Consider the following 142,738-nt stretch of genomic DNA (forward strand, 5'->3'; position numbering starts at 1 on the left):
ATACATAGATTTCTATGCTAATGTCCACTTTCAGGCATATGAGCACTAATTTTTTAAATGCATCACTTTTTGGTGGTGTGAAAAAACACAGATTTCTCAAGCCCAGAAAAGATCAAATCCTACGAGCCTATTTGATAATAACTTTTAGAGAGTAAAACTTGCCAAAGATTTCAGTTAAAGTAAAATCAACGAAACAAAAATTCCAAGAAGCAAAACAAACAAGCAAGCAAACCCAGTGTTATTTAAATACACTGACTTGAAATATTCTTCTAATTATATACACTAGCTAAAATAATGATGCCATACTGTTTAATTAAAGAGAGGGCAAAGAACAGCATTCTATTTGGTTTGTCTTTTTTGAACAAAAATATTTCATTGATCTAGTTCAACTTTTACATGGCCTATTTATAGTAAGTTGGCCATTTCTACTTGCACCTGTTGTCCTATTGTAAGTAGTTATAGCACCCCCTTTGACTCCGAAGAATGTCCAGGTTTGAATGATAAAAATTACATAGTCACACTAGTTTTTTTTTTTTTTTTTTTTTTTGTTCAGGTAGAGTAGGAGGGGGAGAGAGGAACAGAGAGAGAGAGAAACATCGATGTGAAGGGACACATCGAGTGGCTGCCACCCGCACGACCAACCAGGGCCGGGGACAAACTGCAACCGAGGTACATGCCCCTAGCGGGAACCGAACCCGGGTCTCTCGGGACCGCAGGCCGATGCTCCAACCACTGAGCCAAAACGGCCAGGGCCATAGTCACACTAGTTTTAAGCCATTACCATCATAGATGAAATTAAAATGTGAAGGAAATAGTATCATTTCTCAGCCTGGCTCACAACTTTAAAAAACCAACAAACCAACCTAGAAAAGCCAAAACATACAGATCCATATTATTTTTTGGTGTCTGTAAGATAAAGTGATTTCTGAGAAACAATTCTGGCAAATTAAGAAAAATCAATACTATTGTGTTGGTTAGATATCCAATTAGTATTGTGGTATTTTAAATAATTTATATAATCTAAAAGGTATTTTATCACTTGTCTTGTATATTAAAGGACTTCTACTCCAAAGTAATAATACTTTCATGTTTTATAATTCAATAACATGGCTGTGACTTAATTCATTGTTTTCCCTGACACTGTCTTTGAATCAAGCATTTGGTGTCTCAACTGCCTTTCAACAAATCTTTGTATGTGTGATGTGTTATGAAAGTATAATACTATTGTAGAAAAGAGCGACCCCATGACTTGCATTCTTAATGGATAACATACCTTTTGGAGTTTTAGCAGGCAATGGAGGAGTTGGACTCTTCCCTTTCACATCAGAGCCATCTGCACGCTCACCACCAGGCTTTCCCAGTCCCATTTTCTGCATTTTGCATTCCAATTCAGGTTCTTAAGTAAATAAAGAGTTATTAATGTAAGTAGTAAACCATAAATTAATGCTATTAAATAAAGCTCTGTAGGTTAGTATTATAATAAATGTGATGCATAAGAAAGCAATGAGCATTAATGGGTTTTCTGCTAGAAAATAGAGTTGTATTTCTCATATATTACCTCCTCTATGAGGTGTTTCTTTTTCTAAAGCTGTTTAAGATAACTTAGTTGTCACCTTTGTAACCTATATACACTTCTATTATTGCACCTATCTCATTAGATCAGCTATTTGTTATACAGATTTCTCTGACAAGATTGTGAGCTCAAGAAAGAATTCATTCTCTCATTTCTATTTATATCCTCAGCATCTAGTACCTTACCTGCCACCAAGCAGGCCCCAACAAATGAGTGAAAAAAGTATTTTAAAACAGTAAAATGAGCCCTGGCCCATTTGGCTCAGCAGGTGGAGCATCGGCTCATGGACCAAAGAGTCTCGAGTTCGATTCCAGTCAAGGGCACATGCTTCAGTTGCTGTTTGGTCCCTGGCCATGGTTGGGGTCATGCGGGAGGCAACTGATTGATGTGTCTCTCTCACATTGATGTTTGTCTCTGTCTCTGTCTCTGTCTCTCTCTCTCCCTCCCTCCATCCCTCCCTCACACTCTATAAATGTAAAAGTATCCTGGGGTGAGGATTTAAAAAAATAAAATAAAATGAGACAAACCCAAACTGAGGAACATTTTACAAAACAACTAGTTTGCACTGCAAAAAAAAAAAAAAAAAATGTCAATCATGAAAGAAAGAAAAACTGAGGAACATTTCCAGGTTAAAGGAGTCCAAAGAGAGATAAAAACTAAATACAGCCCTGGCTGGTGTTGCTAGTGGTTAGAGTGTCAGCCTGTGCACCGAAGTGTCACAGATTCAATTCTCAGTCAAGGGCAAGTACCTGGTTTGTAGGTTCGATCCCCAGCTCTGGTTGGGGTGCATGCAGGAGGCAGCCAATCAATATGTCTCTCTCACATCAGTGTTTCTCTCTCTCCCTACCTTCCTCCCTTCCACTCTCTAAAAATCAATGAAAGAAATATCCTCAGGTGAGGATTAACAACACAAAAACAAACAAAAAAATAAAGTAAATACGATGGGGGGGGGGGGATCTTGGATTCCTGGGCCAGGAAAAAATAATGCTCTAAAAGACATTGCTAGGCCAACTGACTACATATTAAATAATCATTATTTTCTCTATGTTAAATTTCCTGAATTTTAAAAAATTGTTGACAGTATTACAGATATCCCCCATTTCACTCCCCTTTTGCCTCCTCAACCCCCCACCCTACAGCTAGGGTTATGTAAGAGAATATCCTTGTTTTTAGGAAATATATACTGAATAGAGAGTAGAGAGTTATATTTAAAATTTACTCTGAAATGGTTTAGCAATAATAACATATGTATTAATATCTAAAGAGAGAGAGCAATATTTTACAAAATGTTAGCAATTGGTGAATGGAGGAAAAGAGGATATAAGAGTATACTGTACTTATAACTTTTCTGTAAGTTTTAAATCTTTTCTAAGTGAAAAGATTTTTTTTAAAAGAATATGTGACAATTAGATTATGGTTCAGGAAGACAAAAATATTGCAGGCTAAACAGCAGCTAGGAAAAGATTTTACATTTTTATTTCTCTATATTATGAAAAAATTTAAATCACAATCTAAGAGCTAACCAAAATATTCCTAGGTTTGCCTAAACTTTTTATGCGATGACTTAAGAAGCCCCCTAAAACATTTCAAGACGACCAAGTTTAACTAGTGAAATAGTGTATCATTTTGCCTAGATTTTATATTGTTTCCTTTGATTTGCTGATATAGACCCTTGGCAAGGATTATATTTTCCAGGCATGACAAATAATTTAAAATATGGGATAGGTAAAATGCTAAAAGAAGGAAAACTTATCAGAGAGAGGGACTGCAGCTGCAAACTATACCTTTCCTTGGTTTCTAGCCAATTTTCAGGGAAACTTTTATTTATTACTGTTACTAGTACAACATCATAAATGAAATACAAAATGTTCCTTCATCCCCTCTTCACCTTTAACCGCAGGTGCTCCCTCTTGTCCCTCTTGTCTAGGTTGAAAATACAGATTCTCAGTTGGTAGTTCCTCTTGATGAGATTTCTTGTTACGTGGTCGCTGGGCCTTGTAGGAGTGTACATACAAATGAAAAGTATTCTTATTATTACTGTAACAATAGAAGGCACAAATATACATACTACATGGAGTAACTAATCACAAATCTGAAAAGGTTTTTCCTAGACTCGTCTCTGTAAGTATTCTTAATAGAATTCTTATTCTTCCTATACAAAAAATACTCTAAGAAAGGAGTTATCTGCAAGGATAATTCTAGAAACCATTTAAATCTTTTCTGGGCTGTGTGCTATTTATTAATAAACACAATAGGGAAGCCATTGGGATGATTTCCAGGCTCTCATATCAATATACCTATACAGGCAACAGCAGTATACAAGTTTCCTTGCTCAATGTCTCATTCATAACTTTCAGTTTTCACCTATTTTCAGTAAGGAAGTCCTTTACACAACAGATCTGTATTGGTTCAACAATTTTGCAATTTTTTTTTTAAGAAAAATTAATTTTTCTGAATGGAATTAAGATGTTAAAGCACTTACAAACACAGGTTCAACCCGATCGAAGGACTCTTGACCATCTGGTCTTCCTCTAGATCCTGATCTTACTGGGTTCATATTTCACACTGAAAGCAGAAAATCATGAAAAAGTATAATTATACTGGACTATTTCCCTGATCCACTGCTGGTTATAAATTCTTTTTTACATTTGGTGAGACTTCCAAAATAAATCTTGAATTAATAATAACTGCCCGGGCCGGTTTGGCTAACTGGTTAGAAGGTGGCCGCCTGTGGACCAAAGGGTCTCGGGTTCAAATCAGATCAAGGGCAGGTACCTCAGTTGCGGTTGGGTCCAGCCCTGGTCGGGTAGTGGGGAGGGGGGACGACACAACCAATCCATGTGTTTCTCTTACATGGATGTTTCTCTTTCTCTTTCTCTCTCTCTCTCTCTCTCTCCCCTCCCCCCACCCCTCCCACTCTATCTGAAGATAAATGGAAAAATATATTTGGGTGAGGATTAAAAATAATAATAAAAACTGCTCATTTTCCAGTCACATGATATTCAATGTGATTTGCTATCTGCAAACCCCATTGCTTCTCTCACGCTAATATGGGAAAGAAGGAACCATTCAAGTACTTTTTTTTTTAAAAAGTACGACTTTCCTAAAGAGATCTACTTTCACAACTACACTCGCCAGTATAAATACATTTTGTAATATATAGCCACGTCCAGCCCTCCACTGACAACAGATTCTGTGCTCTTTTGGCAGTTTCAGGCGCCTCGAAGCCTCAGATGCCTCCAACACCACCCTCAAGACTGGCCCCATCTCCATTAGAGACCCTGCCTCCCCCCCAGCCTCCGCGGCCCACCATGCTCCCTTGTCCTAGCTCTGCTACAACAAGGGCCATGGCGGCCTTGATGCCTGTAAGGAGAAAGAGGACGACCTCGAAGACCTTCCTCCTCGGAGTCCATAGGGCGAGCCACCTCAATAAGTATAAGGGCTGCTGGCTCTTTCCTTACACTTACTCACACTTAAACTCCCGGTAGGACTGACCTGGTGGACCTACCAGTTGAGTCAAAGCCAGCGATAAAGAAACCGCAAGACGCGACCCGCCCAGCTCTGCACACTGAACCTTGCACTACCGCCAGACGGTGGTTCATGGGAAGGCCAGGCACTGGGCATGCGCACTGCGTCCTGCGTGCGCTGCATGGGCTAGTATCCCCGCCCCCTCTAGGGCCCCATGGACGACTTATGAGTTTGTCCTCTGCCTGCAGTTCCTGGGGCCTCCAGGACCCAGACACCTCAGATAACTCTCCCCACCTTTAGCTGACCCCTCCCCTCCGTGGCCCACCACCCTTCCTTGCCCTGGTCCAGCCACAAGGGCCATGGTGACCACGACATCTTAAAGGAGAAAGACCACAACCTAAAGGACCTTTTTTATTATTATTTAATCACCACCCAAGGCCATTTTTGCATTTATCTTCAGATAGAACAAGAGGGAGAGAGGGAGAAAGAGAGAGAGATAAACATTGACGTGAGAGAGACACATAGACTGGCTGCCACCCACACAACCCCAAATGGGGCCGGGGACAAACTGCAACCGAGGTACGTGCCCTTAGCAGAAACCAAACCCCAGCCTCTCTGGTCCGGGACCCACGCTCTAACCACTGAGCCAAACCGGCCAGGGCCTAAAGGACCTTCTTTACCGGAGGCCACAGAACCCGCCTAAAGCCCTCCAGACCCGCCTGAAGCTCTCTGACTCTCTCCCCACAAGCACTCATTCACACCTGTTCACACTCACTCGCCACCAGACTGCAGAGAAACTCGTGGAGTATCAGAAAGGAAATGAAAATGGTAAGTACCTTTCACTTCCAGCAAAACACAACCTCCGCAGAGTCAACTCCGCCAGCCAGTCCCAAGCCTCAGAGGTATGCGTGGTAACACCCACACTACTGCACAGTAAGTAATGTGTGTCATGTGGCTGATGGTTCCAGCCCTCCCTCAGTTGCAAGCTCCACCCCACTGGGCGTAGAGAATTGTTTCCCAGTCCCAGAAAGGACTTATCCTTGCCTTCTCCACCCCACAAAAAACTTTCAGGCTGTGTCTAGGAACGTTCCCAATCCTGCACCGCACCTGCTAATTGCCCCTCCAAATTTTCCCCTCGGTGCAGATGCCTTAGTGACCCTCAAGAGAGCCTGCAGTCTCCCCGAAGTTGCGTAAACGCTTTATTAGGGACTGAAAAATTGCAAGGCCATTTAAAGCATAACAGGTATCCAGAAAAGGTAAAAAGAATAGATAAATCCAACTACACAAGCCTTAAAACTTGCACACATCCTGTGGCCAGGTATTTTTACTTCTTTATGTTAAGGAAATTGCCTTGGATGTGGAAAAAAGATGTAGATACATGGCATTTACAAAGCAGTTTAATTTATAAAAGCATGATTATGGACTTACTATGTAATTAAACTATGGCACTTTTTTTTCAATTACATTTTACACTCAATATTTTGTATTAGTTTCAGGTGTACAGCATAGTGGTTAGACAATCACACTTTGCAATGTGTTCCCACCCATATTTCCAGTACACATCTGTCACTGTACATAGTTATTACAATATTATTGACTTTTAATGTTATTGAATATTATTCCTATGCTGTACTTTACATCCCCATGACTACCAATCTGTACTCAATCCCCTAACCTTTTTCACCCAGTCCCCCTCTGGCAACCATCAGTCTGATCTCTATATCTATAATTCTGTTTCGTTTTTTTGTTCATTTATTCTGTTCTTTAGATTCCACATGTAAGTGGAATCATATGTTATGTGTCTTTCTCTGACTTGTTTCACTTAGCAAAATTGACCACTAAGTCATCCATGATGTAATATTTCCTTCCTTTTAAGGCGAACTAATATTCCAATGTATATATATACCACTACTTCTTTATCCACTCATCTATTAATGGGCACTTGGGTTGCTTCCATATCTTGGCTATTGTAAATAATGCTGCAATGAACATAGAGATGCATATATTCTTTCGAATTTGGGTTTTGGGTTTCTTCGGATATATATACTGAAGTGGAATTGCTGGGTCATAAAGCAGTTCCATTTTTATTTTTTTGAGGAAGCATCATACTGTTTTCCATAGTGGTACACCAGTCTGTATTCCCACCAACGGTACACAAGGGTTCCCTTTTCTCCATAGCCTCACGAACACTTGTTGTTTGTTGATTTACTGATGATAGCCATTCTGACAGGCATGAGATAATATCTCATTGTGGTTTTAATTTGCGTTTCTCTGATGATTAATGACGTAGAGTGTCTTTTCATATGTCTATTGGCCATCTGTATATCTCCTTTGCAGAAGTGTCTGGTCAGGTCCTTTTTGTCCATTTTTTAATTGAATTGTTTGTTTTTTTGGTGTTGACTTTTATAAGTTCTTTATAAATTTTAGATACCCCTATCAGATATATCATTGTTGAATATGTTCTCCCATTCAGTGGGTTTTCTTTTCATTTTATTGACGGTTTCCTTTGCTGTGCAAAAACTTTTCATTTCGGTGTAGTTCCATTTGTTTATTTTTTCTTTTGTTTCCCTAGGCCAAGGAGATATATCAGAAAAAAATGTTGCTGAGATTTTACTGCCTATGTTTTCCTTAAGCAGTTTTATGGTTTCAAGTTTTACAATTATGTCTTTAATCCATTTCAAATTTCTTCTTGTATATGGTGTGAAAAAGTGGCCTAGTTTCATTTTTAGTATGTATCTGTTCAATTTTTCCACAACCATTTATTGAATAAACTATATTTATCTCATTGTATGCTCTTGCCTCCTTTGTCAAATATTAATTGATCATTTAGGCATGGGTTCATTTCTGGGCTCTCTATTCTGTTCCACTGATCTATATATCTGTTTTTATGCCAGTAACATGCTGTTTTTATTACTATGGCCTTGTAGTATACTTTTGTATCAGGTAGGATGATTCCTCTAACTTTGTTCTTGTGTTTTTTATGGTTCCATATAAATTTTTGGATTATTTGTTTTAGTTCTGTGAAATATGCCATTGGTATTTTGATAGGAATTGTGTTTAATCTATAGATTGCTTTGGGTAGTATGAACACTTTAATGATGTTAATTCATCTTATCCATGAACACTATATATGCTTCCCTTTATTTATATTTTCTTCAGTTTCTTTCTTCAGTACTTATAATTTTCTGAATACAGGTACTTTATATTCTTGCTTAAATTTGTTTCTAGCTAGGTATTTTAATTTTTTATACAATTGTAAGTAGAATTGTTTTCTTAGTTTACTTTTCTGCTAGTTTATTATTGGTGTATAAAAATGCAACTAATTTCTTAATATTTATTTTGTATCTGCTACTTTACTGGATTTATTTTTCAATTCTGGTGGATTCTTTAGGGTTCTCCACATACAGTATCATGTCATCTGCAAATAATGACAGTTTTACTTCTTTCTTTCCGATTTGGATGACTTTTATTTCTTCTTATTGTCTGATTACTGTGGCTAGGACTTCTGGTACTATATTGACTATGAGTGTACATCCCTGTCTTGTTCCTGATCTTAAGAGAAACACTTGTAGTTTTTGCCCATTGAGCATAATGTGTCTGTGGGTTTGTAATACATGGCCATTATTATGTTGAAATATGTTCCCTCTATTCCCACTTTGCTGAGAGTTTTTATTATAAGTGGGTGTTGGGTTTTATCAAATGCTTTTCTGCATCTTTTGATATAATCATATGATTTTTAACCTTCATTTTCTTTATGTGTTTTATCACATTAATTAATTTGTGGATATTGTACTAACCTTATATCGCAGGAATAAATCCCACTTGGTCATGGTGTATGATGTTTTAAAAGTATTTCTGGATCCTGTTTGCTAATATTTTGTTGAGGATTTTAGCATCTATATTCATGAGGGATATTGGCCTATAATTGTCTGTCTTTGTCATGTCTTTATCTGGTTTTGGAATTAGGATAATGCTGGCTTCATAAAATGAATTTGGGAGTTTTCCCTCTTCTTGAATTTTTTTATAGTTTAAGAAGGATAGATGTTAGTTCTTCTTTGAATGTTGGGTAAAATTCACCTGTGAGGCTATCAGGTCCAGGACTTTTGTTTGCTGGGAGTATTTTGATTACTGCTTTAATTTCACTAGTTGTAATCTGTGTATTCAGATTCTCTGATTCTTCGTTTTGGAAGATTGTATGTTTCTAGGAATTTATCCATTTCTTCCAAATTGTCCCATTTTTTGGCATATAGTTGTTTGTAATATTTTCTTATAATCCTTTGTATTTCTTTGGTATCAGTTGTTACTTCTCTTTTATTTCTGATTTTATTTATTTGGATCCTCTCTCTTCTTTTCTTGATGAGTCTGGTTAAATGTTTGTGAATTTGGTTTATCTTTTCAAAGAACCAGCTCTTGGTTTCATTAATCTTTTGTAATTTTTTAAACTCTATTTCATTTATTTTTGCTCTGATGTTTATTATTTCCTTCCTTTACTCACATTGGGCTTTGTTTGTTGTTCTTTTTGTAGTTCTTTTAAGTGTAAAGTTAGATTGTTTATTTGAGATTTTTCTTGTTTCTTGAGATAGGCCTGTATTGCTATGAAGTTCCCTCTTGGAACTATTTCACTATGTCTCACAGAATTGGGGTTGTTGTGGTTTCATTTTCATTTGTCTCATGGTATCTTTTTATTTGTTTCTTAATCTTGTTGTGATTCCATTCTTTTTTCTAATAACATGTTATTTAGCATCCATGTATTTTTAAGTTTTTTAGTTTTTTTTCTTGTAATTGATATCTAGTTTCATTTCATTGAGTTTGGAGAAGATGCTTGATATGATTTCAATCTTCTTAAATTTATTTAGACTTCTTTTGCATCCTAACATGTGGTATATCCTGGAAAATGTTCTATGACCTTGAAAAGGATGAATATTCTCCTGCTTTGGGGTAAAATGCTCTGAAAACATCAATTAAATCCATCTGATCCAGTGTGTCATTTATGATCATTGTTTCTTTGTCGATTTTCTGTCTGGAAGATCTATCCATTGATGTCAATGGAGTGTTAAAAATCTCCTACTATGACTGTATTACTGTCCATCTCTCCTTTTGCCCAGAAAGATTTGCTTTATATATTTAGGTGCTCCTTTGTTGGGTACATAATGTTTACAAGGGTTATATCCTCTTGTTGGATTGATCCTTTTATCATTATGTAATATCCTTCTTTTTCTCCTATTATAGCCTTTTTTAAAGTCTACTTTGTCTGATATAAGTATTGTTACCCAGCTTTTTTTTTTTTTTCATTTTCTTTTGCACAAAATATCTCTTTCTATCCCTTTACTTTAGTCTGTGTGTGTCTTTTGTTCTGAGGTAGGTCCCTTGTAGCAGCCTATATCTGGGTCTTGTTTTCCTATACATCCAGCTACCCTATGTTTTTTTATTGGAGAATTAGGCCATTTACATTTAAAGTGATTTTTGATAGGTAAGTATTTATTGCCTTTTTATTCTTTTCAACTATATTTATTCTTTTTTTCTTTCTTCTTCTTCAAGAACTCCATTTAATATTTCTTGTAATTTTGGTTTGGTGGTAATGAACTCCTTTAGTGTTTGTTTTTCAGTTTGTTTGTTTGTTTGTTTGTTTGTGGGGTTTTTTTGTTGTTGTTGTTTTTGGTCTGGAAAGCTCTTTATTTTTTTTCTTCAATTTTAAATGATAGCCTTGCTGGATAGAGTAGTCTTGATTGTAGGTCATTGCTTTTCCTCACTTTGAATATTTCATGCCAATCTCTTCTGGCCTGAAATGTTTCTGATGAAAAAATCAGCTGACAGTCTTAATAAAAGTTTTCTTATAGGTTACTGTCTTTCCCTTGCTGCTTTTAAGATTCTCTCTTAGTGTTTAACCTTTCCATTTTGATGTGTCTTGCTGTGGGCCTCTTTGGATTCAATTCTTTTGAGACCCTCTGCACTTCCTGGACTTGTGTGTCTTTTTCCTTCAACAGGTTAGGAAAGTTTTTGGTCATTATTTCTTCAAGTAAGTTCACAATCCCTTCTTCTCTCTCTTCTCCTTCTGGTACCCCTATGATGTGTATGTTGTGCTTCATATTGTCCCTAAGGTCCCTTAAACTAGCCTCACTTTTTGGATTCTTTTCTCTTTTTGCTGCTCTGATTGAGTGTTTTCTGCTACCTTGTCTTTCAAATCGCTGATTCAGTTTTCTGCTTCATCTAGTCTGCTGTTGATTCCTTCTGGCGTAGTCTTCATTTCAGATATTGCGTTCTTCGTTTCTGAGTCTTTATTTTTGTGGTTTCTATGTCCTTTTTATGCTTACTATCTCTTTCTTGAAGGTCTCAATTAATTTTTCCAATCTTAACCTAAGTTACTTGAACATCCTTTATAACCATTGCTTTGAACTCTGCACTGGTAGATTGCTTGCCTCCATTTCATTTTATTCTTTTTCTGGGGCTTTCTTCTGTTCTTTCATTTGGAGCATGTTTCTTTGTCTCCCTATTTTGGCTGCCTCTGTGTATTTGTTTCTGTGTATTAGGTATATATGCTATGTCTCCCAGTCTTGGTAGGGTGGCCTTATGTAGTAGGTGTCCTGTGGAGCTCAGTGGTGCAGTCTCCCTGATCACCCAAGCTAGGTGCTCCAGGGATGTCCCTTGTGTGGGTTATGTGAGCCCTCCTATTGTAGATGAGTCTTTTGTTGTTGTTAATCCTCACCCAAGGATATTTTTCTATTGATTTTTAGAGAAAGTGGAAGGGAAAGAGGGAGGGAGGGGAGACACAGAGAAAGAGAGAGAGAGAGAGGGAGGGAGAGAGAGAGACATCAATGTGAGAGAGACACATTGATTGGTTGCCTCCTGCATGCACCTGACCAGGGCTGGGGATCAAACCTGCACCCCAGGTACATGCCCTTGACCAGGAATCAAACCTATGACCCTTTGGTGCTCAGGCAGACACTCTAGCCACTGAGCCACACTGGCCAGGTCTATAGATGTCTTGGTGGTTGTTGGCTCATCTGTGGGTGGAGTTTGTACTCAGGCTGGCTGACTATGAGGACTGACCTTGACCATAGCATATAAGCTTTGGTACAGGGGCTGACCCTATGAAATAGAATTCACCACAGCAGGGTCTGGTGCCTGCCGAGATCTTCCTTTGGTTGTACCACTTATGGATCTAATTGGGTCATGCTCTGATGTGGTCTGAAACCCACCACTGAGTGTTTTGGTTCTGGGGCCTCTTAGGATAGACTCCAGTGCAGGTCAATGTTAGATACTGCCTGTGACCAGCCCTGGGCTACTTGTTTGGAACTACAAAGTGATCCACAGTTTGTGGCTGCCTCTCCTGGGACTGGGTGCATATTGGAGGGGCCAAGCTGCATACTAAGGGTTTGCTCATTTTTAAAGTAGTCATTTAGTATCTCAGTGGTGTTACGAAACCTAAAGCCATTTCTGGGATACTTCTTTTTTAATCTGCCTTCAAATCCCAAAGCATAAATATTTCAAATATTTACAACTGTGGCAAAAGTGTTTGAATATGAACTTTCATTTTGGAAACTCTTCAGATGATGTTTAGAATCGCATCTGGTCTATAAGGTAAAGAATGTGAAGGTAAAATACCACTGGACCCTAAACGGGCTAAGACTGAGAGGGAGCAGAGCTGATTTCTTTGTGTATTTCTGAAAACCAGTTCTAAAAAAGGAACACAAGGAAGGCTTTATGGTCTGGCTACTGCTTCTGAAAATAAATGTAGCCTCTTTACCAGACCTACGAAAAAGGCTGGCACTTAGTAAAATGAGAAACATCTAGGTATAGGGCAAAGAGCAAATCATTTGAAGCCCAGGAAACATGAGTTAGGACCCCATCTCCACTGCTTCCTTTCTGTGAGACCAAGACTATTAGCTCAACATATCTGAAATTCAGTTTTCTCACCTGTAAGTCATGTTCAGTAATCTTATCTTTTAGGATTTTTTAGGGAGAAAGGGAACACTCTGTGTAAGCATTCAACTCAGTTTTTGGTCATAGCATATACTCAATAAATGATGTATTGTCATAAATATTATTGATATTATGGTTAAGTTGTCCTAAAACTACCTGTACTTTATAATTACAGTTTTATTAAGCTTGTGTTCTCCATGAAAATAAAGGTTTTTGGCAAATATCTGAGGTAGAAAAAAGTAAAGTCGATTTCTGGACAATTTCTTCTCCCCTCTCTTTTTATCTGCTTCTCCTTCCTCACAGCTTTGCATACCATGTGCCTTCTTAATGATTACCACTTTCTCCATTTAGAATGAACTTTGTTTACAAGTGAAAGACTACAGCCAGAGCCTATCTGCTTTGCCCAAGACCAACCCAAGTTAGATCCTGAATGCATCATTGTCTGATTCCAAATGAAGTGATCCTGCCACTCTACCACCTGCTGCTTATCCTGCCAAGGTATTTCAAAGAACCAGCACTCATTGAGGGTCTACTCTGTGTACTTAACCAAAGCTATTTCACTTTCACAGTCATAACCCTAAAAAAGGCAAAAATGATCACTGTTCTCACTTTACAAATGAAAATGCTGATGTTCAGAAAGAGTAAGGAATTTGCCCTGGCCGGTTTTGCTCAGTGGTTAGAGCATCGGCCTGCGGTCCAGAGAGACCCGGGTTCGGTTCCCACTAAGGGCATGTACCTCGGTTGCAGTTTGTTCTCGGCCCTGGTTGGGTCATGCGGGTGGCCACCACTCGATGTGTCCCTTTCACGTCGATGTTTCTCTCTCTCTCCCTCCCACTCTATCTGAACAAAAAAAGAAAAAATGTCCTCGGGTGAGGATAAAAAAAAAAAAGAAAGAAAGTAAGGAATTTTCCCAAGGACACACAGTGGCCATGTTATAAAAGATACTTGTCCAAACGGAAATGCCTTCATAATCATGGGAATCAAATACAAAGATGGGATGGCATCTATGTCCACCATTTCACCACTGACTTCCCAGCTCTAGTTGTATGGGCTCCTGCATGCAGTCCTGGGCTTCTGCCAGGAAAACCCCCCTTTTGGCCTCTTCCTGAACCAGGTATCTAGTCACAACTGGAGAGGGAGGAGTCTCCAAAGAAGGCAGAGACTCTGATTTTAGTCAGAAAAGTTTAAAGCCTGAGCTTTAAACTTTTAGAGAGGGTTTGTTCCCCCAAGTCACAGAGCATTCAGGATACACCATTCCTTTACCAGCATACCTGGTGTCAGAGGCACCAAGATTTTGCAGAAGAGCTAAATGGTCAGAAATTAGGTACAACAATCTCCCTCTTTTGAGCTTTGGCTAGCTCTTCATCAAAACAAGAGTTTGGACAATAATCCAAAAGTTTCTCCAGCTTTAATATACAAGAAATAATGCAGCCATGTCTGGGGTGTTGGGACAGGTAGGGGCTCTGAAATCAGACGATCCTAATTGGGAAACTTTACTCTGCTATCTGCTGGCCCTATGTTTTCGAGAAGTTACTTACGTTTTAAGCCTCAGTTTCTTCCTCTATAGAAAAGAACTTATGTGAACAAATGCACATAAAGCAATGGCTAGTGCATAGTAAACAATTTAAAAGGTCCACTAATATACTTTTTCAATTAAAATTTAAGGAACACCCAGGGATACATTTACCCCAAAAAGTCTCTTCCATTTGTTCCTTACAGCAGTTTTCCTTTCCTACTTGATTCTTAGTCTCACTGGTGGACCACAGTACTTTGGTGCTGTCTCTGGGAGGCCCTAAATAAATTACACATTTGCCTGGCCATGACTCTCCAGCCTGCAACTACTGGTCCCACTGTACATCCCAGGAAAATTAAACTTTTATAAACACTACTTCCCTCATGTCACTTATGTGCCCAACCTTTTCTGCCTGGCTTTTGGGGCCTTCCACAATCTGGCTTTTTAGCTCTCTGAATCATATCAATGGTTAAAGAGCCATCTCAGTTTTAAAGATCCTCCCCTTTAAGGCCTTTCTGACATTTTAGTGGACTTGTCTATGAATTCTTATGACACTTAATGTCAACATAATCACACACTCTCCTGCCTTGTTCGCTTTCGCTTTAAATGGTGTAGCAGTCACTCCCATGCTAGAACTTTAACCTTTTTAAGGCTAAGAACCATGCCCTATAAACCTATTTGCCTTATACCAGCCAGTTCAGAATTAAGCACCTAGAAAATGGGCAATAGAGATTTCACTGGTTTCGTAATTTTGTTGTTTTTCCCTCTCTGACCTCAGTAATCTCATCTGTAGAATGTCAGGACTGTGAACAATATCTTCTAGCTTTGATACTCAAAAGATATATGAAAAAAAGCCCCAGAGCTTTATCAGAAAAAGATAAAAATCTTAGCCATTGGCATAAGTTGGAAGGATCATGTTCTGAGCTACAATGTTGATGATTTCATAATACTTCTCGTCTTTCTGGAAACTCCAGAAAACTAAAAGTTGCTGTTTCTCTCTCTCTCCACCCAAAGTAAGAAATATCAGAACCTCTGAGATGAAACATCTTATCATCTAGTTGGGGAAGCAACCTCAGGAAGCTCTCCCAGAATTCAGTGCCAACATTGCAAGTTTAATATTTTGCTAATGGGACATCATTGTTTTTCACACAATAAGTAATGTAATCATGAATTTCAGCTGCAAGAGGGACTGCCCCTCTGCTTAAACCATTTCAGAAGAAGCACTGTGGTACCTCCTTGTAGTCTCAATGTAGGAGACTGGAATTTCTTCCTAGAATTTGAGGACACTTGTTTAAAAAAAGGAAAAGAAAATAAAAAGGGCACCTTTCTTCTGCAGTGCCCCATGCCTCCACTATCTGGGTTGGACACAGAGCAAGTGCCTATAAAGTCTTGGCCACTGAGGGTAGAGAGAAGAGAACTAGAGATGAACAGAGAACATTGAGGGAGGATCCAGGAGGCCAGTAACTTTCTTTCTTAAGGTTAGCCTCAAAAGGGCTTTCTAACTTCAATCTACTTCTATCTGAGCATGAGAAGTTTGTGTTTTATTCTAATAATGAGAAAACATAAAACCTAAATTGGAGTACATTCTACAAAATACCTGATCACTACTCTTCAAAAATATTAAGAACAGGAAAGACTGAGGAACTGTCATAGACAGGAGGAGAGTAAGGAGATATGACATGAGTAAGATGACAAATGCAATGTGAAATCCTGGTAGAGAAAAACAACACTTCAGTGGAAAAAACTGATAAAATCTGAATGAATTTTGTATTTTGGTTAATAGTATTGTATCAAGGTTAATGCCTTTGTATAAGTATTCTATGGTTATATAAGATATTAAAATAAGGGGAAGCTGGGTCAAGGAATTTTCTGTAATATTTTCACAACCCTTTTATAAGTTTAAAATTATCTTAAGATAAAAAGTTTACAAGGGGAGCCTGAGACACATTGTCCCCAACGTCAAAAGACAAAGGTTTTCCTCCAGACACCCTCTTTCCTGCCAGATTCTCACTTCCTCTGAAAATTTAACAGTGACTCGTAAAGGCCTCTAGCTGCAGTAACAGTAAATAAGTACAGCAATCTGAAGAAATAAGCTGGTTAGACCTGCATTTTCCAAATAATTGAAACAAACTTTTCCGGAAGGTACTATTTCTAGGAAAGTAGAATCCATTTCTGTGCCTTTTTATACAGAGCATGGAAAACACTACTTAATTTTTCATTGTCTACAAGTAATAGTACAAACATCTGCTTTTGTATAGTATATAAATAAAAGGGCTCTTGAGGCTGGCCAATGGGGAGAGCTAATTGTAGCATTGGGTATTTTGGTTCTGCTTGGTGAACATGCACTGTCTCCTCTTCCCTTATAAGGCTACCCTGTTGGTTCTTTAGAGGGAAAAGGGGGCATATGAGATGAGTGACTTTGAGGTGGCAGCTGGGGGTATCTGGTATTCCAAAGCATCCTCTCCAATCACTAGAGCACAAGTCATTTTCACCATTCTCTGGGGTTTCTGAAACGATGTCATCATTGTCATCATCAGTTTTCTGGTTGGTGACCAGAACCCACCCTGCAGAGGGCAAATTTTCATAAAAAGAGAACCAGTGATGTGGCATCACCAAGGGCCAAAAGAGTCTATGGTACAATGAGCACCACCTAATATGTTTGCATCGCTGAAATTCAGGTATCACTGAGGCCAAGGCTTCACGGGATAAAGCAACCAGAGCACCGTGACCCCTGTGGGCGGTCCCGTTGGCACCTATGCATACCACATACACTCTGGCCCTGTGTCACACTTCCTTCTTGGATTTGGTAAATTTATTTGTCTCTAAAAAAGGTCTGAATACTTAGTCTTGGGGTCACTTTCAGCTCTAACATTCTAGGAATCTGCTCTTTAAAATATGATTTTTCTTTTTTATGTAAAATCCTCCAAAGCCATCAAAGAATAATTATCACCACTGAATAGTGCAAATCTCAGCTTTATCAATTAGACACAATCTTCTCTTTTCTAAGTGTGTTATCCCAGATGACACCAGGCCAAACCTTAAAGAGCTTTACACTGGGAGAAAGTGTCAGTATAGATTAACAGCATAACTGGGCCTCTTTGCACCAAATCACTGGGCAACTCCAAAACCTCCACTTATAGAAGCATATATGAGCTGTCAGCCTCTGGTGCCCATCTGCAGTAGGGAAGCTGGTGTCCATTCAATGAGCCCCAGAAGGAAATGTGGCCAAGCTGCAGACTAGGGAAATGCGTGAAGAATTTCTGCTGATTTTTTTCTTCCCATTATAGAAGTCTTGACTTGCTTCATCATGATTCCATGTGTAACCAAAGCCAGATGAAGAAATACAGAAATTCCTCCATATAAGCTCTTCAACTTATATGTCCAAACTGAATAAAATCAAAGAGTGAACCTAGGGCATTAATGAAGCTCCAGAGCAAGGAGGTCAAGCAGAACCTCAGCATACAAGTTTGCTGAGGTCTAGAGCCCAGTTTGGGGAGGGAGGCACCCCCTGCCCCCACCCACTACCAGGCACCAAATCCAGGAGAGCTTGAGGCTGTATTTTCCATCATCATCAGGCTGTCTTGACTCCTTTGCCCTGGCTTCAAGACCATCACATTACTAGCCTAAATACTTGTTAACCTGAGGCAGAGGGATGGAGCACAAAGGGTGTGGGATTTGAGCACAGATAGATCTGGGTTTGCATTTTAACTCTGCCATTTATGAGCTGTCGCACTTTATGCAAGATGCTGAACAGCTCTGTGACTCAGTCTCCTTATTGTAGGGAAGATAATAGTTCTACTTTGCCATGAGGTCAGTGGGAGGATTAGAGATAATGCACATGGAGCTCCTGATAGCAGTGCTTAGGACATGGTAGTCATGGCAACCAATAAATGGTAGCTGTTTTTCTCTATTCCAAATGAAAGAAGCCAGACACAAAAGGCCACATATTGTATGATTGTATTTGTATGAAATATCCAGAATGGGCAAATCTATAGAGACAGAAAGTAGATTAGTGGTTGCCAGGGGCTGGGGGGGATGAGGAATGGAGAGTGACTGTTAATGCAGACAGGCTTTCTTTTGGGGATAATGAAAATGTTCTAGAATTACATAGTGGTGATGGTTGTGCAACATTGTAGATATACTAAAAATTACTAACGTTTATATTTAAAAGGGTAAATTTTATGGTATGTGAATTATATCTTAATTTAAAATTCTTAAAAATAAATTCTCTGTTCTTCAGTTTATGAATATGAATGGAAATGAACATTTCTTAAATGTGGATAATAGTAGATCCACTTCATAGGGTTTTGTGAAGATTAAATAAGTCGATTTATTAAAAATATTTAGATTAAACCTGGAACACTGTAAAAATTCAATAAATGTCAGCTATAATAATAATTACTGTTATTATTGTCATAATCATCATCATTTTTATCACAGGTAGCATAGTCTGGTAGCAATATCAATGGAGTTTAAGTCAAACAGACCTAGTTAAAGTCTGACTTCACAATCGAGTACTACGCAGCTGTAAGAAAGAAAGATCTCTTATCCTTTGAGACTACATGGAGGGACCTGGAAAGTGTCATCCTAAGTGAAACAAGCCAAACAGAGAAAGACACGTATCATATGATCTCACTTATTTGTGGAGTATAATGAACATAACAGTCTGAGGAATGGGGTAGTCCCAGAGACGTGGAAGTGGGGTACAGACTGACAATCCCCAGAAGAGGGGGTGGTGGGGGAGAGATAAACCACAGAACTTATATGCATGAACAATGGACATGGACAACAAAGCTGGGGACAGGGCAGGGAGGGGCGGGGAGGGGGGAATCAGTGGGGGGAAAAGGAGAAACATCTGTAACAAAAAATAATTAATAAAAAAATAGAGATGGCCCTGGCCGGTTTGGCTCAGCGGTTAGAGCGTCGGCCTGCGGTCCGGAGAGACCCGGGTTCGGTTCCCGCTAAGGGCACGTACTTCGGTTGCAGTTTGTCCCCGGCCCTGGTTGGTCGTGCGGGTGGCAGCCACTCGAAGTGTCCTTTCACGTCGATGTTTCTCTCTCTCTCTCCCGTCCTCTCTCTCTCCCTCCCACTCTATCTGTACAAAAAAATGGAAAATATCCTCGGGTGAGGATAAAAAAACAAAACAAAACAAATAAAAACATTAAAAAAAAATAGAGATGAAGCCAAAAAAAATAAAAATAAAAATAATAAAATCTGACTTCACATTTACCAGCTTATATTATAATGGTTGATGGTGTAGCCACTAGATTCAGACTTTCTTGATCAATATCCCAAGTCCATAGATTTATAGTTGTGTGACTTTAGGCAACTTTTCCAACCCTGCTGTTCCCCTTTTTCTTCATCTGTAAAATGGAGGTAATACTAGTTCATACCTAATGAGTTACCATGAGAATTAAATGACGTATCTATTAAAATGTGTTTGACTTTAGGTTTTAGAAACCTGGCTCAATTAGCCTTAAACCAGATAGATGTGAAAGAAAGATAGACAAGAGAAAACGATACAAATCAAGAAGGGGGGGAGAAGGAAAAAGAAAGGAAACAAGAAAGAGAGAGGGAGAGGTTTATTTTCACCAGCTGTTAGTTTTGGAATGCTTCTCAGAGACTTCTCTGCCCAAATTTTTCTCCTGGATTGTTAAGATTGCTATTCCTATGTTTTTCGTGTAAACTGTTTCAAATTTTTGATGATAGGCAGGAACTAAATATGTAACCGTACCACATATGCTTAGAGAGTATACATCTCACTAAGACTCTGCAAAATATTTTAATAATGTGACATTCCTGCCCAGTCCATGGTATCATTCAGAATGGCACTTAGAATAGGCCAATATGATGCCAACATGCACCCTACAAGGCAGTTAATGCAGTAGGAAGCTAGAAACCAGAGCCTTGAATTGGAGATGAGATTCCATCACCAATTGTTCTGGGCCTCTCACAACCTTGTCTAACTTAAAACTTCCCATCAGCAAACCAGGAAATGAAAGCAGAATGCACTTTCCAATTGGCAGCCTAAGTATGGAAGAGTATCTTATCACCATACTTATAATTATAGAATCAAAAGACTGCATGGCTCTTTAGTAAAAATGAATTCATTCTCTGGATTTGCCTATGGAGGTCCTGAGACTCAATGAGAGGAAGCCTTGGCCAAGATCAGACCAGCTTGGTTTCAACAGGGTTGAACCTACATAGTGGTGATGGTTGTGCAACAGAATGGATATACTACGTTCCAGCCTCGTGTTTTCCTTTCCCTCCTTCTGTCCATCACAACACCTGAGATATATATCAAGGTTGTAACTGCTTTCTGTTTGGCCTAATTTGGCAAGGATCAGGTTAGCAAGTCAGGGTGAACGTGAGATGGAGACATGAAAAAATATACATTGGCCTCTGACTTTCCTAAGCAAGATCTGGAGAAAGTTTCTCTTAAGATGGGAAAAGGAAAGTATGCTAGTTTAGGCTCCAGGAAACACTGACCCACATGTCACTTTGAAAAACCCGTGAGATCCACACAATCATAGTAAGAGAGGAACATTTCTTTGCATTACCTTTGGCCACTGCCTGATTCCCATTTAGTCACCAGAGAGATGAAAATCAGTGGCCTGCCTTGATCAGGTGGTTCAGTTGGCTGGAGTATTGCCCTATACAACAAAAAGGTTGTGGGTCCAATTCCCAGTCAGGGCACATACCTAGGTTGCAGGTTTGATCCTCAGTTGGGGCATATGTGGAAGGCAACAGATCGGTGCATCTCTTTCACATCGATGTTTCTTTCCTTCTCTGTCTCTATCTATCTATCTATCTATCTATCTATCTATCTATCTATCTATCTATCTCTCCCTGCCTCTCTCTCTTTCTCCAAAAATCAATAAAAACGTATCCTTGTGCCCTGGCCGATTTGGCTCAGTGGTTAGACCATTGGCCCCGGACCAGAGAGACCCAGGTTTGGTTCCCGCTAAGGGCACATACCTCAGTTGCAGTTTGTCCCCCGCCCCAGTTGGGGTTGTGTGGGTGGCAGCCACTCTATGTCTCTCTCTCTCACATTGATGTTTCTCTCTCTTCCTTCCTCTCTCCCTCCCGCTCTATCTGAAGATGAATGCAAAAATGTCCTTGGGTGAGGATTAAAAAGAAAATCAGTGGCTTTTCTGTGAGCTCACAGCATTGGGTGTGGTTGGTGGCTTCCACAGTAGTCTTTGCTGCTATAATTTTTTTTTCATCCTCACCCGAGGACATTTTTCCATTTTTTGTTCAGATAGAGTGGGAGGGAGAGAGCGGAAGAGAGAGAGAGAGAGAGAGAGAGAGAGAGAGAGAGAGAGAGAGAGAGAGAAACATCGACGTGAAAGGGACACATCAAGTGGCTGCCACCCGCACAACCAACCAGGGCCGGGGACAAACAGCAACCGAGGCATGTGCCCTTAGCAGAAACAGAACCCGGGTCTCTCTGGACCTCAGGCCAATGCTCTAACCGCTGAGCCAAACCGGCCAGGGCTTATATCTTATTTTACTTCATTAAGACAGGTATAGCCCTGGCCGGTTTGGTTCAGCAGTTAGAGCGTCAGCCTGTGGTCCAGAGAGACCCGGGTTCGGTTCCTGCTAAGGGCACATGCCTCAGTTGCAGTTTGTCCCCGGCCCTGGTTGGTCGTGTGGGTGGCAGCCATTCGATGTGTCCCTTTCACGTCGATGTTTCTCTCTCTTTCTCTCTCTTCCTCTCTCTCCCTCCCACTCTATCTGAACAAAAACTGGAAAAATGTCCTCGGGTGAGGATAAAAAAAAAAAAAAAGACAGGTATGGTAGGGATTTAAACTAGCCCAGCTCTCCTTTCTATCACACATTAAATTCAATACTTTGATGAATATTTCATAAAGGTTTTATAATCCTCAGTGACATGGTGAATAGCCTTTGGCCTTTAAATCAAAAGACAGAAAAAATTTCTTCAGGCAGAAAAACTAATGATTCTATTCCTATTCCTAGATTAGTGATTACACAGTCACCTGGAGTTTTGTTGGCCAGAACAAATTGCCAGTAACTGCTTGCATGATCAAGAGAAAGCACTGCCTCTCATTCCTCATTTTTCCCACAGGGGATTATAGCCACAACCCCATAGTCCTACTAGCTCTAATTTCTCCCTCCCTCCTTTCCTTTCTTCCTTCCTTTCTAACCTAGTTGTAGCCATCTAATAAGAATATATTCGTATTCCACCCTGGCCAGTTTGGCTCAGCAGTAGAGTGTCAGCCCGCAGACCAATGAGTCACGGGTTCTATTCTGGTCAAGGGCACATACCTGGGTTGCGGTTCATCTCCAGCCATGGTGGGGTCATACGGGAGGCAGCCAATCAATGTGTCTCTTTCACATTGATGTTCCTCTCTCCCGCCCCCTCCTTCCCTCCCACTCTATCTGATAATAAATAGAAAAATAGTCTCGGGTGAGGATTAAAAAAAAATATATATATATATATATATACACACACACACACACACACACACTCATATATATTATGGCAGCCCAAGCTGACCAAGACACACCTCAACTCCTTTTTGCCCCTTTCCTCCTCTATAGTGCCCTCCTACTATCCTGAAGATTCCTCTTTGAGGGATTCACAGCCCTGTGGCAGAGGCACATTCCCAACTCTCCTAAGCAGCAGTTTCCTTGAATTACACACACTAAATTATTTAACTTCACCTCATTCTTCCAATCATTTTTATGATTTTTCTTCATACTTTGTTCAATTTGAACAAATACATTACTTGTATGGATGAAAAATTCCGGTCTTTAAGCCATCTTGCATCAGCAACTATAAGATATAAGTACTTACTGTATCCTGTACTATGAACACACATGCATACACACACACACACACACACACAACACACACACACAGAGGATTATCATATATTTCATGGACAGGGTTAAAATTCTAAAGGCATTCAGGGTTCCTTGATTCCACTCAGGTAGAAATTCTAAGAGAAACCTGAGTTGCACCTCCCCAATTTAATCAAACATTTCTCTTTAACGAAATTTTGGAAACTCATACAAAGTTTGGTTAAAGATGACAAAATAGCCCTGGCCAGTTTGGCTCAGCAGTTAGAGCATCGGCCCTTGGACCAGAGAGTCATGGGTTTGATTCCAGTCAAGGGCACGTAACTCAGTTGTGGTTCAGTCCCGGCCCAGGTCGGATTCGTGCAGGAGGCAACCAATCAATGTGTCTCTCTCACACCGATCTCTCTCTCTCCTTCACACTCCCTCTCCCTCCCTCCTTCCTACTCTATCTGAAGATAAATAGAAAAGTATCCTCAGGTGAGGGAAAAAAATATGTCAAAATATATAATAGATCTTCTTCTTGCTTATATTACCAAGCATGATTTTGCTCCATTAAAAGGCATTGAGCCCTGACAGGTTTGCTCAGTGGTTAGAGCATCGGCCCATGGACTGAGGGGTCATGGATTCAATTTCCGGTCAAGGGCACGTACCTGGGTTGCAGGTTTTATCCCTAGCCCTGGTCGGGGACATGCAGGAGGCAACCAATCAATATGTCTCTCTCACATTGATGTTTTTCTCTCTCTCCCTTCCCTCCCACTCTAAAAATCAGTGGGAAAATATCCTCGGGTGAGGATTAACAACAACAAAAAATCTCTTAAAAAAAAAGGAATTGAGTGGGAGCATGTCCAGGCCAAGTACTACTCAGAGTCCTCTGTAAGAAAACAAACTTTCTTGCCCTGGCCGGTTTGGCTCAGCAGTAAGAGCCTCGGCCCCCAGACCAGAGTCCCGGGTTCGGTTCCCGCTAAGGGCACATACCTCAGTTGCAGTTTGTCCCCCGTCCCGGGGTCGTGTGGGTGGCAACCAGTCGATGTGTCTCTCTCACATCGATGTTTCTCTCTCTCTTCACCCCTCTCTCCCTCCCGTTCTATCTGAAAATAAATGCAAAAAATGTCCTCGGGTGAGGATTAAAAAGAAAAAGAAAACAAACTGGGTATTCTGCTCCTGGTGTTTGGACAGAGGCCCCACTATAAGCTCCTCTGAAAGGGATGGACTGAATCCTGTATTATCTAAATGTCAGATGGGATCATTCTGAAAAGTAAGCCCTTTAGCTTTGCTGAAGAGAAGTTGAATTCACTGTTAAAAATTTGTTTTTTAAATCCTCACCTGAGGTTATGTTTCCATTTATCTTCAGATAGAGTGGGAGGGAGGGGGAGAGAGAGAGAGAGAGAAAGAAAGAGAGAAACATCTACATGAGAGAGACACATCGACTGGTTACCTCCCACATGACCCCTACCAGGGCCAGGGGCCGAACCACAACCCAGTTACGTGCCCTTGACCAGAATGGATCCCGCAACTCTTTGGTGTGGGTTGATGCTCTAACTGCTGAGCCAAACTGGCCAGGGACACTGCTAAAATTTTCACACATCCTATTCCTTCTTCCTTCAAAGGAAACCTCAGAGCTGAGGCATCAAAGTGGCTTTCAGCAAACAGGAGGGCACAGATGTCCCCTGCCTCTGTCACATTGCCTTTGGTGTGTAGACAGTGAGCTACTGTTCCAGACAATAGCCCAGCTCTCGCCTTGTAGGTTTTGGCTGTGGGGTCTCATAGGCATAAATCACTGCAATGTGAGCCCACTGTACATTTTAACACTTTTAGATGCTATATATTTTAAATAATTTTATTCTAGTGATGAAAGATGATGTAAACAACTTTCTATGGGACAGAACTTGGAAAGGCGTGGCCACCTCAGGTCCCCTCTGGTGCCTGCATGCGCTCGCGCGCGCACGTGCACACACACACACACACACACACACACACACAGCCCTGCAGGCAGAGATACAAAGCTGTCCATGTGCGTCAGCAGGGCTTTGTTCTTATTTGTCCTCTTCTCAAACTACGTACACTTAGTACTGCACCTTTTCCTTCCCATTTGTTTCTGTAAGTCTGGGGGTGTGGGAAGATCATAAATCTATCTATCTATTTATGAAAATTGGTAATGGCTTTCTTCTTCCATTTCAATTGATAGACGCAATGCACAAAAAGGAAATTAATATTGATCCTATTTCATCAAAAACAATTTCAAGAAGTTTTTTGGTCAACAAGCAAAGTTGTCAGCTACTGCTTAGCACTGTGGTAACTAGCAATTTGTTTTCCTGGGGAGATGTAAGTACCACACCTGTCATTGTGCTTTGGGCCAGACCTTTCCATGATAACATTTTTATAGAGCCATGTGTTTATTCTGCCTCCATGTGAAGAGGTGCATAGACAACCCCCTTGTAACACATCACAGCCGATAACTCCATTGTGTGCAATCTGGGCATGCGGTGGGACCATTCATGTGCAGGTGCCAGCTCTGCCCAGAGCTGGGGAGAGAGACAAGAAGACTGCTGGGAGGCTTTCTGCCTCTCCTGTTGCTCTAGCCACACCCAGATGGGAATGCACTAGCAAACATGCATGCTAGTTTCTCTGGATATGTCAGTGCATAAATAATTGTCCTTTCTTCAGGCAGTGTATTAGTTTCCTGTGGCTACCATAACAAATTAACAAATTGTGGTTTGGTGGCTTTAAACAACAGAAATGTATTCTCTCAGCCCTGGCCAGGTTGGCTCAGCAGTTAGAGCGTCGGCCTGAGGTCCAGAGAGACCCGGGTTCGGTTTGCGCTAAGGGCATGTACTTCAGTTGCAGTTTGTCCCCGGCCCTGGTTGGGTCATAGGGGTGGCAGCCACTCAATGTGTCCCTTTCACATCGATGTTTCTCCCTCTCTCACTTCCTCTCTCTCCCTCCCACTCTATCTGAATAAAAAATGGAAAAATGTCCTCGGGTGAGGATAAAAAAAAAGAAGAAGAAGAAGAAGAAATGTATTCTCTCACAGTTCTGGGGTGCCAGAAGTCTGAAATCAAGGTGTCATCAGGGTCATGCTGCCTCTCAATAAGAGGAGAACTTTCTTTGCCTCCTCCAGCTTTAGATAGCCCCAGACATTCTTTGGTTTGTAGCAACATAACTCCAATCTCTGCCTCCATGTTCACAAGACTTTCTCCTGTGTTTCTGTGTCTCAATGCCCCCTCCCTTTCTCTTATAAGAACATCAATCATTGGATTTAGGGCCCACCCTAAATCCAGGATGATCTCATCTTAACTTAGTAACCTCTGCAAAGACCCTATATTCATATAAGGTCACATTCACAGGTATTGGGGTTTAAACTTGAACATATCATTTTAGGAGACACAATTCAACCCACTACAGGCAGCATATTCAAGATTTCTTGTGGCACAGTGACTCATTACAAACTGCAGCTATCCCGATCTCACTCTTCCTTATTTCTTTCTTTTCCTTTCTTTCTTTCCTTCTTTCTTTATTTCTTTCTTTCTTTCTTTCTTTCTTTCTTTCTTTCTTTCTTTTGTTCTCTCTCTCTCTCTCTCTCTCTCTCTCTCTCTCTCTCTCTCTCTCTCTCTCTCTCTCTTTCTCTCTCCCTTACAGACTAGGACTGAAGACAGGAACTTCAATGAAAACATGGGCCATGCTCAGAAGTTTCGACTTAGAAACAGGGAGAAAATGGAATTTACAAGACTCTGCAATCTGGGCACTATGCTGAACCGGAAACTCCACATTTGCTTCCATTTAATCCTATAAAATAGGGGTTACTGTGGCCAGACTGCAGACCAGGATACTGTGGTTCAGAATAACCCACTCAAGGTCTGCCAGCAATCTGTGGGCATGGCCAGATCGGTGACTGGCTCTGTCTGACCATATGGCTTCATACACTGTGGGTGTTGCACACACTGTGCAGTGGAGCCTCGCAGTCAACATCACTGATAGCTGACAGGAAGAATGGACTCATTATTCAGATGTGCTGTTGGCTTTAGCTAGAGAGAGAGAATAGATGGCAGCAATGTGACAGCCCTGGAAGAGCTCTGGGGAGGACACAGATCACTATCTCCCTGAGCTGCCCCACCAGCTTGTTACTGCCTGCTTTACACCACAGGGAACAACCCCTTCCAGTTCCTAAATACAGATGAGGATTTAAATGAAAATCTCCCAAAGAGCTGTAACACCTGCTCTCATATACGTGACAAAAGTGGACCTTTTCAGAAGCAAATCTGATCAGAAGAAGGAAAAATAGAAGAGAGCACGGGCTGGCTGCAGGCGCCCCTAAAGAAGGAGGTTTGGGACACTCTAAAGACAGAAATTGCCAAGTCCGGTTTGCCTGCAGCAGCCAGCTTGTGCTGTCTGTTCAGTTCTGAGTAGGTGTGTGGCAGCTTGGTGACTGTGGATCAACAGCCACATCTTTTTGTCTCAGGCTCCCACCTATAAAGTGGGGATAAATATTTCCAAATATCAAGGATTTAGAACAGCTTATTTGGATGCTAGCTTGGGCAAAGTTTTACACAGAAACACAGGCTGTATGCATTGATCCAGGAGACAAATTCAAGTTAAGCCACCACAAAGGCATCAGAAGGAGAAGAGAGCATTTTTTTATAAAACTTTTTTTATTGAGAAATAATACACATAACATAAAATTCACTATTTTAAAGTGTACAATTCAGCAGTTTTTAGTACATTCACTGTTTTGCAGTCATCGTCACTAAATTCCAGGACATTTCCATCAGAAATGGAAATATTTTGAAAAAGAATTTAAATGTGTAAATATTTTCTCTAGATAGAAAAGTGATGGTCAAGGAATAGAGAGAAGACAGTGCCAATTCCAGGCAATAAGTCAACATATTCTTTAGGCAGAGCTAGGAAATCAGAGCAATATAGCTAGTCCCAGCATAAAAGTGTCTGAGACAATATTGATAAACCACTCCCTGACAAGAGAATAACTGCCCTTGGAACAAGAAGAACTTTAAGGGAACTGGGAAAGGGCAAACAGGCTAAAATAAAGCAGGAGGGATTGCAGTCAGATATGCAAAAGAATTTCCTGATCATAAGGATAAAATGTTGATCCAGGGAAGTGTGAAACCCATTGCCCAGGTATATTCAGAAACATGATAATGTATTTCTATTTTATTTCCTAATTGTACAATAGAAGGAGTTTTCTATTCCTCAGAATCTTTTAGAGAAAAATATTCTTTAACATATATATATCTGACCCCCCAAAATATATATTGACCCATATTTGTTTGTAATGGTTTTACATAATAATGACTGGTATTATTTTCCTGGCATTATAGTAATGATTATAACTATTATTTTACAGAAATATTTACTAATATTTATAGAATATCTCTTAGGTGCCACATGCTTTTCACACATGAAAGCTCATAACCACCTGTAAGGTAATAAGGAAATTGAGATACAATGTGTGCAAGTGATCAAGTGTTCTGTCATGTGGCTAATCAATGGTATGACAGGGACACAAGGCAATTTTGGCTCATTTCAAAACCCAGATTCATTCCACTACACTAAACTGCCTGAAATGTCTAAAGTTTATATTTACAGGTTATGCCTCCCAAGCATTCTGTGAGCTCCTGGAGAGCAGAAGCTCTGCATTTGACTTATTTCTTTCCCACATCTGCCCCTCCTCCACATCTAATCATCCAGCCAATCTGGTTGACTTCTCCTCCTCTTTTTTTTTTTTTTAATCCTCACCCGAGGACATTTTTCCATTTTTTTTGTTCAGACAGAGTGGGAGGGAGAGAGAGGAAGAGAGAGAGAGAAACATTGACGTGAAAGGGACACATCAAGTGGTTGCCACCCGCACGACCAACCAGGGCCGGGGACAAACTGTGCCCTTAGCGGGAACCGAACCCGGGTCTCTCTGGACCACAGGCTGACGCCCCAACCGCTGAGCCAAACTGGCCAGGGAAGACTTCTCCTCCTCTTAAATATATATTAAAGATGTTAATTACTCTCCATGTTTGACTCCATCACCTTCCAGCCAAGCACCACCATCTTTCACAGGGGGGCATGAAGACCACTAACTTAATTTCTTGCTTCCAAGCTTGCCTTTTCATAGTGAACTTTCCACATTGAAGCTAGAGACAGCTTTCTAAAATGCAAAACTGATGAGATCCATTCTTTTCTACAACTCTTCAATGGCTTTACATTGCCTCCATATGTCCTCTACACTCATAACACAGTTCTAGGCCTTTCCACTGCTGTTCCCTCTGCCTGGAATGACATAGCCTCCTTTCCTCACCAGGCTAACCCATTCCTGTTGTATGCAGTCTTCCTGGGTTCAGCTGAGGTGCCACCTTGTCACCTTCATTTGGGACTCCTTCTCTATAGCACCCTGTTTAGTCACACTGTATCACATACTTGACTGTTGATTTGTTTTCTCTGTGACAGGACTAAAAGCTGTTCAAAGGCAGTGACCTCAAACTTTTTATAAATGACTCCTCAGCAGATACTTATAAGTCATACATTCCTAATAACTGTATGAATGTAAAAATGTATGGTAAAAGTCTGGATTCAAAATCAGTAAAAAGCCCTGGCCGGTTTGGCTCAGCGGTTGGAGCGTCGGCCTGCGGTACAGAGAAACCCGGGTTTGGTTCCCGCTAAGGGCACGTACCTCGGTTGCAGTTTGTCCCCGACCCTGGTTGGTTGTGCGGGTGGCAGCCACTCGATGTGTCCCTTCACATCGATGTTTCTCTCTCTCTCTCTTCCTCTCTCTCCCTCCCGCTCTATCTGAACAAAAAAATGGAAAAATGTCCTCGGGTGAGGATTAAAAAAAAAAAAAAGTCTGGATTCAAAATCAGTAAAAAAAAATGCTCACTAGCTAAATTAATGCATTGGTGAAACTGTAGGATCTTCTTCCTATTAATTGAGGATTGTCTTCTCTTTAGCCACTCAAACCTCACTTCAGACAGCAGAGCAGAAGCTCCCAGAAATAGAGTATGGGGAGTATTATTCCTCTTCAAGCAGGAGAAGAATGTTGCATGGCCACTAGGTAATTCTCCCTGTTGCTGTTTATATCCAAACCTGCTTTTCTTGAACAATTCAGGGTTTTGGTCAGTCGCCATTAACAAATGTATGTGCTAACTCCTTGTGACAATAGATTCATTTTGGTTTAAGGTTATGAATACAAAGTAAGGAATATTGCTACATATGTGAACTTAATGATTTCACAGCACAAAGATGAGGAAGGAATTTTAATTTGCTATCTCTGGAAAGTCAGTTCTCCTAAAGGAAAAAAAAATCTTCTTTAGGGTGTCAATGACTTTCCTGGCATCGTCCCCCTTTTTTTCCCCTTTGGCTCTTCTTGATCCTTGGGGAGGTGGGCATTTATATTTTAAAGGTGATTAGATGATGATGTTGGGAATGTGAGAGAGTTGGTGGAGGTGGGCAGAGGACAAGCAGTGTTTTTAAAAGGAAAAACAAACATATATATGTTCCCTGCCTTGATTTCCTAAGTGTTTCAGGATGTGTATTTAAGGAAAGTAAAGAAATAGCAACTTGTATGGTCATTTAGATACTGCAATTACCCGCCCTTGTGTGTGTGTGTGTGTGTGTATGTGTGTGTGTGTGTGTGTAGAGAGAGAGAGAGAGAGAGGTTTTGTGGAGGCAGAAGATGACCGAGAGTCCAGCACAGATGTCCGCAGGCTCCCTCCATAGGACATTGTTTGCTAATTGGTCCGAGGGACCCTTCAGTGGTCTTCTGTGTGCTTCCTGGCCCTACACTGGAAGCTCTGGGATCTTAGAAATTAGCGAGGTGAGTAGAAGAGGAGATCTAGTATCAGGGGCAGGGGTGACTTCAAATACAGCAGGTAAAGCATGAGGAGGAAAACATATGTCCAGGAATTAGCAATGATTAAAAAATAATTAAAGTACACAAAATAAGTAAAATGCTAGGGGATCAAACTTATTTACTAAAATTCATGACCAAAGTGTTCTAAGAAGTCTTATTAGTTCTTCAAGTAACACAAATCAAACCTGTTGTCTTTTTTTTTTTGCAAATTACATGGGACTATTATTTTTTTATGATGCTTTCTTAAAGGAGAAAAATAAAAGCCACCACTTTTCTTGGTCTCTGTAGCCGTAATCTAGCTAAGGTAACAGTATGGCAAAGGCTGTGGCAATGATCTAAGAAATGGAGATTGTGTAGACAAGCCGGAAGTGACCAGTCAGCAACCATCCTATGTTAATGACATTTAACTGAGTCTTCAGAATGAAGAAAAAGCCAGCTTATGGAATGCTTTCTGCTGAAGGTTTAATGGAGAATCTTTACTGGCAGTTATAAACAAAGGGAAAAAAAAAAACATTAGAAAGCATTTTCACATTTGCATTTTGCCTAATCAGTTAAATGAGTGAAATTTAATTAATGACACAATATCATTGGCCTTTGATTTGGTAGCATAATAATTTCATTGTCATCAACTTTCAACCACTGGTGGCAATGAGAGATAGAAGATTCATGAAAATGAAACATTGCCATATTACCCTAAGGCATATTCCTAAATGTCCTTTTGCCCTGGCCAAGTGGCTCAGTGGGTTGGAGCATTGTCCTGTACACCAAAAGTTGTGGGTTCGATTCTGGTCAGGGCACATACCTAGGTTGCGGATTCAGTGTTTCTCTCTCACATTGTTTTTCTCCCCCTGCCCCTTCTTCTTTCTCTAACATCAGTAAAAACATATCCTCAGGTGAGGATTTTTTTTAAAGTCTTGTCCTTTTTACCCTGTGGCAACCTTGGAAGGAGAATCCTGGAAGGAGGAATAGGCAGCCACTCAAGACAGTATGATTGGGCCTAGTAGCCTCCCACTCAAGTGTGTCTTTCATCTGGGGCCATCATATTTGAAGTTAGAGTCTCTATCCCTCTGTATCAGAAAGACTGTTGATAAAGCAAGCAGTTCTACAGAAAGAATCAGTCACTTTTACCTAAAGCAAATGATCTCTCTGGATATAGGGAAATCTAAAAATGACCTAACTACAAGAATATAATTTATCACAGCCTGGCTGAACATAGAGCCAAAAAACTTAATAGATCCTTTTAGATCTTTCCCAGAATCAGGATTTCCACATGGCCCAACTCCAAGAGTGTAATTATGCTCTAGTCTATGTGAATAGCGCCCCCTGGTGTTGTATGGTTTGCAACCTGCATGGCCATTAGTGGAGCCCCTTCCAGATCTCTCTGGTGAAATAATATGCTGATCAACCTGCTCTGGAGATTTCAAAAGAGAACCATTTGAACCAGTGCAGGTGCCTCCTAGGTAAAAGCCTAGTCATATAGCCAATGAAGATGGTGGGTAGCGTTAGCAGGCCCTCTTGTTAAGGATTTTAACAGCATTTTTAATCATCTTTGAGGTTTTCAGGTCAGTCCTTCAGGAATGGAGTTAACACTGCACCTAAAAAGACAAAGTAAAAGTGACACTGCCAAAACTACCCTGTGTGATACTATAATGGTGAATATACGCCATTATACATTTGTCCAAACCCATAGAATAAACAGCTCCAAGAGACAACCCTAATGTAAACTGTGGACTTGGAGTGATAATGTTTTAGTTAACATAGGCTCATGAATTGTACCATGAAATGTTCCATTCTAGTGGGGAAGACTATGTATGTGTGGGGGCAGGGGATACATGGGAAATCTCTGTACCTTCCACTAAATTTTGCTGTGAACTGAAAACTGCTCTATAAAGGAGTCTAAAATTTGTTTGTTTAAATTACCACTGGCCCTAGCCAATGTCCTCAATCAGGAATTGTCTGGTATTTCTTCCCTTGAAAGCATATTGAATAGCAAACCACTGTTTTAATCACAGATATCTCATTTGTGTATCATGTTAAACTTTCAGCATGTTCATTATTTAATTTGTCTTCCCAATAAGGGTTGGTGTTGCTCACAGGAAATAGAGTAAATATTACCTATCCCATGTGACAGAGGATGAAGCTGAAAGCAAATAGGTTGAGGGACTTCTCTATGGTTCCACAGTCAGTTGAGACAGAGCTCTGATGTTGGCCCACATTTCCTCCTCCTGATCTAGTGCATGCCCCTCTTCACAACACTTCCTCTGGGCCCTACCAAACGTAGCAACCAAATGAGATTTCAGCTGGGTAGAAAAGAGGCATACACATGGTTTAGCCACATGCCAAACCAATCCTGTTCTCAAGGAAGGAAAGGGACTAGCATTCCTATATTTTTGCCATTGTTCAGTAAAGGATTAGCAGGTCTGGGTTGTGCAACTCCTGCACACTCCTAAGCAAGGTGTGGTCCTTTTCTCTCAGCTCCCAGGAGACAACCTCTAAGCCATTGGAATGCCTGCCTGTTGAGATTGTCTCTGATTATCTGAGGTCTTGGCCACTCCAGGTAGTTTATGTCAGCAGTATGATTTATGGTGGGGACTTTGGGCTATGTGGTATCAGTTTGATCTCTGGGAGGATTGGAGACTTAGTGGCTAGGGTTAGTTACATGAGTGTCCTATGACTGCCTAACCCCCCACCCCCATAAAAATCCTGTACACCAAGGCTCAGATGAGCCTCCCTAGTTGACAATACTCCATACGTGTTGTCACAAATTGCTGCTGAGAGAATTAAGTGCTGTCCATATGACTCCATTGGGAGAGAGTAACTGGAAGTTTGTACCTGGTCTCTTCTGGACTCTACCCTATGAGCCTTTTTCCATTGCTGACTTTAATCTATATCCTTTCATTGTAATACTCCATAATCAAGAGTATAATAGTTTTGCCTAGTTTTGTGAGTCTTTCTAATGAACCAAGTAGGCTGAGGGACTTCATTAAAGCAAAGGATGGTCTTGGGGACTCCCAAATACAACTGTGATTATGACCACAGTCACTTATAAAGCCAAACTGTTGTTTGGTAAAAATTCAGATATTCATACACTGCTGCCTCCACCATCTATCCAAATCCAGGAATCCAGAACATGCTCTTCACCCAGGGTTTACACTGCAGATCCCAGAAAGTGTGCCCATGTCTTCCTGTCCTAACCACACACCCCCTTGGCCTCCCCCAAAGGCATCTCCTTTAATCCAGTTAGTCAGGGGCCTGTCCCCTGTGGCAGCCTGGCCAAAATAAGGAGACAGTGTTACTATTAAGCAGCTGAGATGCAAACACCACATCACACATATAGTTTCATATGAATGATCTAATAGGGGCAGTGGCCTCCCCTTGGTGATACCTGGTTACTGCTGGCCTGTGGACAGGTGACCTACAGTGCCATAGCCCCTTTCCCATAAAGCTCATAAAGTGTAGCCTGGGACCTTTGGGGAGTATGCCTCATTCTAGGGCTGGCCTTCTTCCTGAGTAGATTGGAATTAAACCCACTCTGTCAGTCTTCCCAGCCCCAGCTTGTTAATATTAATGGTCTGCCCCTCCTCATCAGCACCCAAATATTATCACTGGCAAATGTAATTCCCATTTTGTTTTGTTTTCTCACAAATCATTGAGATGTTACACCTGAGCGTCCTGGCCAGACCCTGGTGCTGATATTTCTCTGGTTTACTTTATGGTGCCTGTCTGTCTGCCTCCTTGGCCTGATTTCTTTTCACCTGAGGCTGCAGAATATAATAGCCTGGTTTTCTAATGATTGTGTCCTAACAGAGCCCCCTCCATCTGGAGGACCTGAGATGGGAATTGGCATTTGTGAAGAGAGAGTAGAACCAAAATATAAAGGGCCTTGGAATTTCTGCTCCACAAAAATCTCATAAAGCTGGCATTTTAATCCTAATATTTTTACAAAGGCAAGCCCCAAGAGTCAAACAAGTTAAGTAAGTTGTACCATATACCTCATATTACAATGCCAGAACTGGGATTTGAGCCCAATCCCATGTGCTCGAGTGCCTGGTTCTTTCTGGTCTGCAGTATTGCCTCTTACTGTCAACTAACCTATGTGAGGTTCACCATCTAACCATGTGGTCTAGAGCAGGAGAAGAATAGACTTTGGGTCCAGGTGACCCTAGGGTTTTAGACTTCTCCCTCCTATGGTGGTCCTTAAGGACTTTTCTAGGAAACAACTGATCACTATCTCCTTTGACATTCCACAACAGTTTGCCCACATCATACTACTGTCACAAAAATGTGTATCAGGCTCACCCAGTATCATATCAGATTCCTTGACAGGTTGAGCCTTGCCTTATTCATCTCAGTATCTTCAGCTTCTGGTATTATGCCTGCACATTCTGAGTGCTCAAGGACGAATCTAACCAATAATGAACTAACTTCGGTCACACCCAGAATGCTCCAGAAGCAGGTATAATTGTAGTAAATGGATCGAGGACTTTGGAAACTAGCAGTTTCAGAGGTACTCATCCCAGGTTGACCAGCTATTTGGGAGCACTTTGATTTCTTTAAAACTTGTTTTTCTCATCTGTAAATTCTGATCTCAGAGAGTTGTCAGGAGATTTAAAGGAAGAAAGAAGTTATGTAAAACACCCAGCACAATGTCCAGCACACATTGGGTACTCAACCAAATGAATACTCCTTTTCTCCTGCTTTCTCTTTGAATGCCAATTTAAGGGCTGCCTTTGGAAGATGGAAGCCCTTTAGAAACCTAGAAATTCCAGTGATTCAGAGATTCCTCAGGTCTCTGCTATTCTTTGGCTGTAAGGTCAGCAGTTGGAAGCCATTAATGACCCACTTATCAGTATTAACAAACTAATGTACACCCACCCCATAAAAGGTGGTCTAGTAACATAGCAATGGAATAACTTATTCTGTGAATTTGAGTAATGTCAACAGGCAATCTGGACATCTCAGGTCTAACTGCATACTTTGTTTTTCATGGCAGGATGGATCTTAGCCTGATCGTCTGAATAATTGCCTTTAACTCCCAAATTCCCTAAAACACCTTTTATTTAATGGGTTTAGGCACTATACAAAAAAGTACTGTTTTTAACCTCTTGGGGGAAAAAATAAACAGAAAATCTCAGACAACATCACACAGTTCCTCCAGAGCAAAGTTGAAAGATGGTCTCTGGGTCTCCAAACTTTCCATCCTCTCAGCACATTTAAAGAAAGCATTAAGTGCTGCTTAAAAGCATCTAGGCTTTAAATAAACATTTTAAAATGTGCAGTTGTGCATTTCTTCCCTTTTTTTAAAAAAAAAAAAGATTCTGATGTAATAATGAAGTAATCGCATGGTGAGAATTTTTAAGGTACCCATTCCCCAAATGTCAGCTATGCTCATGTTTTTAAAACCCTAGCATTTTGTACTTAGGTAAAGCAGAAAAACAAAAAAAAGTCAGAATCTATTTTTCTTTGCCAAGTGATACTACTGGGGAGTCACAAATTCATTCATTCAAGCATCAAGTGTTTCTTTTTTTTTTTTTTTTTTTATCCTCACCCGAGGACATTTTTCCATTTTTTGTACAGATAGAGTGGGAGGGAGAGAGAGGAAGAGAGAGAGAGAGAGAGAGAAACATCGACGTGAAAGGACACATCGAGTGGCTGCCACCCACACGACCAACCAGGGCCGGGGACAAACTGCAACCGAAGTACGTGCCCTTAGCGGGAACCGAACCCGGGTCTCTCCGGACCGCAGGCCGACGCTCTAACCGCTGAGCCAAACCGGCCAGGGCAAGCATCAAGTGTTTCTAAGGCCTGTCCTCTGTGCAGGGTGCGGTGCTCTCTCAGGCTCTAATCAGGTAAGCTTTCTGGAGGAGGTGCTCCAGTGAGGCTCCATAAAGGGACTGGTACTGATGGGGTGAAGAAGCTGAGGAGAGGAATGGAAGTGAAGATACCTAGCCTGCATATGTGACAAGAGTTATTTTAGGAATTGTATGAGATAATGTAGAAGGCACTACTTTGAGAAGAATGGACTATACAAATATATTAGTATAACCCAATAAGGAAAGAGAAACAAGACTGTGATCAGCATAAGATTGTAAATGCTATACACAAAATTCACAGATTAGACATAGGCCCTCTGCGAGGCTACAGAGGAAAAATCACTCCACGCCTTAGAAGTTGAAGAAATGACCCATGTCAGAGCTTGGGCTAGAGTGAGATCTTCCATTTGTCCTGATCTTTTAACCTTTGGGTCAAGGTATATTATCCCAGGACATCTACATTATAACCTATGATTTGTTGAAGTATAAATAGGGAAAGGGGCATTAAATCCCTATTTTACATATAGGAAAGTCAAGGTCAAAGGAGGTAAATATGGTACCTTACTCAACATCACAAAGAAAGCAAGCCCAGAAAGTGGGAACCTATACAGCTGAGCAGTGGACCTGGAATGACTGCCAACAATTATAAATGCAAAGATTATAGAGGAGCCCTATTTGTACTTCTTAGTTTCTGATTTTGTAGAGGAGGATACTAAAAAGAAATGGAAGTCTGCAAATTACCTGCAGAGTTCAGTCAACAGCTGAATGTCTCTTGTCCCATTCCAGTGATTGAGAAGTCTAGGCATACCAAATTCTGTTCTAACCTGAGGTATCGATTGCTCTTGATGGGATGGCATTTCCTAATTCTAGAGTCCTCTAGAAAGAACTAAGCACTAGGCTAAGAGTTGGGAGACCTCAGATCCATTCTTACTTTGGGACTCCTATGCTCTGTGACTCTAGACAAACCCCTGAAATTACCTTTGGTGGGATCAGCTCTCTTTTATGTAAAATGAGGAATAGTACCCATACCTACCTGCCTCACTGTATCATAGGGTTATAGTGAGAATACACCAGGATAACATATGTGAACACAAATGACTAAAGTGTGATACAAATGCTAGGTATTTTCTTAAGACTCTGTCTGGAGTAGCTGTTTTAGGGCAGAATAACATGTGTGATAATCAGTCAAACAAAATTTTAAAACAAAAAACACGTGTGCTATAGAGATGGCAAAGAATCAGGACAAGATCCCTTCATTGCAGGACAGACATCAAGCTCAAAGAAGCAATAGGCGGCCCTAGGCAAGCTCACCCACCACAGGAGCATCTGGTGATGAAGACTGAATGCTTGATCCCTCTCTTAGGATATGCAGAAATTCAAATGAAGGAGAAATGGTCAGTTAAGTCAGGAATACATGAGAAGGCAAAAACTAGGGGGAAAGTGATTTCTGTTAGGAGACAGCATGTAAATTCACAAGACCAAAACTCGGTGAGCTTCCCTGCTATGCCCGAGGGCCATGCTTCACAGATGCAACACAGATATTTGCTGAGCTACTGAACAGATGAGGTGTGTCATGAGCAATGGGGATGGAGTGAAACAGTATGCTGGGTGGACTTCCAGGCAGATTCCATGGGTGTTTTGTCCTTGACAAGTGATTACACCTTAGGATGGCTTTGTCCTTGGGCAAATGAAGGGGCTGTTGCTATAGAGGCAGGGGTGTACATGTAGACAGTTTCAGAACAACTCTTCTTAGGCTACTTTGACTTTAAACAAAGGCTCTCAAGCCTCCAAGTACAAAAGAGTGTGAGTCACAAATGGAACAGAGATCTTCAACAGCAGGTACAGCTGAATCATGGACAGAACTGTAGAAAAAAGTCTTTCTGAATGCAAGCCTTTGTTTCATTTCTTATATTTTGACTGTTAATTCACTTGGATTGTGGTATTTTCACCAAGAACAGTGATATAGGATGGGACTTTTGGAAAAGGTGAGGAGGTCAGAGGAACTTCATGCCAGTTTTTAAAAAATAACAGGTGAAAATTATAAAGCACAACTATTTAAATTTCTGGAAGTCAATCTAAGGTCATATCGCAAATTGAGAAGCATTTATTCAAGAAAATCTAATAAACTTGGTAAGAACAGTGGGCGTTTGTGGCATTTTAGCTAGAACCTGATTTCCTCCCTCCCCACAACTCCCCCTTCCTCCTTTGTTCTGTGTTACAGAAAAGCTCTAACTCCAGGGAAGTGCGGCCAAGAAGATGGGGGATCCCTCTATCCACCATTCCCAGTTTCAGTGTTGTAGTATCACCCAGGAGGGACAGACCACAGTCATCTCTCATCTGTCCCCTCACTCCCACACCACCAGCTCTGTGTTATAGAAGCTCTGTTCCATGGCACAGAAGACCAGGACTCCCTTTCCCCTCCTAGCTCCACTCATAGGGAAAGGCTGTACCTAGGCAAGGCAATACTGGGACCCCAGTAGCAACCCTCACCACCAGACCCTGCTCATAGGGTGGAGGTTCTATGCAGGAAGGAATAAGCAGAGAAACGAGGACGTACAGTTCCATTCAGCTCTGAGGGGTTCAGAATGAGTCACACCAAGATGTACCTCTGTGTTATGTGGATTGTTTTGAGATAAAGGCAACCAAGATCTTTCAGGCTCAAGAGAAACTTCTGCACCCCCCCCCTCTTAACTACCTAGAAGAATTTAAATTAGAGGCCTTGCCCATATAAAAGATTGTCCGAGATAACCTTTTGACCTATCTATATGGCAGGGCAAACTACTAATTACTGAATATCTGCTCTTCTTATCGTCCTACAATGACTTTCCTCCCCTCTGAAGTCCCAGGGCACCTTAGCTCATCCTTAGCTCAAATGACATAAATACTTCATTTTTCTTTTCTGTCTCTGAACTTCTCATGTATGTAGGGTTTCTAACTCTCTCATGTATATGAAGTTTCCATATGTATGTATGTAATTAAATTTTATTTTCTCTTGTTAACTTATCTCATGTAGATTTAATTATTAGACCATTTGAAAAAAAAAAAAAAAAAAAAAAAAAAACCTTGAAGAGCAAAGGAAAGTTTCTTCCTCTCCCACAGCTCCCACTTACAGGCAGGCATGTCACTCTGGGAGAAGCAGGCCACCATCCTTGTCCCCAGCCTATCTGCAGGAGCACAGAGGCTCTGCCCAAGGGGAGAGGCAAAATTGGAAGACTAGTAGCTCCACAGATCTGCTGAGGAGCTGATTTTACTTGAACAAAGTGTGAAGTATAGGAGATCAGAAAATCTATCCCAAAATATGCCTCTTTGGTATATAGCTGATTATTTTTAGAAACACCACTGAAAACTGAGTAGAAGTTACCCTTTTGTAAGAGATATTTACATTTATAAAAGAAATCTCCATTTGTAAAGGTGTCTCCCTCTCTATACCAGGAAGGGAAGAATGACTAAATCATTAGAGACTCTCATCAGTGAAGGTACTGATTTAAATCTGCAAAACAACCTTATCCTTGTTACCAGCACTTTTTCTGGCCAATTCCCCATAACTGGCCTCCCCTACACCTTTATTTCTTTTATCTTTAATTGAAATTGTAGTTAGGCCTGAATTCTAAGCCATCTCTGAGAGTTACTCATTTTTGCCTTGGAATCTCTCATGTATATGTGTGTTAATAAACTTTTGTTTGTTTTTTCTTGTTAATCTGTCTTTTGTGATAGGGGCCCTGTCCGAGAATTTATAAGGGTATAGTTGAAAACAATTTTACTGTCAGACAATTAAGAGAAGGCTGATAGTTTTATGAAACCAGTACCAAAAGACAAAACTACAAATCAGCCAGAAGTTTAACCAAGAAAACCAGGGAAATAGCTCAGAAGTGCCCTATTTAGACCGTACTTCTCCCTGGGGGTCAGGAAGGCTGTGCACATGTGCCAGGCTGCATCCACTAACGAGCAACCGCAGCAGGCACTTGAGAGCTACTAGTCTCCATTAGAACATGTGGCAGAATGTCAAGTGTCCTCACATGCCACTCAGATTCATCAGCAAAGGCTTAATCCCTTACTGGTGTAGGATGTGGACAAAAAGGAGCCACATGGTAACCTAACAAGCTCAAAGAAGACCTGTGTGGCAGCCTTGCAAACTCAAAGACCTAAAGTAAACACAAAGGATGGTCTGAAATGTTTTTAACTAAAAATAGTTTATGGCAGGTAGTCATGTCCTATGCTGGCATCTTCCTTGACAAAGGTCAGTCTTTACCTTAACTGAGCCTGTCTATTGTGTTTTTGCATCTATGATAATATATCTTTGGAATGTCAAAACAATTTTCCTTTTTCCGGACCTCTCAAAGAACAGGCACAGCTCTGTGGAGACCGCAGATCCCCTCATTGTTATTAGGTTAACTGTTGACTGTTAACTATCCTGTACCCACCTATGTAAAAGATGTGTCTATCATTTTACTTTTCATCCAATCCCAGGTTTCCCCGCTTTGCTTTCTCCTACCTCCCTAATCTATCACCAGTGAATTTTATATAACCCACTTGCATCTCCTCTTTTGATTATAATGTATAAAATAAGGTGCAAAACTGCCATTGCCTAAAACATTATCTCAATCCATTGAGATTTTACTTCCTGACAACTGTCGATAATTTGGCTCAAATAAACTCACAAAAATTCTCTATAGGTTTAAATGTTTCTTACGTTGACAAGGGGAGGAAAAAGTTTTCCTCGACCCTCTTACAGTCCCTGGTGAGGTCTGAAAATTAGATTGACAAAGACAAATTAACAGGAGAAAATCACACAAATTAATTTAAGTTTTACATGACATGGAAGTCTTCATAAGGAAGTGAGGACCTAAAGAAATAGTTAAAGTTGGGTATTTTTTAAAATAATTTTTCTTTATTGATTTTAGAGAGAGAGGAGGGGAGAGGGAGAGAGAGATAGAAACACTGATGAGAGAACATTGATTGGCCGCCTCTTGCATGCTCCCCACCGGGGATTGGGCCCACAACCTGGGCATGTGCTCTGAGGGAATCAAACTAGTGACCTCCTGATGCATGGCTCAACGCTCAACCACTAAGCTACACCAGCCAGGCTAAAGTTGAGTATTTTTATGCTACGTTTTATGAAGAGGAGGCAATCATGGAGGGTTATGATAGGTCAAGGAGTATGAGGTAAATTTAGTCAACTGGGTAAACTTAACAAGGCCTGTTCTTTCAGACTCTTCTCAGTGTCCCCTGGTCTTCAGAGATAAGGAAGTTCCTTTCCTCTGGGTATAGGGAGGGCACCTCTCACGAGTTTTATGATCTGTTTCAGGGGAAAAGGGTCAGGGGAAGGTCAGAGTGACTTCCTGCTTCTGCCATTTTCTCAAACTCTTTCAGCTTAAAATATTCAATATACCAAGGTGCTATAGTTTGGGGTATCATGTCCTGAACCCCATCACTGGATCAAAGAGCATAAGCTCAACCTCTAAATAATCATTGATTGACTATTAAGCTATGTTCGCCTGGAGCAACCTCTAGAAAACTAGGCTTCAAAATTTTTTTTAAAGGAGGAAAAAAATTGAGCAGTGACATCAGAGACTGTACATACACTGTGAGGGAAATACACTTCATAGAGTTAGTTTAGGCAAGACATTAAACAAATAATCTAACCAAAAAACAGCAACATCAAGCCTCAGAGTAAGTGTGGAACTAATTCAAATCTAGAGTTGATACAATATATTATCTGAAATGCCTAATGTTCAACAGAAATTTATAGGACATGCAAAGAAACAGAAGAATGTAATTCTTGTACAGTTTTTAAAAACAACAGGCAGCAGAAACCACGTTAAAGAGACCCAGATGTAGGATTTAGCAAAGACCTCAAAGCAGCTATTATAAATAAGTTCAAAGAATGGGAGGAAATCATGTTTAAACAATTAAAGGAAACTTTTATGAGAATGATTCATCAAATAGAGAATATCAATAATGAGATAGAAACTATAAAAAAGAACCAAAAGGAAATTCTGGAGTTGAAAAGTACAATAACTAAAGCTAAAAAAAAACAATCCCTAAAAGGGTTTAACAGTAGATTTGAGCTGGCAGAAATAAAAAGAATCAGTGAACCTGAAATAAATCATTAAAGATTATACAATCTGAAGAACAGAAAGGACAAAAAAAATGAAGAGAAATGAGCAGAGCCGCAGAGACCCATAGGACACAATGAAGTGTACCAACACACACATAATGGGAGTACCAGAAAGAGAAGAGAGGTAGAAATGAATAGAAAATTATTTGAAGAAGTAACCACTGAAAAAATTCTGAATGTGATGCAATTAATCTACACATTCAAAAAGATCAACAAACTGCAAGTAGGATAAGCACACAAAAAGCCATGCCTAGACCTGTCATAGTAAACAATTTAACAGCCAAAGCCAAAGAGCAAATCTTGAAAGCAGCATAAGAAAAACAACTGCACTCAGTTCTCTTGACACTGCATTTCTTCTCAGTTTCAATTCATCCATTCTTGGGTAGCTCTGAAGATGGGGCTCCACACTAGCTGAAGTGTATGAACTTATTCCTGGATCCTGTTTTGTGCTCCCTTTTGAGATGACATCTACTATGGATATGCTAGAGTTTTGATGCAGCCCTACCTTATTTTACTATTGTGAGAACTAGAAACAATATATTCACAGTGTCCTGAATATGGGAGTTACTACAGAAATGATGATAGCTGATCTTGGAAGAGACTGGTTATTATATGGTCAAATTTGGTGTTGTGCTCCAGGAGATGAATGCCACCAGAGGAAATGCCAGCCCTCGAAAGTACAAGAGTGCATGCAAATGGCTAACCAAGTGAGTGCCACATTTTCATGGCCTCCAAGGGCACAGCAGTGCCTAGCAGTATGGGTTATAATAATTATTCAACACAGTGACCTTTAGCACTGCCCTACTCTGGCCCATACACTGCCCTTGGGGCCTCCATTTGTGTAGATAAGCTGTCTCCACAGTTTCTCAATAAACCTGTCTGATAGGTATGACAGTGCCTATTTTACAGCTAAAAAAGACATTAGGCTCAGAGGCATGAATTAACTTATGCAAGGTTACACAAGATATAATAGAGCTAAACTGTAAGCTCAGAGTTTTTTACTGGTAAATAAGAGCTCTTTTCCCATAACCTGCTGCACCTCGGATTCACTCATTTATCCTGTGTGTATTGAATACCTCCTGGATGCCAAGCACTTGGGCTTTCAGGACTACAGTCAGCATTCATTTGGACATTTCCATGTAACATTAGATTCTGGCTTTAGTTAAGGTGTTAAGTGTGTTGATTTTTCTCTTGCTTCAATTTGGGCTGTACCACACAGGAATCATTAGTCCACAGTCTGCTAAGGAGAAGAGCTCAGATGGATTCTTCATTGTCTGGAACCCAGTCCTGAGTTAACCTCCCCAAAATGTCAGAGACTCTAGTGTTAAGTGGTAGTTTAAGTTATCAGAGCAACCTGTCACATGGATCGAACCCTAAGACTTGCACCATGGGGTGGCATTCGGGGCTTCAGAGTGGTTCTATGCTACTCTAATGGGTGTGTTCTCCCTTTTTTGATAAGCGTTTTTTATAATTTAGCAGAGAAATATATGTAAGGCAGATAAGACAGCCCCCAGGTGAACAATGGGTCCTTTTTAGATTTTTTCTCATTTTATAGACATTTACTAGACATAGGCCTTCAGAGAGCTCAAGGACCTCACATCCTCAGCAAAACACACAAATACCTCACCTTAAACATTAAGACAGATCATAAAATAGTTTAGAAACATCATGCCCTGAAAATAGAAATCCAAATACACCAGATTCAAACCTTGGCACGTACACTTAAAGAGTTCAGATCTCATGCAAAGAAGGCAGATCTTCATCTACCTAACACTCAAATCTGAGGACACAGACCCTCAAAGACTGTACAGACCTCACACCCTGAACACAGACGCCTAAATATCTCAGTATAAAATACTGGGAAATAGAGCACTATGGAGTGCAGAGACATCATACTTTGAAAACCAATCCCCAAATAACCTCAGACTCAAACTTTAGAATATACACCCTCAAAGAGTTCAAAGACTTCACACTTTGAACACAGATACCAAAATCTCAGCTTAAAAATTGGAAAGAAAAAGGGCAATGAAAGAATTCAAAGATCTCGCATTCAGAACCCAGGCCCTAAATAATTCAAACCCGACTTGGGACATAGAACCACTAAAAGTTCAGAGAATTCACCCCTTGAACACTGACCTTCAAACACTGTCTATTCAAACACTGGAACACAGACTCCTGAGTGATTTCAGAGATTCATATTCTGACTATGGATTCATCAAATATCTCACACTCAATCCTTGGGGAAGAGATCCTCTAAAAGTTCAGAGACTTTATACCCTGGTCAAGGACCCCCAATTGCCTCACTCAAGCCTTAGGGCATAGAACTCCAATGAGATCAGAGAACTCACACCCTAACCAGAGCACACTAAATACTTCAGACACTGAGGCACACACCCTCAATGATTTCAGAGATGTTGCATTAATTGTCTTTTATTTTTTGTATTCTGATGCTTTAACAGCTGGGTCCTTGTTGTCCTTGGAGGGACTGCCCCTCCCAGGATTAGTCAAGTCCTAGAAAAAGAGAAAGCAACTCTACCAAGAGAGTACTTTTCAAATACAAACCAACCAATTAAGAGCCCACACCCCAAACACCTCCTCTATCAGGCTCTCATATTCCAGACCACTATTCCTATGCCCTAATCACCCAGGGGCAGGTACCAAACAACTAGGAACAGCCCCTGTACCCAGAGCCAACTGAAATTATTCAAACTAGTCAATCCTAAACTGGCTTGCCCTGCCTAACCCAGTCCTTCCTGTGGAAACCACGGTAAAGACTCTTCCCCACACACTGACCAGATTTCACCAAATACATACATAAGCCTCAAAGCTTAATGCACAGACCCTCTAAGGGTTCAGAGAATTCTAACCCTGAATATTGATGCTGAAATAGCTTATGCCCAAATCATAGAATAAATCCTAGAAGAGTACAGAGACCTCACAACTTGAACACAGTTCCCAAATACCTCTGACTCTAACCATGCAACAGAGACTCAAAGAGTTCAGAAAACCCAAACCCTGGATACAGACCCAAAACTTAGATTATAGACTCTAAAATACTTCAGGGAACTAACATCCTGAACTTGGACTCCCAAATACCTCCTCCAACAGGCTGTCACACTCCAGACCATTATTCCTCTGTCCTAATCACCCAAGGCCAGCTACCAAACAACTAGGGTCAGACCCTCAAAGAAGTCACTTACTGTACATCATGAATTAAGACCCCTCACCATTTAACTAATACTCAAACCTTGGGACTCACATACTCATATAATTTAGGGAACTCACATCCTGAACACAGACATCTAAATATCTCAGTTAAACTTTAGAAACCTTACACACTGAAAAAGACCCAAATATAATGGATTCAAGTCTTGGGAGAGAGCCTCAGAGTTCGGAGACTCACACCCTAAATATAGACACACACTCCCCTCCACCGATACCTCAGACTCAAACCTCGAGGCATAAAACCTCATACAGTTTAGTAACTTCACACCTGGAACAGAAAGTTCAAATATATAAGATTCAAACCTTGGAAGAGAGCCTCCAAGAGTTCAGAAACCAACGCTGGCATCCCCAGAGTCTGTGACCAGTGGCAGTGACTGCCCTGGTGCTGACAGCGGTGGCGGAAGGGGCAATGTGGATGCCCACGGCGCAGGCGGGGGCATCACCACTGGCCTCGACCCAAAATGGCGCTGCTGGCTGAGCACCTGCTGAAGCCGCTGCCCGCAGACAAGCAAGATCAAGACTGGGCCCTTCCTCGAGGCAGTGTCCCACCTGCCGCCTTTCTTCGATGGTCTTGGGTCCCCATTGTTTACACCCATCAAGGCAGACAAAAACGGCAACATCACAAAAATCAAAGCTGTGTATGACACCGACCCGGCCACGTTCGGGACGCTGCAGAACATCCTGGAGGCAGGGAAAGAAATGTACGGAGCAGAGTGGCCCAAAGTGGTGGCCACACTGGCACTGATGTGACTGAAGAGAAACCTCCGCTTCATCCAGGTCTTCTTGCAGAGCATCTGCAATGGGGAGCGGGACGAGAACCACCCCAACCTCATCCGTGTCAATGCCACAAAGGCCTACGAGATGGCCTTCAAGAAGTGCCATGGCTGGATCATGCAGATCTTCCAGGCAGCGCTGTATGTGGCACTCTGTAAGTCCGACTTCCCGGAAGCGCTCTCCAAGGGCCAGAACGTGACAGAGGAGGAGTGCTGGAGAAGATCCGCCTCTTCCTGGTCAACTATACGGCCACCACTGACGTCATCTATGAGATGTACACCAAGATGAACACCGAGCTCAACTACAAGGTGTAGGCGTGCCCAGCGCGGAGCACACCTGGGCCACCCGCCACCCCTCAGGCGGCCACTCGCAGAAACAGACAATCCAGGATCACTGTGAATCAAGCGGGCAGGCTACCCTTGGCCTGCATCCTTCAGAGCGGCCCAGAGTCTGACTGGGGTCTGCAGGGGACAGCCCTGGTTTTTTTAAAGTCATTTTTGGGGTCTACCCTAATAGAGCAATAAATAACGGTCCTATTTCTGAATCACCTTTGAATTTCATAACAGCACAGATTGACTATACCTTCATTTCAGTGAGGTAAAAATCAATTAATGTTGCTAATAAGTCAAGTCCTAGGGTTTTTTTGTTTTTTCCCCCCACATGGTAGTGACTCTGGGGAAGCCCTGTCATGCACCTCAATTTAAAAATGAGGATGTGGTGCAGTGATGTTTTGAGTAGTTTAAGGACCATGAGGAGTTTGATTTGAAATTATACAAGACCCCTGCTGTGGGATTTTTTTAAAGCAAATTGGTGAGTGTCCTCATGTGGTCGCATGAGCCCAGCTTCACAGCACTGTCATTATCGACCCTGTTCTTTCTTACTGTCTTCTTCCAAACAGTTTTTTATAGTTGAAAACAACCAGCAAGCCTTTGATGACCGTGACCAAGGGGACTTTATTTTAAAGCTATCAGGTACAAATAATTGACCAGATGACTGAATTTGCATTCTTCTGCATAATTATTTTCTTCAGGGACAGCCTTTCCAACCTAAGAAACTAACTTACCATGTGTATTCTCTCAGCGGGGAGACAGTGAGCCTTCCAGATGCTGGGAGCCAAGGAAGCACCTCGCTGCCTTAACTGTCCTTCCTGGTGCTAATAAGAGCTGTATTTTTTTAAGTGTTGGGGTGAATAGACCCCAAATACCTCAAACCCACACTTTGAACACAGACCATCTAAAATTTCAGAGACCTCATCCTCATACCTTGAACAGAGTCTCACAAACACCTCAGACTCAAACCTTGTAACACAAACTCTTAATTATTCAGAGACTTCACATCATTATCACAAATGTTCAAATGCCTGCACCCCTACAATGGGACACAGTCTCAAGAGTTTGGAGATAGGAGGCCCTGAACACAGACATCCAATACCTCAGACGTGTACCTTGAAACACATACCCTCAAAGATCTCAGAGACCACACTCCCTGAACACAAACCCCTCATACCTCAAATTCAAACATTGGGTCATAGTTACTCAGATTTCAAGGACCTCCCACTCTGACCTCAGACACTAAATACCTCAGAACCAAATCTGACAGACTCTCTAAAAGTTCTAAGACTTCAGACCCTGAAGCCAGACCTCCCAAATAAATCAGACCTAAACCATGGAACACTAACTCTGAATGATTTCAGTGACCACATACACTGAATACAGAACCTAATTACCTCAGACTCAAACCCTGGAACACAGACCATCAAAGGATTTTAAAACCTCACACCCAGAAAAAGATTCCAAATACCTCAGAGTCGTACCTTGGGATACAGACCCAAAAGACTTCAAAGACACCACACCTGAACACAGACCAAAAATACATTGCACACAAATCTTGGGATAGAGACTCCATAAAGGTGCTGAGAGCAGCATTATTCACAATGGTCAAAAAGCTGAGGGTAAATGGAGAAACAAAACGCAGTATATACATACAATGGAATATTATTCAGCCTTAAAAAGAAAGGAAATTCTGACAAATGCTACAACATGGATGAACCTTGAGGACATTATGCTAAGTGAAATATGCCAGTCACAAAAGAACAAATACTGTATGATTCCACTTATATGAGGTATTTAAAACAGTCAAAGTAGAATGGTAGTTGCTAGAGGGTAAAGGAAGTAGGAAATGAGGAGTTATTGTTTAATGGGTATAGAGTTTCAGTTTGAGAAAATCAAAAAGTTCTGGAGATCTTTTATACAGCAATGTGAATATACATACCATTACTGAACTGTACACTAAAAAACAGCTGAGATGGTAAATTTTATGTAATGTGTATTTTACCACAATTAAAAATATAGGGCTTGGAGATATTAACTGGATTGTTCATCTCTGCATTATCTGCCTGATTTTTCACCTTGGACCAACCTGTAGCTCACTGTCAAATTGCTTAGTCACCATCACTCACAGGCAGCATCCACCCCATAGTATGAGATTTAGAAATTGCAAGGACAGTAACACAACTGTGGAGAATTATCTGTGTTATTGCCCGCTTCCTTAAAGGCAAAGAACAGTAAGTAGTGACAGTGAGTAGACAGATAAACAAGAATGAGCATTTGTGGGAAAGAGTAGATCTTAAATTATGGATTCTTTCCAGTTTCACCAGAAGAGCCATGGGAAATGCCATTTCTATAGCTTCATATACAGAAGGGAATTTGAGCTCAAATTCCCTTCTGTATATGATCAAGATTTATTAAGCTAGATATACAAATACCCAAAAAGAATTAAAATAATTATTATAATTATAATACTAGCTCCCATTGGATTTCACAGTATATAGTGCTTTACAATATTCAGAGCAGTTTTGTGTGACAGCGCATTTAATTCTTGCAACTCTAACAAGAATACAAAACTGAGCCAAACAATGCCTGGCTTAGGATCAGTGTTTATGTGGCATCTCTGGCTCCTGGGGTCATCACCTCTGCCCTGTGACCTCCAAAACAACTTCTGGTAACTGCCTGATCTGGACTAATCTTCTGTCTGCTCCTCTTGACATTAACCCCTTACAGATTTGGTTTACAGTACCTAGTCCCTATAATCTATTATCCATCACAACATTTTACAAAATTTATCTTAATAGCCCTGCCAGCATGGCTCAGTGTATTGAGCATAATCCCATGGACTGAGAGATTCCAGTGTGATTCCCTGTCAGGACATATGCCTGGGTTGTGGGCTCTATCCCCAGTAGGGGGCATGCAGGAGGCAGCCAATTGATGTTTCTCACATCGATGTTTCTAGCTCTCTTCCCTTCCTCTCTCCAAAAAAAAAAAAAAAAAATCAATAAAAACATATTTTTTAAAAATGTTATCTTAATAATCCATCTAGAGTCCATCCACTATTATCAGGCCTCTATCATCTCTCACTTTTGCTATTATAACATCCTCCCAGCTACTCTCTCTACCTTCATTTTGGCCCCTTGATTTAATCAGATTTTTATGGTTTCACAACTTAATTTAAGTCTTTTATCCGTGCTGAATTTATTCTTATGTGTAAGTTGGTGGTATAGTTTCATTTCTTTGCATGTACCTGTCCAATTTTCCCAACACTATTTTTGAAGAGACTGTCTTTACTCCATTGTACACTCTTGCCTCTTTGTCAAATATTAATTGAGCATAATGTCTTGAGTCACTTTCTGGGTTGTCTGTTCTGTTTCATTGATCTATATGCCTGTTCTTGTGCCAGTACCAGGCTGTTTTGATTACAATAGCTTTGTAGTATAACCTGATATCCAGTATTGTGATCCCTCAAACTTTGTTCTTCTTTTCAAGATTGCTGTGGCTATTCGGGGTCTTTTTTGGTTCCATATAAACTTTTGGAGTAGTTGTTCTAAATCTGTGAAATATTCTTCTGGTATTTTGATAGGTATGCATTGAATTGACAGATTGCTTTGGGTTGTACAGACATTTTCATGATGTTGATTCTTCCAATCCATGAACATGGTCTATGCTTCCACTTTTTTATATCTTTCTCTATTTCTCTTTTCAATGTCCTATAGTTTTCTGAGAACATGTCTTTCACCTCCTTGGTTAAGCTTATTCCTAAGTATCTTAAAATTTTTATTCCAATGGTAAATAATATTGTGTTTTTAGTTTCTCTTTCTGGGTGTTGATTATTGGTGTATAAAAATGCCATCAATTTCTAGATGGTAATTTTGTATTCTGCTACTTTGCCAAATTCATTTATTAATTCTAGTAGTTTTTTGATGGAGTCTTTAGGGTTTTCTGTGTACAATATCATGTGACCTGCGACTAATGACAGTCTCGTTTTCTCCTTTCCAATTAGGATGCCTTTTATTTTTTCTTCTTGTCTGATCACTGTGGCTAAGACTTCCAGTATTATGTTCAATAAGAGTGGTAAAAACAGACATTCCTGTTTTGTTCCAGGTCTTAGGGGAAATGCTTTTAGTTTTTGCCCATTGTGTATGATGCTGGCTGTAGGTTTGTCATATATGGCCTTTATTATGTTGATGTATGATCCTTCTATTCCCACTTTCTTTTTTTTTTTTTTCTTTTTTTATCCTCACCGGAGGACATTTTTCCATTTCTTGTTCAGTGGGAGGGAGAGAGAGGAACAGAGAGAGAGAGAGAGAGAGAAACATCAATGCGAAAGGAACACACCGAGTGGCCGCCACCCGCACAACCGACCAGGGCCGGGGACAAAACGCAACCGAGGCACGCGCCCTTAGCGGGAACCAAACCCGGGTCTCTCAGGACCGCAGGCCGACGCTCTAACCGCTGAGCCAAACCGGCCAGGGCTATTCCCACTTTCTTGAGAGTTTTATCAAAAATGGAGGCTGGATTTTGTCCAGTGCTTTTTCAGCATCTATTAATATGATCATATGATTTTTATCTTTCATTTTGTTTATGTGGTATATCACATTTATTGATTTGTGAATATTGTACCAGCCTTGCATCCCTGGGATAAATCCCACTTGGTCATGTTGAATAATTTTTTTAATATATTGCTGGATCGCCCTGGCCGGTTTGGTTCAGCTGTTAGAGCGTCAGCCTGCGGTCCTGAGAGACCCGGGTTCGGTTCCAGCTAAGGCCGCGTACCTCAGTTGCAGTTTGTCCCCGGCCCTGGTCGGTTGTGCGGGTGGCAGCCAGTAGATGTGTTCCTTTCACATCGATGTTTCTCTCTCTCTCTCTGTTCCTCTCTCTCCCTCCCACTCTACCTGAACAAAAAATGGAAAAATGTCCTCGGGTGAGGATAAAAAAAATATATATGGCCTTTATTATGTTGATGTATGATCCTTCTATTCCCACTTTCTTTTCTTTTTTTTTTTTTTTATCCTCACCGGAGGACATTTTTCCATTTCTTGTTCAGTGGGAGGGAGAGAGAGGAACAGAGAGAGAGAGAGAGAAACATCAGCCTTGCATCCCTGGGATATATATATATTGCTGGATCTGGTTTGCTATCTTTTTTTTTTTTTGAGGATTTTGGCATCTATGTCCATCAGGGATATTGGTCTGTTGTTTGCTTTTAGTAGTGTCTTTACCTGGTTTTGGAATTAGGATAATGTTGGCCTCATAAAAAGAGCTTGTAAGTCTTCCTTCTTCTTGAATTTTTTAGAATAGTTTGAAGAGGATAGGTGTTAGTTCTTCTTTGAATGTTTGGTAAAACTCCCTTGTGAAGCCATCTGGACCAGGGCTTTTGTGCTGGGAGTTTATTGATTACTGCTCCAATCTACTTAGTTGTTATTGGTCTTTTCAGATTTTCTGGCTCTTCCTGGTTGAATTTTGGAAGATTGTATAATTCTAGGAATCTGTCCCTTTCACTTAGGTTGCCCAATTTGTTGGCATATAATTGTTCATGGTATTTTGTTAGAATCCTTTGTATTTCTGTGGTGTCAGTTGTTACTTCACCTCTTCCATTTCTGACTTTCTTATTTGGGTTCTCTCTTTTTGTTTCTTGGTCAGTCTGGCTAAAGGTTCATCAATCTGGTTTTTTTCAAAGAACCAGCTCTTGGTTTCAATGATCTTTTGTATTGTAATTTTAGTCTCTATGTCATTTATTTCTGCTCTGATCTTTATTATATCCTTCCCTCTGTTTACTCTGGGAGTTTCTTGTTGTTCTTTTTCTAATCCTCTAAGTTGTAGGGTTATATAGTTTATTAGAATTTTTTCTTGTTTCTTGAGGTAGGCCTGTAATGCTATGAACTTCCCTCTCAGGATTGCTTTCGCTGTGTTCCATAGATTTTGTGTTATTGTGTGTTCATTTTCATTAGTTTCCAGGAAGTTTTTTATTTCTTCCTTGATCTCACTGGTAACCCATTCATTGTTTAATAACATGCTATTTAGCTTTCGTGTGTTTGAATATTTTTGAGTGTTTTATTGTAATTGATTTCTAGTTTCATGCCATTGTGATCCAAGAAGATGCTTAATATGATTTCAATCTTCTTGAACTTGTAGAGACTTAGTTTGTGTCCTAACATGTGATCTATGTTTGAGAATGTCCCATATCATCCGGCTGGTGTGGCTCAGTGGTTGAACATCGACCAATGAACCAAGAGGTCGCAAGTTCGATTCTAAGTCAGGACACATGCCCAGGTTGTGGGCCCGATCCCCAATGGGGACATGTAGGAGATGGCCAGTCGATATTCTCTCTCATCAATGTTTCTGTCTCTCTCCCCCTCTCACTTTCTCTTTCTCTAAAATCAATAAAGGAAAAATTAAAAAGAGAATGTCCCATGTGCACTTGAGAAAAATGTATTATCTATAGCCTTGTGGTGAAATGTTCTGTAAATATCAATTAAATTCATCTGACCTAGTGTGTCACTTAGGGTCTCTGATTCCTTGTTAATTTTCTGTCTAAAAGATCTATCCAGTGGTGTCAGTGGGGTGTAAAGTTCATTGTTATGATTGTATTTCTGTCTCTCTCTCTTAATGTCCTCCAGAAGTTTTAAAATATATTTTGGTGCTCCTATATTTGGTGCATATATGTTTACCAGGGTTATATCCTCTTATTGTATCAATCTCTTTAATATTATGCCATGTCCTTCATTGTCTCTTGTTTGAAGTCCTTCATTTTGAAGTATACTTTATTAGATATGAGTATTACTACCCCAACTTTTTATTTCTTTCTATTTGCATGGAAATTTTTTTTCCATTTCTTTACTTTTATCCTGTGTGAGTCATTTGTTCTGAGGTGGGTATCTTGTAGACAGTGTGTGTGTGTGTGTGTGTGTGTGTGTGTGTGTGTGTGTGTGTGTAATGTTTTTTTGGGTTTTTTTATCCTTATCTGAGGACATTTTTCCATTTTTTATTCAGATAGAGCGGGAGAGAATGAGAGAAACATCAACGTGAAAGGGACACATTGAGTGGCCACCGCCCGCATGACCCAACCAGGGCCGGGGACAAACTGCAGCCAACGTACATGCCCTTAGCGGGAACCGAACCTGGGTCTCTGTGGACTGCAGGCTGACGCTCTAACCGCTGAGCCAAACCAGCCAGGGCTGTAATGTTTTCTTATCCATCCAACTACCCTATGTTTTTGGATTGGAGCATATAAGCCATTTACATTTAAGGTTATTATTGATAGGTACTTATTTGTTGCCATATATATTCTTTATGCCTGTGTTCCTCTTTCTCTCTCTGTTTTTTCTTTTTCTTACAACAGTCCCTTTAGCATGTCTTCTTTTTTTTTATCCTCACCCGAGGACATTTTTCCATTTTTTGTTCAGATAGAGTGGGAGGGAGGGAGAGAAACATCGACGTGAAAGGGACACATCGAGTGGCTGCCTCCCACATGACTAAACCAAGGCCAGAGACAAACTGCAACCGAGGTAGGTGCCCTTAGCGGGAACCAAACCTAAGACTCTCTGCTCTGCAGGCTGATGCTCTAATCGCTAAGCCAAACCAGCCAGGGCCCTTTAGCATTTCTTGCAGTGCTAGTTTGGTGGTAGTAAATTCCTTTTGCTTTTTTATTTTTATTTTTTTTGTCTGAATATCTCTTTATTTCGCCTTCAACTTTGAGTGATAGCCTTGCTGGATAGAGTAGTCTTGGATTCAGTCCCTTGCTTTTCATTACTTTGTATACTTTATGCAATTCCCTTCTGGCCTTCAGTGTTTCTATTGAGAAAACGGCTGACAATCTAATGGGAGCTCCCTTTTAGGTAACTTTCTGTCTCTCTCTTGCTGCCATTAAGCGTCTTTCTTTGCGCCCAGCTGGTGTGGCTCAGTGATTGGGTGTCACCCCATGCACCAAGAGCTCTCAGGTTAAATTCCCTGTCAGAGCACATTCCTGGGTTGTGGGCTCGATTCCCATTGGGGGCATGCAGGAGGCAGCCAATCAACCATTCTCTCTCTCATCAATGTTTCTATCTCTCTCTCCCTTCCTCATTCTCTGTAAAAAATCAATACCAACATATTTTTTAAAAGAGTTTTTTCTTTGCAATAAAAAGCATACTCTTTCTTTGTCTTTAACGTTTGCCATTTTAATTATGACATGTCTAGGTATGGGTCTTTTGGGGTTCATCTTGATTGGGACTCTGTGTTTCCTGAACTTGAGTGACTTTTTCCTTCACCAAGTTAGGGAAGTTTTCTGTTATTATTTCTTCAAACAGTTTCTCTATTACTTGCTCAGATTCTTCTCCTGGTACCCCTATGATGCAGTTATAGTTATACTTCATGTTGTCCCAAAGCTCCCTTAAACTATCCTCCTGGTTTTTGTTTTTGTTTTTCTATTTGCCGCTCTGATTGGGTGTTTTTTCTACCTTGTCTTCTAATTCATTGATTTGGTCCTCAGCTTCTTTTAATCTATTGTTGAATCTTTCCAGGGTATTCTTTATTTGAGCTATGCCATTCTTCATTTCCAATTGGTATTTTTTTTCCACTTTTTTTTTTTTTTTTATCCTCACCCGAAGATATCTTTCCATTTTTTGTACAGATAGAGTGAGAGGGAAAGAAAGAAAGGGAGAGAGAGAGAGAGAAACATCGACGTGAAGGACACATCGAGTGGCTGCCACCTGCACGACCCAACCAGGGCCGAGGACAAACTGCAACCGAGGTACGTGCCCTTAACGGGAACCGAACCCAGGTCTCTCTGGACCGCAGGCTGACGCTCTAATCGCTGAGCCAAACTGGCCAGGGCCCAATTGGTATTTATTTATTGTTTCTATATCTGTTTTCATGCTGATAAAGTTTCCACTAAGTTCACTGTCATTCTCACTATGTTGTTTGAGCATCCTTATAACCATTACTTTGAAATCTGTATCTGATCAATTGCTTGCCTCCATTTCATTAGCTCATTTTCATGAGATTTGTCCTGTTCTTTCATTTGGGGTCTGTTTCTTTGTTTCCCCATTTGTGCTGTTTCTTTATGGGGAGGGGGTTTCTGTGTGTGTGTGTGTGTGTGTGTGTGTGTGTGTGTGTGTGTGTTTTCAGATAAGACTGCTATATCTCCCAGTCTTGGTGGGTTGGCATTCTTGTGGGACCCAGTGGTGTAGTCTTCTTGATATTCTGTGCAGTGCTCTAGGAATGACCCTTGCGAGGGTTATGTGGATTCTCTTGTTGAATTTGGGTCTTGATTGCTGTTGTCCACTTGTGGGTGGGCTCAGCCCTCAGGGCTGTTGACTGTAAGTCTCAACCCCGACCCTGTCGTGCCAACTGTTATATAGGTGCTGATAGAACAAAACAAGGCAAAAGAAGACCAAACCAAAAACAACCTGAAAAAAATATCAGCAACGACAATAATAAAAGCAACAGCCTCAACAAAAAGATTAGAAGACAAACAATCAAAACACACACACACACACACACACAAATAATACTAGAAGATGCAATATCAAAAGAATTAAAGGAGTGGGGGGGGGGATAATATGAAAGCAAAGAAGTCAGAGACCAGAAATAGGATAAATATAAAAAGTAAAGGTAGAAAATAATGAATGAAATAATAATAATAATTTTAGAAAGTAATAATGCTAAATTAAATAAAATATAGAACAGGAAAAATTAGAAGAAGAAAAAATTGAATTAAAAAGAAAAAACAAAAGAAAACACAAAACCACCACCACAACAACAAATCTTGGATCTTCTATTTGTGGAGCTCACTGGATTTTGTTCTGATGTTAGATCTGGCCCCTTGAGTGTGGGTCCCTGTCCTCTTGGGCAGTTCTCTGGTGCAGGACAATGTGAATAACTGTCCCTGCTTGGCCCTGGGTGACCTGGCTAAAGCCCTGCAGAGTAGGACCCCAAGTAGTCTGGTAGGAGGGGTTTCCCTAGCCCAGAGGCTGGGTCTGCTTTAGGGCTTGCCCCTTTAATGTAGTTATTCTGGGCTGCTTTCCCATCCCCCTCAGAACTGGGCTCTGCAGGGTATCAGGTCTGGTCAGGATGATTTAAACAGATTTGCATTGGGGGTAGTGCCTGTAGCTTATAGTGGGGGCAGGCAGTTTCCTCCTCTCTTTCCAATTCCTCAGCTCTTCCTGGGTTGCTGGCACCCCCTGGTCACCACCCCAAGCAGGACAGGATAGAATTTTGAAAAAAAGGAGAAATTAATAGCCCTGCTTGGCCCTGTAATCTTTCAGCACAGCCAGCTCTTTCTCGCTGGGACTTCTGCCCAGGCTCCCACCTGGCCAGACATATGAATCCCCAGCATCCTCCAAGCCTAGTCACCTGGGTGCCAATTTCCAGCCCAGAGCTGTTCCATGAGTGAAGGAAGGGACACCTCCACTTCGCTGGAGGTGAGGAGGATTGCACCTCTCTCCCAGGGCACTCTGACTATCCCCCATCAAAGTTTTCAGTGAATAGTCAGCCCCTCAGATTCACTACTGGATGATCCACTCAGACCCCTCCACAAGTCCAGAGTTCTGCTTGGTGGCCCCTTCCACCAACCACAATCAGGGTGGTATTATAACCAAGCATTTGTTTTTAGCCTGGGATAGTTCTGTCTCAGTCCCCCTGTGTTCCCCCCCCCACCCCACCCTACCCCTACCCCCATGGGATGAAAGTCCTCTAATCCCTCTGTTCAATGTTACAATGTTGATGTTACTTAGGCTCCCCTTCCCTTCTTTGTTGCTCTCCTTTAGGGATCTCTGTGGGGGGGCTGAGACCCAATGCTCCCAGGAGGCTGGAGCTGCACAGCTGCACCTTCCCTTCATCTTCCCAGTCACGCTGCACAGCTGCAGGAGTTGGTTCACCCACTCCGTGTCTTCTCCTGTCCCCTCTCCACGTTCCCTGCTCACAGCATTTCCAATCAGCTATTTTCAGGTGGTTTTTCAAGTCAAATGTTCTACAGATTAGCCTTAAGTCCAGTCCAATGCTAAGAGCAAGCGGACGGAACTTCCTTAGGCTTCAGCAATCTTGCCTCTCTCTTATATTCCCTTTTTTAAGCAATAAGCTCTCTTTGCTTTGGTAGTAAATTGATGAAGCTGGAAATTTTGTTGTAAAGAGGAAAACATCTTCTAAAGAGTATTGTAGTACATTGTATATTGGCATTTTTAATAATATCTTTAAATATATATTAATCTAAATATAGTACATTGTAATAAATGAAATATTAAATTATTTTTGTAAATACCTGCAAACTCTCTAAATCGCGCTCAGGTCTGCTGGTGCCCACTTTTTCCCACCTACCACCATTCTCCACACACACACACACACACACACACACACACACGCATTATCCAAAGTCAAGCAGAAGTTAGAGGTTAGAATAGTTTTAAAACATCTTAAATTATTTTTCAGTCTTCTCATCAGGGGTGGAGTCTAATTCTCCTCCACTTAAATATGGGCTGGCCTTAATGATTCACCTCTAACAAATATAATGTGGTAGAAGTAATGCTACATAATTTCTAAGGCTAGGCCATACTTGGCAATACAGCTTCTGCCTGTCTGTTTCTTGACATGCTTGCCCTTGGAACACAGCCATGCTATGAGGAAGCCCAAACCACCTGGAAAGGCCATTTGTAGGCTGTTTCCAGGCAAAAGCCCCTGAAGAGTCCCAGCTAGCAGCTGGCACAACCATCAGACAAATGAGTTGAGGAAGCCTCCAAGATGAATCCAGCACCAGTCATCTGTCTGACTGAAACCACATGAGAGACCCGCAACTGAGAACTCCTACCTGAGCCCAGTCAACCCCCAAGATCTATGAGAGATATAGTAATAAGAAATTATTGTGATTGCTTTAAGTCACTAGGTTTTGAGTGATTTGTTATGCAGTTATAGATAACTGGAACTCTGAGAGCCCAGGCGATGCAGTCTGTGAGGGCTCAGCCTTTTGGGCACAGAGCAAGAGAGAGAAAGAAAAGAAAGTGGATCTAGGGGAATACGCAGAAGATAACCAGCACAACCCCCTCAAGTACTTCATTGGCTAGAAGTGAAAGTCCAAGCCTGTCCTTATTACCCCTGCTTTCACTACTGTCTCCAGAAATCCCCTGCTCCATGATTTATTTTAGTGGTTGGATTGAATTCTCTGTAATTCTCTCTATACACCATGCTGTTTTTTCTTCCAAGACTTTATGACTTTTCCTCTAGAATATCCACTCCTTTTTAAAATCTATCAGTTTTGAATGTCACATCCTTTAGGAGCCTTGGCTGAAAATTCTATACATATCTTTTTTCAATTCAGATTTTACTTTAATGTAAGGAAGTCATCTCTTTGTGGGTCTGTCTTCCCTACAAGGTAAGTTCCTCAAAGGCTAGAATAAGCCTTTATTCGTGTTTTGATCTCAGCACATAGCACCTGCCTATAGAGATAGCCTGAACAGAGTCTAGGCTTTTATTTGTCTAGAGGCTAGACTGTAAGCACTTTGAAGGTCAGGTACCATGTTGGTCTCATTCTCAACTCTAATCTCAATGCCTAATACAAAGATTGGCAAACAGGTGATAAAAAAAAATCACCCTTGAATGAATGCATAAAATTGAATCCCCCAAAAAGCCAGCATGGAAGTAACCCTGCACTTAATTTCTCAGTAAATACTACTTGTTTGGAACTTGAACCGCTGTTGCTAACTCAGAAAAGCAAAGGAAATGGATAGAAAGTGTTCTTTCTATACTTTAGTATCTTTCTACAGTTTAGTGCTGGGAAGGCTCAGTAAGCAAAGGCATCAAAAATAACAGCTTAAAAAATACCAAAATTTAATTCAATAAAACGATCTGTCAATGGAATTTGCCTAATGCTCTCAAGTAGCATAATAAAGAGATATGATAAGCTTTTATAATAAAAGGATTTTTAATAGAATTTTTTTCCTTTATTGATTTTAGAGAGAGAGGAAGGGAGAGGGAGAGGGAGATAGAAACACTGATGAGAGAGAACATTGACTGTCCACCTCCTGCATGCCCCCCACTGGGGATTGGGCCCACAACCTGGGCATGTGTCCTGACTGGGAATTGAACTGGCAACGTCTTGGTGCATGGGTCAATGCTCAACCACTGAGCCACACCGGCCGGACAATAAAAGGATTTTTTAAGGAAAAGGAAGAAGCTGAGACAGAAGTTAACTTATAGACTCTTAAAAATCCTTTCTGTTAAAGAAAAAAATTATTCTGACACTTGTTAAAATTGTAAGACATTATTCAGGACTATTGCAATAGGTACATCAGTGAGGAAAAACTTTTCCTCCACCCTCTTAGCTTCAATGCTTGAGAGCTTTCAAATTAAACTGACAAAAGACAATAGGAGAATATGCCACCCCAAAATATGCCACTTTGGCATAAGGATTATTTTGAGCTGAAAGCAATTAAAAAGAAGCAGATATAAGAAAAGTTCTCTGGCCCTGGCCAGTTGGGCTCAGCAGCTAGAGCGTCGGCCCATGCACCAAAGAGTCATGGGTTCAGTACTGGTCAAGGGAATGTACCTTGGTTGTGGTTCAGTCCCTAGCCCTCATTGGGGTCATGCAGGAGGCAACCAATCGATGTGTCTCTCTCACATCGATGTTTCTCTCTCTCTCTCCCTCCCTCCCATCCACTCTCTCTAAAAATCAATGGAAAAATATCCTCGGGTGATAATTAACAAAAAATAAAATAAAATAAAATAAAAATATGTTGTTCTTTTGTTAATATGCTATATAAGCCCATTTTCTAACAACGTTTTTGGGTTACTCATGACCGAGTATTCCTATGTGCATGCAAAATGCACACATTAATAAACTTCTGTTTGCTTTCCTCTTGTCAATGTGTCTTTTGTCAGTCTAATTTGCAGGGCCCCAGCCAATGAACCTAAGATAGGTAGAAGAAACATATGTTTTTCCTCCCCTACAACAGATTAGCAAGAGAAAAGACATATTTATTTTCCTTATTGATTTTTAGAGAGGGAGAGAGAGATAGAAACTTTGATAAGAGAGAACATCAATTGGCCGCCTCCTACATGCCCCCCACTGAGGACTGGGCACACAACCTGGGCATGTGCCCTAACCAGGAATCGAACTGGAAATGTATTGGTGCATGGGTCAACACTCAACCACTGAGCCACACCAGCCAGGTGAGGAAAGACAGATTTTTATATCTATGTATACATACAGGATTTCACAGAAAAATGTGACTCGAGGAGGTATTTAGAATTGGGGGCTTACATACCATCTTAATAGGGAGAGAGTCAGGAGAGAAGGGCACTTACAGGAAAACAAATGACTTTTTGGAAAGACAAATGGATCCTTAGGAGAACCTATAAGAGATATGGTAGTTTGTAACAATGTCTATTTTGGCCAGGTGTGCAGACTACTCATCTCTAATTATAAGAGTTAGTCTTTCCTGGTTGCTCCTAGGAAGGAGATGTATGGCAATCGAATTCCTTTGGTAGGCTCTGCTTTTAGGCAAAATAAGAGATTATAGGAACTGAAGTGCTGCCTTCTCAAAATAGTTTTCATGACACAGTAGCTTATTCTGGACTCCTTCAAGTGTCAAGACTATCACAATAGAAGAGATTGGGCTCAACTCTGAATACAACAAGGACAAGTGGAGATGTGTAGCCAATTATCAGAATGAGGGGTCAATGAGCAAAAAAGTACTAAGAGGAGACATTAAGGGTAGAGTGGTTCTTGCTAAACCAACTCAACAGGATTCTTACTAAAGGCAAGCCAGGGTGATCAGATATCAAGGGTGGGGTAGTCTCTCTAAACTGACTTAGCAGGATCCTTGCTACAACTGGACTATTCAGGCCAAAGACAGGACTTAAGGACAAGGCCTACTTGCAAAGAGGTCTCAGAGAAGCCTGACTAAAGTTTGGTCATGGAGAGAGTCTTTGTCACTTCTCAGTTCAACTGAAGCTAACCATAGTTTTATTAGGTATCATCTTAACAACACAGGCACTCTGTGACCATGGCCTAAATGTATCCAAAGACACAAATGTGGCATTTTAGCTCTATATTGCTTTTCTTGCTCTACTCGCCAAGGAAAAAAAAGGAGAAATGTCATCTAACCAAAAATAACCCAGACAAACTACAGAATGGGAGAAAATATTTGCAAACCATATATCTGATAAGGGATTCATATACAAAATATATTTCAAAATGCATACAATTTAATAGCAAAAAAATTTAATTTTAAAAGTCAGAAAAACAGAATAGACATTTTTCAAGAAAGATACCAAATGGCCAATAGGTATATGAAAAGATGCTCAACATCTAATCATCAGGAAAATGCAAATCAAAACCACAATGACATATCACCTCACACCTGTTGAAATGGCTATCATCAAGAAAATAAGAGATAAGTGTTGGCAAGGATGTGGAGAAAGGGAATCCTTGTGCACTATTGGTGAGATTGTAAATTGATTCAGTCACTATGGAAAACAGTATAGAGGTTCCTCAAAAAATTAAAAATAGAACTACCCTATGATCCAGCAAACCTACTCCTGAGTACATATCTGAAGAAAAACAGGATCTCAAAAACATATCTATACCCCCATGTTTATTGCAGCATTGTTCACAATAGCCAATATATAGAAACAACCTAAGTAACTATCAACAGATGAATGGATAAAGATGATAGATAGATGGAAGGAAGGAAGGAAGGAAGGAAGGAAGGAAGGAAGGAAGGAAGGAAGGAAGGAAGGAAGGGAGAGAGAGAAGGAGAGAGAGAAAGAATGTGATAGTACAGAGGTGTTAGCAAATGCTACAGTGGTGATTATATATGGATATCTATATAATGGAATATTACTCAGCCATGAGAAAGAAGGAAATCCTGTCATTCACAACAACATGGATGAAGCTTGAGGATATTATGCTGAGAGAGATAAATCAGACAGAGAAAGACAAATGCTATATAATCTCACATATATATGGAATCTAAAAAAGCCAAACTCTTAGAATGGAGAGTAGAATGGTTAGTTACATGGAGCTGCAGGGAGGGGGCACTGGAGAAAAATTGGTCAAAGGATACAAAGTTGCAATTATGTAGGATAAATAGGTTCTGGAGAATGAATGCACCACATAATGATTATAGTCAACAATACTGTATTCTATACTTCAAATTGCTAATAGAGACTAGATCATAAGTGTTCTTACCAAAATGATAATCATGTGATGGGATAGAGGTGTTAGCTAATGCTGCAGTGGTAATTATGTTGCAATATATAAATGTTCAAATCAACACCTTAAACTTACATAATGTTATATATCAATTGTATCTCATTTTAAAAATTACCCGATGAGTATTCATAACTATCCCCTCAAATCCTATAAAACCTAAGGTGTCTGTGGGACTTCTATTATAGAAGAAATTATGAAGATTATTTTTAATAAAAAATATTTTCTAATAAAAACAGAAACAAAGATTCTTGGCTGTAATGAGGATCAAGACAAGCTACCCTAAAATATGGCACCTTGGCATAGTGAATATTTTAAGCTGAAGGAATTTGAGAAAACAACAGAAGCAGGAAGGTCTCTCTGACCTTCCCCCCCATTCTTCTTCCCTAACAGGTCATAAAATCCTGATGCGAGAGGTGCTCTGCCTATACCCAGAGGAAAGGAGCACCCTTATCTCCAAAGACAAAGAGACAATCTTAACAAACAGGCCTTGATAAGTTTCCCCCAGTTGACTACACTTACCTCATACTCCTTGCTTATCATATTCTTCTACAACTGCCCTAGCCTAAAAATACTCAGGTCTATTTCTTCAGGTTTTCACTTCCTTATGAAGGTCCCCATGTCCTGTGTTAAAAAAAAAAAAAAAAAAGTTAACAGGCTCAAAATGGAGTCACTTGGGCTAAGCCCATATCATCAAACCAAGACTCAGTACCTAACCTAATTGCAGTTTCAGCCTCTCCCAGGAAAGTAATCTTAAATCAGTCATTCTAGAATTTCTGGATCAGCAGTAGTGAGGTAGGATAAACCCCTTCCATCCCCCAAAGAAAGATGAAGCAATCTGCTCTTTCCTTGTCCCTGGACTCTTTTGCCTATAAAAGTCTTCCACTAATTATATATTCAAATTTACTCAGTTGAATTTTGTGTTTTAACACATGTAAAATGTATATTAAATAAATTTCTATGCTTTTCTCCTATTAGTCTTCGTTGTTAGTATAATTTTCAGACCCTAAGAAGTTTAAGGAAAACCTTTTCCTCCCTTATAGCTGCACTCAGGAAGGTTTGGAGCAGAATTTGCATGGATACATTCTAGCAAGAGTGGAGTTTTTGGCTCCCATTTCCTGATTAGACCATTTGTTGTGATAGGACTTCCTAGCTCTCTTCTTTTATGCTTCCTCCAACATTCCCACTACTCCTCCACCCCCACCATACTTACCTATATTCCCATTCCTGTTGCCTTTTTATGCCCCTTAGGGGCCCCATCTTTGTAACTTGGTCCCTCTGTTTCAGCAGGTGGTTCCTGAAGCTCTGGCCACTCCTTTTGCCTCATCAGAGCAAAGTTGTAGCCATTAAAATGATGAAGAAAAAGAGAATTGCAGAAAGTGTGCAATTTTCTCCTCAACAAAACTGTTCTGAGGGGAAATTTTTAAAGGGGTAGAGAATTATTTTTAAAATAAAAGCCAATGTAGAAAGATGAAATATACCAAATTTCTCATCTCCATATTTCTTTTCCCATCCCCCCCAACACACACACACACACACACACACACACACACACACACACACTTCAAAGCTAAAAAAAAAAAAAACTCATACTGATCAACTTCAAAAAAGACCTGGCTCAATAAAAAGGTCTGTACCCGCAGGAATTGGAAGCAGCTAGAATCAGCTGATAGAAATCCTAAAGCCATTAGGATCAAATATGCACACACAGGAACTCTATGTATTAAAGATTTAGAAAATCTGAAATCAAACCTTCTCTTTCACCCTGAAATATATCACTGCATCTCATGCTGATAATATTCCAAGTTCAACCAACTGGGTTAATTTTTTGTGACTTGCTCACTCATCCTAAATCTCTACTCTTTAACTTCCCTGCCATTCACCTTGTTAAGAGCTCCTTGTAGAAAAATATTTGTGTTTCAATGGGAAACTCTGTATCATCTGTAGCATGTCCTTCCGGGCTCTAGCCCTGTTCATTGTCTTTGAGCTACTTTGTAATTCTTTGTAAGCTCTTGGTAACTGACAGGAAAATTCTGTCTTGTTTGGTAGTATTTCTAAGTAACTTTCTCCCCCTTGTGGCAAAACCATTTTTGTGGACATTTGCAATTCATCTCAACATTCCTTTACTTCATAGAAATCTGTGTTCTTTTGACTTTTCCTTTAAACCTGTTTTGACATCTGCCTGGTTCTCCTATATCATAGAATTGACAAAGACTCTCCTCCACTAAACTTTAGTCAGGCTTATGTGAGCCCTCTCCTCAACCCCTACATCCTTGTGGGGGGGGGGGGGTGCTGCCTAGCCTGGTTGTAGCAAGAATCCCTCACCCTTGCTATCTGGTCAGTGGGGCCTGGCTTCAGCAAGAATCTTCCTACTGTTGATATCTCTTCTTAGTAATTTTCCAACACTGAGCCACCTCTTTCTACTTCTAGGCTATAAAATCCCCAACTATCTTGGTTGTATTTGGAATTGAGCTCATTTCTATACTGAGGTCTCTACCCTGTGGACCCCAAGCAAAAAGATTCATTTGATGTGAACTCCAAGAAGAAATGTATCTGCTGAGATGGACTCCCCATGGTCAAATTTTATAAATAATAGGGTCTAATGGCCATTTGCTGACGGGGGATCATCGTGTACTCTGTATACTGGAAGAAACTCAGACTGAACTCTCAGCTTCCCGCACTATGCACTATCTAAGTCAACCACTGCAGGCAAGCCCTGGTTCATCCTTCTACCAAAAGACTGAGACCTACCCTGTCCAATTAGAAGTACACAGTTTGGATACCTCAATTATATAAAATGGACATAATTGAGAACCTAGGGGGGAACTTCCACTATAAAAGATGGCCTCCCATTTGTCTCAGTGGAACACAATTTAGGTTGCTACCTAAATCTGTCTCCCAGGCTGCAGCTCAGCTCCTTTTTGCTCAATTGAATGTTTTTTAATTTTTTTACTAGAGAGGGAGAAAGAGAAGAGGCAGAGACAGAGAAACATCGATGTGAGAGACATACATCAATTGGTTGCCTCCTGTACATGCCCTGACCAGGGATCAAACACACAACCTAGGTATGCACCCTGACCTAGAATCAAACCTGCAACCTTCTGGTGCACAAGATGACACTCCAACACACTGAGCCCCCCCCCCCCTCTCCAGCCAAGGCACTTTTTATTCTTTATTACAGTCTAAAATTAATTTGGTTTACAAACCCTAATGCAGTAAGGTTCCTGAATAAAGTCTGTTTGTACTATTTTAAGTATTATCAGACAGTGGTTCTCTTTAATAGGAGTAAAATTAATTATTTAGCATTTGTTCATTTTTGTATTTGTATGAGAGTCGTGATTTTACCTTTTTCTGCAAATGATATTGTAACAGCCTTCTCCTGTTCTCACCAAAGCACATCTGTCATTTCTTTTCCAGGAAATCTTTATGATGTGCTCCTTTAGTGCTGAACCACTTTATATGTAATGAATGTGTGATGTGTTGCTTTGCTCTTGGGAAGTTTTACTATACAAAATTAGATTGAGTCCCCAAGAATCAAGAGAGTTATGTGTTTCTTTGATATTCATAGACCAGGACCTTGCACAAGACTCTGGTAAAATTTATGTTCACAGTGATGTCCTCCTGGGGTGTCAGTCTGACGCTCACTTCTACAAAGGTGGGGGACAGGAATCATCCAAGCAAAGCACTGGAGCTCAGAAACAGCCATTAACACAGCCTGTGCTCTACAGCTGAACTGTTCCATTGCCCTGGACCATCATTCAGACTTGGAATTCCTCCCCATACTTACTAACAAGCTTGTTTATCTAGTTACTTTCTACAACAGATTAGAAACAATGACCTAAAAGTGGGCCCTTAGAAACAGGCATGGTGACAGAAGGATAAGGTATAGCTGCTGTGAAACTATGGGAAGAGATTTTTGAAGGGATAAACCATATAAAAATGAATGAATATATTACTAGACAGTTTAAAAAATATAAGTCTATGGTTTCTCTTCAGATTGCATAAATCTTTTGCCTTTTACTAAAAAATGTAAGTCTACAGAAAAGAGTTTGGAACTGTTTTTCCTCTTGCTAATCTGTCTTTTGTCAGTTTAATTCACAAGCCCCCTGGTAACCTAACTAAGAAGACAGTGAAAAAGTATTTTTCTCCCCTACAACACTTTAGTGATGGTTTGTTAGTTTTATGCTTGGACTGAAGTCTTCCCTTGCCAGAAGGTTAATACTATGTTGCTGCCCTGGCCAGTGTGACTCAGTGGTTAGAGCGTCAGCCTGCTCACCAAAGGGTTGCGGGTTCAATTCCCAGCCCTGGTCAGGGCAGGTGCGGGAGGCAAACAATCGATGTGTCTCTCCCACATCGATGTTTCTCTCTCTCTCTCTCTCTCTCTCTCTCTCTCTCTCTCTCTCTCTCTCTCTCTCTCTCTCCCCTCCTCTCCCTCCCTTCTACTCTCTCTAAAAATCAATGAAAAAATATCCTCAGATGAGGATTAACAAAAATAAATAAATAAAAGGCTAATACTATGTTGCCAAAAAAAAGATAATAGATTTTGTTCTTCCCACCTGGACAGTACAGTAATCCCTCCTTATCCTTAGCAGATATGTTCCAAGACCCCTGGTAGATGCCTGAAACTGTAGATAGTACCAAACCCTATACACACACACACACACACACACATAATGCTTTTTTATTAATTCATTTATTTCTGTTATAGATGTTTCTCCCTTTTCCCCCACTGACACCCTCCTCCCGATCAACCACACACACACACACACACACACACACACACACACACACACACGGCATTGTTGTCTATGTCTCTTGGCTATGCATAAATTCTTTTGTTTATCTCTTCCTTCCCGCCACCCCCCTCCTCCAAGGTTTGTCAGTCTGAACCCTACTTCTTTCTATGTCTCTGGGTCTATTTTGTTCATCAGCTTATTTTGCTCATTATATTCTACAAATAAGTGAGATCATGTGGTATGTGTCTTTCTCTGATTAGCTTATTTTGCTTAGCATAATGCTCTCCAGGGCCCTCCATGTCGTCTCAAAGAATAAGAGATCTTTCTTTCTTATAGCTTTTTTATATACATACATACTTGTGACAAAGTTAATTTCTAAATTAGACACAGTGAGAGATTAACAATAACTAATAATAAAACAGAATAGTTATCACAGTATACTGTAATAAAAGTTACATGAATATTGTTATCTACTCATTTCACAGGATCCCTTGCTCAAGTCCTCATATAGGCTCAATGCTTCCTGGCACAACACATTAACATCAGTCAGAACACATTTTCTATTATGTCTTCTACCTACTTATTGAATGCCTTCTTCATCATAACTAAGCATTTATCACGTACTATGGCTGAAACTTTTACAGTTTGAGGTACAACGGCAAAACCAGCATGGATTCCTCCTTCACAATTTCATGGAAAAAAGAGTTGTTCTTACTGTAGATCTTAGCAACCTCAGCATATAATTTTTTTTTCTTTCCTTATTAATTTGAGAACTTCTACCTTTTCACTTCAAGGAAGCACTTATAGCATCTCTTTGGCATATCCGAATTGCCAGCATCACTACTACTCTTATGTTTTGGGACCATTATCGAGTAAAATAAGGGCTACTCGAACACAAGCACTGGGATACTACAGTTGATCTGATAATGGAGAAGACTACTACTCAATATATAGTGTGGATTTCCTGGAAAAAGAGATGGTTCACATCCCAGGTGGACAGAAGGGAATGGTGCAAGATTTCATCATAGTACTCAGAAGGGCAAACAGTTTAAAACATAAATTGTTTATTTCTTGAATTTTCCATTTAACATTTTCAGATCCCAGTTGACCATAGTTAACTGAAACTGCAGGAAGCAAAACCACAAATAAGGGGGGCTACTTATATTCACTACTCTCTATTGACAGATAATCTCACTTTATAGGTGAAATACTTAAGAAACTGTGTAAGATACTCCCATTAAAACAAAAATTTTCTTGTTCATATTGACCCATAAAATTTTGGCAAAATTGAATAGACTATTGATCCTGTAAAATCAAAACCATCCCAATTTGTAGAAGAGTTTACTCTCCCCTGACTTAAAAATCTATTAGTTCTAATGATAATGTGATCTTCATCGCAAAGTCCTCAGAGGCCCTCCTCATATAAAATGATTCCAGGAGAACTGGCAAGACTGTGGTGATTCCTCCTCCATCAAGCTTTGCCCTTTTTTTAAAAATTTGTTTTTGTTACAGATGTTTCTCATTTTCCCCCCACTGACACCCTCCTCCTCCCCCCACCCCATCCCCAGCTTTTTTGTCTATGTTCATTGGTCATGCATACATGCATGTAAGTTCTGTGGTTTATCTCTCCCCGCCAAACCGCCTTCCTCTGAGGTTTGTCAGTCTGTACCCCACCTCTATGTCTCTGGGTTAATTTTGTTCAGCAGTTTGTTTAGTTCATTATATTCCACACATAAGTGAGATCATGTGATACTCATCTCTCTCTGCTTGGATTTTTTCGCTTAGCATAATACTCTCCAGGTCCTTCCACGCCATTTCAAAGGATAAGAGATCTTTATTTCAAAGATCACTTTCTTTCAAAGATCTCTTTCTTTCAAAGATCTCTTTCTTTCAAAGATCTCTGTAACAAAAACAAATAAATAAAAAAGAGATCTTTCTTTCTTACAGCTGCATAGTATTCCATTGTGTACATGTACCACAGCTGTAGGCTTTGCCTTTTTAACACTTCAAACTTGTCAAATATTGTCAAAAACAACATCATATGCTCAACAGGTGCAAGCTGCGTCCTCAAAGAGAATATCACCAGATACACTTTTCTGTGGTTTGCAGTCAGGAGACTGGGGCTACCAGAAAGAGAAACCAATGAAAGTCTTCCTTAGAATTTCATGGGAAAGGTCCACTTCAGGTTCTTTTAACTATAAGTACTGCATTTATTATTATTATTTTTTTTATCCTCACCCGAGGACATTTTTTCTATTTTTTGTTCAGATAGAGTGTGGGAGGGAGAGAGAGAGAGAGAGAGAGAGAGAGAGAGAGAGAGAAACATCAACGTGAAAGGGACACGTCGAGTGGTTGCCACCCACACGACCCAACCAGGGCCGGGAACAAACTGCAACCAGGGCACATGCCCTTAGCAGGAACCAAACCTGGGTCTCTCAGGACGGCAGACCGATGCTCTAACCACTGAGCAAAACCAGCCAGGGCTATAAGTATTGCATTTAAACTCCAGGGTAAACATCAATGAGTACATGAAAGCCAGTGTCAATGATACCATAAGCAACACATTTTTGCCTTTCCAATGTGCACCTCTGGGATTTTCTTTTTGTGTAATCAATCAAATGTATTTAAAATACACCATACACTCTGGGTATACTCATTCAGCCTTTCCAAGTATTCAAAACAAAACTTCCCAATACTCTTGTTTTTGAGAAATCCATAAACAACTTAAGCTGTTTTCCTTGAGGACACAGTATGTTGCCCAATGGCAGAACACCCCATTTGGCCCATTGCTGGTTGCCAGCTCATCCAACAAGAGGAAAGCAAAGTTTACTATTTCCAATATGGCTATGATTTTCCTTCTTTCCTTACTCATCTTTCTGGTAGATAAATCCTTTGTTAGATAAAATCGGTTATTAGTTTTTTGTATTCAAATAAATTAGTGTAGTGATAGTTAACAGTATGTCTTTCGGTTATTCTTTGACACGTTACCTAATCTCTATGAGTGTTAGTTTTCTCATCCTGTAAAATGGGAATGCTCAAAAGTGCCAGTGCCCAGCACTACATCAGGCACATATGCAGAAAAGCTGCCTTCCCAGATGAAATTGATGATGAAGGCATTCAATCTCCGTCAATAAGCATTATGAGCGTTACAAGTAGGGAGAAGCTTAAGTTCAATGCTTGGTGGAATCCTAATCAATCAGTTAACCATGAGTGTTAGTTAAGCTCCATGCTCTGAGGAAGATACAGAGAAGATCCCTTCCTTTAAGGAAACAGAAGGTGAGTTGGGGAGATAAGATACACACATGAACCAGTACTTCAAGAGCATGGCCATGGTGGAACTTAACAATTCAAGTAAACTGTGAAAAGGCAAAGGAGGGTGAGGATTCTTAATGCAAGAATGCAGAAAGGTATGAAGGAGCAAAATCAGACCCACCAAATAATCAGAATCCCCCATCTTAACTCCTTCTGGTGCCCAACACCAGGTCTTACAACCCTAGGTTGAAACCCTGAGTTATATAAACTCTCTGTTCCTCAGCTTCCTCATCTGTAAAATAGGAATAACAATACCTACTTCAGAGAGTTGTGTGCTTTAAATATAATAATGGGTAAAAAGCACTTAACAAAGTGCCAATATAAAGCAGGCAATATGTAGTTAACTGTTATTGTGATTTGGGTTATCTATCATTGACATTGCCTTTCTTTTTTTTACTTATTTTTTTTCCTTTACTGATGTTAGAGAGAGAGAGGAAAGGAGAGGGAGCAAGAGAAACATCAATGAAAAAGAACATCGATTGACTGCCTCCTGCATGCCCCCCACTGGGGATCAGGCCCACAACATAAGCATATGCCCTGACCAGGAATCGAACTGGCAACCTCTTGGTGCATAGGTCGATGCTCAATCACTGAGCCACACCAGCTGGACAACATTGCCTTTCTATTCTTCATTCTCCCTCAGCCCCTCTTCCAGCCATGTTGCAAAACACCACTTTGTTCAGTTTCATAAACATTCTTTGCTCTTTCTGGCTTCTACCTTTGTTTACACTGAATGTACCATAACTCCCTCTCCTGATTCCTACCCCTCTCAAGCATATGCAGAACCTATCTATCTGACACAGTTGTTCTCAGCTTTCAAGGTCTAGATTAAATCAGGAAAGTATTCCCTGATTCATTCTCCCATTACTCAATTACGTGTTTTTACCTTTATGAAACACTCTTCATGGACAGTATTGTGTTGTAATTGCTTTTGTAGGAAAAAGCCTCTAATTGGTTTATGAGGCAAGCACACTGCTTTTCTAACTTTTGAGTTCCCTAGGGCCAGCCAAAACAAGGCACATAGCAGGCTAGTTAGACCCCAAAAGTCAGAAATTCTTGATTTGCGCTCTCCAGGATAGAGGCCAAGTAGCTCCTGCTTTTAGTCTGCTTAGATTCTGCACTGCATGGGTAGCCCATAAGAGGACCTGATCTAGAAATGAGAACCAACAGTCTGACAAGCTGTGTTCATTGTCAGTCCTTCCAGCATTTTAAACAATAAACATTTTTGGTGACTGAAACCCCTGACAATGATAATTCATAATACCTGGGATGTATGTGTTATGGTGTGCATGTGCATGTGTGCACATGCACATGTGTAGAAGTCCAAATGCCACAAATCTCTGTGTTGGGTGGCTTCCTGCATGTTTTTCAAGGTTTCAAAACCTATACTAACCAGAGCACATTCAACTTTAACCTGAACTGATATAAGAGCTTTCATTGTATGGGAATGTATGGGGATTACTTTTTAACAAAAGCCAAGAGTTCCTTTTGGATGACTTGGATTCCTCAATATCACAGTGAAATATTGCATTTGTCACTTTTGATTTATTGATTCTTTGAACATCACATCTTCCTTTGCATGTTTATTAATTTCATTAAAGATATTCTGCTCATCTTTTTCATGGCCACCCCCTTAAAGGCAAAGAAAGGCTCAGTCAGAGGCTTTAGAGCCCCCTGCAGAGTTTCCTCCCTCTCTGCTGAGTCCTGCTGGCTTCTGCCCTTCCACTGGCTGCACCAAAAAATATATATATATATTTCCCAGCTTTTGCTATGAAGTTTAGAAAACATATATTAAATCTAATAACTTTGGTTATGGTATCCAAGCAGCAGTCGTAGCAAATGGCTTATCCTGCCGACAAAGGTGCTTTGTGAAGATCAGCCCTTACCTTGGACACTGGGCAAGATAAACAGGATAATCCAAGACTCCTGTGCAGTCACAGGAACCTGGAGCCATCTGGTCAAGACAAAAATAAATCAGCAATGAAGCCTGCATGCATCTCCAAGGATTTGCCCGACTGAATTAACATTACTGGGTTTGAAGAACAGAGGAAACTGGCAGCAGAGACTATTGAAAAAAACTCTAATTAACACACATGGAGAAAAGGGCTTTTAGAAGGAAATGCCTTCTATTGTCTGGCACTAAAACCCAGACAATAATTTGAAAGTCCCCTAGCTTGATAAAGAGAAATCAAAGCATGTATTGATTGGAGGGTAAGCTCTGGTCTGGTACAGAAACACAACAAAACAAAACAAAATAGAAATGTAATTTAATGGGCACTTAACAAACCAGAGGGCTCAGCTGAGCAGAGTTATTTGGCTACATTGTGTTAAGAAAGCCAGTATCTGATACCCCTCTCTGAAAACTCTGTGTGAACTCACATTTTTACATGTGCTTAGGGTTCCAGATTTAGCAAATAACAAATGTGCAATGTTTGGAACACAGTTATACTAAAAAATTGTTTGTTTTTTATCTGAAGTTCAAATTTAACTAGGCAGCTTATATTTTATCTGACAATCATCCTGTGGAAACAAACGAAGACCACCCAAATGAGAACAAAAAGAGGCTCTTTATTCAGAGCTTGTTATAGCAGGGAGTAATCAGTTGCCATCACTGTGTTTGGCAGACATTCAAAGGCAGGCAGGGCAGTGGTAAAGCTTTATAGTGAAAAAACAGAAGGCTTCAGGTGTGCCCTGTGGAAATAAACAAAGACCAACCAAATGAGAAAAGCAAAGGCTGTTTATTCTGAGCTTGCTATAGCAAGGGAGTCAGCTACCATCATTTGTGTTTGACAGAGACTCAAAGGCAGGCAGGAGAGTGGAAAAGCTTTATAGTGAAAAAAGGGTAAGGCTTCAGGTGTGCCCTGATTGGAGACTGTTGGCCTGGAGAAGCTGGAGGTGGCTAATTAGAAGTGGATCATCCTATGTGATTGATTAGGGGAGCCAATTTGGCTTTCTCCTATTTTCCAAGATGGAAGGAAGCAGGGACAAAAATTAGGGAAGCTGTCAGTTATTAATAAAGTCCTTGCCATTTGGGGCTGATTGTCACAGAAGTTATTGTTTAGCTTCCTGGATTGTCACTAGAGATAGCAGTTTGGCTTCCTGCAAGCCTGACTTACAGCAGTCTGGCTTCCTGGGATGTTTATTGTGGGTAAGTGGTTGGTTTCTTAGGCAAGTTGCTTCAGGTTGTGGCTCAAAGTTCTACTTTTATATGTGGTCTGGCCTTGTCCACTTCTATTTTAATCTCTCAGGCCTGATTAGAGGCTGTTAGCAGGGGGAGCCAGAGGTGTGCTAATTAAAAATGGAGCACCTTATGTGATTGGTTTGGGGAGTAGATCTGTCTTTCTATGGGCAGTCCAGAGTTGGAAGCTGGGGCCAAAAATAGGGAAGCTGGTAGTCATTGATGAAGTCCTGATGGTTTGAGGCCAATTGCTGCAAATGATATGGTTTGGCTTGCCCAGCAGGTTGCAACAGAAATGGTGATTTGGCAAAGGACCTGAATAGACATTTGTTCAAAGAGGATATACAAATGGCCAAAAAAGCACATGAGATGCTCAACATCCTTAGTCATCAGGGAAAATGCAAATCAAAACCAGAGTGAGATACTAGTCACACCCAGTAGAATGGCTATAATTAAAAAGACAGAAAATAGCACTGCCGGTGAGGCTCAGTGGATTGAATGTCATCCTATGGACTGAGAGGTCCCGGTTCAATTCCTGGTCAGGGCACATGCCCAGGTTGTGGGCTTGATCCCAAGTAGGGGGTATGCAGGAGGCATACCCCCAATTGATGTTTCTCTCTCACATCGATGTTTCTATCTCTCTTTCCCTTCTTCGCTAAAAAATCAATTAAAACATATATTTTTTAAAAATGCAGAAACTAACAAGTGTTAGTGATGACGTAGATAAATGGGAACCCTCCTACATTGCTGGTGAGAATGTAAAATGGTGCAGCTGCTGTGGAAAACAGTTTGGCAGTTCCTCAAAAAGTTAAACATAGAATTACTATATGACCTAGCATTCCACTCTGAGCTATGCACCCAAAACAAATGAAAACATGTGTCCACAAAAAATCCTTTGTACACAAATGCTCACAGCAGTATTATTCACAATAGCAAAAAATGGGAATAGCCTAAATGAATATATAAACAAAACATGGTATATCTATACAATGGAATGTTATTCAGGCATAATGAAGAATGAAGTACTGATACATAGTACAACATGGTTGAACCTTGAAAACATTATGCAAATTGAAAGAAGCCAAACACAAAAGACTACGTATTGTACAATTCCATTCATATGAAACGGCCAGAATAAGCAAATCCATAGAGGCCGAAAATAGATTAGTGATTGTCAAAGCCTGGGAGGAAAGGAGAATTGGAAATGACTGCTAGTGGGACAGGATTATTTGGGGGGATAGTAAAAAATGTCCTAGAATTAGAAAATAGTGATGAGTACACAACTTTGTGAATATACTAAAACACTGAATTGTATAGTTGTAAAAAATGCTATGGTTCTCTTTAGGAGCACATTTTCTAGTCACCTATTATGATGATTGAGGCATGTCTTCTAACTTTTTCAGCCTTCCTGAATGTACATCCTTCTGGGACACTGTACAAAATGAATCTCCTTTTGGTCCCATGTTGTTCTGCAGACACAGCTTCAATATCTTCTATCTTGGTGACTGGGTCCATTAGTTATTACTGCTAAATGCTGATGGCAGCCCAAGTAAAGGACTTAAGAAGGTATCACAGGCCACTTTGTATAATAAATTATTTCAGATGATATTGTAAGGACTACAAAATACAGTAAATTTGGGAGTTATATTTTCCTTCTTCCCTCCCCTTCTGTTTTTTTTCTCTCTATGGACTTAGAAAATATAATTGTCATAGACTCTGGTTAGTTTTAATCACAGGAGGTAAACCTGGAAGTCCGGAAATGGCAGCTCTAATGCCCCTTTAGTTCTCTCTGCTTCACCATCTACAAATGGTTAGCTTATGTTTTATTTCTCTCAAGCAGGGTCTTCCAAAAGTGTCTGATATACCAATCTTCAATAAGCTGTTTGACTTTAAAATGATAAGAGCTTCATGTTTTACTTTTTTTTCACTGCCACTGACATTTTACCAAAGGTCTATTGGTAATATATGTTTTAAATCAGCCATTGTCAACCCCAGATTCACATTCAAATAACCTAGAAAATAAATTTTAAATGCTGATGCCTGATCCTCAGACCTAGCTTGATTAGTCTAAGGTGGGGCCTGAAAACTGATATTTTTACAAATCTCTCCTAGGAACAGCCTCATAGATACAGGAAGTTCCAATGGGAAGCCAGGGTTGACAAAAACTGCACTAAAAAGGAAACAACCAATTAAAAAGTGGGTAGAAGACCTGAATAGACACTTCTCCAAGGAAGACATACAGATGGCCATTAGACATATGAGAAGTTGTTCAACATAACTAATCAGAGAAATGCAAATCAAAACCACAATGAGATACCACCTCACACTTGTCAGAATGTCTGTCATCAATAAATTAACAAACAAGTGCTGGCAAGGATGTGGAGAAAAGGTAACCCTTGTGCACTGTTGGTGGGAATGCAAGTTGGTACAGCCACTGTGAAAGCAATATAGAGTTTCCTCAAAAAGTTTAAAACAGAAATGCCTTATGAACCAGTGATCCCACTTCTAGGTATATATCCAAAGAAACCCAAAACACTAATTCAAAAGAATATATGCATCCCTAAGTTCATTGCAGCATTCTTTACAATAGCCAAGATATGGAAGCAACCCAAGTGCCCATCAATAGATGAATGGATAAAAAAATCTGTGGTACATATATACAATGGAATACTACTCACCCATAAAAAATAATGAAATCTTACCTTTTGAGACAGCATGGATGGACCTAGAGGGTTTTATACCCAGCAAAATAAGTCAGACAGAAAAAGGTAAATACCATATGATTTGACTTATATGTGTAATCTAATGAACAAAATAAACAAACAAACAAAATAGAAATAGCCTCATAGATACAGAGAACAGACCAACTGTTGTCAGAGGGGAGAGGTATTGGGGAACTGTGTGAAAAAGTTGAAGGAATTTAGCAGTACAAATCGGTAGTTACAGAATAGTGCAGAGATAAAGATTACAGCATATGGACTATAGTCAATAGTATCACGATAACTATGTATGGGGCCAGGTGGGTACTTGAAGCAGCAGGGGGACCACTCTGTAAAGTACATGATTTTCTAACCACTTTGCTGTACATCTGAGACTAATATAGAATAATATTGAATATAAACTGTATTGAAAACTAAAACAAAAGAACAGACTTTTTAACATTTAGATTTACTAATTAGATTTTTATCAATTAATATAGTTACGAAGTTCTAAAAGTTAAATGGTACTAACTACAAGGCCTTTTTAAAAAGCAGTCTTGCTCTACCCCTCCCCATCCCTGATTCTCATTCCCCAGAGGCAACAACACTTAACTCTTTTTATTATTTCCTTAAATTATTTACTTCTATTTGTCTGATATTTTACTGATATTTCTTATTTCTTTTCAATTTTATGTATTGTCAGTTGACTTCCTACTATAGAAGATCAAGATCTACCTCTCCTCTTTCAGCATTATCCACACAAAAGTTTCCCTTCCAAAATCTTGCCGGCATAGTTATATCATGGTTTGGGGTTAAAGCAATATTCAGTGTTAACTGAATACTTATGACCATGTAAACCTAATAAAATGATAGATTTAAGCCCTAACATACTGATAATATTATAATATAAATACCAAATGCTAGAAAAACTGGAGAAGAGTGAGGGTATAGAGTATTTACTAAAAGGTAACATGAAGGAGCTCTTTTGTTGTGATGGACCAGCTCTGTATATTGATTTTGGTACTGACATAGAACCTCACACTAAACATATACACACAAGTGTAGTTTTTTGTTTGTTTGTTTGTTTGTTTGTTATTATTTGCATTTATCCTCAGACAGAGCAGGAGGGAGAGAGGGAGGAAGAGAGAGAGAAACATCCACATGAGAGAGACACATTGACTGGCTGCCACCCACACGACCCTAACCAGGGCCAGGGACAAACTGCAACTGAGGCATGTGCCCTTAGCAGGAACCGAACCCAGGTCTCTCTGGACCGTGGGCCAATGCTCTAACCGCTGAGCAAAACTGGCCAGGGCTAGTTGTTTTGTTGTTGTTGTTGTTGTTGTTGTTTTAATGGCGAAAACTGAGTGAGATTTGTAGTCTAATTAGGAGTAACGTAACTTCAATAGGAGTTAATATACAAAATGTATAAAGAACTCATACAACTCAACACCCTAAAATACAGACGGTCCAATTAAAAAGTGGGCAGAGGACCTGAATAGATACTTTTCCAAAGAGGACATACAGATGGCCAATAGACATATGAAAAAAAAAAAAGATGCTCAACGTCACTAATTGTCAGAGAAATGCAAATTAAAACTACAGTGAAGTATCACCTCACACATGTCAGAATGGTTATCATCAATAAATCAACAAACAAGTGTCGGCGAGAATGCAGAGAAAAGGGAACCATCAAGCAGTGTTTGTGGGAATACAGATTGGTGCAGCCATTGTGAAAAACAGTATGGAGTTTCCTCAAAAAATTTAAAATGGAACTGTCTTATGACCCAATGATTCCACTTCTGGGTATATATCTGAGGAAACCCAAAACACTAATTCAAAAGAATATATGCACCACTATGTTCATAGCAGCATTATTTCAACAGCTAAGATATGGAAGTATCCAAATGCCCATCAATAGACAAGTGGATACAGAAGTTCTGGTATGTATACAATGAAATATTAGCTATTGGAAAGAACGAAATCTTACCATTAGCAACAGCATGGCTGGACCTAGAGGGTATTATGCTCAGTGAAATAAGTTAAAGACAAGTACCATATAATTTCACTTTTATGTAGAATCCAAAGAACAAAATAAACAAACAACCAAAACCAAAAGACTATAGTTAAAGAGAACAGACTGATGGTTGCCAGAGGGGACAGGGGTTGGGGGGCTGGGTGAAAAGGTGGGGGATTAAGCAAAAAAAAAACTCTCATAGACACAGAAAACAGTATAGTGATTACAATAAAGGAGGTGGGGCGGAGGAAGGTAGAAGGAGGGTAAAGGGGGTGGGTATAAATGATGACAAAAGGAGACTGGACTTGGGGTGGTGAACACACAATACTATATACAAATGATGTATTATAGAATTGTATACCTGAAATCTATATAATTTTATTAACCAATGTCACTCCCTTCTCACAGGCTCAATTTCAGAGGTGGAGGCTGAATGAATATAATGCCCAGCAGCTGTGGGAACAAATGACAGGGCAATTCAGGTCAGTAGTTAGGTGAATTAGGTGAGGGCACAGAAGAAACTCTAATTTGAAGTGCCAAGAATTCCAGCTAGCTCTCAGGGTATGGTGGCAGGGTATCAAGGGGAAGGCTACACATCAATGGTGATTCTTTGAAGTCTAAGTAGGTTGGCAGTCAGCCTCAGAGGCATTTTATAGTAGGGAGCAAGACTAAGGATGCTGGACTACCTTTCGAAGCCAAAACTTGACTCCATAGGTGGTCAGATTGGGGAAAGGTGTTAGGATATACTGGAAAGATACAAGTATGAAGTTCTAATCTGAGAGCATAGGGGAGGGGACGTTATTGCCATGGCAGATACCGAGGCTGAAGCAAGGAAACAGAAGCCCAGTTCTCTGAAATGGGCTATAAAAACCCAGAAGCAATTCAGAAACAAACAGACCCAAAACTGAACCCCAGAATGTTAAAGCAGAGCTCCAAAATTTTCCGCTGAAAACAGACAGCTTTTCTTGTAGAGGCAAGACTTAACCTCTAGGTGGGAATTGAAGAGACCCTTAAGAAAATAAAGGATAATAGTGACTGGGAAGTGTACATGGTTGATAATGTCTAAATTTTATCTTTCCCAAGAGTGTGTGTATTATAAAAGCTATTAGGGTATTTAGCCAAAGGAATGAGAGTATAAAATTGGAAACTTAAGACTTGGTAGATGGGGATATGGAATTAGCATATCAAAGCAACAACATGGATAAATTTCAAAATAATTATGTTGAGTGAACAAAGCCAGACAAAAAAGAATATATACTACATGATTCCATTTATATAAAATTCTAGAAAATACAAATAGAAAGTTGACAGTGGTTGCATGGGAATGGGACAGTACGAGGAATGGGCAGCAGGGGGAATTACAAATGGCAGTAGGAAATTGTTGGGGATAATGCATATGTTCACTATCTTGACCGCAGTGTGGATGATTTCATGGGTGTATACATGTGCCAAAACTCATCAAATCACCTATACTTTAAATATGTACAGTTTATTGAATGTCAATTATAACTCAATAAATTTGCAGAAAAATTTAAGCTTACAATATCTTTGCTTTAAAAATAAGAGCATTTGCCCAGCCAGTGTGGCTCAGTGGTGGAGCATCAACCCATGCACCAAGAGGTCGCCGGTTCCATTCCCAGTCAGGGCACATGCCCAGGTTGTGGACCTGATCCCCAGTGGGGGGCATGCAGGAGGCAGCCAATTGATGTTCTCTCTCATCAACGTTCCTCTCTCTCTCTCTCTCTCTCTCTCTCTCTCCCTTCCTCTCTCTAAAATCAATAAAGGAAAAAAATAAAATCATGTTTTAAAAGAAAATAAGAGCATTGGGCAAAGTAGCAGGATACAAAATTAATGTCAAGAAATCGACAGCAGCCCTGGCCGGTTTGGCTCAGCGGTTAGAGCGACGGCCTGCGGTCCAGAGAGACCCGGGTTCGGATCCCGCTAAGGGCGCATACCTCAGTTGCAGTTTGTCCCCAGCCCTGGTTGGTCGTGCTGGTGGCAGCCACTCGATGTGTCCCTTTCACATCGATGTTTTTTCTCTCTCTCTTCCTCCCACTCTACCTGAACAAAAAATGGAAAAATGTCCCCGAGTGAGGATAAAAGAAATCGACAGCATTCTTATACACCAATGATGAAGTCACAATAAGAGAAACTTAAAAAAATCACATTTACCATCACAGCAAAAAAAAAAAAAAAAAATTAAGATACCTAGGAATAAACTTAACCAAAGAAATAAAGGACCTATTTGCAGAAAACTACAGGATATTGAAAAAAGAAATAGAGGAAGATATAAAAAAGTGGAAGCACATACCTTGTTCATGGATTGGAAGAATTAACATCATTAAAATATCCATATTATCCAAAGCAATCTATAGGTTCAATGCAATCCCCATCAAAATAACAACAACATATTTCACAGAAATAGAACAAATACTTTAAAACTTAATATGGAACCAAAAAAGACTCCAAATAGCCACAACAGTCTTGAAAAAGAAGGACAAAGTAGGTGGGATCACAATACCAGATATCAGGTTATACTACCAAGCTGCTGTAATCAAAACAGCCTGGTACTGGCACAAGAACAAGCATATAGACCAGTGGAACAGAACAGAGAACCTAGAAATGGACCCAAGACATTATGCTCAATTAATATTTGACAAAGGAGGCAAGAGCATACAATAGAGTAAAGACAGCCTCTTTAATAAATGGTGTTGGGAAAATTGGACAGCTACATGCAAAAAAATGAAACTAGACCATCAACTTACACCATACACAAGAATAAGCTCAAAATGGATAAAAGACTTAAATGTGACCCGTGAATCCATAAAAATCCTAGAAGGAAATGTAGGGAACAAAATTTCAGACATCATACGCAGCAGAATTTTCACTGATACATCACCTAAGGCAATAGAAACAAAGGAGAAAATGAACACATGGGACTACATCAAACTCAAAAGCTTCTGCACAGCAAAAGATACAATCATCAAAATGGAAAGGCAACCCACTGTATGGGAGAGCATAATTGCCAATGATATATCAGATAAGGGGTTAATTTCCAAAATATATAGAGTACTCATACAGCTCAACAAAAGGAAGACAAAGAATCCAATTAAAAAATGGGCAGAGGAGCTGAATAGACACCTCTCCAAACAAGACATACAAATGGCCAAAAGACATATGAAGAAATGCTCAACATCACTAATCATCAGAGAGATGCAAATTAAAACAACAATGAGGTATCACCTCACACCTGTCAGAATGGCCGCCATCAACAAATCCTCAAACAACAAGTGTTGGCAAGGGTGTGGAGAAAAGGGGACTCTAGCCCTGGCCGGTTTGGCTCAGCAGTTGGAGCGTCCGCCTGCGGTCTGGGGAGACCCGGGTTCGGTTCCGCTAGGGGCACGTGCCTCGGTTGCAGTTTGTCCCCGGCCCTGGTTGGTCGTGCGGGTGGCAGCCACTCGATGTGTCCCTTCATGTCGATGTTTCTCTCTCTCTCTCCCTCCCACTCCCACTCTATCTGTGCAAAAAATGGAAAAATGTCCTCGAGTGAGGATTAAAAAAAAAAAAAAAAAGAATGTTTTAAAAAGAAAAGGGGACTCTAGTACACTGCTGGTGGGAATGCAGACTGGTGCAGCCACTATGGAAAACAATATGATGTCACCTCAAAAAATTAAAAATTGAACTTCCATTTGACCCAGTGATCCCTCCTCTAGGAATATACCCTAAGAAGCCTGAAACACCAATCAGGAAGAATATATGTACCCCCATGTTCATAGCAGCACTATTTACAATAGCTAAGATCTGAAAACAGCCCAAGTGTCCATCAGTAGATGAATGGATAAAAAAGCAGTGGTACATATACACAATGGAGTACTATGCAGCTGTAAGAAAGAAAGATCTCTTATCCTTTGAGATGACATGGAGGGACCTGGAAAGTATTATCCTAAGTGAAACCAGCCAAGCAGAGAAAGATGAATATCACATGATCTCACTTATTTGTGGAATATAATGAATATAAGTCTGAGGAACTGGGTAGACCCAGAGACGTGGAAGTGGGATACAGACTGACAATCCTCAGAAGAGGGTGTGGTGTGGGGAGAGAACAGATAAACCACAGAACTTCTATGCATGTACGCATAACCAATGGACACAGACAACAAAGCCAGGTATGGGGTGGGAGGGATGGAGAGGAGGGTGTCAATGGGAAAAAAAGGAGAAACATCTGTAACAAAAATAGATTAATAAAAAAATTATTTAAAAAAAAAAAAGAGCATTGGTCCGGCCAGTGTGGCTCAGTGGTTGAGCATCGACCCATGCACCAAGAGGTCGCCAGTTCAATTCCCAGTCAGGGCACATGCCCAGGTTGTGGGCCAAACTCCCAGTGTGGGGCATGCAGGAAGCAGCCAACTGATGTTTCTATCTCTCTCTCCTTCTCCCTTCCTCTCTCTCTAAAAATAAATAAGGGAAAAATTTTTTTTAATAAGAGCATTGTACAATTTCCAAAGGGAAGTGAAATTTGCAAGTTATAAAGATAGCAAAGCAAGATTATGTCCTAAAAATACATTGTTCCAGACTTCATTGTAACTGAGAAAAAATTAATCTGTATTTACCTGGCAAGAGTGTAAAAATCTAACAGGCATTGCTATGGCTTAATAAAACTGAGGTAAACCTTGAGTTGAGGTTTGGGGTAATTCCATCCTTTGCTGAGACTTATACTGTTCTCTTTTGACCCCAAAATTGATTTCCAAGTTCCTCCCCCTCCAGTCTACTCTGTACCCTGTTCCCAGATTCCCAGTGGTCAAGGAATTACAAGGTCCTAAAAAGCTAGATGCCGATGGGGACCTGAGCAGAACAAAGGCTGTTACAGAATGACCACAGTGTCCACTAAAAGGCAGTCTCTTGCTTACACCACTTAGTGAGAGCCCAGTTGTCTTAAAATTGAGCTATATGATAGCCCACAGATTTCATCCAGGATGTTGAGAAACAGACGGAACAGGGTAGTGATCTCAGACGGTGACAATCCTGAGGCCACTGAAGGTTTGGCAAATATACTATTCTCGATTCTGCCACAAAGGGTACCACATGAAGGTAGAGTTTGAGGGACCCTGCTCCCAGCTGAGGTCTATATATTTGTGTGAGACTCAGACCCACGATGTAACAAACGCTGATGTCCAAGTGTTGCTGTTGCTAACAAAAGCCACAAAAATGCACACACACCCCAGCCCACACTCACAATGGGATGAGATGCAGTTATAGCTGCAAACAACTACAAATAAAAGCAGAAATATGGTCCATGCTATTGACACTTTTGGTGTTGAGAATAGTTGGGCTTTTGGGCATCCAGCAGAGAAAGCCTTCCAGCCTATGGGGTTTGTGAGACCTCAGGGAAACTCCAGAAACCAGCTCCAACTTGCCATTCCCCTTGCAAAAACCTCAAGTCACCAGCTGACTCCACCTGAAATTCCTTTACGAAGGAATAAGGCGATTTTCTTTTCTCATTCCACAGCTGGTTCTGTGAGGTATCCAGGCAGTCCAGACCTCCTTGTACTAATTACAACAGAAGACAGGAGAGTAAAGAAAACTTTGGGGAAAATTTGTGAATTAATATTATTGTCCATTCTGTGTGACTGTAAACTGTTTCTGATCTTTTTTTCTCATAGGGATAGAAGAGAATGCTTTCAACAAATCAAGGGTCATGTACCATGTACCTGAGGCCTTGTTAATCTTCTCTAGTACTCATACTACATCCGCTCGCCACTGGGACTGCTGTTATTTGATTGAGCTTCTAGCAGTAAACTGTCAACCTTCACAATCCAGCTATTTTATGCAAGAGCCAGATAGGCAAATTAGATATATGATGGGGATCATCATTCCTGCATCCTTTAGACCCTTAAAGGTGACACTAATCTCAGCCATACCCCCAAGGTATAATATTGCTTTTGATTTATCACCTTTGCTCAGTGAAAAAGGGTAGTATTATGGGTCAAATTGTGTCCACCTAAAATTCATATGTTGAAATCCTAACCCTCAGTACCTCCGAATGTGACCTTATGTGGGAAGAGGATCGTTGCAGATGTAATTAGTCAAGATGTGGTCATACTGGAGTAGGATGGGCCCTTAATCCAATATGACTGATATTCTTATGAAAAGAGGAAATTTGGACACACACACACACACACACACACACACACACACGGAAAACACCATGTAAAGATGAAAGTAGAAATTGGGATATTGCAGCAAAAGTCAAGGAATACCAAAGACTGCCAGCAAACCACCAGAACAAGAGAGGCATGAAAGAGATTTTCCTTTTCATCCCTCAGAAAGAACCAACCCTGCTGACACCTTGATCTCAGAGTTCTAGACTCCAGAATTGAGAGATGATCAATTTCTGTTATTTAAGCCACCCAGTTTATGGTACTTTGTTACAGCAGCCCCAGGAAACGAACAGGTAATTCCAGAGGTTTCCACTTAGCCTTCCCCACTATCATAGCTCTTACCCCACAGGCCAAGGAATCAATGTAAAAGTTGTGCCAACTGCCCATTATGTCAATCTCAATTATATATTCAAAGACTGGCAAAATGACCACTAGGTGGGACCAAGAACCCAGTACCCCACTCTAAGCTAGACAAAGTCTCACTGTAAGCTGGACTTGGGCCCGGACTCTATTTATTAGCTGATTCTGTACACCTGCACTCTAATGGTGGTGCCATGATGACACTTCAGGTCTCCAGATATCAGTGTCAACTCAGACCCTGTGTCCAACAGCCCTTGAAAAGTCTAGATATTTCCATTCCCCAGTGCAGTTGTCCAAGATCAACTGCCATGGCAGAGGCTATCATTCATCCCACTAATCTCCCTTTTCTGAATTACCCCCTCAGGAACAGGAGCCAAACAGAATTTTGAAGGAGCAGCTCCTCGATCATATGTGGGGAAGTGGGTCCATGTGGCACAAGGGGCAAGCTGTGCAAACACAAACCTGTGCCACACAGGCCCCTTCCAACTCCTTTGGGGTCTGCCTCAGCTTCAGAGAGCCACCTGGCCTGAGGTTATGGCCTTCCCATGACAGCCCACAAGCAGTGACTGAGATAGGTAGGAGGGATAAAGGCCTGGACAACTCAGCCCAACACAAGACATTATGATAGGAAATATTTACTGCAATGGATTGAATCTTTGGTTCCCCCCTCCAAAAATATTTTATATGTTGAAACTCTAATCCCCAATGTGATGGTATTTGGAAATGGGCCTGTGGGAGGTAAATAGGTCATGAGGGTGAGAGGCCAGAGACCTAGCTTGCTCTTTCCATCATGTGAATATACAACAAGAAGTCAGCAGTCCGCAGCCTGGAAGAGGATTCTCACAAGAACACAACCACGCTGGCACCCTAATCTCAAACCTCCAGCCTCCAGAGCTGTGAGAAATAAATATTTGTTGTTTAAACTCCACAGTCTATGGTAATTTGTTAAAGCAGCCTGCACTGACTAAGACACTCACTCCAGAGTTCCCAGCCATTTTGGCTGGCTGAGGCTGTGTTGGGCTCTCCATTGTAGTTCTACTTCTCTCTCTCTGCCCTGTTCCACTTCTGTCCCCTTCCTTTCACAGGTGTTGGTCCTTAATAAATTTCTTGCCCCCAACTGTTTCCAGAGAATGTAACATGTGATGCATGTGTTCATTCTATATTTTTTACTTTTCACAAACTGTATTTTAACGGGGATTTCATAGGCAATATAGGAATGTTACAAGTGCAAGCCCCTGGATAGGACAAAGAATCAGTTCTTTATTAAGAGCTGTGTGAAGTCAACTGATGCCTTTACTATTATCTTAAGCAAAACTGTTATTTTTGGGGTTACTTTCCTTGGGAACATGTGGAAGCATGTGTAGAGAGGGAGCTACATAAAGACTGTAAAGGGAAGAGAATATTTCAGTAACATTGTAAAACATGTGTCCCTTCAAGGATTCCCTTCTCTCTTTTGGCAACCCCTCTGCACCCTCCTCCTTCTCCTTCATAAACCATGTGAACTCTCACTGTGACCCGAGTCCCCAGAAAACCTTCAGGACCTTTCCCCAACAAATTCCCCTGTCCACTAAAAGTGACCCATTCTTCATTACCCCTGCAGATCACATCCCCTCAGAAATGCATTAAGTGACTCATTAATCTGATCAACCAGGCTATTACTAGCTGCTAATTTTGGTATAAACAGTCCCATTTTTATTTCCAGAAGAAGGGTATAACAAGGGGATTTTAGAGCCATGTTAGGGCTAGCAGGGCAGACAGTCATAAGTAGAGGCAGTCATAGATTGTAGCTTCTCAGAAGCCACTTTGATGTGAAAAGATCAAAGTGGTATTCTAAGAAAGAGTTAATGCAAGCACCACACTCAGTTATGGCCCTCAGCAACCAAAAATAGTGACCTGGACTACTGGAGTGCTGGAGAAATGGTGAAGTGACCAAGAAGGAGAGTCAGAGTTCTCCAGCCACCTTCTTACCAAGTTGACTCATACTCTGAGTCAGTTTCAGAATCATAACCAATTTAAACAGACTGCTTTTCTAGTCTGCCTTTATCCTGGAGAAATTGGCTTTGGGTAAATGTTAGCATCCTTATTAAAACAAACTGGAAGCATTCAGAAGTCTTGACAAAAAGAAAATAAAGTTGAATACTGAAGGCTGTGTAGGTGGAGCCCTTTTCTTGTGTGATGACCAGTAAATACACTGACACAGCCAAAGAAGGTGATCTAGAAGAATACTTTTCTCTGTAGGTTATCAATTGATCAAGAGTTAGGTTCATTTGTGCATGCTTGTATTCACATTCAGAGTTTGCTTTTTCCTCCCATACTTTTACATGTACTTTTATTTTTTGACTGTAGCCTTCCCCACGTTCCTATGCATCGCAATAGGAAATGTTGGAAATATATGCTGCCAATACAAGTGTTTGTTGTTGCCTTTTGATAAAGATTTATGTTGTGTTTTAAAAGCAGATTGCAGTACAGTTTCAAGATAATGCTGGTTACAGGTCCTTAATGTATGTCTAGAATTACAAAAAGAACGCTTACATGGGGAAATATTTAATCACAAAAGCACCAACTGTTGGAGACTGCGCTTGCCTAAGGAGTTCTGCTCTGTGGTCCTGCGGTCAGGAGCCCTCCACCAAAGCAGGATTTCTGCTGAATAAAGTGACTTCTGCAAATTTTTACTAAATCTCCGATGATACAACTTTAGCAATGGAGGAAATGCATAGATGCATGCACTAAAAGGAGGCAAAGGCACCTGCTGGGCTTGTGACTGAGCTTAGGGTTTAATGGGAAACATGAGACTGCTCACAGGAGGTCAGCCCCCATCACCGCGGCACTAAGAGGCAGAGCGTGGCTATGCGTCCGTGATTTCTGTGAATTCCGCTACAGGAGTACTGTCTTCAGCCCTCTGACAAGTGAACATACTGAGGCACGGAGTCGGGATTCGAACCTGTTCCCCATCCCTAAAGCCCCACCACCACAGCACGGAACTCTGGTGGAGCAACCATCGTCTGAGCTAAACCAGCCACCAATAGGCGCTCGGCGCGCGTCTTTGAGTACGGGTCTTCTGCTCGGAGCAAAAGCTTGGGAGAGGCGTAAATTCGCGTTATCCAATCAGATCCCAAAACGAGCCATAAGGCCCACCCCCCTCTTTTTGTATCCAATCGCTTGCCCCTACACGCACAAGCCACTGATTCAAAATCATAGTACCTTGAAGGGTAGAACCTGCAAATCTGCAACTGAAGCCTAGGAGAGGTGGAGGCCACAGTCCAATAGTGGGTGCCTGCTTGGGACTCGAATTGGAACCGGGAGAATGGGTGAGGGCTGCGGAAGGTCAAAGCAATGCTATTCCTGCCCCATCAGGGGTTTGTGCGGAAATCCCCTTCACGGGGATGGTAATGCCCCTTAGTGTGCCCCCTGACCCACACATTGGTTTATTCCAAAATAGAGCGGACCGCTCCCTCTCTGCCTCCTGCATTGGTATAACCTGGGAGGATGGTTCTATCCTAGATCCTTCATTCCTAACTCCCATAGGCCCCCTAGTGGTGTGATTAAGGAAGTTTTGATGCAAATACTCTGCATCAGCCCCCTCCCACTCCCTGGACCCTTCCATTCGCATCTCTCCCCACTCCACACCCATGTCCCCAAATGGACCGGCTCAGGCCCTGACCCTGAGATCTTGCGAAGAGCTAAGGCCAAGGAGTCCATCCACCTGCTTCAAAGCTCATGCCCTAGGAATGGCTAAAGATGTCGGTAATTTGACAGCAGTGTAACAGCATCTATCAAAATAAAAACTGGAAACATCCTCCACCGGAATGTCAGCTCCACCAAAGCAGGAACGTGTGGTTTTTTAGTTTCTTGATATCTCCCCAGTGCCTAGAGCAGTGTCTGGCACATAGTAGGCACTTGTTAGGTGTTTGTTTAATGACTGACTCCTTTGTCTCAGCAATTCCACTTCTAAGATTGTATGCTAAAGAAACACACATGTGCACAAGGATGGCACAAGCAAACTATGGGGCAGGGGTGGGGTGGGAGAGGGACTCTAAATGACTATTTATAGCCAATGACTTGCAAAGTGAAATTAATAATGAGGGCTCGCCCTGGCCTGTTTGGCTCAGTGTTAGAGCGTCAGCCCCCCGACCAGAATCACGGGTTCGATTTTGGTCAAGGGCACGTGCTTCGGTTGCAGTTCAGTCCCTGGCCCTGCCCTGGTCGGGGTCATGCAGGAGGCAACCAATCCATGTGTCTCTCTCGAGGGAATGTTTCTCTCTCTCTCTCTCTCTCTCTCTCTCTCTCTCTCTCTCTGTCTCTCTGTCTCTCCCCCCCCTCCCCCACTATCTGAAGATAAAAATGGAAAAAAGTACCCTCGGGTGAGGATTTTTTTATTTTTAAAAATAGTAATAACAAGGGCTCATGTAATACCACAGAGCGCCTTCTGGACATGATACTAGGAAAGTGGGACCTGTGTGAACCTGCAGGGTTGAATGAGTGCCTTCTACAGGACAGGATGTTAACAGGGACAAGCAAGTGGAACATATATGTGTGCAAAGAAAAGTGTCCAACTCCAAGAGGCTAGAGCGTGATCCCTGTGGGAGGAGTGGAGACTGGGCTGTGTTCACCTGAGATCTGGCCCCATACCACTCCCTGGGCTATCTCAGACGAGTGGGCTTGGGGAGGACTGGCTCAGGAGCCTGGGAGAAGATAAGCCATTCCTTTCAGCTTCATTCACAAATTCACAAATTCAATGGGCTGACATTTATGACTTGGATGAAGATACAATGAGAAGCTCATCCAGAATGACAATGTAAGGACAAAGATTTCACAGATCCTAACAGTCTCGGGGGAGTCAGGTCTCCTGGAGTGACCTTCATGGGTCCCAGAGTGAGGCCCTGACACCCAGTTGGGCCCTTGTATGGCAGTGAAAGGGGGTTCCATGTCATTTTGGGAAGGGACCTTTGGGAGCCACAGGGAAATCTTGGATACTGGGACCACAATAACAGGAGTGCCATCCAGAATGGAGAAGGGGACAGGCCCTCTGATGAGGAATGAGGACTTATTGCTATGACCACACTTTAAGAAAAATGAAATAAAATAAGTACAATAAACTTTGAAGGACAGTGCTGTTACCCTCTCCACTTTGTATCTAAGGAGATCATTATGTCCTCTTCCCGTGTGTCCTTTCTTCAACTTCTAATTCAATGCTTTAAATTCTTTCATTAGCAAGCACTTATTGAAAATTTATTATATGTCAAGACCTGTTCTAAATTCTTTACAAATATTAACTCATGTAATAGTCCTTACAACAAGCTAATGAGGTAGGTAGTGTTTTCTCCATTTTACAAATAAGGCACCTGAGAAACAGAGAGGTTTAGAAGCCTGCCAGAGGTCATACAGCTGGGAAATCTTGAAGTCAGGATGTGAACCAAGGGCATCTGGATCCAGAGTTTCATCCTTATAACCACATACTGCAGTAAGTTTTCTTTTTCTTTTGTTGGGCTGTGTTTGTGTTGGCCTTCCTCACCAGATTGTGTAACACCTGAGGGTGTGGGTGATGCCTGTGTGACAGCCAGGTTTCCAGCAGTCAGGATATATACCTGATATTGTGTGGGCACCCCTGAACAGATGCTTTAATTGATAAATTAACCCTTCCCATTTCCATCCTGGAGTGGGCATCCAGAGTGCCCTCTGTGTGGGCACCATGCAGTGTGAGTTTCTATGCAGCTGACCTCCGAAACATCCTTCTGGGAAGCTGGGAGAGGCTAAGGGGCCAGGACCCCATTCAGAATAGTACAATCATCTCAAATTTTCTATGGGGGCATAAACGGTGATGGATAGAGACCTGACTTGGAGTGGTGAACACACAATACAGTATACAAATGTGAAATTTTTCATTAGATCAAATCACTTTTGTTTTTTGTTTGTTTTGTTTTTTTTAATCCTCACCCGAGGACATTTTTCCATTTTTTTGATCAGATAGTGGGAGGGAGAGAGAGGATGAGAGAGAGAGAGAGAAACATCGATGTGAAAGGGACACATCGAGTGGCTGCCACCCACACAACCAACCAGGGCCGGGGACAAACTGCAACCGAGGTACATGCCCTTAGCGGGAACCGAACCCGGGTCTCTCCGGACCGCAGGCCGACGCTCCAATCGCTGAGCCAAACCGGCCAGGGCCAAATCACTTTTGTTTTTAAATGAAATATTTTAAAAAGAAAATATTCTATTGCTATACAAAATTAGAAATAATAGAGAGCCACAGAAGGTAACTGTAAAAATAAACAATGAAAAATACTGTATTTTTATCAATTCTAAATACCCTTTTTACATTTCAATATATCAGAAATCAGGAATGCATCTTATAGTTACTGAGATGAGAGGGCATCATTCTTTCTTAAGGGTTACTTAAAATAGTGCTGTCATACATCATCTATAGCATCCGAAATTTAATGTGATGTGGTAAAAAGTTATGAAACTTTAAATTTAAAGAATAACTTTGGCCTACCTGGTGTGCCTCAGTGGTTGAGCATCGACCCATGCACCAGGAGGTCACCGGTTCGATTCTGGTTAGGGCACATGCCCAGGTTGTGGGCCAAATCCCCAGTGGGGGTCATGCAGGAGGCGGCCAATCGATGTTCTCTCTCATCAATGTTTTTATCTCTCTCTCTCTCCCTCTCCCTTCCTCTCTCTCTAAAATCAATAAAGATTTTAAAAATTTAATTAATAAATAAAGAATAACTGTTTTAGGTAACCAAGATCTATGTGGTTTGCAATGTCCTAAGCACTTCTCTTTTTTTCCAACTTTACTGAAATATAATTGGCCTGTAACATTGTATAAGTGTATGTAATGTTGGCTGAAGAAGATGAATTGGAAAGTTTTTATGCAAGTATCCAAGGGGAAGTTGATCACAAACCAAAACAAGACACACTGATAATTATAGGTGATTGGAATGCAAAAGCAGGCAATTAAGTAGAATCAAATGTCATCAGCAACTGTTGACAAGGGGTCAGCAATGAAGCGGAAGATTGGTTTGTGGATTTTCTGTGAAACCAAAAATTTGTCCATCACAAACATATGTTTCTTTTTTTAATTGATTTGAGAGAGAGAGATTGATTTGCTGTTCAACTTATTTATGCATTCAGTGGTTGATTCTTGTATGTGCCCTGACCAGGGATCGAACATGCAACCTTGGGATATCGAGTCAACACTCTAACCAACTGAGCTATCCAGCCAGGGAACAAACGTGTTTCAAACAACCAAATAGATGACTGTACATGGACATCACCAGATGGCCAATATAGAAATCAAATAGACTATGTAACTAGAAGCAGGAGATGGAGAAGCTGTATTCTCTCTGCCAAGACAGGATCAGGAGCAATTGCGGTATTGACCATGAACTGTTAATATCAAACAGTAGAGTAAATCATAACTACAAAAGAAACATACCTCACATAGTTACATTTTTTTCTCATGACCAGAACTTTTAAGATCTACTCTCTTAGCAACTTTCAAATACACAATACAGTATTGTTAAATAGAGTCACCATACTGTATATTAGGTCTCCAAAACTTATTTATCTTATAACTGGAAGTTTGTACCTTTTGACCCCCTTCACCCATTCCCTATCCCTGCCTCTGGCAACCACCGATCTTTTCTGTTTCTATGAGTTGTTTTTTAGAATCCAAGTACAAGTGAGATCATGCAGTATTTGTCTTTCCCTGATTTATTTCACTTAGCAAAATGCCCTCAAGATACATCCATATTGTTGTAAATGGCAGGATTTCCCTTTTCTGTGGCTAATTTCAAGCACTTCTTGGGTGCTGTCTCACTTAATCCTCACTAGGCCTTTTGGAAGAAAATCCTGTCACCCCTGCCATCGATGAGGACACTCAAGCCCAGAGAAGGCAAGTAACTAACTGGCTTGGGTCATCCAGTTAGAGCTAAGACGCCAAAGCCCATATGGACAGCAGATGGAGCACTCCTCATGTTCACTCTGCCCTGTCCCTTCCAGGGTCTCTTCTCTGTGTCCACTGACCCAACCCCACATAGTGTCATCCCAACTCCTGACAGGACACTCATCTCAGGTCCTCCTCTCAGAAACCCTCCACTTCCCCCCGGCCCTGGGGGAATCGCCCTGGACTCCCAGTCTGGGTCTGGAGTTTCAACTGGATCCCAGAGATTTTCAGTTCTGCCATAACAGGGACTTTATGACAGACCCCTGTGTCGGGGGCAGTAGCAAGGTCTGTCCTGCATAATGTTCTGTGCTTGCAGGGAAGGTCCTGAGGGGTCCTCTGAGGCTGGGCTGGGTGAGAGGACACAAATGGGGGTGAGAGGGATAACATGTCCAGTGAAGAGAGCTGGGAGAGGGAGCTACAGAGGCTCCTGGGGTAGAAGAGTAGGCCTGGTGGCTGGCAAGAGGAGATTTGGGAACAGATGTTGAGGTGTCCAGAGGTCCTGGTCCAGACACCTGCACCATTCACACTTGGCTGCCCACCCCCAACCCCCACAAATGCCCCAAGGAAAACTTCACTCTCCCTGGCTGCCTCCTCCTCACCCTCAACAACTAAGGCCACTTTAATTGGGGACAAGGTTGTAGAGCTTTGTGTAAGGTATGGCCACGTGTGATGAGTGTCCTAATCCCAAGTTATGTAAATTAAACCACAAATAGAAGATACCATGCTCTTTGTGTATGAGTGAGAGTAAGGGAGAAAGAGAGAGAGAGAGAGAGAGAGAGAGAGAGAGAGAGAGAGAGAGAGAGAGAGAATCAGAGTCAGAGTCAGAAAAGAGAGGTGGAGCCGAGCAGCCTCTCTGTAGGTCCATAAATGGCAGTGATTTGGCCACTAGCAGACCCTAAAATCCATCCTACAGTTCTAGCTTCACAAATGATCCATTCTGAGGAAGCCTCCCCTGAACCCTCTGGGGGTCATAGTCATAACTTGAGGTGGGTGTCTAGGGGCACAGGCTGTGGAGAAAGCTCAAGTTCTAACCCTGGCTTCTCCACTACTTCCATCTGTATGACACTGGGCAAATCATAGAATCTTGCTGAGCCTCAGACTGTTACTTATGAAGTGGTGATAGTGGCACCTATAATCCATGCAAAGCACTGGCACATGGCAAGCCTAGAGTAAATGGTAACTTGTGATCTATATTGTTGGTATTATTATTCCTAGTGGCCATCAACTGTTTTATTTTTCTCCTTTGTGGCATGGAGATCTTGCTACTCTCAGAGGTAGGGCCCACCTTTCCACCTCTGTGGACCAATGTGGGGAGAGTGACAGTCACCAAAAATGATTGGGGGAGGGAAAGGAAGTATGGTACACAGAATAATGACCCCCACAAAAGATGTCCATGTTCTAGTCCCCAGAACCTGTGAATGTCACCTTACATGGCAAAAGGGATTTTGCACATGTGATTAAATTAAGCATCTTGAGATGGAGAAATTATTCTAGATTATCTTATGGCCCCTGTGTAGGGTCAGAAGGATCCTTATAAGTGAAAGAAGGAGGCAAAAGAATCAGTGCCCATATGACCATATTCTGAGTCATAACAAAATCTTAAATTTAAAATAACTAAAACACCAAAACAGCCTGGTACTGGCATAAGAACAGGCATATAGACCAGTGGAACAGAACTGAAAACCCAGAAATGGACCCAAGGCAATACGCTCAATTAATATTTGACAAAGGTGGCAAGAGCATACAGTGGAGTAAAGACAGCCTCTTTAATAAATGGTGTTGGGAAAATTGGACAGCTACATGCAAAAAAATGAAACTAGACCATCAACTTACACCATACACAAAAATAAACTCAAAATGGATAAAAGACTTAAATGTGACCCGTGAATCCATAAAAATTCTAGAAGAAAATGTAGGCAACAAAATTTCAGACATACGGAGCAGAATTTTCACTGATACATCACCTAAGGCAACAGAAACAGGAGAAAATGAATACATGGGACTACATCAAACTAAAAAGCTTCTGCACAGCAAAAGATACAATCATCAAAATGGAAAGGCAACCCACTGTATGGGAGAACATCATTGCCAATGATACATCAGATAAGGGGTTAATTTCCAATATATAGAGAGTGCTCATACAACTCAACAAAAGGAAGACAAAGAACCCAATTAAAAAATGGGCAGAGGAGCTGAATAGACACCTTTCCAAACAGGACATACAAATGGCCAAGAGACATATGAAGAAATGCTCAACATCACTAATCATCAGAGAGATGCAAATTAAAACAACAATGAGGTATCACCTCACACCTGTCAGAATGGCCGCCATCAACAAATCCTCAAACAACAAGTGTTGGCAAGGGTGTGGAGAAAAGGGGACTCTAGTCCACTACTGGTGGGAATGCAGACTGGTGCAGCCGCTATGGAAAACAATATGGTGCTACCTCAAAAAATTAAAAATTGAACTTCCATTTGACCCAATGATCCCATTGCTGGGAATATACCCTAAGAAGCCTGAAACACCAATCAGGAGGAATATATGTACCCCCATGTTCATAGCAGCACTATTTACAATAGCTAAGATCTGGAAACAGCCCAAGTGTCCACCAGTAGACGAATGGATAAAAAAGCTGTGGTACATATACACAATGGAGTACTATGCAGCAGTAAGAAAGAAAGATCTCTCATCCTTTGAGACGACATGGAGGGACCTGGAAAGTATTATCCTAAGTGAAAGAAGCCAAGCAGAAGAAGACAAATACCGCCCTGGCCAGTTTGGCTCAGCGGTTAGAGCATCGGCCTGCGGTCCGGAGAGACCCGGGTTCGGTTCCCGCTAAGGGCACGTACTTCGGTTGCAGTTTGTCCCCTGCCCTGGTTGGTCATGCGGGTGACAGCCACTCGATGTGTCCCTTCACATCGATGTTTCTCTCTCTCTCTCTCCCTTCCTCTCTCTCCCTCCCACTCTATCTGTACAAAAAATGGAAAAATGTCCTCGGGTGAGGATAAAAAAAAAAAAAAAAAAAAAGAAAAAGACAAATACCACATGATCTCACTCATATACGGAATATAATGAACATAACAGTCTGAGGAATACAGTACACCCAGAAACATGGAAGTAGGGTACAGACTGACATCCCTCAGAAGGGGGTGGGGGGGTGGGAAGAGATAAACCACAGAACTTATATGCATGTATGCATGACCAATGGACATGGACAACTAAGCCGGGGACGGGGTGGGGACGGGGTGGGGAGGGGGTGGGGAGGGGGTGCCAATGGGGTAAAAAAGGTAAAATATCTTTAACAAAAAAAAAGAAAGAAAGAAAAAAATTTAAAAAAAAAATAACAGATATGTGAAAAAAAAAAAAAAAAAGAACTAAAACAATGTGCATTATGTTTTCTGGCCATAATAAAACTCAACTAGAAATCAATGATAGAAAAATGTCTGGAAAATTCCCAAATGTTTGAAATTTAAAGACACATGTAAATAACCTATGGGTACATCAAGGAGTAAGTTACTAAGCAAATCAGAAAATATTTTTTAATTAAATGACACTGAAAAAAATGACACTGAGAACACAACAAAATGTGTAGTATGCAGCTAAAGCAGTGGTTAGAAAGAAAATTATGGCGTTAAATGTTTATGTTACAAGAGAACATTGTAGGAGAGGAAAAAGTCTCCCTTGACTGTCTTAAGGTCCCTGGCTGGGTCTGAAAATTAAACTGAAAAGGACAGAATAGGAGAAAAGCAAACAAATTTATTTTAATGTAAGTTTTACACGACACAGGAGCCTTCATAAGGAAGTGAAGACCTAAAGAAATAGTGAGACCTAAGTAGTTTTAAGCTAGGTTTGATGAAGAGTAGAAAATTATGGAGAAATATAATAGGTCAGAGTATGAGGTCAAGTGTAGTCAACCGGGTAAACTTAGCAAGGCCTATCCATTAGGGTTCTTCTTGGTGTCCCTGTGTCTTCAGAGATAAGGAAGTTCCTTTCCTCTGAGTACAGGGAGGGCACCTTTCACATGAGGGTCTTTTTTTTAAATCCTCACCAGAGGATATTTGTCCATTGATTTTCAGATAGAGTGGGAGGGAGGGAGGGAGAGAGAGAGAAACATCGATATGAGAGAGACACATCAATTGGTTGCCTCCCACAGGACCCCAACCAGGGCCTGGGATCAAACCACAACCCAGGTACGTGTCCCTGACTGAAATTGAACCCCAGACTCTGGTCTGTGGGCCAACTTTCTAACCACTGAGCAAAACCGGCCAGTGCTCACATGAGGGTCTTATATGACCTGTTAGGAGAGAGGAATCAGGGGAAGGTCACAGTGACCTTCTATTTCTGCCATTTTCTTAAACTCCTTTATCTTAAAATATTCAATATGCCAAGATGCCATCTTTCAGGGTAGCATGGCCTGAACACTGTCAGGGCCTCACATCAATGATCTAAGCTTCCACTTTATGAAATTAGGAAAAGACAAACAAATCTAAAGTAAGCTGAATGAAATAATAAAGATGAGAAAAGAAATCAAGAAAACAAAAAACAGAATGACAATAGATAAAAATCAAGAAACCAAAAGCTAGTTCATTGGAAAGATCAATAAAACTCTAGCCAGACTGACCAAAAACACAAACAAACAAAAAACAAAGAGAAGACAAATTATCAATATAAAGAGTGCAAGAAGGATTATAGGGATAAATGGGGAGTTAGTATTTAATGGGTTCAAGGGTTCAGTTTTGCAAAATGAAAAACACTTCTGGAGATGAATGATAGTGATGGTTCACAACAGTGTAAATGTACTTAATGGCACAGCATCGTATGGTTAAAATGGTAACGTTTATGTTATGTATATTTTATCACAATTTAAAAATACTTTTTTTCTTTCTTGATTTTATTTATTTATGTATTTATTTATCCTCAACCGAGGACATTTTTCCATTTTTTGTTCAGATAGAGTGGGAGGGAGAGAGAGAGAGAAAGAGAAACATCGACGTGAAAGGAATACATTGAGTGGTTGCCACCTGCATGACCCAACCAGGGCTGGGGACAAACTGCAACCGAGATACGTGCCCTTAGTGGGAACCGAACCCAGGTCTCTCTGGACCGCAGGCCAATGCTCTAACTGCTGAGCCAAACCGGCCAGGGCTTCTTTATTGATTTTAGAGAGAGAGGAAGGGAGAGGGAGAGGGAGAGAGAGAGAAAAAAACATCGATGAGAAAGAACATCAACTGGCTGCCTCCTGCATGCCCTCCCACACTGGGGATTTGGCCCACAACCTGGGCATGTGCCCTGACCAGGAACCAAACCAGCGACCTCTTGGTGCATGGGTCGATGCTCAACCACTGAGCCACACCGGTCCCGCAAAATAAATAATGTTTAAACTATGCAATGGCTGTTACCAGTATACCTGGAAAAACAGACTGTTTCAATGAGAGGGGAAGAGACTCCTTACCCACAACTGCTGCAAATACTTGGCCTGTGAGTCCTACAATTCCAGGTGCTCCTGGCCCTGATCACCTGAGGTTTCTGGAATTAAACAACCTGGAGGAGCTGGTGCTTCTTTTTGGAATTCATCACATGATTCTCAGCCTCATGATGTCCAGCAGATGCATCTGGTGGTCTCTGGTCCTCCTGAGGCCTTTGTCCTTCTGATACAGACCAATTTGTACAAGTATTTACCTTACCTGGGATGATGATCCCAACAGCCTAGATAAATATCTTTTCTGCTAGGTGCCCTTACTGAAGGGGCTGACAGCAATCTTCAGCATGGCTTCTGACCCAGCCACACAGCTCCTGACAAAGGTCTGCGATCCAAAACAAAGTTTTATCAAATTGAAAGATATTCCCCACCACCTTTAATGGGCAGACTTCAGTCTAAACTGATTGTCTGGGATTTATCTTTTTCTGTAAGAAAATAAAATCTCCTCACCTTTCCTCATTGACCATATTTTCTGTCTTCCCTTTGAGTGCCTCCTCACCCAAATTTCTGAATCAAAGTCAGCCATCAGGTGACTGAGGGGAAAAGCAAACAGCCAGTTTTCTCTGGCTTTCAGTTTGTCCCCATGTTTAACTTAGCTCAGTGAAAGTTAACTCCAACCAAAGTCAACACAATCTAAGAATCCCTGCTGCTCATGAGCCATCTTTTATCCTTTTCAAAAGTTTATTATCAGGCCTGGCCGGTGTGGCTCAGTGGTTGAGCATGGACCCATGCACCAAGAGGTCACCGGTTCAATTCCTGGTCAGGGCACATGCCCAGGTTGTGGGCTAAATCTCCAGGGCGGGGAGGGGAGCATGCAGGAGGCAGCCAATCGATGTTCTCTCTCATCAATGTTTCTCTCTCTCTCCCTCTCCCTTCTTCTCTCTCTCTCTAATATCAATAAAGAAAAAAAAATTTTAAGTTTATTGTCAGGTTGAGGGACTGTCAGGTCTTGTAAGTCTGTGGAAAACATACAGGTCTAGCACTCTGTAACGTTTTCCACTGGGGAGGGAAAGAATGAGTTGCCATAATATTGGTATCAGAACCCAACACGGAGCCCTTAATGGGTAAGCTGTACACTTATGTTTTCAGCATGCTTTAAGTAAGAAAAAGTCGAAAAGTATATATATATATTTTTTGGTTTTTATCTTTTTAAATTTTTAATTTAATTTTTTCATTAAATTTCATTTTTAAAAATTAATCTCTTGAAAATCAAGTAGCTAATAAAAAACATCCAGTGTAATACTTGAAAAAACAAACAAGTTGAGCAAACCCTCCAGAAAGTTGAATAAACAGACCTAAGGAATGAAACAATAAAAATATTTTTAAAAATAAAGCCTTAATAGAAGTGGTCTGGAATTAAATTAAGAAAATTTCCAGCCCTGGCTGGTGTGGCTCAGTTGGTTGGATGTTCTCCCATGTACCAAAAGGTTGTCGATTTGATTCTGGGTCAAGGCACATGTCTGGGTTTCGGGCTCCATCCTCAGTAGGGGGCATGCAGGAGGCAGCCGATCAATGTTTCTCTCCCACATCGATGTTTCTATCTCTCTCTCCCTTCCTCTCTCTCTCTCTCTAAAAAAATCAATAAAAATGTATTAAAATAAATAAATAAAATAAAAGATAAAATGTCCAAATACTAAGAACAGAGAAAATTATCAAAGAAGTATTGCATGAATGCTTCTAAAAAAAAGTAAAGGCCATGAGTACCCAGCACAAAGGAATAAAGACATAGACAAAAGTATATTAGTGTAAAATTTCAGAATGCCAAAACATTAAAATAAAATAAATAGTACATCCTTTAAAAAGAAGACAAATAACCCAATAAAGCATGTACAAGAAATCTAAGCAGACAAGAATATGCATGGATGAAAAATCATCACATGAAAATATGCTTAACATGTTGAAATGCAAAGTAAAACCCCAAGGAGATACCACTGTACAACTTTTAGAAAGGCTAAAATTTTAAAACTGACCATCCCAAGTGGTTCACGAGGATGTAAAGCAACCGGAACCCTCATTCACTGATGGGAATGCAAAATTGTGTGGTCACTTTGAAAAACATTTTGTCAATTTGGAAATAAAGCTGTAAAAAAACTCCAGATAAATTAAAGAAAAATAAGTTATGGGACAAGCTGAGCAAGGAAAAATAGTAATAGTGAATGTGAATTAAGACAAAAGACAATATTAAAAGCAGAAAGATAGTTATAATGAGAAGCACACAGGGGAAAGGAATCTTGTATCTGATTTCTCCTGGACTTCACCCCATGTGCTTTCTCTCCTTGCTGATTCTAATCTGTATCCTTTCACTAAAATAAACCAAACCATGAGTATAACAGCTTCCAAGTCCTATGAGTCTTCCTAACAGATAATCAAGCCTGAGGGTGTTCTTGGGGACCCCGGCACAGGGTGCTTTTGCCCTTTACCCCACACTTTTCCCAGAAGCATCTAGTACTAGTGTATTGCCTACTTTTATGCTTATAATGAATCTTAGTCACTGACAGTTTCTTAGATCGGCCCTTAGGCAAGAGCTGCATTGGCTAATCCACTAAAGTCTTCCCGTATACAAAGGGACTGATGAATAGACTAGACTCTCAATACTTTTTGAATAAACACAACAGTGCCAACCTGGTTATATTAGTTTTAAGTGTGAGGAGGCATAGATGTCCCACTGCCGTATATCAGAATCAAGTACATACATGAACCCAGTAATCAGTGGATTTGGGAAGTCCAGTTGACCTCTTTCATGAGACTCCTCTCTTTGTTTTCCTCCTGCTTCATGGCCACTCCACTCACTGCATGTGTTCTAGGTCCCTTCCCTGTGCTCCTCCTTTGCACCTCAACTGCTCTTCTGTTTTTGTGTCTGTCTGCCATACCAGTGTGACATCCACCATGGCAAGCACCATTTGTATTAGTGTGTTATCACACTTATTCATCATAGTGATCACTTAGTGTAAATATTATAATTCTTATTTTAGAAATGGGAAAATAGTCCCAAAGGGTGTAGAGACCTTTCCGACCAGCACACAGTCAGTGTATGTCAAAGCCAGGATTGAAATCCATGGCTATTTTATGCCATAGCCTTTAAGGAGACAGCATAAGTGGAATCCAAGTCATTTTTGCTTCAGCAAGTCCCCCTAGTTCCTTTACCTCTTCTACCTAGGTTCTAATCCTTACACCCAGCTCTATGGCCTAGGGACTGCTCACATATTTTGAGGCAAATTGGGATACCCTACATTTTGTTTCATTTTTATTTGAATAATAGATTTTCAGTCCTTTTGGGTCAGGGAATATTTTTAAACCTCTACAGTGATACCTCGGTTCTCGAACGCCTCGGATTTCGACCAAATCGGTATTCGACCAGGAGATTCGAGAAACTTTTGTCTTGGAATTCGAACAAATATTTGGAACTCGAACTTCCGAGATGAGCCGAGTTGAGCCGAATGGCGTTCATTCGGCCCAGCGCGCCTTGCTTGCGTCATCAGTGTGAGTGCAGAGAGAGAGTCACGCTTTGTGGAGAGAGTCACGCTTTACACTGAATTTAACCCTTAGACATACTGTACACTTTTATTTCTTGTTGAGACTTATGTTTTTCTACATATTATATACAAATTAGGCCAGTAAATAGGCATTTTCTGGGGCTTGGAACGAATTAATCCAGTTTCCATTATTTCCTATTGGGTTTCATTGCTTCGGTTCTCGAACAATTTGGTTCTCGACCGTCCTCCTGGAACGAATTATGTTCGAGAACCGAGGTATCACTGTATAAGAGAGAGAGATCATTTCTGTTTATGCTATCATGCCATTCTGAGTAGGGTCTTTTTATTTTTCAGAATTCGTTTTGGGTGGTGTGAAGATACAAATGAGGGCTCAGGGATGTAATTTGCTGTCATTGTGTATAGTAATAGGAGCATAAGGCTGGAATAAAACAGTTGGGATGCTTGAGTGAGATCTGGTGACTGCCAGACCAGTGAAGGATTTTGTAGAAGAAATAAAGAGATTTGTGGCTGCTCCCTCCCCAACTCTGAATAACTTTGAAAAACAGGCATGTTTGCAAGGAATGTTGTGGCATTTTGCCATGAAGCTTGTGGCATAAGTTCTTTTCTCTGTCTCCCCATAAACTGTCCCAAATAAATTTAGTATTCTAGTTATAGTTTACTGTAGCATGATAAGAAAAGCACATTATTATTTTTAAATGTTTGTTTTTGTATCCATGATTTCACCTGGGACACCATGTGAGGTCTGCATGCCAAATATTGAGAAACCCTTCCTTCAAGGGAATAGTAAAGACTTTCAAGTCAAATATATATATTTATATTTATATTTTATAAAAACATCAGATTACAACTGAAGTCATCATATACATTATCAGTTATTCTGTATTTAACATTTTTCAGGATTTACTCTAAGTAAAGAACAAGGTTTTTTAACTTAGAACTTGAATTTCCAAATCTGCTTCTGACTGGATTCAATTATAAATTTTGTGTACACCCTTGCCCACCTTTATTGTGAGGATTAAAGAAGGTCATACATGCATGGAACCTAGCTCAGAGAATTGATAATGGATAGTATACACCCTATAAATATGAGTTATTATTATTCCTGGTGTTATGAAAGATCTCAATAAATGGAGTTATTGTCATGAGTATACACAGCTGAGGGTTTGGTCAGCTCATTCAAAACCATGTAGGAGAGATTGAAATTATCCAGGGAAGTTAACAGACCCACAACTTTTACCTTACTGGGTGTAGAAGATCGATGTCAGCATAGAATCAGGAGCAGGTAGCTTTCCAAGTGACAGCATCATTAGAGGTATGTTGCAGGGAAGATGAGCATCTCACAAAGGCTGACATGATGGGGACCTGAAGTATCCCCTTCTGTCCCTGCCCTGCAAGTATGGTTCGATACTACTTTAAAAAGAGATGCAATCCCAAAAGAGCTGCCTGGGCTGAGGCGTAGATGTCCAGGCAGACATCATGAGTGTCAGTGACTGAGTTGTGTAGCTCTGAGGTGGAGGCCATTCCCCCAGACCATGGGAAGGGTGGAGACCTTCCCATGAGTATCTCTCCCTCACAGGAGATCCACTAGCCACACCCTCTGGGCTCCCAGTGGCCCCACCCTGCAGAACTCACATGCTGTGGAGTAGTCTGCTGGCTGCTGCCAGCCTGGATCCACTGTATAGACTTTCTTGGAAGGCTCTAGAAGGAGATCTGGGCAAACTTGGGGTGGTAGAGACAAACAGGGAGAGACTGAGTTCTGTGGCTCTAGGGCAGGGGCCATTTATTCCTCTCACACCCAACAGGTGCCATGTTTCCTGTGTGAAGCCCTCCCTCTGCTGGCGTTATCCCAACAACTCCCTGACACTGCACCCCACCACAAAGGTTTTCAGGTGCCTGGTGGGGTGCAGCTGGCCTTGGCATACCCTAAAATTTTTGCTGAGTGACCTCAGATCTAGCACTGGTACCAGATTTGAACCTGTATCAACCTGAAGACCACCACTTGCCCTTACCTGGTGACTCACTGAGAATTTACCTCACACATCACATATAGCACCAAAGGCTCTTTTAGTGACTGAGCCTAACAGGCAGCTGGCAGGCAGAGGCAGATCTTGGGATGCCTTGGGTCTTTTGCTGACCTGCCCTCGGGCTCCATGCTGGTGAAGGCCTGCCTTGGTACATAAGGTGGTCCCTCTCATGCACACCCAGGCCCAGCAGAGGCAGCCACAAACTGTGGATCATTTTGTAGCTCCAAACCAGTAGCCCGGGGCCAATCACAGGCAACGTCTGATATTGACCTCACCAGAATCCCTCCCAAGAGGCTGCAAAACCAACACACCCAGTAGCAGATTTCAGACCACATCAGAGTACAACCTAATTAGCTCCACAAGTGACACATTCAAAGGGAGATCTCAGCAGGCAACAGACCCTACTGGGGCAAATTCCACTTTGTGGGGTCAGCCCCTGTACAACAGCTCATATACTGTGGTCAGGGTCAATCCTCATAGTCCGCCAGCCTGAAGGTCAACCCCACCTATTGATGGGCCAACAGTAATCAAGACTTATCTATGCCCAACTGGTGTGGCTCAGTGGTTGAGCATCGACTCATGCACCAAGAGGTTGCCAGTGCAATTCCCAGTTAGGACACATGCCCAGGTTGTGGGCCCAATCCCCAGTGGGGCGCATGCAGCCAATCATTGTTCTCTCTCATCGATATTTCTATCTCTCTCTCCCTCTCCCTTCCTCTCTCTCTAAAATCAATAAAGAAAAAAATTTTTTAAGATTCATCTACAACAGGAGGGCTCATGTAACCCATACAAGGGACATTCCTAGAGCACTTACCTCAGGTGATCAGGGAGACTGTGCCACTGAGCCCCACAAGACATCTACTACATAAGGCCACCCTACCAAGCCTAGGAGACATAGCAGATCTACATAATATACAGAAACAAATAGAAACACACAGTCAAAATGGGGAGACAAAGAAATGTGCCCCAAATGAAAAAAAAAAAAAAAAAACAGGAGAAATCTCCAGAAAAAAGAATGAAATGAAACGGAGGCAAGCAATCTGCCAGATACACACTTCAAAACAGTGTTTATAAGGTTGGTCAAGTAACTTGGGTGAATATTGGATAAATTCAGTAAGAACTTCAACAAAGAGAGAGTAGGGATTTAAAAAATAACTTAGAAATCATAAAAAATAACCAGTCAAAAATGAAGAATACACAAAATGGAAACAACAGCAGGTTAGATGAAGCAGAGGATCAAATCAGCGATTTGGAAGAAAAGGTAGCAAAAAACACTCAATCAGAGCAACAGAAAGAAAAAAGAATTTTTAAAAATGAGGATAGTTTAAAGGACCTTTGGGACAACATGAAGTATAACAATATCCATATCATAGGGGAACCAGCAGAAGAGAGACAGCAAGGGCTTAAGAACCTATTTGAAAAAATAATGACAGAAAACTTCCCTAACCTGGTGAAGGAAAAAGACACACAAGTCTAGGGAGCAAAGAGAGTCTCAAACAAGATGAACCCAAAGAGGCCCTCACCAGGACACAACACAATTTAAAAGGCAAAGGTTAAAGACAAAGAGAGAATCTTAAAGGCAGCAAGAGAAAGACAGTTACCTACAAGAGAGCTCCCATAAGGCTGTCAGCTGATTTCTCAACAGAAACATTTCAGGCCAGAAGAGAGTGGCAGGAAATATTCAAAGTGATGAAAAGCAAGGACCTATAACCAAGATTACTTTACCCAGCAAGCCTATAATTTAAAATTGAAGGAAAAATAAAGAGCTTTTCAGACAGTAAACAGCTAAAGGAGTTCATTACCACCAGGATTACAAGAAATGTTTAAAGGACCTGCTTGAAGAAGGAGAAAAAATGGCCAAGAGACATATGAAGAAATGATCAATGTCACTAATCATCAGAGAGATGCAAATTAAAACAACTATGAGGTATCACTTCACACCTGCCGGAATGGCTGCCATTAACAAATCATCAAACAACAAATGTTGGCGAGGGTGTGGAGAAAAGGGGACTCTGCTGGTGGGAATGCAGACTTGGGCAGCCACTATGGAAAACACTATGGTGTTACCTCAAAAAATTAAAAATTGGACTTTCATTTGACCCAGTGATCCCACTTCTAGGAATATATCCTAAGAAGCCTGAAACACCAATCAGAAAGAATATATGTACCCCTATGTTCATAGCAGCACTATTTACAATAGCTAAGATCTGGAAACAGCCCAAGTGTCCATCAATAGAAGATGAGTGGACAAAAAAGCAGTGGTACATATACACAATGGAGTACTATGCAGCGGTAAGAAAGAAAGATCTCTTATCCTTTGAGACGACATGGAGGGACCTCGAGAGTATTATGCTAAGAGAAATAAGCCAATCAGAGAAAGACAAATACCACATGATCTCACTTATTTGTGGAATATAATGAACAAGGTGGGCTGATGAATGAAATAGACCCAGATACATAGAAAGAAGTATGGTTCAGACGGACAAACCTCAGAGAAGGGAGGCGGGGGGGGGGGGGGGGATGTATGAGATGAACCAAAGAATTTATATGCATGTATGCATAGCCAATGGACATAGACAACAATGCTGGGGGGTGAGGGGGTGGGATGGAGAGGACGGTGTCTAGGGGGGGAAAAGGAGAAACATCTGTAACAAAAATAAATTAATAAAAATTGGGGGAAATAAAAAAGAGGGCGGGGGTGGGGAGTAAAAGAAAGAACAAAAGAACATAGTTAAAACAATGAAATGTAATTTTATTTTTCATTTTGAAAATACTTTCAAGGTAAGTCCCAGGCAAGTGTCCATACTTTCTGATTACACCAAATAGGCCTTTGTTTATGTGAGCATGAAGCAAGCATAGGAATCACCTTAAGGCACATGGTGAAAGACTGGGGAATTTTCTGATAAAGTTTGGTTTCACAACTGGACTCATCATGAACACAGGAACTCAAGTAAGTACAGATTTTGTCATACTCTTATTTACTGGGCACCCCCCCACACACACCAATAGTTTTGTGGGAAAGCACACACAGGCTCATTTCTTTACTTAATGTCTATGATTGTTTTCTCAAAGTCTTTGTGATAAAGACAGATGTGCCCGCTTTTCCCTTGGCACTCTGCTTGGCACATTACAAGTCCTGGGGACACAGTTACAGTCCCACCACATTCCCCCACCCACACCCCCTGCCCAGGACCCCAAGGAGGACTCTGGATTCTGTGTTCTGGAGGCAGTTCTTGGTGCCTCCAGGACCCAGATACCTGAAATTATGCCCCCAAGACTCTTTATCTGACCCCTCCCCTCCTCAGCCCACCATTCTCCCTTGTCCAGGCCCCTCCACAACGATGACAAAGGAAACAGTGACTGCCTGTGAAGAAATGTAGAATGTCTACTAAAATAGAAATGGCAACATATCCCATAGGATTTATACAAGATCAAGAGTCTTATAACCTCATATTCAAATGTCCAGCATATAAATCAAAATTACTCAGAATATAACCCTGCCTGTGGTTAGAGTGTTGGCCCACACACAGAAGGGTCGTAGGTTCGATTCTCGGTCAAGGCCACATACCTGGGCTGCAGGTTCGATCCCTGACCCTGGTTAGGCTTGAGTGGGAGGCAACCAATCAATGTTTCTCTCTCCCATTGATATATATCTCTCTCTCTCCCCCCTCCCACTCTCTCTCTCTAAAAAAAATGGAAAAAATAGCCTCAGGTGAGGATTAACAAAAAAATTACTCAGAATATGAAGAGCCAGGAAAATCTCAACTAACATGAGAAAGACAATCAATGGACACCAATGCAGGGAGGACTGAGAGGTTGGGAATATCCAAGTCTATAAAAGCGATCGTGAAGGCTTTTGACACAAATTTAAAAATAGAAAGTCTTGGCTCAAAAAAAAGAGAATATTTAAATAAAAGCAAATGGAGCCCTGGCCGGTTTGGCTCAGTGGTTAGAGCATCGGCCTGCAGTCCAGAGAGACCCGTGTTCGGTTTCCGCTAAGGGCGTGTACCTCAGTTGCTGTTTGTCCCCGGCCTGGTTGGGTCGTGTGGGTGGCAGCCACTCGATGTGTCCCTTTCACATCGATGTTTCTCTCTCTCTCTCTCTCTCTCCCTTCTACTCTATTTGAACAAAAAATGGGAAAATGTCCTCGGGTGAGGATAAAAAAATAAAATAAAATAAAATAAAAGCAAATAGAAATTTAGAAGTGAACAATATGATAACAAAATTAAAAATTTACTGGCTGGGTTAATAGAATGGAGATGAGAAAATAGTGAACTTGAAGACAGATAAATAGAAATTATTCAATCCAAACAACTCAGAGAAAAAGAGATTGAAAGATAAATGAACAGAATCTCAAAGACCTATGAGAAAAATACTAAGACATCTGTCTTTTTATCAGAAATCCAGAAGAAGTGAAAGAGTATGGTGATTAGAAGTACTTTAAGTATTAATTGCTGGAAACCACAAACTTGGCAAAATACATAAACCTACAGATTCAAGAGGCTCAACAAACACCAGAGTAGACCTAAAGAAATTCATGCCCAAACATACTATAATCAAACTGCTGAAAACTAAAGAGAAAAAAAATCTCAAAACCAACCAGAGAAAATGATACAATACTTAGAGAGGAACAATGATTAAAATAACTACAGAATTTTCATCAGAAATCATGAAGGACAGTAGGAAGTGTCTCAACATTTTTAAATGCTAAAAGAAAAGAACTGTCAACCCAGCAAAATATCCTTCAAGAATAAATGTGTAAAAAATACATTCCAGATGACAGAAAACAAAAAGAATGTGTTGTTAGCAGACCTAAAGGAAGAGCAGCAGAAATGGGTAAATATTTGGCCAAATAGCATAGACTATTCTTCTACTTTTGAATTAATTAAAATATATTTAAGGATTGAAAGCAAAAATTAAAACACTGTCTGATGGGGTTTCAATGTATGTGGATGTAAAATATAAGATAACTATAACATGAAGAGGGAGACACTAAAGCAACCTGTGTGGTGGTAAAGGTTCCACATTCCATGTGAATTGGTAAAAATATTGATTCTCGGTAGTCTATGAAGAGTTAAATATATATATATATTTATCCTCACCCGAGGATATTTTTCCATTTTTTGTACAGATAGAGTGGGAGGGAGAGAGAGGAAGGGAGAGAGAGAGAGAAACATCGACGTGAAGGGACACATCGAGTGGCTGCCACCCGCACAACCAACCAGGGCCGGGGACAAACTGCAACCGAAGTACGTGCCCTTAGCGGGAACCGAACCCAGGTCTCTCCAGACCGCAGGCCGACGCTCTAACCGCTGAGCCAAACTGGCCAGGGCAAGTATGTATATTTTAATTCCTAGATGAAACACTTTTAAAAGTATACCAAGACATAAAGTCAAAAACACAATAGGTAAATTTAAAAGGACCACTAAAAGATGTTCAAATAACCCAAAGGAAATCAAGAAAGCAGAAAGACAGAAAATAGAGGGAAGAAACAGAAAACAAATGATAAAATGTTACACATGAATCCAGACATACTAGTAATTACCCTAACTGTAAGTGTATAACATACCAATTAAAAGGCAAAGATTGTAAGAATGGATTTTTTTTTCTTTAAAAAAAGGCAACTAGCCCTGGCAACTAGAACTCAGCATACAGCTGTACTAAGTAAAATCAGCAAAGGGAAGAAGTGCATAGTATGAAATCCAGAGAAAGGCAGCACAGGCTTCTATGAGTCCCTTCCCAGTGAAGTCACACAATTCATCCCTCCAACAATAATTTGTGATAACATGTGTGCAATCTGTCTACCAGAACAGCTCAGTAGATACTGAATCCCTTCTCCCTAAAATTGGGAATGAGGCAAGAATGTCCACTCTCACCCTTGTTATTTAACATTGTACTGGGAGCCCTAGCCAGTTCAGTAAAGCAAGAAAAATACATAAACAGTTTACAGATTGGGGAGGAAGAAAAAAACACCCCAATTCTCAGATGACATGATTATCTGCATAGAAAATTCCATGGGTTTTATTTTTTAAATATTAGAACTAATAAGTGAGTTTAGCAACATTGCAGAATGCAATTTCAACACACAAATATCACACATATTTTTATATACCAGCAATGAACAATGCAAAACAAAATTTGTTTAAAAAACACACACAGCCCTGGTCGGTTTGGCTCAGCGGTTGGAGCATCAGCCCACGGACCAATGAGTTACGGGTTCGATTCCAGTCAAGGTCAGGTACCTTGGTTACAGTTCATCCCCGGCCCTGGTTAGGTGGTGCGGGAGGCAACCAGTTGATATGTCTCTCTCTCCCTCTCTCTCCCTCCCTCCCACTCTGTCTGATGATAAATAGAAAAATATCCTCAGGTGAGAATTAAAAACACACACACACCACTGTTTTACAATAGCTCCTCAAAAAAATTTAACAAAACATGTACAGGATCTGTGAATGTTGAAAACTACAAGAAACTGATAAAAGAAAAATTTTTTAAAGACCTAAATAAATGAAGAGACATGCTGTGTTCATGGGTTGACAGATTCAATATAGTTAAGATGTCAATTGTTGCCAAATTGATCTGTAGATTTAATGCAATTCCAATCAAAATCCCAGCAGGACTTTTTTGTAGATACAGACTCATTGATTCCAAAATGTATGTGGAAATATAAAGGAACTAGAATTGTCAAAATACTTTTGAAAAGGAAGAACAAAGTTGGAAGACTAACACAGATTTTAAGAATTACTATAGCGCTGGCCAGTTTGACTCAGTGGTTAGAACGTTAGCCTGCGGTCTGGAGAGACCTGGGTTCGGTTCCTGCTAAGGGCATGTACCTCAGTTGCAGTTTGTTCCTGGCCCTGGTTGGGTCGTGTGGGTGGCAGCCACTCAATGTGTCCCTTTTACGCGATGTTTCTCTCTCTCCCTCCCACTCTATCTGAACAAAAAATGGAAAAATGTCCTCAGGTGAGGATAAAAAAAAAAAAAAGAATTACTATAAAAGAAAACCCTAAAGACTACAAAAAACTATTAGATTTAATAAATAAATTCAGCAAAGTAGCAGAATACAAAATTAACATTCAGAAATCAATGGCATTTTTATACACCAATAATGAACATTCAGAAAGAGAAACTAAAAAAAAAAAATCCCATTTACCATTGCAACCAAAAAGTTAAGATACCTGAGAATAAACTTAACCAAGGAGATAAAAGTCCTGTTCTAAGAATTACTATAAGGCTACAGTAAGCAAGACAGTGTGGTATTGAAAGAGGGATAGGCACACCTTGTAAAATACCAATTGGCTGTATTTGTGTGTGAGGGTGTGACTATGAAGGGGCAGCACAAGGGAGTTCTGTAAGGTGATGGAGCAATCGTGTATCCTGAATGTGGTGGTGGTTACAGGAATCTATACACATGTTAAAACTCACAGAACCTCCAAAGTCAATTTTACTGTATGACAGTTTTTAAAATAAAGTTTTAAAATTCAGCCAATCAAGCAGGTGAAAATCTTTGCTTTTTGCAAAACTGTTTTAACACAGGAGTATGTACACCTAACAGTAGTCTTGTTTGCTTTTGAGCTATATATAAAGGGAGGGGGCTGGAGAGCATTATGCTGAGCAAAATAAGCCAGTCAGAGAAAGACAAGTACCACATGATCTCACTTATTTATGGAATATCATGAACAAAATAAGCCGACAATCAAAATAGATCCAGAGACATGGAAGTAGGGAACAGACTGACAAACCTCAAAGGGAAGGGGGCGGGGGAGGGAAGAGATAAACCAAAGAACTTATATGCATATATGCATAACCAATGGATACAGACAATAGTTTGGGGAAAGCAGGAGGGGGGTGGGAGCAGGTAGGAGGGAGTGAGTTGGGGGGGTATCTGTAATACTTTCAACAATAAAAATTTAAAAAGGAATCTTACAATGTGTCTTCTCTTATATCTGACATCTTTCACTTAACTTTTGCCTGTGTGTAGTTTAGTTCATTCTATCTCATAGCTGTGCAGTATTTCATGGTGTCAATAGAATACAATGTATTTTCTGGTGATGTATAATTGGGTTATTTCCAGATTTTTGCTATTACAAATAATGTTACTATATGAACATTCCTGTATCTCTCCCAGGTTTACATGTATGCACAAGAATGTTCATCACAGCTAGTTTAGGATGGCAAAAAAGTAAATCATATGCAACCTAACCATCAAATGGGAGAATAACCAAATAAGCTATGGCTATAATAAATGATGACAGTCCAGCCAGTGTGGCTCAGTGGTTGAGCATCGACCCAGGCACCAAGAGGTCGCCGGTTCGATTCCCAGTCAGGGCATATGCCCAGGTTGTGGACCTAATCCCCAGTGGGGGGCATGCAGGAGGCGGCCAACCGATGTTCTCTCTCATCAATGGTTCTATCTCTCTCTCCCTCTCCCTTCATCTCTCTCGAAAATCAATAAAGGAAAAAAAATAAACGATGACACATTATCAAAACCATTTCAGCACCTGGGAGCCACCGTTTGGATAAGTTACACCAGTGTTAACAGGACGCTGTTGTGATAACTCACGGCTTTATGAACTTCAGTATGGTCAAAGTAACTTTTGGGGCAGTGAGCTCATCTAGGGGCTCCCTGTGGGCAGAGATAAGGACAAAAAGGAAGGATTCAATGACACAGGCAGCTGGCCATCCCAGAGCACTACAGAGAGGACCTCAACTAATTCCTGGCCCATGGTTGTGATGTCAGAGCTTCCCTACCTGCTTGACTGCCCTGAGCACTTCGGGGAGACAGACTGGGCTGTGCCTGAGGCAGCCCAGTTCAGCCCTTCCCTACCAACTCCGACCTGCTCCTTTTTCTCTTGGGCCAAAACTGCTTTCTCATTGACTCAGATCCCCCTCCACTCATGAGCATCCCCTGCATGGTGAGAGTGTAATTGTGCCCATTGTGCAGGTGAGCAGACAGGGCCAGAGAGGGCTGGAGCTGGGCCTGTAGCCCCACAGCAGGTGAATGGGCAGATTGTGGGTTGGTTTTTCTTGCCCTATAGCCATTTATACCCTCAAACCACAGGGAGCGTTCCTGCTGCTTCCTTTTCTAGACTGTCTACCCCGGACCAGCTTCTTGATGCATCTACTCACCCTAGCTAGGGGTTCTAGATCCAGCATTCAGGCCCTGGGAGGGGACTGAACGGAGTCAGGCTGGCAGCTGGTCAGGTCTGAATGGGGATTTGGCAGCCTTTTCCTAAAGCCCAGGCTTGGTCGGGGCTGCCCCCAGTACCTTCAGGATCCAGTGCTGTGTTCTCAGGACAGTTTAAGCTATAGTCCAACCTGCCTTGGGTTCCTGGCCCCAGAGCCAGTCCATTTTGTGGAAAAATAAAAAAGCCTATAATGCAACCTTTCACAGAGAACAAGAAGATTGAAAATACGAGCCCTTCCTTTTAACCACAGAAATGAGCTTCTGCTTAAAGGAACAAGTACAGGAGGGGGAGGAAGGTCATGTGAAGAACACTCTGAACACCAATGACTGGGACCAGGGTCCTTCAGGAGGAAGGGCAGAGCTGGCCCTAAGCTGCCCTCAGCTATCCACAGGAAGGAGAGGCTTTGATCGACACCAGGGATGGGGCTGTGGCACCCAGAGGCGTGTGACCTCCTCAAATATAAATGTTTAAGGCTCTGTCCCTCCTCTGTCATCTCTGAGGCCTTCCCAATCTAGGAGATGTGACGCCCCTGCTGGCAAAGACAAGTATTGCTATAATGTGGACAGACCGTAGCTGAGCTGTGCCTGGTGACACACCAAGATCTCACCATGGGACCAAGAGTTCTGTCAGGCTTCCCTGAACAAAAGGGAAAGGCACTTTGACTTAGTAGAAAGCTCGCCCTGGACCACAGACATCCAGAATGGGAATTGGAGGTGTTGTAGGATGTGATCAGGTGACAATCAAGCTGAGGTGCTGATAGCTGAGGACAGAGAGCAGAGGCCATGGTGAGATCAAAATACTGGGCCTGGTAACAGGGAGAAGAAAGGAGAGGATGACCAGGAAGGTCCTGTAAAGGACTTTTCGCAGGGCTGTTGAGAACCCAAAATTCACCCAGGACCTCAGTTTCCTCATCTGTACACTGGTGGTAAAAGTGCAATTGACACTGTGGAGTTGATGTGAGAAACGCATGATTTATGTAAAGTGATCAGCCAATGTCTAGCACAGAGTAACTCTGTGGTAAATGCTGACGGTGTTGCCATTACTATTATTGTAAGAATGACTCAATCTTAATTGTGTCATGCTGTTCTACCCCACAGGGTGGACACCTTGTTCCCTTCAAGTCGACATCTGTCCTCTTCTGTGGTCCCAGGGTGAAGACAACAGCAGTCACCACAGAGGCCTGGTGTGGGAGAGAGTGTTTGATAGGCTGAATAATCACCCCCAAAAGATATCTGCATCCTAAACCACAGGGCCTAGAATATGTCACCAACATATCAAAAGGGACTTTGTAGATGTGGTTAAATTTAAGCATTTTGATATGGGAAGATTATCCTGGATTATGTGGGTGGGCCCAATGTAATCACAAGGGTCCTTATGAGTGTAAGGAGGAAGTAGGAGAAAGAGTGATTTGAAGAGAGAATCAACTGGCTATTGATGGCTTTTAAGATGAAGAAAGGGGCACCAGCCAGGACTGCAGGCAGCCTCTAGAAGCTAGAAAATTCAAATGAATGATTTCTCCCCCAGAGCCTTCAAAAGGAATGCAGCCCTATGACAGCTGGTGAAACTTCTGAACTCCAGAACTGAAAGATAATACATTTGTGTTGTTTTAAGCTATTATGTTGTAAAGTTGTTACGTTATCAATTTAAAACTACTACAGAAGGGAACACATGTCCTCCCAACTCACTTCCTTTCTCCCTCTCAGGTCCTCTTCTATCAGAAGTGCCCAGTGCTGTGATCCCTACGAGATCATGTCCCTGCCCCCTCTGTCAGCCTCAGAGACAGAGAAGGGTGCGGGGCCCCTGGGAAGGGTATGTGTGGCGCCCAGCGTCTCTCAAGGGGGCAGGCTGGGAAGACGCCTGGGGTATGAGAAGGCTCTCACCCTGCATATTATCCACTGCTATAATACATACACTTGAGTGTGGGAACAGGGTATCATGGCTGATGGTTATTATAAGAGTTCTGGGGGCTGATGACAGCTGACATTCACTCAGTGCCTGTTCTGTGCCAGGCACTGACCTAGGTGACTGACGTGCTATCTCATTCAACCCTCTCCATAACCCTGTGAGGAGCAAAGTACAGCACAGACTTGCCCATCGTGTGACATGGTGGCAATTTAGTCCTGGACTGTGTCACTCCAGGGCCCCTCCTCTTGCTCACCCTGCTTCACTGCTTAAACTACTAGATCAATCAAATGTGGTCACAAGTGAAAGCCATTATACGTTTGCCCCAAAGCTTGGTGGGCATTAGCTTCCTTTTATGAATGAGAAACTGAGCTTGGAGAGAACAGATGACTTGCCGAATGTCACACAACCAGGACTTGGTGTTCTGGCTTTTATTAATCTTCACCTGAGGATATTTTTTCCATTGATTTTTAGAGAGTATAAAGGAGGGAGGGGGAGAAAGGAGAGAGAGAGAGAAACATTGATACGAGAGAGACACATCGATTGGTTGACTCCCACACATGCCCCAAACAGGGTTGGGGGGGTGGATCGAACCCGCAACCCAGGTACGTCCCCTTGACTGGGAATCAAATCTGTGCCCCTTTGGTACACAGGCTGATGCTCTAACCATGGAGCCACATCAGCCAGGGTGCTGTTCTGGCTTTTAAATTAGATCTGTCAGGATCTAAAACCACATATGAATGAGGTCCAAGGGAAGATGGACTCCAACATCCAAGGACAAAATGCCAGATCCTATCCATCCCCTGAGAGATGGGGATGTCCTCACTCCATGGCGAGTGTCAGGAGACACAGAATAAACAATTCCCCAAAATATGACTTCCACAGACAGCACTGTGGGAGACTCGATAATTTCCAGGACTGAAGGCAAGACCCTGACCCCAAGGGAGGTTCTGAAGGAAGTAGGCCACCTACACTTTGTGGTCTAGACAAGGAAAACGGTATCTCCCAGAGCCTGTGTGGAGGAGTCCCAGAGAGTCACATTACTCCCACTTCTCACTGCCTTTAGTTTTAGTTGTGGTTTGGGAGGGGGTGCCTGAGAAATGTACATGTTAATGAACATCAATGAACTGTATATCCATGAACACACACCAAGGTCAATCAGACCATTATCAACATTCCAGAAGTCCCTTGGGTCCCTTCCCAATCACAGCCCGTCCCTCCCTCAGAAGCAAACACTATCATGACTTGGTAATAATTATTCCCTTGCTTTTCTTTATAATTTGATTACCAGCAATGAATTAGTTTTGCCTGTTTTTGAACTTTGTATAAATGGGTCATACAGGATGTAATCATTTGTGTTTGGCTTCTTTGCTCAACATCATGTCTGTACAATTCATCCAGGCTGTTCCATGTACTTATAGATCTTTCCTTTTCATTGTACAATATTCCATTCTGTGAATGTACAATTTATTTATACACTTATTGTCACGTCTGGGTTTTCTATTTGTAGTTTTTAATATATTCTAGGTTTGATTCTTTCGTCACTCATGTTTCAATTAATCATCTCCCAATTTGTGTCCCAATTTGTGGTTTTCACTCTATGGTGATAATTTTTATCATAGATAAAAAAAAAAATACCATAGAGTTTTCACTCTATGATATTTTTTATTAAAAAATAGACATTTTTAATTTTAATATAATTAAATGTTTTATAATTTTCATTTATGGTTAGTGTTTTTGTGTCTTAAGAAAAACCTTTCTACCATGAGTATATGAAGGTACCTTCTATATTATATTCTTAAAGCTGTGTTTTGCCTTTCACATTTAGATTTTTAATCCACCTAAAATTATTTTTGTGTTATGAGGTAGGGATCGAATTTCATTTTTTTCAATATGGATAACCAATGTTGCATTTATTGAAAGTCTAACCATATCCCTCTAGTCTCACAATACCTCCTTAACCACCTATTCTGTATCTCCATAAGTGTGAGTCTGCTTCTGAGACCACTGGTCTATTTGTCAACACTTGCAGCAATATCATACCACCTTAATTGCTATATTTTTATAAGTATGGATATCCTAGCTAGTTGGCACTCAGACATAAATTTAAGAGTTAACTAATAATACACAAAAATCTATTGGAATGATGACTGGATTTGCACTGGTCCTACAAAAGAGTTTACAGGGAACTAACAGCTTAATGACATTGACTTTTTCATTTGATGAACACATATATTTATTTAGTGTTTTTAAATGTTTTTCAAGGTTTTCTTTTTTCCCAGAGATCTTGCTCTCTTTTGTTAATTTCTAAATGGTTCATAAATGGTATCTTTATTAAAACTTGTCTTTGTTGTTAGCATATAAAAGCAATGGATTTTTTTTTAATCCTCACCTGAGGATATTTTTCCATTTATCTTCAGATAGAGTGGGAGGGAGAGAGAGAGAGAAGCATGATGTGAGAGAGACACATTGATTGGTTGCCTCCCAACCAGGACTGGGGACCACAACTGAGGTACATGCCCTTGACCAGAATCGAACCTGCGACTCTTTGGTCACAGGTCAACACTCTAACCACTGAGCAAAACCGGCCAGGGCAAAGCTATGGATTTTATCTCAAGAATCTTAACATTCTTAATAATGCTAATAATTGATCCATGGATTATTTTGGATTTTCTACGATACAACAGTATCATCTACAAATAATGACAATTCTGTTCATTTCCAATCTTTAAATATTTTCTTTCCCTGCCTTATTGTGCTTTCTAGGACCTCCAGTACAATGCTCAGTAGAAATGGTGACAACAGGCATGCTTGTCACATTCCAAATGTCAAAGCTCTTAACATTAAGTATGTAGTTTATTGTAAATCTTTGTGGTACCTTTATGTTAAGTTTATTCAACTAACTTGCTAAGCTTCTTTAAATCATGAATAGATGTCAAATATTATCTAACCCGTTCTCTATATCTATTGAGATAAATGTGGTTTTTCTTGTTTAATTTGCTAATGGGGCAAATTATGCTGATTGGGTTCAAATGTTTAATCACAGTACAGTTGGGTTTTTTTAATCCTTACCCGAGGATATTTTTCTGTTTATCTTCAGATAGAGTGGGAGGGAAGGAAGGAGAGAGAGAGAGAGAGAGAGAGAGAGAGAGAGAGAGAGAGAGAGAAACACATCAACTGGTTGCCTCCCGCACGACCCCCACCAGGGCCAGGAATGGACCACAACCAAGGTACTTGCCCTTGACTGGAATTGAACCTGTGACTCTTTGGTCCACGGGCCGACGATCTAACCGCTGAGCCAAACTGGCCAGGGCCACCGTACAGTTTTGAAACAAATCCAACTTGGTTATATTATACTTTTTTAATATACACATGGTCCCCGACTTATGATGGTTCAACTTACAATTTTTTTGACTTTACGATAATGCAAAAGTGATACACATTCAGTAGAAACCATATTCAAATTTTGAATTTTGATCTTTCCTCAGCCTAGCAATATGCAGTACGATACTCTCTTGTGATGCTGGGCAGCAGTAGCAAGCCGAAGCTCCCAGTCAGCTACAAAATCACAAGAATAAACAACCATTACTCTACAGTATTTTGTGTTGCCATCATTTTTTGGATGGTTTGACAGTCCATCATGTCTACAAAACACCCATCTGTGTCTTCTGCTTCTGATGATAAGAGGAAGGCAATTACTCTTGAAGTGAAACTCAAGATAATTGCCCACCTGTAGGCTAATGTAAATATTTGGGCACATTTAAGGTAGGCTAGGTTAAGCTATGATGCTTGGTAGGTTAGGTGTGTTAAACTCATTTTCAACTTACAATAGTTTCAACTTATTATGGGTTTATTGAGAAGTAACCCCATTGTAAGTCAAAGAACATCTCTATTGGACTTAGGCAGTGCTATAGACTGAATGCTCCTGTCCCTTCAAAATACATATATTGAAACCCAAACCCCAATGTGATAGTATTAGGAGGTGAAGCCTTTGGGAGGTGATTAGGTCATGAGGGTGCAGCCCTCATGAATGGAACTAGCACCTTTATAAAAGAGACTCCAAGGATTGACCTGGTCCCCTCACTCTGTGAGGACACAGTGAAAAGACAGCTGTCTGTGAACTACTAAGTTGGCTCTCACAATACACCAAAACTGCCACACCTTGATCTTGACTTCCCAGCCTGAGGAAGTTTGAGAAATAAATGTTTGTTGTTTATTAGCCACCTAGTCTATGCTATTTTGTTATAGCAGCCTGAACAGACTAAGACAGGCAGTTATCACTTGGTTTAAAATATATGCATCTATTTTCTTGAGATTGTTCTGTAATATTTGTTTTTCACTCATCAGGTTTTAGTATCAAAGTTATATCAGTCCCAGAAAATGAATTAGGAATGCTCCCTCTTTTTCTACACTCTGGAATTGCATTTGTATAATTGAAATTACTTGTTCCTTGAGTGTTTCACCAGAGAACCCGTCTGGACCCCAGAGTTTCTTTGTAGAAAGACCTTTGGTTACAGGTTCTGTTACATAATAGGGCTGCTCAAGATTTCCCTTTTTTGAGACAGTCTGGGCAAAATATATGTCTACATTAATTTGTCCATTTTATCTAATTTTTCAATGCAATTGACATAAGGTTGCCTTCTTGAACATTGATCAAATTACCATATTAATGGAAGGACACAAACATATGTCTGGATTTTGATATTTGACAAAGTCAGAATATCCTCATTGAAAGATAGGTGAAATATGGGTGTGCTGATTTGTTTCCACTAACTGTTTTCCACTTCTAGACCTCTGTGGTACCTGATGGATTCTTTCTCATTTTTTAAAATTCTGCTCAGGTACCATGTCCTCTAAGACTTCCAGAGTCCTCACAGTAGGCTAAGCATCTGTCCTGGAGCCCTCACAGTCCACTGTACCCATCACTGTTAATGCACTAACCACACTCCACTGAAATTCTTTTTCCATGTCTGTCTCCTCCATACACTGGGATCTCCTTCATCTATCTTCAGAGCAGAGCAGAGTTTGTCAGTCAACACTTGTAGAATTGAACTGAGCTTATAATCAATGAATGACCATCTAAGTTCTCTAGCCATCTCTCTATATTTCCCCACATATATTTGTTTGTTCCTTCATTTATTTCATTCAATGGGTATTAGTCGAACACCTACTGTGTGTCAAAAACTATTCTAGAAGACCAGCTGGTAAGCAAAGAGAAAAACTAGCAGAGTGTGGTGCCCTGGAAACCAAGTGAAGAAAGGATTTCAAGGTTGAGATGATCAACTGTGTCAAATGCTGCCAACAGATCAAGTAAATGAGGTCTGAGACTAGACCATTGGTAAAACAACCAGTGACTTCAGGACTTCTGGGGCTGTTTCAGAAAAGCAATGGAGCCCTGGAGAATAACTAAAGAGAGCTAATATAAACTTTTGCTGTGAAGGGAAGTAAATAAATATATGGTGTTTTGTTTTGCTATGCAGAGTTTTTAATTTGCATGTAGAAAATATATCTATCCTTTCTTTCAAAGCTTTTGGTTTTCCTGTTTTGACCTAGAAATGCATTGTCTGTGGACAGCAACTCTGGTATGAATTTTTCACAGCACATTAGCTCCTCTGTCATTTCTGAGGCCTTCCCAATCTTGGGGACAGAGAGGTCTCCCAGCTGCTGTCAACGGCTGTTTTTTAAAGTAACTTCAAAACCTTGTGGCTGATTCACAACCAATATCCCCACATCCACAGCTGACCACATCCACTACTGCAACCACGTGTATGACACCAAACCCTCATGTGGCTGCCACTCTTTCTCCCTCCCTGACAAAATGTGGAAATGACCAAAGGACCTGCCCCCAAAGGCCACCAGACCATATATATTAGGACAATAAGGCGAGACAACACAGATCCTCAAGGACATATTGAAGCAGCAGCAGCAGCAGCAGCAGCAGCAGCAGCAGCAGCAGTAGCAGGCATGACCACATCCCACGTCCTACATGCCACTCCCCACTGTGATCCTCCCATATGATCACCCTGCACACTCATTCCCAAACAGGAGAACACTGCACAGCAAGACACATTATTTCTCATAGAGCTCTATTGTGGCATATAATAATAGGTACTCTATATAAATTAAATTAAAAATAAAGCTCCAGCAGGTTGCACAGGTTGGCTGTTAATAAATATATCTCTGGGTAATTGTGCCCCAAGACCAGCTCACGACCACTCTCCCTTGTCCAGAGAATTATACAAAAATAAATACAGGCTCGGGGGGAGAAGGGAAGGAAGGACATGCCCAGTTGCATTCTGAAAGTTCTCATTCCCACTATCTACCCATCCCATTCCTCTCCACTGGTATCACCACAGGAGCCAGGTGCTGACCGGAGAGCTCAGGGACAAGGAGGCCTCTCTCCAGGTGAGCATTCTGAGAAGTAAAGAATCCCCTCACTGTACAGGCCCCACGTCCCATCTAAACCCTCTGGGGGTGGTGCAGAGGCTGCCCCTCCCCAGACCCCAGAGAGGGAGACACTTGTTATTGCTGGCCCCACAAGCAGCTCCTACGAGAACCAGGCCAGAGAGAGGCACAGCGCAAGCACCAGGAGGGACATACCACTGTTCAGAGCCACAGGGACCACTATCAGGCCAGCCAGGACCCCCAGAGTCTGGGTCAAGGGCCCCCAGAGCTGGGAAGGCAAAACACACACACATTCTGCAGGGGCTGCTAGGGTGGGAGAACTCTTTGGGGACTCAAGGCTTAGGCCTGAACCCTCTTCATCCTGGGAGCTCACACGGGGCCTGGCCAGGCTGGAAGGAGAGATTTCAGCCCCCGAGGTACCAAGGAGGGTGAGATTTTGCCCCTGCGGGACTGGAACGGCTGGCTCCTTGCCAGATATAGGAACCAAGCTATCTGCCCACTCAGTGGTGAACTCCACCTGGGCTTCTGTCCCTCCTGGGAACCCAGTCACCCCAGATATCACCCTATTCATGTGCAAAGAATCAGTGTCCTTGCACATCCCCTTCTCTGGAGCCCCAGTGAACTGACCCTCTGTACCCAGAACCACAGGGCTGTCGCATCCCGAGCTCTCTGCCCATGGGAGCCACACATCTCCCATAGTGGCTACCACAGAATGGGTCCCAGACAGGATTTCTGGGGGTGATTCCTTGGGGGTGCCCCCTTCTGGGCTGGAGGGTATCATGGGGAGCCCCTCTTCGCCTTCCCCCTCCTCATCAGGGTCCTCAGTGTCCTTGATGAGCTCCACACCACGCCCCAGCCGGGCATAGTGTAGTGTGATCTCTTCTGCCAGGGCACTGTTCAGGGCCCGCTCAGGGCCAGGCCACTTCAAGATCAGGTCACGGTCTGTGAGTATGCCCAGGGGATGACTCGGGGACACCCCCCCATCTGTGGAGCCCTCCCCACCACTTCCTGCCCCACCTGCAGCCACAGCAGCCCGCAAGCGGCTCAGATGGGACAGATAGAGCTGCTCCAGCTCCTGGTCAATGGTGTCCTCGCCAAACAGCTCTTCCAACCCACTCATGACCTCCAAACCCCCAGGGGGCTCGTCCATAATAGCCCCTACCATGGGGTCCTTTCGGCCCCCTCCATTCTCACTCAATACTTCCCACGCAGCCTCCACCTGTTGCTGACTAGGTTCCAGGAGAGGCCCAGCTGCCCCCTCACTTGCATCAGGCCCTGAGGCCTGGTCCCTGGGGGAGCCACCCAGGCCACAGAGAAAGGAAGAGGGGAGAATCCTGATGGCTGGTGTATGGGGGACCTCTGTGAAAGCCACAGGCGGACTGCTTCTGGGGATGTCACCTTCCTCTGGGAGTTTGCCAGTCATTGTAACTTCAGAAACCTGGCGGGTGGGAAGAGAAAGGGAAGGAAATGAAGTAGAGGAGGGGATGGGACAAGCAGCGACAGTGAGAACTGGTAACAGCCCATACCCAGCCCCATAGGTGCTTCCAGATAAGAACTCCTTAAAGAGCCTTCTATACTTCTCTAAATTCCAAAGACTATGTCATCTATATTAAAATACCAAAATCAGATGAAATAAAGGGGGGCTTCTTCCAGATCATATAGCTGAGGTGAATACTGCTGGTTGGCCTCCTAAACATATCCAGAACATTCACATGAATTTATGTAATTTTTCTTTAAAAAAAAAAATTAATTCCCAGCTCTGTCCTTTGACAAGGCCTAGAAACAATGACAAATCTAGTAGCAACAAGCACACTTAGTCCTCAGATCTAAATACCATTCTCCACTAAAAGGAACCAAGGCTCCTTAAATAAATGGCTGTTTCCAGGTTTGGAGCAGGTAAAGTACAGATGAGTCTGGGACATACTGCCATACCAGAATGTGAAGAAGTGCTCAAAGAATGATAGGTATGCGTCAAAAGGACTCTGGAGCCAATCTAAATAAGCTTCCACTGGCCAGAGGCAGTTCAATTTAAGCATCAAAAAAATAAGAGCAATGGGTTACAACTCATCAAATATGTTTAAAATTTGTGAGTTAATAATGATATACCAAAACCAAAAATCCTTTATTTGGTCACCTTTGGAGAAGTTGATTTCTTCCGAAAACTGGTAAATGAAAAGGGAAAAATTAAGTATTGATAGTTTTTTCTATACAAACTATATAACTTCAAAGTATATATTGTCAAGGTAGCCAGACTGTTGATGAGAGAAACTTTTTTTTTCTTTATTAATTCTAGAGAGAGAGGAGGGATAGAGAGAGATAGAAACATCGATGAGAGAGAACATCAATTGGCTGCCTCATGCATGCCCCCCACAGGGGATCGGGCCCACAACCTGGGCATGTGCCCTGACTGGGAATCGACCTGGCAACCTCTTGGTGCATGGGTCGATGCTCAACCACTGAGCCACACTGGCTGAGCAAGGAAGTTTTTCTTTAGAGAAGAATTCCAGCTAATAAAAGTGGGAATAAGAGAATTAAACAGAATCAATTCTATTTAAATCAATTTAATAACAGATTATATCTAATAAACTAATTTAATAGAATTAACAGTTTAATAAATTAATTAAATTTAATAGATCAGAATATTTTGATAGAACTAATTAATTAAAAATTGAATAAGATGTGTTTCCACATGGATGCAGTCAGCCAAATCCATACTGTGGGAAACTTTACAATACAAACAAGGTTTCTTGAACAAACAAATTGCAAGAAAAGTGAGAGAGATTTAAAAATCTAAAATGAGCCCAGCAGGTGTGGCTCACTGGTTGAGCATCGACCCATGAACCAAGAGGTCACCGGTTTGATTCTCAGGCAGGGCACATGCCCAGATTGTGGGCACAATCCCCAGTGGGGAGTATGCAGGAGGCAGCCAGTCGATGGTCTCTCTCATTGACGTTTCTATCTCTCTCCTTTCCTCTCTCTCTAAAATCAATTTTAAAAATTAAAAATCTAAAATGATTCATCAACCAATGTGTTGACCTTGTTTGGATCCTAAAAGACGTATGAGATAAGGAAATTTGAACATTGATCAAATAGTTGATGATACTAAGGAATTATGGTTAATTTTCTGAAGTGTGATGATGGTACTGTGTTTTTTAAGAGTTATTAATTTTATGAGATACAAACTGAAGTATTTATGGATGGAATAACGTTTGGATTTTTTCCAAAAGAGTTCCATAGAGAATGGAAGGGGAGGGAAGTGGTAGGGTATAAAAAAGTAGGAATGGGCATGTGTTGAAATTTTTTGAAACTGGGTGATGGGTATATGTGGGTTCATCATATTAGTCTCTTTACCTTCACCTATACTTGTAATAAAAAGTTAAACACACACATTAACATACATCTCCTGAATCTCTCCACCTTGCTGTCAGCATTGCCATTACTCACCTGGACCACTGCAGTAGCCTCCTCCTCGCAGTCCCTCTGCTTCTGCCCCCACCCCTACAGTCTATTTCCCTCACAGCAGCCAGAGGGAGCCTGTTAAATCCTAAATGAATCAGGTCATGGCCCTTCTCAGCTCATGACCTCCTGTAACTCCCTTGTCACTCAGAGTAGAAGCCAGAGTTCTCTCCGTGACCCATGAGACCCTATACAATTTCTCCCTGCTATCTCTCCAACCTTACTTCCCCCTACTCCCCCTCACTCACTGTTCCTCGCTGTTCCTCACACAGGTTAGTCATGGCCCTGCTCTAGGACTTTGCACTTACCTGGAATGTTCTTCCCCTAATTATCCACATGGCTCACGCTCTCACCTTCTTCAGATCTTTGCTCAAATCTCACTTCCCTGGCCACTCTAAAATCTAAAGTTGCAAACTTGTCCCTACCCACCCCATTCTCTCTCCCTCTCTCTCTCCCTCCCTCCATCCCTCCCTCTCTCTCTCTCTCTCCTCTTTTCCCTCCCTCTCTCTCCCTTTTTTTCCTTAGCCATTCCTCATCTGTTTTGTTATGTCTCACTCCACTATAATGTAAGTAAGCCCCACGAAGACATTTTTGGTCACTACCATATTGCCAGCATCCCTAACATTGCTTTGCACACAGCAAGCATTCAGTAAATATTTGCTAAGTTAAAAAATGACATTAAGATAAGCCCAGGTAAATAACTGCATTCTACCCCACCTTCAGGTTCTTATTTGGGGATCTCCCTCTAACCTAGAGTGGACCCGGAGCAAGTCATCCCCCACCACCCAGACTCGCATTGGGCTGTCTATCCAGAGGCTTCCAGAGCCTGCTTACCTGAAGTGTCATCTGTGGCCATGGACGGAGAGGGGTAGGAGCCACCAAGGGGCCCACTGACCCCTGGACATCAGGACACTCTGCTGGAAAGACCAGAAGGGCAGCATTGGGGTAAGGTAGGTTTATAAGCAGGCCTTGTTTGGTTAAGAAAATTTCAGGGGGAAGGGGTGCGGGAAGAGATTAACCAAAGAATGTGTATGCATTGCCTATGGACACAGACAATGGGGTGGTGAAGGCCTGGGACAGGGCCGGAACTAGGTGGTAGGGGGCAAGGGGGGATATCTGTAATACTCTCAACAATAAAGGTTTTAAAAATCTGTTCTAGCCAGTAGGCAGTTTTGCCTCTGAAGCTTTCTGTGATGGTCTAAGGCAGAGGTGCCTCTTAATTTGTATAGAAAGGAAAGGACGAGGAAGACATGGTAAACATAAGCTAAAACTCCTACCACCTGCCAATTGCTTACCCACAGCAGAGGTATTATCATCCATGCTCTTCATCCTCAGCTCTTCCTCGTTAGGCCTGTGGGGCAGAGGAGAGAACGCATGGATCTGATGCCCTGAGAAGCCAGTTGTGCCACCCACCAGCAACTTCTGAGCCTCCGTGGTGGCCACCCTCACCCGAAAGGTACTGTTCTCTCTTCTGCTGCTTCCTTCTATCCTCTGATTATAAAATTCCTACACACTCATTGCAAAAAATTTACAAAATATAGAAAAGCATACAGCAATAAAAAGTGACACATTAGCCAGAGGCAACCACCATTAGCATTTGGAAAATTTAATTCCAGCCATTCTTTGAAAATGTTTAGATTCTACAGATATAATTCCACACTGGCTTTGTCCATTTAACAGTAAGAAGCACCATTATATACTTCTGTAAACATTTGAAGTGGTTGCTTACTACTCCTATGATAAGGTTTGTAACCATTCCCATCTTACTGAGCAGCTAGTTGTTTCCTCCATTTTACTCCCACAAAGCAGGTTTCAGCAGAAATCGTTGGATATAGCTTTCTGAACAACTTGGATCATTTCTTTAGAGCATCTTCCTAGCTATGGAGGAACCCACCTTTTTCAAGAAAGGGCACGTGAGGACTGTGGGCACAGGAAGCAGCAAAAGGGAGAAAGTGGCTGGAAAAGAGGTCAGCAAAAAAGGAAGCAACCCAGTGGTAGACACCTGGGTCCCACTACCAACCCTCCTCCCATTGCCATATCAGCCTAGCAAGTCACCTAACCTCCCTGAGCCTCACCCTTCTCACCTTAAAATACAGCACGGGGGATCCAGGATGTGCACACCAAGCACAGGGCAGTCAAGAGAAATGAGGACATCAAGCCAGACACCAGGTCTGGTACAGAACAGGGGCTGAATCAACCGTAGATGTTTGTTGGTCTTGGTCCTCCTTCACCAGACAAATCAGACCCCAAGGTCTGAGTGGCATAAGCCAAGTATATTTCAGCCAGTCCCTGCCAGGTGTGGAGTCACAGGGATCATGGGGAAATCACTGTTCTCATATGAGTATCAAGTGTTCACAAATTAAGGCAGTGAGGGAAGTATTAGCTAAAACATGCAGAAATCTGACAGGAGCTGAAGCAATTGCTCAGCTCTTTCTCTTCCTAGAGGTAACTTGATGATATTGACATTTCTGAAAATGATTGCAATTTTTTTAAAACATGTAATCAATTATTTTTACAGAAACAGCATATCACTAGCTGACCCAAATACAGTAGTTACTATGGTGTTAGGCTAAGTGTTCCACATATACTATTAATTAAATCCTCACAGCAACCCTATGAGATAGGTACTTTAATCCTCTGAAGTAGGCAGTATTATCATCATCTTACAGATGATGAAATGGAAGCTGAGTAAATCGCTTAAGGTCAGCAGTGAGGATCAAAACCTAGCCCTTCCTGCTCCTAAATCTTCCAAGCAAAAAACTGATGCTACTTGGATGAGGTAGACTGGGGTCTTACCCCAACTCCATCTCCAATCCTTTCCAGGATTAGATCAAGGGAGACAGCAATAATTGACAAGATCCCTACCTCCTTCTTCATTAAGGTTTTTCTTTAGACCTGCCTTTTACCCACGTATTCATTCCCATCTTCCCTGCCTTCATGGGACGTGTGGCTAGGAAACCACCAGATACAGAAGTGACTGTAAGGACTGCTTTTTATTAGCACCCTTGGGGGAAACCTGAATCATATACATGGATCTAGAGTCAAAGCTCCAGAAGGAACGTGTGTCTTTCTCCATGAACTAGGGCTCACGTGTCCCACCAGAGAGGTCTTTGGATGAGAATACAATCAAATCTTGGTTCTTGAATGTCTCCTATCTCAAACAATTCACTTCTCAACCTGACAACCCTTTCATGCTGATATCTATCTGTATGATCAGTCATGTGTCTCTCAGGCAACAAAGGAGAGAATGTACGAGTATGAGTCAGTTTACTGCTAAATCTCATGTTGTTAACATCTCAGGAAATTGTGCTGTGAATATTTTTGTCTTTTTGCTTTTGTTGCTGTTTTTATTATTAAATTTTCATTTTTTAATTTTTTTCTTTATTGATTTTGGAGAGAGAGGGAGAGGGAGCGATAGAAATATCGATAAGAGAGAACATCGATTGGCCACCACCTGCATGCCCCTCACTGGGGATCAGACCCACAACCTAAGCATGTTCCCTGACTAGGAATCAAACCAGCAACCTCTTGGTGCATGGATCGACACTCAACCACTGTGCCATACCAGCCGGGCTAAATTTCCATTTTTTACTGTATATTTCATTTCCTCTTTGTTATATTTTCATTTGCATTTCATGTTCTTTTTATTTTTAAAGTGTTTATTATAGATTAAATTGTACATCTGACATGTACTATATATAAGAAAGGTTAAAACAGGGAATCATTTGGGGGTCTGGAATGGATTGATTCAATTTACATTATTTCTAATGGAAAAAAATGATTCGGTTTTTGAACAGCCTTCCAGAACAAATTAAATTTGAGAACTGAGGTTCCAGTGTACTACAGGGCCTGGAGCAGGTAATGCCAGAAGCCCAGCCATCAACTCCTGCCCATTATAGATAAAAAAGGGAACTTCAGAGCAAATAGGCTTGGTCCTGCACCAATCCCCTCAGTGACTAAAATCTAGGTCTTTGGATTTGTGGCCCAACATGACTGCTAACCTCTATTGCTGGTGTAGTCCTTCATTAAAGAAAATGCCATCTTCCTAGGATCTTCTAAAGCAAGTCTCTTCAAGAAGACTCACAGACAGAAAGGGGCAGGACTAGGCAAGCTGTCCCCTGCCATCTAGACCAGAGCAGACATACACAACAACCAGGCTTCTAAAAGCCATACCAGCCCAGTCAGTGTGGCTCAGTGAACTGAGCATTGTCCCATGGACTGAGAAGTCCCGGTTCAATTCCAGATCAGGGCACATGCCTGGGTTATGGACTCAATCCCCAGTAGGGGGCGTGCAGGAGGCAGCCAATTGATGTATCTCTCTCACATCGATGTTTCTCTCTGTCACTTCCTCTCTCTAAAAAATCAATAAAAACATTTTTAAAATAAAAAAAAAGCCACTCCAGAGTCCTAGATGTATATGACAGAGAAGTGGAGGGGGGCGCAGGGGAAGGTAATTCAGGACACAGTCAACCAACAGGAAAAGAACTCCACAGTTCAGGTGAAGAAAGAAGAGAGAGAGAGAAAAAAAAAAAAAAATTATTCAGCCCCCAGAACATCTCCTCCATAGCCGAGGAGGGTGAGAAGAGAGGCAATACCCAAAAAAAGCAGGTCAAGCAATTCGGCTAGCCCCAAGATCCATGAAGTCAGCAAAAGTACACAGGTCACTTCCTACCTCGAAGTGAAAGATGAAAGCAAAAGGCACAAGCATCTACTGCTCACCTCCTCCTCTGCAGGCCCTTTTCATTGATACACCACATAATTTGAAAACCTTCACATTTGTCCTTCTAAGCAACACCCTTCCCTTTTTACAAACATGGAAACTGAGGCTCAAGGAACTGTGTCTCTACATTCACTAACTACGCACTACACTGATAACACCCAAAGAGGGCTCCATTTTGTAGACAGTGTTTGAAACTGTAAGCCTAAGAAAAAGGAAAACCTAAATACCCTTGAACTGTCTTTCACAGTAAACATTTGAGGGCAGCTATGACTTTAATCAAAAGGAGGATAGTGACAGACATGGAGTACCAATGTATACTGACTGACTCACTGATCAGTAACAGAGAAGAGAGGTTCTTAGAAAAATGGAGAGGGAAGAGATTAAGAACAAAACTGTACCTCCAATGTGCTTACTAATTTTCAAGAAGGAAACCTGCTCTTTTGGCACCAGCCCCACAAATGCCTCATGGTGATCTCAAGGGCAACAGGCAATAGTGGGCTGGAACACACAGGCCTTGGGACATCTTGGACATGTATCCTTGGGTTGCTCATGAGAACTAGTCAAGACAGTGTAGCCTAGAAGGAGCCTGCATGCCAATCTTCTGGGCGTAAAAATTCTTCCTGCCATCGGGAAACTCAATGGCTGCTGACCTCAGACGGCACCCAGAGAAACCAGGAGGAGATTTCAGAAAGAGCTGCTATCAGCCCCAGCCTAGGCCAGCCAAGACAATAAAAAAGTGAATCTCAGGGCAGAGTGAGTGAGTGAGGACTGACAACTGCCATGGGAAAGAGCAAAGCAGACTTTCAGAGCAGTCACATCACTGCCATCGTCACCGCCCAAGTCCTTCGTAAGCACCCCAACACTCATGTTTTCAAAGAACTTGGCCAGCCCAAAGTGGGTCATGCACTGAAACCCAAAGGGAAACTCAGCAGACCCCAGTTCAACCTGAAGGTAAAGCTGACGGGGGGGGGTGGGGGGTGGCTTTAGAATTCAGAGACCTGCCCTGTGATACTTGGAATCCGTTACTCTGAGCCATCTGCTTTCTGAAAAGCACAGGGTTTGAAGGCGGCTGTGAAAGCCACCACATTATGTGGGGCATTGCTGTCTTTCCCAACTACTCTATGTCATTGTCAACTCTGGGATTTAGAGACAATCCAGCGGGGTGGAGGGAGGAGAGCAATTTATTGTGCTATGAGTTTCCCTTACAGTAGTAACTTCATTCATCTAGCTGTGACCAACAGTGAGAAATAGACTGTACATCATAATCCAGCACACTCTATGTGTGTGTAAATATACATACATACATATAATTGAGAAACACTTACCTTTAGTACATTGTGATACACTGATTATTTCCTATGCTATTTCTTTTTCTTTAAGTGTTTATTGGAATCCAGTAAATTGATTTCATATCTCAACAAAGGGTTATGACATGTAATTTTGAATGAACGCAGCTCTGCCACCTACCAGCTGATCTGGAGCAAGTTACTGAACGTCTCTATGCCTCAGTTTCTTCATCTGTGAAGAAGGAATAATAGTAATACCCACCTCAGAGAGCTGGATTGAGGAAATATGGGAAAATTGTCTATAAAGTGATTAACAATAATCCCTTCTACTTTCCCACTGAGGGAAACTGAGGCTCTGAAAATGAAAGTAACTTGCCCAGCATTGCCCAGCTGGTAAAACACATCACCTAACCTGATAGAGCAGTTAAAAACTGGGCCACTAGAGCAGGACTGCCCCAGCACAGATCCCAGCTCTGCAACTTTTGTAGCATGAGGCCTCAGGCCCGCATCCTTAGCTATGATGCCCTACCAGTTTTCTGTGGATTAAAAGAGGATCACTTTCACACTAAGTCCTCACCCCCCCACACACACAATTAAGATGACCCCTGGCCCATCCTGATTCAACTTTGATTGTTCTGGTTTCCCCCAAGGCTGCTAACTGGGTAAGTAGGTTGAGTTCCCATCCATTCAGCTACAGGTGCACCTGAAAAATCATTGAGGTCTTATTATACACCCACCCAGTGACAGATGAATGGTGAGCAAACCTGACTAGGAAGCTTACAATTTACTGTGAAGAAGGACATGAAAAAAAAAAAATACTCACACTCATTCTTTCAACAAACATTTATTGAGCACCTGTTAAGTGCCAGGCACCACGGCAGGCCCTGCAGGAATACAGAGGTGAATAAAAGTGGACCATATCCCTACCCCTCACGGAGCTTACAGTCTAGCAGGGCAAAGAGGGTCTTCCAATAATCCCCTAATGAATGTCTAACTACAAACTGAGGTCAATGCCTTCAGAAAAGGAATGAATGTCCTAGAACAAGGGGGACTGGGCCAAGACTACAGGTCAGGGAGAGCTTAGGATGCTTAGAATGAAAAAGAGCAAGGGAGGGGTAAGGGAGTGAGAAGCTGCTCAGAACACTGTGCGGGAAGGGTGGGCAGTAATGGATTCAACCTCGAACAAGGGTAGTTTGAGGTATCTTTGGGACATCAGTTAAGTGGAGACATCGAATCTCGATATATGAGACTAAAAGAAAGAACAAGGAGAAACAGAAACGCCAAGGAGTTCAGAGGAAAAGCAGCAGAGTGTGGTCTCAAGTTAAAGGAAGAAAGTGTTTTAAATAGGAGTGCTCAACCACTTCAAGAAGAAAACCAAAACCCCACCTATGGAATCTGACAGATGCAGGGGAGCAAAGCAAATAGAGAAGCAAGTGTAGGCAACTCTTTGTGGGGAGGGGGGGAATCAGCAATGAAGGGGAGTATAATTTAGGTGCTGGCCAGCAGCAGTGTGGACAGAGGTGGGATCAAAGCACAGATTTTTAAGACAGTAGAGATGCTGGCATGTATAAAGGCCGATAAAGGCCAACAGAGGATCAGGTGAGGAGAGCAGTGAAAAGCTACTGGAAGAGAAAGGGAAACTGATTGTGTCAGGTTCTGGAGCAAATGGCAGAAAATGGAACCCAGAGCCTGAGTGGAGGAACTGGCCTGAGGGAAGAAAGGGCCCCCTCTTCCCCTGTAACACAAAGGAGAAATCAATTTGCAGACACGGGGCTACAAGTTGTGGGGAGTTCCATTCTTATGGATTCTACTATTTGGTTTTTTGAAGCAGGAAGTAAAGTCTGAAGGTAAAGAACATTTGAAAGAATCACATGAGGGAGGAGACAAAAATGGATAAGAAAATCAGGACTGTTAGGCAGGGTGGAAAACGATCCTGAATTTGTGATGATGCTCATCTGTTCTACTACACAACATTCTCTAACAAGGTTTGCCTGCTTGGCTGATGGGCACTATGAAAAAACTGGGGCCTGAAGAGGTTGGAATGAACAGGCTTCCCAGGGGAAGCACTGTTAGAACTGAAGGATCAAAACAAGGGCTGACTGCAAGGGGTACAGGACCAACATTCCTGGTGACGGAAACAGCATGGGCAAAGGCCCTGAGGCAGGAAAGGGCAAGGCACCTTGGAAAGACCATGGTGATAGGAGCTTAAAAGACAGGGGACGAGGAGAGGCGAGACTAATGGCCAGAGAGGCCAGACTGGGGGAGAGGGCAGAGGGTGCCTGAAGGCCATGCTGAGGCTTTCTTGGTCTTTGTTTTTAAGAGGAATAGGACACCTCTGAAGGCATTAAACCAAGGCAGACCAGGAGGGCTCCTCCCCACACCAGCCCTGGGACTCTGGACTCTGGGAACCTCAGTTTGCTCATCTGGGAAAAGGAGATAAAACAGCCTACCTCACCGGGAACACTGAAAGGATTAGATGGCACTGCATGCAAATAGCCAAGTGTGTAGACCTCTGCCAGGTCTCAAATGACAAACCCTCTGTACCTGTCCCTTTCCACCTAGTTCTACCACAAGCCCTCTGACATCTCAGTACCAGTCTATGCATTTTTCCCTGTTTGAACCTAGCACTGTGCCCAGCACATAGTAGGCCCTCAATAAATGCTTGCTGATAGGTCATCTCTAAGCCTAAGGGTTATCAAAAGCCTGACCCAGCAACCCGGGAATGTAGCCATTACAGTTTCTGAGTGATATCCCGATGGCTACCATCGACTTCTCCCATGTTCCACCTGATGTGACTATCTCCTGAGATCCTCCACCATTTTCCAAGAGGGCTGGGTCTCAGAGGGCAGCTGTTCTTCAACAGCGCTCCAAGTCACCGGCAGCACACAGGTTTTAAAACAATAATAACTTGAAATGTACTCGCCAAGAAAGCCACCAACCTACAAAGAAAATCTTATCACTCATCTTGCAATGAGCACCAACCTCCCCTTTGCAAGAGCTGAGATCAAAAGATAAAGAAGCTATCAAAAAGCCATCTGCCCACTTAAAATAATATCACAAGTCACGTTAGGAACCACAGACCTGGGGCCAGATACCAAAACAATTGTCTGAACGGGCTGCTTCAATTTCTCCTTAAAACCACCCATGTATTTTAAAAGAAAAACACCCTCTCCACCCACCTTGGCCCTGCAAGCTTTTGATTTCTGTTCCTTTCCTTTCACAGTCTAAAATGACCAAATTCCCTTTACCCAAACTGTTGCACGTTATAGACAGTACTCCCACGACAGCCAGCTTAGGGTGATGACTTGGTGATTCTGGGACACTGGAACAGCTCAATATCTTGGATCTGGGTGATGGCTACACAAGAGCATAGATATGTAAAAATCCATTGAGCCCTACACTTAAGATCAGTACACTTTATGTAACTACCCCTCAATAAAGACAAAAAGAAAAAAAAAGCATAATATACTGGGAACAAGAGCAAAGTACAGAATTTGTCCTGAATCCTATCAGGCCTTCAAGAGGAGCTGTTTAAAAAAAAAAAAAGAAAGAAAAAAGAAAAAAACTGCCCATAGCATCTCCTCCCTGGTCCTGTCACTCACTATCTGAGTAAACTTGAACAAGCTGGCTTACCTCCCTGAGCTACCTCTTTCCCCCTCTATTAAATAAGGATAATCATAGCACCTATAGCACACAGCATGCACAGCAGGGCTCAGGAGAGAATGGACTCGAAGCTCTAGCACAGATATCAGTACATGCCAGCCACTGTTATCTTTTTTGCAGCTACCACCATGCTTCAGTTACCTTGCCCACGTTTGCTGCGTCCAATCCAACCTCACAACGTGACTGTCATTTCCTTTTAGCAGATGAGAAAACTGAGGCAAGGCCACACAGCTGGTGACAGGCAGAGCAGAGTTTGGGAGGAGAATCCAAGGAACTGTATGTGTGATTCCCTGAGTACTAATACTAGTTTATACCTATATGGCACTACTATGAGCCAGGCTAAGTTCTGAGTGCTTTTACTCATCTCCTGTGAAGTAGGTATAATTATCTGTTTTACAAATGAGGGTACTGAGGTACAATGCAGTTGGCCAAGGTTACAAGGCCAATATAGATGGGAGATCTGGGATTTGAACCCAGGCACTGATGTCAGAATCCACGTTCTTAACACTGTAAGGAAAACCATGCTGCCTGTCCCCCGTAGTCTAAGTCTCAGGTTACTGTGGGGCTCACATGTTGGTAAGTGGGTGCTTGCCTGCTTGCTCCAGTACCCAGGTACATCTGCCCACCAACTGAGCTAGGTCATTCTGAACCACTCACAGCCTAAGGCCTTGCCATGATCACAAACATCTTGCTGCAGCCAGAGGCTTCTGATCCGGCATATACAAGGTCCAAAAAGCACTTTCCCATTCCCATTTCCAGTCCTGTCCCAACCAGGGAAATATATTTGCCATATGTGCATGGAGAATCTACCTATCCCACACTAGACTTAGGTGACTCCAAAAAGAATCAGGCCTATCTATTACCCCTGAAGAACTCAGAGCTTGATAGAGAAAACCTAGGAGAATCTTGTCTCAGGGCCTCCTGGGGTTAACTGGTTCTTTCCCTGGGGCCCTAAATAGTCACAGATGGTATGGCAAAAACAAAGGACAAGAGCTTCAAGTCCAGGCCTATCTGAATTTGCCTCTGCTAGAGCCAATGCTTCCTTGTAAGAGCATGGGCTCAGCCACTAACCTCCCCAGGCCTCACACTAGATTAGAGCATAACAATAAAGAGAGTACACAGGCTTCAAGGTTAGTCATGGCCAAAATGGAAAAGCCAGGTGCCATTACTTCCTTAACCAGTTTCTTCTCTCTCTGGAACTCTGGTTTCCTGCTGTCAAGTGGGGATCAGGTTCCTTGCCCCCCACACTACCATATCACTGCAGTTCTCTCCACTCCATCACACTACCTATCATTCAAACCAAGCTCATTCCCCTCAGGACCTTTGCACTTGCTGTTCTCTCTGCTTAGAATACCCTTGCTCCTATATGTGGGCATAACTGTTCCTCTTTATCATTCAAGACTCAGTTTAAATGGCACCTCCTCATAAAAGTCCTCCCGTTTCCTTTTCAACAAACTCTCTTCCTCCGTATCTGTGCATAATCCTACTTATCATCATCCAGGACTCACTTCCTCAAAGGCCCTCCCTGAACACCCTGTGTAAACCAGGTATTCCCTCCCAAACTTTCTTCCCTTCCTCAGTTTTACTTTCCTCTCAGCAGCTAACCTTATCCCTGGTTCTCATCTACTTGTTTGTTGTTTTTTTCAACTGTCTCCCAGAGGAGCCTGTAAGATCCTTGAGGGCAAGATGTCTGTCTTGTCAAGGGCTTTGAATTCAGGAATTCAATAAATGAATGAATAAAACCCCGTATTACAGAGCCTAGCACATGTTTGGCTTCCATTACTCTTTGACTAGCTGACTGAATTCACCCTCCTCCCTGTCCTGAAGAGCAGGCCTGAGGAGTTCCTGGGTCAGGATGCTTGTCCTCCATCCTAGACACAGCCCTGCGTTGGCGGAGGTGGCGCTGGCAGACATTACCTGCGCCTCACCGGCTTCATGCAGCTCTTCAGCTGCCTGGCCTCAGCCTCCACGGGACCCTGGGACTCAGGCTGTGGCTCCAGCTGCGGCAGCTGCTGCTGCTGGGGCAGCCCTTCAGCATCAGTGGGTGTGGGAGCGGGTGCGATCCGAAGCAGGACTGTGTAGTTGCGGCCGTGGTTGTTGGCCCAGAAAGTGCCCTCGGGGGTCTCATAGCGCACCACGAAGTCCAGGCGCGCCCCATCGCCCGCGCCCTCAGCAAAGGGCAGCTGGAAGGCAAAGCGGTCAGTGCGGCCACCATCGTCGGGCGAGGAGGCGTACGCCTGGCCGGGGACCAAGCCAAGGCCTGGATCCAGGACAGGATCTCCGGTTCCTGATCCTCCCAATCCTGCCCCTGGCGGGCTGCGCGGGACGTAGCGCGCTGGGTGGTCGCAGAAGGAAGCCCAGCCGTCGTGTGAGGCCCGCACGTGCACCGCCTTCTCGAAGGAGCGGTTCAGCACGCGCACCAACCCGCGCAGCACCGGCGGGCGCCCCCCTGGCACCCACACCCCGGAACCCCCGGGGACTGCTCCGGGAGGCGGCAGCAGCGCCTCCAACTCCACCATGACGCGCCCCAAGCGCTCCAGACGGCCCGGTGCAGGCGGCAGCGAAAATGTGGGCACCACGTAAAACCCCCTGCCAGCGGGGACGGGGCACAGCGGTGAAGGCTCGGGGCTAGCCTCCTCTTCCTCCTCCCCTTCATCCCCATCCTCGCCATCGTCGTCCTCGTCAGCCCCGCCGCCGTCGCCATCTTGCCCGGCCACCGCCGCCATCTTGCCCGCCCCGGGCCCGCCCCACGGCCGGTAGCGGCGCAGCTGCGCCAGCGGCAGCCCCAGGGCCTCGTCGGCGAACAGCACCCTCCGCGGGGCCACCGCTGCCTCGACAGAGGTGCGGGGCTCGCCCGCGACTGGCGAAGGGGGCGCAGGAGGCCGCAGCGGGGGTTCCACAGGGGCCGTGCGCGCCATATCGGCGGCGGCGGCGGCACCGACGGCACCGGCAGCGGGACCGGCGGGGGCAGGGCCTGAAGGGGCGGGCAGCCAATGGGAAGGCCCGCGCGGGGGTGTATGGCTCACGGAGCCGTGGGCGGTGAGATGAAGACAGGTGTATCAGACAGCCAATGGGGAGCCACGCACGGGTGACATAGGCGATGAATCGATTGCAGGAGAAGCACGCAGCCAATAGGGATGCCAGAGAGTGGGGGTGTAGGAGGCAGGGTGATCAGTGATTCAATGAGGAGGCCTGAATAGGGGTGGTGTAGGGCCTGGGATGAAGACAGAAGTAGCACAGCTAATGGAGAAGTATGAACGGGATTGGCATCGAGGGTAAATGAAATGGCTACGGGTGATGGGGGCAGCAGGCAGCGAACAGAGAGATCTAAAAAGTAGGAAATCCCAGGGTTGCGTAGGTAGGTAGTGCATGGAAGCTAGAAACAGAGAGCAGCCAATGGGGAGCTGCGCCTTGGTGGCGTAGAGGAGGTAATGGCTGCAGCGAGCCAATGGGGAGTCTTGAGAGCGTGCACGAAACCTTTAAGGGGCGGTGCCAGGGCGGAACTAGCCCACTTGGCGGCTAGATGGAGCCCGAGAGGCGGTATGTGTGTGCTTCGGAGGCGGGACTGGAGGGACTGAGCCAATGAGGCTGGGCAATGAAGGCGGGAGCAAGGAAGAGAAATGGCAAATAGCCAATGGTAGAGCAGAGCTAAGTGGAGCCCTCAAAGGGACATGGAGAGGAGACATGAAAGAGCAGAGCCAACTGGGGCGTTATAGGTGGTGTGAAGGAGGGGATAAAAAGCCAATAAGGAAACCAGAGGAGAGGACTGTGCGTAAGCAGTCTGGGCGGTAAAGTAACAAAATTACATTCGCCTCTGGTTAATGGATTTACCTGCTCCCTAATCCTCCATGACTCCCCATTGCCCCCCAGCTGTGAGTCCCAGAGCCCCTGAAGACGTAGACAGCACCGTGTTGTAAGATCTAAGAAAGCAAAGTGGATCTCCTAAGTTACTGGATCTCCTCTGCCCACCTCCTAGCCTTTGCTTGAGTGCCACTAGCTAAGAATGCCCTTGTTTGTCATCCTCAGCATTCTCCAGGACTTGGTGCCATTGCTGAATGAATGGTCAAATGAGAAATTGAACTTTTTTGGAAAATTAGCTATTTCTAACCATCTCATCAAAACACTGAGCCTGACTATGCCGCCAAAAGTTAATTGGGCATGTTGACAGACACAGGCTAACATAATCACAAATCCAAGCCGTGTCTTTATTGCCCAACTCAGCCCTCTACACTCCACAGTGGCTTCATCTCCTTTCTGTTTCCATCTCTTCTACTGTTCTCTCTCCCAAGAGCACTACTCCTGCTTCCTCCATCTAGTCAACTCTTTTCACTCTCTTTGAGGTATCACCTGTGGGAACCGAATTGTAGCTTTTGTCCACTGAACATGTCCATTCATACATTTCCCCTCTATCCTGGGAGGATTTACTGAACACCTACTGTATGCAAGGTTTTGACTCACAGCATTCCTAGGAGGAAGGCGGTACCCCCAGCAGCCAACTCCCTACCACCTCATAGTGTCCAGGGGTTGTGGGTCAGGAAGGAATATGTTCAGCTGCAAGTAACAAAAAAATCATGAAATAATGGGAGCTTAAATGAGATAAAACTTTTTTTTTTAACTCTCACCAGAGGATATTTTTCCATTGATCTTCAGATAGAGTGGGAGGAAGGGGGGGGCATCGAAGTGAGAGAGACACATCAATTGGTTGCCTCCCGCACTACCCCAACCAGGGCCAGGGGCCAGGGATCGAACCGTAACGGAGGTACATGCCTTTAACCAGAATCGAACCCTCAACTCTTTGGTCTGCAGGCCAATACTCTAACTGCTGAGCCAGACCAGCCCGAGGAAAAACTTTATTTTTTATCATCTAAAAGTTCAAGCTGAGCCCTGGCCGGTTTGGCTCAGCGGTTAGAGCGTCCGCCTGCGGTCCGGAGAGACCCGGGTTCGGTTCCCGCTAAGGGCATGCACCTCGGTTGCAGTTTGTCCCCGGCCCTGGTTGGTCGTGCGGGTGGCAGCCACTCGATGTGTCCCTTTCATATCCATGTTTCCCTCTCTCTCTCTTCCTCTCTCTCCCTCCCACTCTATCTGTACAAAAAATGAAAAAATGTCCTCGGTTGAGGATAAAAAGAAAAATAAATAAATAAATAAAAGTTCAAGCTGATAAGTAGTCCAGGGATTCCTTCCTGCCTAGCCAGTTAGGGCATTGTCTGTGTCCAAGTCAGCCCCCCAGACTCTCATTCTTCAACAGATCCTATCAGCTCTCCATTTACAATATTTCCCAAAGCCACCCTTTCCTCACCCACTCCACTGCCGACACTGTCATCAGTCACCTGAACTATTGCAGTAGCCTCCCTCTCACTGATCCCCCTGCCTCTACCCTCCTACCATCAGTTCTACACTCAGCAATCAGTGGGATCCTGTTAAATCACAAGATGTTTCATCTGCTCCCAATTCTCCTGTGGCCTCCTCCTACAAGGTCCTGCATTGGCTAACCAACCCCTTTGTCCCCTCTCTGACCTCACCTCCTACCCCTCTTCTGCTCTCTCACATGATCTAACCATACCAACCTCCTTAGTAGACTTTGAGCAACTCAGGCACACTCCTACCTCAGGGCCTTTGCGCTGGCAGTTATCTGTAATTACTCAGATGTCTACAAGTCTTTGTCAAAGATGCCCTTCTCGGGGGATTTTCACCCACCTCTTTGTTTAATCCTGCCCACTCTCTCCCAGAAGCCTTCGTGCAAGAGGATATAGTTCAGTACATAGAAGAGGTGGTGAACTCTGCCCTTCTCTGCCTACCTGACCCGCAGCTCTCACTCTGCAAGGGTCCTGGCTTGCAGCAGCCACAGCAGCATCGTACTTTCCATACCCTGAGCCCCACTCAAGTAGCCTCCAGGGACTCTTTGGGCTACCACTCTCACTCTGTTTTCCTCCTATTTCTCTGGTTACTCCTCTGACAGTAAGGGAGAGATGGTCTGGGAGGACATAAAGGGGGTTCAGCCCATACCTCAAACCCTGAGAGAGAAAACCAGCCTTTTCTCTCAGGGGGGGCAAACCTGGGGCAGGGAATGAGACCTCAGCTTCTAGCACTGGCCTGGTTAATAGTTACACAGCAGGTGTAAGAAATGTTCAGGCCCAAGTCCAGTGGGAGCAGGGGGTCATTAACCTTGGGGATATCTCTAAAGTCAGCTTCCAGGACTCATTCTTGACAAGTACACTAATCTACCCTCTCTCTTGCTCCCAACCATATGCCACATCTGTTAAGCCCCTGCTGTACTTAGGGTCCCTGCAGATCTCAACCTGAGGACCTCAACCAACTTCAGTGCATCCCCTGGCACACAGGCCATCTTTGGGTCTCAGATGTGTCCCACCAACTCAGAAGCCTCAACCAGTGACAGTTTTGTTCTGAACTAATGGTAGGGAGGGTTGGGTGTTTTGGTTTTTTTTATTATTGTCATTGTTGGCTGATTTTTTTAGGTCTTTTTTTTTTTCACTTTTTTTTTTCTTATCTTCACAAAGCCAAGCCATCAGGCTCCATCTGGGCTTTTCCAGAAAGGTGAATCTGAGTTGAGGAAAGATGCTCACTTTTTTTTTTGAGAGATTGAGAGGTGAAGGGAGGAAAAGAGGCATAGGGGTGAAGGGGTGGGTCTTGCCACTAGGTTTGTACCATGTGAATAAACAGCTGTTTCCAATTTCTCTTCCCCAGGCCTGAACCCAGTCTTGCGGATGGGTTGGAGTGAACGTTGGATGACAGAATCCCAGACCATGCAGGACACTGGGAACTTGGGGACTGGAAGTCAGCCTGTCAGGAGAAGCCCCTGGGTGCTGATCTCCCCTGTTGAACACTGGTTGGAGGGGATGCTCGCTGAGAGGTGAGGAGATGTGGCCACCAATTCTTGGACAACCTTAAAACCACACAATCTTCAAGCCCCCCAGAAGAATCTCAGAACCTCCCTGTCTTTGCATCCTAGAATTTAAAACCTGAGACTGTTGGGCTCAAGGAAACTTGGGGCTTTCAAAGCCCAGCACCAAGGAAGGCAGGGCCCCCACTCGCCAGCTCTGTGATCTGGGGCAAGTTTCTTAACTACTTCATGTCTCCATTTTTCTCCATCTGTATAACAGCCATGATAACACGAT

General features: G+C 42.0%; 1 protein-coding gene, 2 long non-coding RNA genes and 1 pseudogene across 4 annotated transcripts; 1 reads left to right on the forward strand and 3 right to left on the reverse strand.

Annotated features, from left to right (window-relative positions):
• Positions 1 to 4,070: 4,070 nt before the first annotated feature.
• Positions 4,071 to 104,685, reverse strand: LOC118636398. Of its 2 annotated transcripts, none has more exons than XR_004960647.1 (3): positions 104,597 to 104,685; positions 104,202 to 104,352; positions 4,071 to 4,138 (listed from the first exon to the last, which is right to left on the reverse strand). It is a non-coding gene; the product is annotated as an uncharacterized LOC118636398 (long non-coding RNA). The 2 variants fall into 2 exon arrangements; XR_004960648.1 differs by lacking the exon at positions 4,071 to 4,138 and adding an exon at positions 95,928 to 95,954.
• LOC118636396 lies at positions 46,764 to 47,390 on the forward strand (annotated as a pseudogene).
• Positions 64,104 to 75,067, reverse strand: LOC118636397. The gene is made up of 4 exons (XR_004960646.1): positions 74,941 to 75,067; positions 73,520 to 73,587; positions 64,799 to 64,994; positions 64,104 to 64,209 (listed from the first exon to the last, which is right to left on the reverse strand). It is a non-coding gene; the product is annotated as an uncharacterized LOC118636397 (long non-coding RNA).
• A 17,717-nt stretch (positions 104,686 to 122,402) lies between the features above and the next one.
• On the reverse strand, positions 122,403 to 138,523 carry PPP1R3F (protein phosphatase 1 regulatory subunit 3F). Its single transcript, XM_036271675.1, has 4 exons — positions 137,523 to 138,523; positions 127,232 to 127,287; positions 126,771 to 126,853; positions 122,403 to 123,918 (listed from the first exon to the last, which is right to left on the reverse strand). Exons 1-4 carry the CDS (start codon positions 138,521 to 138,523, stop codon positions 122,623 to 122,625), a joined length of 2,436 nt encoding a protein of 811 aa, XP_036127568.1. The 3' UTR covers positions 122,403 to 122,622.
• Between the last annotated feature and the right edge of the window lie 4,215 nt (positions 138,524 to 142,738).

This window comes from Molossus molossus, unplaced genomic scaffold (genome assembly GCF_014108415.1).
Source record: "Molossus molossus isolate mMolMol1 unplaced genomic scaffold, mMolMol1.p scaffold_m16_p_2, whole genome shotgun sequence".
NCBI lineage: Eukaryota > Metazoa > Chordata > Mammalia > Chiroptera > Molossidae > Molossus > Molossus molossus.

Coding starts and splice junctions, on each gene's coding strand:
- PPP1R3F (XM_036271675.1), bottom strand. CDS start 138,523: ATGGCGCGCACGGCCCCTGTGGAACCCCCGCTGCGGCCTCCTGCGCCC. Junction 126,854..127,231: donor TGATAATACCTCTGCTGTGG/GTAAGCAATTGG, acceptor TGGTCTTTCCAG/CAGAGTGTCCTGATGTCCAG. Junction 123,919..126,770: donor GGCCACAGATGACACTTCAG/GTAAGCAGGCTC, acceptor CCCACCCGCCAG/GTTTCTGAAGTTACAATGAC.